General features: G+C 41.4%; 1 protein-coding gene and 1 long non-coding RNA gene across 4 annotated transcripts; both read left to right on the forward strand.

Annotated features, from left to right (window-relative positions):
• Positions 1 to 48,319: 48,319 nt before the first annotated feature.
• On the forward strand, positions 48,320 to 102,151 carry sdf4 (stromal cell derived factor 4). 2 transcript variants are annotated; one of them, XM_048241251.1, is made up of 8 exons: positions 48,320 to 48,562; positions 48,648 to 48,720; positions 69,699 to 70,020; positions 77,043 to 77,179; positions 89,871 to 89,984; positions 90,176 to 90,334; positions 96,857 to 97,032; positions 101,385 to 102,151. In XM_048241251.1, exons 3-8 carry the CDS (start codon positions 69,713 to 69,715, stop codon positions 101,559 to 101,561), a joined length of 1,071 nt encoding a protein of 356 aa, XP_048097208.1. In that variant the 5' UTR covers positions 48,320 to 48,562; positions 48,648 to 48,720; positions 69,699 to 69,712; the 3' UTR covers positions 101,562 to 102,151. The 2 variants fall into 2 exon arrangements, with proteins under 2 accessions (XP_048097208.1, XP_048097209.1); XM_048241252.1 differs by having other exon boundaries at positions 48,320 to 48,543.
• A 9,199-nt stretch (positions 102,152 to 111,350) lies between these two features.
• On the forward strand, positions 111,351 to 112,561 carry LOC125293948. 2 transcript variants are annotated; one of them, XR_007193457.1, is made up of 6 exons: positions 111,351 to 111,533; positions 111,639 to 111,717; positions 111,863 to 111,924; positions 112,034 to 112,131; positions 112,231 to 112,349; positions 112,453 to 112,561. It is a non-coding gene; the product is annotated as an uncharacterized LOC125293948 (long non-coding RNA). The 2 variants fall into 2 exon arrangements; XR_007193456.1 differs by having other exon boundaries at positions 111,498 to 111,717.
• The last annotated feature ends 9,335 nt before the right edge of the window (positions 112,562 to 121,896 follow it).

Here is a 121,896-nt window from a genome sequence, read left to right on the forward strand (position 1 = left end):
GAGGTGAGCACTTCTAGTAGCAAGCTTTAGTTACATCTATCCAGTTTTGGATGGCCTTGCAGTTGAGGGCTAATCCTCCACAAATCTTAAGTTACCGTCTACGAATAGCGAAGCACTAGCATTAACATTTAAAAAATATAAAATCGAATCAAGATTACTTAAGGCGACTTATTCGTATCAGGTCACAGCCCCTAACTCTACTCCTTTTACTCTGTCACCCGGGCGTGCAGGCATGTGTCTTGTGAGTTACCCATCAGTGTTGTGTATGTGAGTGTAAGTCAGTGCATGTGTAGAGATGGGTGACTCGCAGGACCCCACCTCTACTCGTACATGACCGGGGGAGGAAACTCCTGCTTCTCCTCCAGCATTTGATCCACAAACTCCTCTTCCATTATTCGCTCCACACTTGTTTGCACTAGTAGGATTCTCTCACTTTCATCCTCCTCGCCCCAGGGCATCATTACATTTTGGACCACTAATTGTCTAGCAACCACCTTGGAGCAAACCTTTCCACAACATTGAGTAATACAGCAAAACATTCCTACCACTAAGGCTGCTTCCAGCAATATCTTTCCCAGAAATGCTACAATCTTACCCCCCCATGACCCAAAGGTGTCCGTTAGCCACCGGGATACAGGGGCAAATATTCCTGAGGCATCCGGGATTCCGTCAAATGTCAGTCCTTTTCCAGAGTTCTCGTGGGCTTCCTTGTTTACAGCCTTGAGTCTGTTTATTGCGTTTGAGAAGTCGTCCATGTTCTCGCCTTTACCTGGGACGTACGTACAGCACGAGTCTATTCCAACGACCGCGCATACTCCACCTTCCTTTGCTAGTATCCAGTCCACTGCTATCCTGGTTTCCATTGCCATTTTCGTGGTGGAGTTTAACCTCTTGTCAACCGCATTGAACGCGTCTATAGTTGCATTCATGAACCGCAGGGCGTTGTAGTGGATGTAGTTGATCCATTGAACATTCTTGGCGATGCCTACGGATGCTCCGTAGAAGGGAAGGGCGCTTCAAATCCGGCGAGTACCTCGTCCCGTGCTTTGAACTGTCTCGGGACCTTGTGGGGTTGTCCGAACATGTCCATGTACACTCCATCGCCAGCGTCTCTTCGGCTTCTCCTCAGGTCCCCTTTTATGGGTGTCCGCCGGTCACCCCCTGGGCCTGTTGAGTTTACTGTTGAGTTGCGTTCTAACCAGGGGACTAGGTAGGTCTGTTGGGCCAGGATCACCCTGGCACATTTTCCTCTCCAATATTTTGGGAGGGTATTTCCCGGTCCCCAATTTCTTCCGCATGCCCACCACAGGTCTACTAGGGGAATGTCTTGTCCCTCCGACCAGCTTATGTCCATTATTGTGGTGTTCGGCCTGACCCCAATTCGTTTTCCATTTTCGCTGCTTTCCACCAGGCTGAACAGGAAGCCATTAACCCTCTAGGCGCCACTGTCGAGTTTACTCGACAAGATGCGGTACTGAATAAAACGGCCGATTTAGTCAAATAGGGTGTCATATTTCGTTCGACCTCCACTCCACTAGATGGCAGACATGTCATCGCCATCCCCCGAGTCGAAAAAAAGGTCATGGTTTAAACAAAACTTTTTGAGCTACAGCGATTGAGTCAGTGCGTGCAATACTGGAGCTAGTGTGCGTGTGAGCCACTTTGTCAGAGCGATATTGTCAACGCCACGTAGTATTTGCATTAGATTATCGCCTAATGCCATCAAAAAGTTTACCTGAAATGAAGTGTTGGGTCTTCTATTCAAGGACCCTGATTCCTGAAGGGGAATATCTGCCTTCAGGAAATGACGGTGATTCGCTTAGTGAGGCTTCAGATGCATCCCCCTTTTGCCTTGCAATGATGCAGCTGGACAAAGTGGGAGAGTTTACTCCATAGTTTAAGCTTACACCAAGCACAAACGTTGAATCGTTTGCCCAATGTCACTGGTGGGGAATAATGTTCAACGGGTTCGAGTGTTCATCGGAAGTTAGCAGGGTGTTAGTGGTGTGTGCTTAATCCAGGCTGGAGGTAGCCTAATGTCCATAGCGCTAGCTTCTGTCTTGTGCCTCTCCACAATTCCTGACAGTAACGTGGTGGAGCCTTTGTCTAATGCCACTGGGTATGTTAGACGAGGTCGAAGTGCTCATAGGGACAAGGGGGGAACGAAGTGGCGTTGTGGGGAGTCGCGAATGAGGAATGACAGTAGGCCTAGTCCCGAAGGCTAGAAATTCTCTCTCCACTGGTGCGGGCTGGAGAGGCAGATCTGGCCATGTTGCTCAGATGGTGGAGGTGGTGACAGCTCTCTCCCCTCTCCCCTCCCACACACACACATGCATAGGTCATGCATAGTCTATCACAAGATGATGGGAATGCCGGGCCCTGTATGGATAGGGATAGGGAGTCATTATCTCTACAGCAAAAGGCCTGCTACATAAAAAAAAAAAAATGTCAGCCATTTATTAGTAATGATTTACACTGTTGATTTTCTATCTATTTCCCCTGATCATTTAGGACATACACTATGTGTTCCTTTTTGTGTGTTCATGTCCTTGTGGATGTGTGTCTTTGTCAGCTAAGAAAAAACATCAACAAAAAAACAACAAAAGAAAAAAATACTAACATTGTCTCGCTTATCTCACTCCTGATCTGTGCCTTGTCGTGGCAAGTGAGCTTTTGAACTAAACAGGTCTTGTCTACTTGTGTTTGTGTGTCATCTGAATAATATATATGTGCCCCATACATGGAATCAAGAGTGCCTACTGTATGTAGTAAATGGAAAATCTCTACAGCAAAGGCCAGTCTACCGCTACATGCATTTGGTTTGTTTCTGCCATTTATTAGTAATGATTTACACAGTTTGTTCACTACTTACTATTTACCTGAGCATTCAGTATTGTGCAATATAGCATACAGAAGGTGAGGGACATTTTTTGGGGAAAGAAGTGGTGCATTTTATCATTCAAACATGCTGGACTTTTCATGAAAATTCTATAATCCAAGATGGCAGCCACCATATGACGTCATAATATGCAAATTAGATATAAACATTTAATCTCTACATAAACTTTGGGTCATCCTTAATATTTCTCTAATTTACAGAAAGTCTCTATCTCTTATCACTTTTAAGATATAGCCTTTTGAAATGAAGATGAAAAACCTCTGGCGCCTAAAGGGTTAAGTTCATGAACCCACTTCGCCGCACAGCGTCCTTCAAATGTTCCAACATCCTGCACACTTTCCTGTACTGTCTTTGCAGTAGGGGGTACTTCAAAGCACTCAAATTCTACATCTTCTGGGATCTCGTAGATTCTGTTTCCTATGCCTGGGTAATCCGTGCGTCGTTCCCTTTTGTCCTGCAGAATAGGGGCCTATACTGGTCCATCCCCTACCCCATAGAGCATGAAAGAAGAAGAAAGGAGAACTTGTCTTCTTGGTATTGTTTTCCTGACTCTCTGTACGCTACATCTTCTTCTCCTGTTCGTGGTGCAGGCAGAATTGTCAGCTTCAGCCTTACTGCTGAGCACACGTAACAGCCTCCTTCTGGGTGTACTGTCTCTGCTGTGAACTTAGCCCACTGAATCCATGAATTGTTCTCCCAGGCGCTTAGAGCGCCAGTTGATCTCTTCTTTCTTTTCTTGGCCTGAGCCCCGCTAGTCTGGCTCTTCACCAGGACCTTGGGAAGCACAGTTGTACTATTTACATTTTCGCTTGCGTTATCACTTTTAGTCATTGCATTGTCCAGTACTGGTGTGTACTCGCTCTCTAATGTCTCTGGCTCTTGTGTATACGTGTCATCTCCTGATCCTCCTATGTACAGAATATTGTCCGTGTCTAGAGCACTGTCGTCGAGCAGCTCCTCTCCGTCCCCTCGCAGAGCATCATTGGGGGTGACGGTCTGCACTCCTTCAGTCGCTTTCGTCGTCTTCTGGGAAGCTCTGGAGAGGTTAGTCGAAGGCCTCTTCGAAGTCTCCCCAATGGGCGCCGGGGAAACCATACCGGTCGTCCTTTGGAGTATTCATCTTGTCTGTTGGCTGGTTCCTTGGCGGTCGTCCCCGAAGTGGGGGCCGCCAGTGGTGTGCCTTGAGTCCATCGGCCTCTCCACAGGCTCCACAGGAAGTCGCAAGCCTTGCTGAGGAGGTGTCCGGGGGGGAGGCGTAAGGAGACCCGGTAGTCTGAGGGCGTCGAAGGCCACGGCAAGTCCTGCGGCAGATGGCTGTGCTCCACTCTGGTCGTCAGCAGGGGCGCTGATTGGGTATGGGTAATCCCAGTCAGTGTATAGGTCCCCGAAGTCGATGGTGTGGATCCCTTGCTGGTGCGGTGGTGGCGGTGCTTCTTCTTCCGGCCTCGGCATTTCTTCCTGTGAGGTCGGGTGTGGCCGCGGCATGAGAGTGGGCTGCAGGGTCGGCTGGTGGATCATCGCTGGTTGAGGCTGCGGCAGGTCTGGATACCTGGGATTCCTGGCGGGCTTTGGTCCCAGTCATCGTCCTCCGACTCCTCTGGACCTCTCGCTCCTTCTGGTGGCACCGCCCTGTAACAAGAGTTAAGGTGATACCACAAATCTGATCCTTCCACTCTTACCGCCCTGGGGGTAGCCTGGGTCACTCTGTAGGGTCCCTCTGCCCTGGGGTCGAGACACGATCTCTTAAACACCCTCAGGTACACCCAGTCTCCCACTTGGATCGGTCCTGGCTCGGTCCTCCGCTCCCGCCTTCTCTCTCTTCTCTGCTGCTCCTTGAAAACTGCCCTGTGAACTTGAGAAAGCTGTTTAATATAACTGCTTCTTGTTCTAGAATTTCCAGCGGGGGCCTCTGATCCCCTCTGAACCGGTGCGTGGGCATTGCCCGCCCTGTTACCATTTCGTGCGGGGTCAGATGCGTGGTTCAATTCTTTTCGCAATGCATTTTCATCAGCGCGATTGGTAGCGTGTCAACCCAATTTAGGTTTGGTAGATTTGGATCGTCGTGCGCGCTTTGGACGATCTTTGCAATTTTATTCTTCAGCGTTCCATTCGCTCTTTTGACCATTCCTGACTCTGCGGGTGGTAAAACACAACCAGAACTGGAGTCTTGATGCACAGGCCTGTGCAATCTTTTTTTCCACATGTTGGTCAGGAACCGGCCATTGTCGCTGCTGACTATTTCGAATCCCAAACTTCCTACTTTATTACTTCCCTTGCTGGGGAATCGAATCACTTTTTTTTCGTCTCCTGCCCTCGGCTTGGGCAGGCTTCTACCCATCGTGAGTAGCGACATATAATGACCAGCACATGTTTGTATGCGTGTTCACCGTTCGACCCCCGCCAATGTAGTCCATTACCAGGTGTTTGAGCGGTCCCTCTGGAGTGGCACGTGTCCCAGGGCCGGTCCCATATGCCTATTGTTATGTTGTTTCTGTAATTCAGTGTGGCACAGGTGTGGCAATTTCTTAGCATCGTGATTGATGCGATCTTGAAGGTGTGGGGGCCCAGAACCCTTTGTCAAAGTATCTGTCGCTTGACCTCCCCCCCTAGCGAATGATCCACATCATCGCATCATGGATGAGGGAGATCAAGGAGCCTACTGAGGCCACCACTTATACGTCATGGCTCTCCACACCCATTCCTGCCTTTTTGACGCACCTCTCTCTTCCCATAACAATTTTTCGGCATTCGGTGCCGTGGTTTGTGCGTCTTTCACGGCACTTAGCTGGAGGTGAGGATAAAGCACCTGAACCTGGATAAAGCAGCTGAATCTGCTCTAGATGCTGAATTGGGCTTCCATCCGACTTTTTGAAACCCCTCTGTTTCCACTGAGCGCCATGCACATGGCAGACATTGTGGGCATAAGCGCTGTCTGTGTGTACGGTTGCATCCTGTCCTTCTGCTAGAGAGCATGCTGCTGTCAGCGCCTTCAATTCAGCTAGTTGCGCTGAACATGGTTGTGTGCACGGCTCGCTTATGACTGTCACAAACCCTGCAAGCGTCTTGTTATCATAGTTGTGGCTAAAGCCATCCACAAAGTAGGTGACTCCTTGTCCTAATGGCTTACTTTGCAGGTCCTCCCTCAGCTTGGAGAAGGCGATTGAGTCTGCCACACAGTCGTGTGGTTCGCCCTCATAATCAAGTGGGATGAGATCCGCCGGGTTTCCCGCTGTGTCATATGCCTTTACAGTGACATCCAGACAGAGTGACAGATTGTAATACCTCAACTGCCTCTGAGGCGTCACGCAGAATTTTCCTTGTTCCACCAACTGCGCTATCGCGTGACTGGTGTGTATCACTACTGGCTATCCCATGCTGATGTTGGAAGCTATGACGTAGGCCGAATATACTGCTTCAATACCCTGAAAGCATGGTGGGTAGCCCTGGGCCACCGCGTCCAGCTTTGAGCTGCAGTAGGCAATTGCCTGTTTGCCGCGTCCATGGCACTGTGTCTGTGCCACAATTGCGGTCATGTACGCATCTCTTCCTATTTCTTTCCTGACCGACACGTACAGATAGAATGGTCTTCCGTAGTCTGGCAGTGCAAGTGCAGGTGCTTGCTGCAATTCTGCTTTGATGCGTTCAAACGCCTCATTTCCGTCCATTGTCCATGTGAGACGGTTTTTCAGGTGGCTGGTCCCAGCCTGCACAATCATGGCTCGTAGTGGGGCTATCTTCTGCTCATAGCACTCCACCCAGTCGCTGCTTAAACCTATAAGTGCAATGAATGACATCATCTGCTTCACCGTGTTTGGCTTTGGTGCCTTGGTGATTGCCTCAATGTGTTCTGGGGCGATGCCCTTGTGCCCATGCGAGATTCGGCGACCTAAGTAGATCACCTGGGGCTGTGCAAATTGTAGCTTCTTCCTTGATGCCTTGTACCCCCCTTCGGCCAGAACAGTCAGCACGTGGACTGTATCCTTCTCACACGTTTCCTTATCCGGTGAGCATACCAAGACATCATCAACATACTGCAGAATCGTGCTCTGGCACACAATGTGCTTTAGGTCCTCCTTGAGCGCCTGGTTAAAAATGTGCGGTGAGTGTTTGAACCCTTGTGGGAGCCTTGTGTACTGGAACGTCTTGCCTTGATACTTGAATGCAAAGAACTCCCTACTTGCGGGGGCCACTTGTATTGTAAAAAATGCTTGAACCAGATCAATGGCGGAGAACGTCGTTATTTCGGGGGATGTTGGTCATCAGTACGTTAGCATGTGGGACGTCCGCTGGATAGTCTTCAATGCGTTCATTAACGGGTCTGAGGTCCTGGACCATTCTCCATCGCACTCCGTCTGCCTTCAGTACAGGAAATATGGGTGTGTTGCACCTCGCGCTTGGGACCTCCTCTAAGACTCCTGCTCCCAAGAGATCTTCAATTGTCCCTCTTATCCCTTCAGCTGCTTCTGCTGAAATTGGGTACAGTGGTTGGAAAGGCAGCGTCGCTCCTGGTTTCAGTCTGAACTCCACAGGGCTCGCTGACTTGACCAGTCCTATGTCACCATCTCCTTGTGACCATACCACAGGTGGTACTTGTCTCAATATTCTCTCTGTTCGTTTCTGTCGCCTCCTGCAGCATCATCATTCTCCAGGGGGCCGGTCCCGGCCTCCCTGTCTATGTAGTACCTCTTGTATTCTTCCCAATCCGGGTCAGATTTGTTGGTTCTTCTTATCCCAGCATCGATATCCTATCCCTTCCAGCAGGCCATGCATGCATTTTTCCCGAAAAACCCACCGTCTTCATAAATTTTCCTGAAGACCTGGGGAGGTGTTGGGCATCTTTTGGGTGAAGACAAGTATACGTTGCCCCTGTATCCACTAAACATTTAACTTCCATGCCCTCGATTAGAACCTGCAGCATTGGTTCTGCGTCAGCTCCCCTTGTCAGGGCGGGGAACTGACCCTCCCCTGGGTTTTCTGGGCCTCGTCAATTCCAGTTTCCCCCGTAGGGCTGTGGGGCTCCCCTTTGTTGGGGAGCATAATTTCCCCCTTGCATTTGTCCTTGATTCGCCTGTCCTCCTTGGTTGTTCTGGCCTCTGGCTTTTGTCGGGCAATCCCTGGAGATGTGTCCCGTTCCTCCACACATCCAACATTGAATGTTGTTTCCTTGATTCTGCTGGCCCTGGTATTGTCCTCTTCCATAGCCTCCTCTGCCTTGTCCTCCTCTACCTTGGCGTAATCCTCCTCTACCCCTTGGCTGGTGCCATTGTTGTCTCTGTTGCTGTTGTTGTGGAGGTCCATATGGCGCTTGCTGCCATGTCTGCATCATGGGCTGCACGGATTGTGGCTGCATCATCACTGGCTGTTGCACCATAGGTTGTTGCATCACTGGTTGTTGCGGCTGTGGGACAGGGGCCGCAGCTGGCATCACTGGATCTTGGGTGGCTACCTTCTTTGCCCCCTTTGCCTCCTGGAGCTGCACATGGGTTAGCTTTCTTGTAGCCTCCTTTTCCTGTTGCTCCTCCTTGTCTTTCCCTTGCCTGTACAGCGTCACATAGTGTACCACTGGCAACCTAAATTCTTCTTTAGTCATGACTGCCAGGCGCCAGTCATTTTCCAACTGTGTCCTTACTTCTCTTGGTAGTGCATCCATAACCGCTTTCCTGAACTGCATGGTGAGGGGACCTGAGTCTTCTGGCCTTTGTTCCATCCTTATTGTCCATTCCTGTGTTGCTTTTTCCACGAAGGCCGTGGGATTATCGCTGTCCTTTAGCTTTTCTATCCAGACAGCTGAGGGGCTGTACTGGTTGGGGTATGCTGCCCATCCATGTTTCGGACGCCGTCGAAGCACAAGGCATCCCGGCTGGCGCTCATCAGGTCTTCCAAGTTCTCCCTTTCCAGTACAGCTTCTGTGCCAGCCTTTCCCAGTATCAGGTCGAGCAGGTATTTCACATCTCCCACGGCCAGGTCTCGGCCTTGAGTCTCCGATTCTAGCCGACATATCCATCGGCCCGCTCCCTCATGCAGGACGGGAAGCCGTGAGATGAGACCATTCACGTCTGAGTGGATCCACGGTTGATAATGGGTCTGTCTGTTATCAATGGGGCCATTACCACTGTCTCTTCCTCATCTGATTCTTCTGGGATGGCTTCCTTTCTTCCTTTTTCTTTCCGTGCTCTCTCTCCTTTTTTCCCTCCTTTTCCAGTTTCTCCAGCTCCTTCTTGTTCTCTTTCAGGCCTTTCTTGACTCCTCCTTCAATCTCATTGAGTCCCTTCCGTACTCCTTTTCTGATCTCGTCCAGGCCCTTCTCAACTCCTTTCTTCATCCTGCTGATTCCAAACAGTCCCGTGGCGAGCACGCTGGGTGGGATCATCATTGGATGCATGCCGGCCTGTGCTCGGCACTCCGGCTTTTGTCGTTGGTGGGTCTCCACACCCCTCTTTCCTTTGTATTTTCCTCCACAGGTGAGACACAGTGAGGGATCTATCTCTTTCGCAACCCCAGGCAGTTCCCTCAGGACTTGCTCAGTGAGGTACTGTTCCACAACCTCCAGCTCCTTCTCTTTATCTTCCGCCGGCTCCCAGTCTTCTTCCAGGTCAACTAGGCTATCTGCCCCGTCTGAGTCTTCTTTTGCCTCTGGCACTGTTTCCGGATTGCGAGTCAGTCTGAAGGTTAGTTGGCAGGGCCCCCTTTCTTTGGACTTCCGTCGGAGTTCTTGACGTTCTTCTTCTTTTTCCTTTTTTTCTTGGTCTACCACGGCCTGCATCCTTTTCAGGACCTCCGTCATTTCTCTCTTCAGGCTCTCGACACATCTCTCGTAGGCCTCTCTGTACTGGATGTGCCCTGGCGTGCTTCCTGGGCTTGTTCCTTCATCCATTTCTCCATTTCTCCTAACTCTTCCATGACTTCGTCGGCCAGGCGTTCTTCTTCCGTTCCAACTCTTCTGACGGCCTTCAATTTTTTCAGGCGTTGTTCTGCTTTCATCATTCTCTTTTCATACCATTCTTCCATCTTTTGTTCCTCTCTTTCTCTGTTTTTGTTAGCCTGGCGGGCCATCCTATATCATTGAAATGTATAGTCTGGAATCATTTACCTCGCTTAATCCAAGGGGCGGGCAGAGAATTGTCTTTCAAACTGCCTAGGCATGCAATAGGCCAGCGCTACATCCATATCCATTATCCCGTCGGCAAAAGCGGCAAATACATCCTTCTTGAAGGAATTACTTTAAGTGCATTGTGTTGCTCAACTTTCAAAGAAAAGCACAAGTCCAACTCTTCCAAAGTTGGCGCCTTAGCGCCGATTCAAACAACGGCTCTTAAGTAAACCATAGCCACCTTCCTTGTTGTTCACCGTCACAGGACTGTCGTTATCCTGTTAAGCCCGCCTTAAGACTCTCTCTAACAAAAATAGAGCGGCTGTGATTGGATGAAGTCCGCGGCGTCAGCCAATAGAAATCCCTATGGTTTGATACTAGACGTACAGGCTGAGCAAATTAATTTGCTGCCGCTAGGGTGCATCTAGATTTCTAGGCTATGTTTTTGTACCTTTCTTCTGCTTGTATGGTGGCTTCTATCTTTTCCCTGCTTTCCTGGATGTATTTCATAAGCTGTTGCCATAACTCTCGGCACCCCTCCATCACGGGCTCTTCGTCCACCTGTGACTTTATCCAGGCCAGGGCTTTCGGAGCCTCTTTATCTTGGACCTCTTTCTCCCTTCCCCCTGTGGCCCTTGTCCATCTTTCCATGGCCGCCTCCAGGCGGTACCACAGGTCTGTATACCTCTTTCTCTGTCTCCTCTTCTTCAAGGGTTCGTTCTCTCTCCTGGTCTGAGGAGTGTCGGGGTTCGCTTCCTTCAGTTCTTGGGCCACCCGCATCCACCCTGTTACTCTCTCCCTCCGGCCCCTGGGGGCCGTTTGTGGGAAATTCACTCGTTTGCCAATGCCCTTGTCTGGCTACATGCCAGTCACTCACCACCTCTTCCTCTGTTCCCCTCACAGCATCTTCCTCTCCAGCCCATCCTTTTCCTTCACTTGGCTCTGCATTTCCCAGAAGGTATTCTGGGAGCGTCGCCCTGGTGGGGGATGATGGTGGCAATGGTCGTGCGGACGCCGGCTGGGGTGTTGATAGTCTCGGCTGAGGGTTGGCCTGTTCCCATCTAATTCTCTTCATTTCTTTCAGTACCTCCGCACAGGTCCCTTCCAGTGTGATTCCCTTCACCACTAGTGGGGCCTGCACTGCTAGGTGCACCTGCACTGCTAGGTGCACCGTTGGGGCCTGTGGTCCATACACTGGTGCCTGTATTGTCAGGGCCTGTGGGTCTCTTTCTTCCAAGCGTCGGATTATCTCCCGCACGTTGTCTTCCCCTCATGGCACTTCCGGATATGTCCTTTTCCCTGTATGGGGGAGGACGTAGCTCCTCCATGGGTGGAGCTCCTGGCTCCGATGTTTGGGTCAGGGTATCCAGCTCTCTTCTTGTGGGCTGTAATTGGGGGCACTTTTCTGTAATGGGCGTTGTGGGTGGCGTGTCATTCTGGTCAGCCCTTTGCTTTTTCTTCCTCTCAGATATTTTAGCGAAGGCCTCCAGAGTGTTCAATTCCTTCTCTCTTTTTTCCTGCCTCCGCGTGTTTTGTCATAGCCTTTGTAATTCATGATTTTCTCCCTCATTTGAGCAATTATTGTCGGGTTGAGTGACCCTTTTTTTGGCCACGCTGTGTGGTCTCCTTTGTATCTTAACCCTTTAGCCGCCAGGGTTTAAAAAGAATGAATTGGATTTGTACATCAAAATTTCAAAAGGCCATGGCTTGCAAGTGGTCAGAGATAAAGTCCTACTGTAAATGTGAAAATCATTTAGTATGAACAGAAGTTTATGAAGGGGGTAAATTTACTCATCTAATTTGCATATTATGACGTCATTGGATGGTAACCACCGTGAATTATGCACATTTCAGTAAATACTAGATGTTGAACATATTTGAGCAGTTTTACTTTCTTTTTTTGTCATTTCACCAACATAACAAATGAACAGGAATACAGTCACATGTAAACCAACAATAGTAAACTATTACTATAATCGCAAACACTATGCTACTATACAATAAAGTAGCCTGATTAAATCAGTTCCATATCGTGGGTGACTTTGTAGTTCTTCAGAGCCCTATTTTTACAACCCCTGCTGTCTATACCACGTCCATTACGGACACTATCATCACTACTGTAACTGGCACCTCCAGCTATGTTGAGAAGAGGGTCGAAATAAGCATGGTATGCTTAGTGGACACTGTCGCAAAGGCGATTACCTCCATTCACAGGCCGCACCCGTGACTATCAGTCAATAGGCGATCGATCATATTCTCAAAAAGGCAGATATTCTCCTTCAGAATCAGAATAGGTGAATAACAGATCCAAGACTTCATCACGCGTGAATTTTTTTTTTCAACATTTGGTGTATTTCTGCTTCAATTTGTGCAAAACTATGACCCGCGACCGCTTCGTTATTATGGAGGAAATGCACTTCTTAGGTGGTGTTTCTCGCGTGTTTTCGAATGCTTCCTGAAAACTTTGAAAAAAAGGTTGAGCTTGAATCGAAGCTCTGGGTGTCTGCCAACTAGTGGTCAAGAGTACAAATGAGATTTTACACTGTACTCGCGTCTATCGTCTGTTTTATTCAGTAATGACGCTTGTCGCAATATTGCGACATGGGCGGTTAGAGGGTTAAGAACCATTTGTGGTTGATGCTTTTTATGTCCTTTTCAGCGATGGCATTTTCCTTTATTACTTCCTCCAGGGGTGTCTCTGGTCGCCATTCTTTTTAGAGGTCGTCGTCTTCGGTGAAATAGAAATCTTTGTCACCGTATATGAGCCTGTAGTCTCTCTCTTCTTCTTCCCCTATGTCCTCCCGGTCAGTGCAGAACATAAGATAGTCCTCCTCGTAGCGCCTTTCTCTTTCTCTTTGGAGCATGTTCTGGTCCTTTTCTTCCCAGTCCTGGCGAAGGTCTCTTACCGTATACAACACTGCGTCTCTCACGGATCCCCAATCTTCAATGACGGCGGGGAGTTCGCCTCTTCCTTCTTCAAATACCTCCCCTTTGTCGTTTGCAGCGCTCACGCTCCATCCACTATTTTTGTGTTCAGCGACCTTTATTGTCCACGTCTCTTTTATTTCCGGACCGTTTGGTGTCGCCCCCTCCCCGCTACCCGCAGCTTGGGGCTGTGGCTCCTCCTGCGCCTCTTCCTGTAAAGTGTGGGGATTCCACTCGGCTACCAAGTGGACTGCTGCGAGGTCTATACCGCTTCGGTTCTGGCACCTGTAGGGGAACCTGCGTCTACCCAAGTACCCTGTGTACTCCTTATTTTCTCGGTCCCTTACGCTTATTTCCCAGTCGTGTTCGGCGTATTCGTGGATATCTATGGTCCAGATCACGTTTTGTTGCTGATGTCCCATATACTCTCAAGGCCTTTTCTGGACCTACCTAATGGGTTCCTGAGCCTTTGCTTAATCTGATGTGTCGCTATTGTCACTCCTTGTGTCCATAGGTGTTCCTAACTCTAACGGGTAAGCTTTCCCTATCAGGTACTTTCTCTAACAGTTCCGTGTAACTGTGGCACCTGTATGCTCCACTCACAAGGCCCTCTCGGTTCCTTGTAAATATATACCACTTATTATCTTGCTGTCTAGTGAAAGTTATATGCCACTTATTTTCTAAGTTCATTCACTACTGGTGGGCGTTGTCTTGTTTGTTCTCTCTAGATTCTTACTTTATTACAGTGCATGAAAATGCACTGTACTGTTCTTCCTAGGCTTCTTCTTCTTCTTCTAACGCAATTAATGCAGCTTCAACCGCTTAACGTAGAAACTTCATTCAAACTTTGTCACGTAGATCTTACTTTAGGTTTTTCGGGCAATGTATTTTTCATCTTTGTAACTTTTATACTTTTTAAACTATTAATTAAAAACTACTCAAAATTTCCCCATAGACTTAACCCTCTAGGCGCCACGGTCGAGTTTACTCGACAAGATGCGGTACTGAATAAAACGGCCGATTTAGTCAAATAGGGTGTCATATTTCGTTCGACCTCCACTCCACTAGATGGCAGACAAGTCATACGTCATCCCCGAGTCTAAAAAAAACGACATGCTTTAAACAAAACTTTCTAACTACAGCGCATTGAATCAGTCGCGTGAAATACTGGAGCTAGTGTGCGTGTGAGCCACTTTGTCAGAGCGATATTGTCAACGTCAGAAAAGTGTTTGCATTAGATTATCGCCTAATGGCATCAAAAAAGTTTACCTGAAAGGAAGTGTTGGGTCTTCTATTCATGGGACCCTGATTCTGAAGGGAATATCTGCCTTCAGAAAATGACGGTGATTCGTTTAGTGAGGCTTCAGATCGCCCCTGCCTTGCAATGATGCAGCTGGACAAAGTGAGAGTTTACTCCATAGTTTAGCTTACACCAAGCACAAACGTTGAATCGTTTGCCCAATGTCACTGGTGGGAATAATGTTTCACGGGTTCGGAGTGTTCATCAGGAAGTTAGCAGGGTGTTAGTGGTGTGCATAACGAGGCTGGAGGTAGCCTAATATCCATAGCGTAGCTTCTGTCTTCTGAGCGTGTGCCTCTCCCAAGAATTGCGCCCGACAGTAACGTGGTGGAGCCTTTGTCTAATGCCACTGGGTATGTTAGATCTTAGGTCGAAGTGCTCATAGGACAGTTAGGGGGGCATTAGAGGCAGTGTGGGGAGTCGCGAATGAGAATGACAGTAGGCCTAGTCCCGAAGGCGCTAAAATTCTCTCCACTTTCGGCGAAGGCTGAAAGGCAGATCTGGCCATGCTGCTCGCAACAGGAGCAGAGGTGGTGACACGGGCCAGGAGAGCCATTAGGCCATGCATAGTCTATCACAAGATGATGGGAATGCCGGCCCTGTATGGATAGGATATGGATATGGATAGTCATTATCTCTACAGCAAAAGGCCTGCTACACAAAAAAAAATTGTCAGCCATTTATTAGTAATGATTTACACCGTTGATTATCTATTTCCCTGACCATTTAGGACATGTGTTCTTTTTTGTGTGTTCATGTCCTTGTGATGTGTGTGTCTTTGTCAGCTAAGAAAAAAACAAAAAAAACATCAACAAAAAGAAAACAAATACTAACATTGTCTCTTGTCTTGTCTCGTCATCTCACTCCTGATCTGTGCCTTGCCGTGGCAAGTGAGCTTTTGAACTAAGCAGGTCTTGTCTACTTGTGTTTGTGTGTCATCTGAATAATATATATGTGCCCCATACATGGAATCAGAGTGCCTACTGTATGTAGTAAATGGAAAATCTCTACAGCAAAAGGCCAGCCTACCGCTACATGCATTTGGTTTGTTTCTGCCATTCATTAGTAATGATTTATACAGTTTGTTTACTACTTACTATTTACCTGAGCATTCAGTATTGTCCAATATAGCATACAGAAGGTGAGGGACATTTTGGGGGAAAAGAAGTGGTGCATTTTATCATTCAAACATACAACTTTTCATGAAAATTCTATAATCCAAGATGGCCGCCACCATATGACGTCATAATATGCAAATTAGATATAAACATTTAATCTCTACATAAACTTTGGGTCATCCTTAATATTTCTCTAATTTCCAGAAAGTCTCTATCTCTTATCACTTTTAAGATATAGCCTTTTGAAATGAAGATGTCAAAATCGAACGTTTCGAAAAAAAACCTCTAGCGCCTAAAGGGTTAACATTGGCTGATGACATCACAATAGAGCCGTTAAGCAATTAGAATCCTATGGCAGGTGTTCCGGCCACCTGGATCAACTGCCAGTCTCAGGCTTTAAGCATACAAACTGGCCCTATTAAGACTACACATCCTGTTCAACTGCTTCCTCTGCCAAAAAACTGTCAAAATAAAAGTCCTCACTACAATATTTTACTATTAAACAATTTAACCCTTTAAACTACTGAACTTTTTAACTGTTTAGCCATTGTAACTGTTACTTGTCATAAACTATGACTCCTACCAACTATAACTAGTTAGCATGGTTAACATAGTTAGCATGTTAACATTGTTAGCATTTTTAACAAAACTGCTAAAAATGATTAGCTAAGTCACATGGTTAGCATAGTTAGCATAACTACTAAAATGATTAGCTAGGTTAGCTAAGTCACATGGTTTACATAGTTAGCATGCTAGTTAGCATAGTTAGCATAACTACTAAAAATGATTAGCTAGGTTAGCTAAGTCACATAATTAGCATTGTTAGCATTTTAGTTAGCATAGTTAGCATAACTGCTAAAAATTATAAGTTAGGTTAGCTAAGTCACATGGTTAACATAGTTAGCATGTTAGCATTGCTAGCATAGTTAGCATGTTTAGCAAAACTGCTAGAAAACGTTAGTTAAGTTAGCTAAGTAGTATGGTTACCATAGTTAGCATTGTTAGCATGTTTATCACAACTGCTAGAAAACATTAGCTAAGTAGCATGGTTAGCATTGCTAGCACTACTATAAAACATTGGCTAAGTAGCATGGTTAACATAGTTATAAATCTTAGCATAACTGCTAGCAAACATCAGAGCCATTCCAACTTTCAGTTATCGTCAAATATTTACCTATACACAGCCATTAAACTATTTGAATATCAAAATTCATTAAACTTCCAGTCTGTCAACAACTTTTAAACTATTTACCTTCAACTTTTAAACGGTCTACTTTTAAACTATCATTAAACTATCTATTAAACTAGCTGTCTATCAACAACTTTTAAACTATCTACTGTCTATCAACAACTTTTTAAACTATCTACATTCAGCTTTTAAACAGTCTACTTTTAAACTATCAACTTTTATTAAGCTATGCAACCACCATGTCTATCCTAGCATCACCGTAGTAACCATCTCTGTATTATCTGTTTTAACTATACATGATATTTTACATCACAACTTTAGCATTTTCATGCACTGGTAATTCCTTGGAATTGCATTTCTAGTTTTATTATTATGATTGTCCTTACTTTATCAACATTATTTTATCAGTGGGGACTTTGAGTCCTTACTTTCCTTTTCAATAATATTTCTTCACTCGAAATTACCTTTTTAACCTTTTTTTTTTTGTTTTGACAACGTACATTTATTGGCTTTATTTTCTCTTTTATTTTTATTGAAGCAAGTACAAAACTTTCATTTTAGCAAAGTTAGCAGATTACAATTATTTTTATTTAGATAAGCAGTTATTATAGAGGCTTTGCAGCAGTACCTCCCCTTTGAATTTCCCTAATCTCTCTCAGCTCCTCTATCTATCCTTCTCCTTGCAGCTGGGGAACCTCTCTCAAACTTGCGCTTCCTGCCTTCAGGTGGGGCGAAAAGTTGGTCAACTACTGGCCTTGTGTTCACTCCTACAAACTTTCCACCCTGCTCTATCACTGTCTGCAGGGCCAAAGGCGCTATGCGTTGCCTAGTCTCGAGTGGGTTCCTCCGTACTTGTCCAAATGGTCAATGTGAACTGAATATTTATTCCTACTGTTCCCTTCCTTGTTCCAGAACACTGACACTGACAAAGACTCTCTCATAAAACTGGCCATCCTACCTCTGTCTCGGCCGACTATCTCTCTTAGTTCCTGTTCTATGTCCTGCACTGGCTGGGGCTCAGTCGGGCCGTGACTTCCCCTTTGCTCTTCCTCCAGCTCTGACTCAAGGCTATATTGGGGCCTTGTTGGACTATAGCTCGTAGAGGGTGGTGATGGGTCAAGGAATGGCAGGTAGGATGAGGTACGATTTGGGTAGGGAGTTGGAGCTCCTGCTAAGTCCCACAGACCTGACTCCTGTCGCCCCTCCTCCTCAGTCCCTAATTTACCTCCGGTGGGGCACTAACATCACCCTCCCTAATGCCTGCTTCTGTCTCTCTCACGCTACTGTTTGGAGTAAACTCTTCTAGGGGGTATGTGCCAGACTCTCCCTCACTCGAGTCGTCAGAGATTTCAAAACGATAGGGGTCTCTTCCTAGGGGCCCTGGCCGATCCTCCACAACAATTCTAAGCTTGGGTGCTACTGCCCTAACAGGGGATTCAGGGGGGGTAAGCATAAGCCTCCAACAATTGCAACAATTTTCTTATGTTCAGATTATGGTTGTCGTGCAATTTTCTTATGAATACCGCAGCTGCGGCTTCAATCAAGTGAGTTTGACGTCCGCTGTCTGTCAATGTGACGATCCTTTTTCCCCCGCCGAGCTCCTCAACCTCAAGCGTGTGTGTGCACTTCACTCGCATCTATTGTGGGCCCACGCCCAGGCAACAAAGCAAAACACAACGGCGCACACTCAGCTTTTACAGAAACAACAACAGGTTATGATAAAATATATTTTGTTCATTACTCTCTGTTCAGAACAGTTTTACACATTTAACTCACAGCTAATATTGCAGTCTACCTATTAACCCGTTCTTTTTCTCTGAAACACACATATATTTTTAGGGCAGCCCGTGCTCCCTCTACACAAAACACTATTTTAGCTTTCTCCTTGAAAACTAGATTTCCTCCTTGGAAATTATTACACAGCCATTTAACTCAGTTTTCTCCTTGAAAACTACTTTTAACCGGTTTTCAAAATCACAAAACGCTTTTAAGATCAACAGTACAACCCAATCTCTGTCCTGTGTCTCCACTATTCTTTTGAGGATTCAACACCCCTTCCCGGCCTACCCACCGACTCCCACAGTACAGTTCTCCCTAATAATAAGCAAAATGCCTACTTTTTTTTGGGCCCGGAGAACTGCACTGGAGAAGTCTGCTTCACCCGGGACGGAACTGCTTCCCTTGTTGAATCCTTTCAAATCTCGGTAGGAACCTCCAGATCTGTCGTGGAAAATCGACCACTTCCAAGCCAATTAGCACTCTGATGTCAAAGACCCGCAGGAGAACACCAAGACGAGAGATGTTGAAGAATGTTGATCCTTTATTCACCGTATTGCAGTGAGAATACAATCCAAACAGCGTCAGGACTGGACCGTCAGGCAATAGAGTGATGAGTTGCAGCTGCTACCCCGATGAGATCTGATCTGAATGTGCCTGAGCTCTTTCTTTTATGCTCTCAGGGGCCTGGGAGGCGTTCCTATCACCAGGAACGTCACCAGGCCCCTTTTAGCCAATCAGACCGTTTTGGGACTTGAGATATTGGTGGAAAACCCTTCTCATCTAAACATTAAAAAATGTGTGTTGCTAGGCAGAATACATGTGACCAGGTCCTATGTGTAATCTGTTGCCAGGCAGAGTATGTGTTTGTTTGGTTCTATGTGTACTTTCACTTTTGGTTCTGTCTCCTTTTCTTGTAAACCCCTCCATACTGCTATTCCTAAGAGTTTCACTCTTAGTCTCTGACAGTTCAGTCCCATGACTTCCAGTAAATGTTGCATAACAGGTGCACAAACAACATTCTTTTGATAAATGGAATCATTTCTAATAAACCAATACATACAAGCATGATGCCTTAATAAAATCACCACAATACCACTAGCCAACCATAAGGGAGAGCGGAATGATTGATACATTTGAATTAACGTAATTTAGAGATCGTACCACGCTGAAAGCTAATATTTTGTCACTAGCAACCTGTCTTCTGTCAAATAGGCTATCATTGCATTTTCGGAATAAAACTGTTCAGGAATTATTTCAACAACAGCAGAACGTGCCTATGTTCATTCGCAGCCTACCTCCTGGTCCGGGTGAATGAAACAGGAATGGGGGACAAAATAAACATGCAGTTTGTTATGTAAACATCCCACAACTCCTTCGATATTTTACAATAATATCCAAATGGTCGTTACTTGACATCAGAAGCAATCGCTACCTGTAATAGCCTATGTGAGGAGTCGGCAGCAGTAGGCCTATGCAGCATTCAATTTAGCTGCTGTTGGACTTTACATTTCTGACATGGTATGCTGCCAATTCGCGGGGTAGGCTATATCAGACATGGAAATATGTAAAATGTCCCCGAGCGGGGAACATAGGACCTGGGGAACATAGGGATGACCCCAATGCAACATAAAACAATTACCATTTTAATTTTATAATTCTTATTAATGCCAAAATTTCATGTCATTGAATCTCTCGGTGTGCTTATTTTTCCGGTGTGAGCGGTGTATGTTGGGTATTTCTCTTACCCCTCGGTTTCAAGTAAGCTCCCGATCTTGTTTGGTGTTAAGGGGTATCTACCCCTTCCCCTTATCCCTACCCCTCGATCGAAATGAGAATTGAGATGGCCCTTCATCTCACGTGCACGCACAAAACTAAGGGGAAGGGGTAAAATAGAGAATTGAGATTGGTCTGACATACCTGACCTGCGTCTTTGACCGAAGGATGCAAGTAACATTAAAGGGGTCATAGAATGCAAAACTGAGTTTACTTTGTCATAGATGAATAGTGATAGTTCAGTGGGTGAAATACCGACACCTCCTTCCTATGCAAATCTCACAATTGAAACTCCCCGCCATAAAGCGGCGAATCCAAAGCGAAGCTGCGAAGTTTACATAGTCTTCGCAGGTGGAAAAACCTTTATTTGGCTCTGGCCTGTACATTTGTCACGCCTCAAAATTTACATACAGACCAGCCCACTGGTGCTCTGAGCCCAGGAACGTGAATGGAGAGTTTAAGATGAGACAAACACTAGTTTAGCTGCCTGCTCGTTTACTTCCACAGGAATTATAAAGCAGACAGTTCTTCAAGGATATCGAAAATGAGCCACGGTCGTAAATGCAGTGTTCCAGGCTGAAACTTAGGCTAAGAAAGCTGAGACTTTCCATAGTCTTCTGAAGGATTCAAAAGTTCGAGGGCCATGGATAATGTTTTTCTACCAGAAGATCCCTGCAAAGTTCGACACTCCGTTATTAATTTGCAAAACATTTCACCGAAGGCAGTTTTCAAAACCTTGTACAGTTAAGCAGGATTTGCTAAGCTGCTGTTACTGAAACGAGGGGTTGTTCCGACCGTGAGGTCATCACAACCGCATGCTGTAAGTATTATTTTGTCGCTAAGCAGTTATTAGGCATGCTAACGTGTAAGATCATACATTACTACATGGAAAGAACGTAAAAATCTCGATAATCAGATGACTTAATCAGCAGGATAGTAGTTACACGAGTACATTAGACCTACTGACACAAACGTAATATTTTCATTGAGGCGACCAGTAGGCTACTCGTTTCACTTCAGCCATAACATTATAGCCTACGAACTGCACAGAGCTCCTGCCCAGCTAACTGGACGTTCATTGGCAAGGCTATTTAATTTTCCTGTGTGTCATTCGGATAAAACCTGTGTTGTCATGTTAACCTACATTTTACTATGCATGTTTCTCTGACAGGTTATGTTCTCAGCAAGATAGCTAACTGAAGCTGAGTAACACGATAGTTTGGTTGCTAAGCTGTAATATAACCAATACCCATATAACACAAACGTTTTTGACGTCAGAAGTGGAAACAACTTAACATTATCAATTCAAATGATATCTAGTCGATATGTTGAAAACCGTGTTGTCTAGATACAATGGATTTATTTGCACGTTCTTATTTTAGAACATTACAAGAACGGCAGCATACCAAACAGATGCTCCACGTGTGGCATCTTGCAGGGCTTAGAATATTAGCAAATGCTTTTGCTGTGAGTTAACAGCTTGGTGTGTGCATGCAAAAGTGACTTTCACTTGTGTTACAACATTTCTGTTGTTTGGTTTAGGTTTTATCTAGCAGCCATGCACTTCAATGAGAATGCTGAGTCCCCACAACAGAAGACAGCCAAGGAGAAACTATGTACAGACTTGCCAAACAATTTGTAAGTTTAATAAAATATATGTTTTTATTACAAACAACAAATCAAAATGTGCAACAGTATAGGCACTAAAAAGAACTTATCAATTCACACACACAACTGTCTTAGACCTGATGCTTCTGGTGTCAAAATCATCATTAGTACTGTAAACAAAGCACAATGTTCAGGGCCATACAATTTGTTTATTGTACACTATACAGCCTACAATGCACTGTATTACAGTATCCAATATAAGTCCTCTTTCTTGTCCTCTTCAAGATCATCAAAGACCCTCTTCCTTATTGGGATGCTGTCCAGCGGATTCCTGTGCCCCAGGACTTGTGTGCTCAGCTTGACAGACCTTCCATGGAGGATGCTGTTGCTGAACATGTGTCACGGTTCAGTCGAAAAGGGGTCTGAATCCAACGTACTGCCCTGAAGTATCCGGAAGCTCCCTCCATATGCGTAGCACCACAAACAAGGGGATCATGACACGGACGCTTCTTATAAGGAAACCCCAGCTCCTGCTCACAAAAGACCTTTAGGCCAAGTCACTTCATTGCCTGCAACGAGAACAGGGTGGAAAAGCAAAAACAAATTACTATTTATTTTTTAATATTTTACATCAGAGTATCACTGGACGATTGTTGAAAAAAAAAAGTTTATCATTTTGTGGTGTTGATCAAACTGTGTTTTTGCAATATGCTGAACCAATAATGAATGTGTATTGGTTAAAAATATTTTATTTATATACTGTAACTACTAACACTTCAATATCAGATTGTCCTCACCTTTCCATTCCTCTGATTCTCAAACGGCCATGGTCAGCTCTGTAAATATTCATTGCATTTTGCAAAGAATATAGAGGCACAACGGATTGAGGCCATGATGGTCATTCAGGTCAGCTCCTCAGGAACCTGGGTTATTCTTTTAATAACCTGTAAAAACAAACATAATTTCCCTGCTGTTATTTCGTAATTTTGAATGAGCAGGTAGCCCAAAGTAGCAAATGTCTCCAGTTTTAGTTACCAGAGTTGTAAGATCACATATTAGGCTATTACATGGAAAGAAGGTAATAATCTCAATCAGATGTCAGCAGGATTGTTACAAGATTACATTACACTGACTGTACCTACTGTATTTTAAACAGTGATATTTATAGGATTTTTGATTATTGTACTCTACCCATTGTAGCCTACTATGTAAATTGCCCCTTGGGGATAAATAAGTGTTTTGAATTGACACAAATTGGCCTAGTAATATTTTCGTTGACCTCGTTTCACTTCAGCCATAGGCTACAAACTGCAGAGCTCCTGCCCAGCTAACTGGACGTCCCGTTGTAAGATCATACATTACTACATGGAAAGAACGTAAAAATCTCGATAAACAGATGACTTAATCAGCAGGATAGTAGTTACACGAGTACATTAGACCTACTGACACAAACGTAATATTTTCATTGAGGCGACCAGTAGGCTACTCGTTTCACTTCAGCCATAACATTATAGCTTACGAACTGCACAGAGCTCCTGCCCAGCTAACTGGACGTCCTGTTGTAAGATCGCATATTACCACTACATTAATGTATGTAACTCCTAATCAGATGACCTATTCACCAGGAGAATATATATGACTAAAACGAGTACTTTCCTTGCAAGCAGCACTACTTTCACTACAGCATAGCCTGAACTGCCCACGACGGGCTACAAACCTTTCAGCTAGCTTCTAACTGAACATCTTGACAAAAATTGCACAAGGGTACAATTTGCAAAACATTTGTTTGTGTGCAAATTAATAACTTCTGTTACTTACAATGCTAAAAACGAACCTAATACAATGTTTAGCTTAGTCATTTACGACACTAGCGTAAAGTATTACAGCTAGCTAACTTCGGCTACGTGTGGCAAACTCAAGTAAATGACGAAACTTACCACTCTGAAGTAGTCATTTCCAATCTATGGGCGACTGGTTACTCCTCTATTTCAGATTCTTCTGATTCAGGCTCAAATATGCTGTTCAACACCTATGTCTCCATAGTATTTCCACCTTGGCTGTTTCAGTGAGTGCTGTCGGCCATGTTTGCGTCTTTGCTCCGGAGCTTCGCTCGTTGTAAACCAACCAATCAGCACGCAGGTCATCTAAATATTCATGAGCATACCATAAAAGGAAGAAAACCTCTCGTTTCATTCTAGGGCTTATAACCAGGCTTGCATTAGGGCGCATAGAACAGCACATATGCCATTTTCAGCCCAACCAATGTTACACACCCTATTCAGAGACCTTAAGGACCAGCACAAAATACCCTATATCATCATTCTATCACCCCTTTAAACTTCACCGCAGTAGCCTAGCCTAAGCCAACAGCCCTCTAGGACTAGGCCTACTTACCCACAACAAATTCATGCATCTGCTACACCTGCTGGAGTAAGGATGAGGAAATATTTAATAAGTGAACTTTACCGGCTATGGGGGAACTATGCAAATTCTGCGGAGCTTCTGTGTCAACGAGACATTCTCCGACGTCCAAAGTATGTCCACCGAGGATCTCGTCGTAACAAAATCTGCATGGCTCGCAAGGATGGCAAAATAATCCCGTCTCTGGACTGTTGATCGTGGTCATTTGAAGCCTGATCGACAAGTTGACCATACTGTGCTTGCCCGTCTGCCCAGATCGGATGTGCACAGTCAGTCAAACCGACTGAAAGCTGAATTGTTCAATATAACATCCCTCACCAACAAAAATTATCTCGTCAGCGACTTCATTGTGGACCATAAACTGGACTTTATGCCTCACGGAAATGTGGTAGCAGAGCAATGATTTTTTCCACCTGATTCAAGCAGTCCCACATGGATTTGTTTACATCTGTAAAGCCCGCTCATCCGGGAGGGGAGGTGCTCTCGCACTGCTCTATCGCGAGAATGTGAAACTGACACCACTCTCTGTGCCTGATCACACCTCTTTTGAACTACTGGCTGTTAAACTCCGGCACCCACCATTATTGCGGTATTGTACAGACCACCTAAACCATCAAATATGTTTATTCCTGAACTTTCGACTGTTCTTACTGCTTTGAATGCAATGTCTCCTAATGTCATCCTAATGGGGGATTTTAATATACATATGGACAAATGTTCTAATGCATTCACAAAAGACTTTATGGATATGCTTGACTCCTTTGGGATTACACAATATGTTGACTTTCCAACCCACAACAAAAGACATATTTTAGATCTGGTCTGTTGCTCTGGTATCAAGCCTGTCAATATCAGTACTGCTGAACTACCCATCTCTTATCACAAAGCTGTATTGTTTGACACCCATCTGCCTGTCATGAAGTCCAAAGTTCAGCGTGTGATGTCATATCGCAACATTAAAAAGGTGGACCCAGAGGAACTCCCTTCTCTAATTGCCACTTATCCCTCCCCTGCTTTTAATACTTCATTGGGGGCTTTAGTATAATGACTGCATGTCTACAGCACTTGACAGACTTCCTCCCATGAAGACGCAAACCGTTTCATTTGTGCACTCCGCTCCTTGGTTTACACCTGAACTTCGGCATATGAAATCCTTGGGCCGGCGGCTGTCAAAAATATTTCACATATTTCAATATATCAATATTTTACACCTCTCTTCTCTCTGGCACTGTACCACCATCCTTTAAATTAATTACGCACTTGGCCAGCCTATAGAACGGGCACATTTTGGAGAGAATAGAGAATGTATGCACGCAAGAATCTGTAGGCTATTTGTGGCTGGTTACCAGCAAACAATGTTTAATGCATTAACTCAAGACGTCAAACGTTTTCTAAACAATACAAACAGAAAGGATGCAGCAGGCAGCAAATATAGAAGAGTAATTTGCAGTGGAAGAACAAAATGCTGAATGAAGCCCAAAGATATGAAGGCATATCTGGCAAGTTGTTATTTTGAAAAGGCGTAAATGGTTGGGCTATAGGCCTAGTTTGCAAGAAGGAGACATAAAGCGTGAGCATGCCACACTATCCACAGCTGTGGTAGCCGGGGGGGTAGGAGGATTACTGTTAGCTTAGGATTTATATAAAATTCTTCAACAGAAGGCCTGCCTCGAATGCAGGCTTGCCCAAAAAAAGGCCTGTGGTTTGCGCAGCCTACAGTAAGTAGATCAGTGAGTTAGGAGTCCTCTAGACTTCTTTTAAGGTGTCTCAGAGGTGGAAAGTTGCGTTCGTTGGGGGCAGGGCCGGATTAACAATTCATAGACCCTTGGGAACAAATGTCTGATGGCCCCCCCTGCTCCCCAGCCAACGTGAATCGGGTGGTCAGTTAATAGGCCTATCTGTGAGGCCAAGCCTCACCAAGTAGCCCATTTGTTTACAACTAACATTACATTTAATTAAACTGCTTATAGGCTATGCCGAAATAGTTTCAATATTTTGAATATCAGTGTCGGGTGAATTAGGAAATGCCTCATGGCTGAAAGCTGCTTGGGATCCCCCCTGTCAAGCAATAACCATACAAAAAGTTAAAAACAGATGACATGATGCGCGTCACTGACATAATGCGCAAATAATATAGCCTAGATATTCCAATATATTCGAATACATGTGTTTATTTTAGAGGGGATATTCGAACGTCATTTTTGAGCAATTTTGACAGCCCTAGTCCACTGTAGGCTACGGCAATCGTCTATTAACACCTTCCACCTAACCCCGGTGAGTGGGGTCGCTATAATGCGTGTGAAGTAGCCTATCTTGAAATAGCCTTAAAAATCGTTCCGTGTTGTGTGCCTTCTGGTTTCTCCACCTACTGGTTTCGCTAGCTTGGCGTGCATGCGCTGCAGCAGTTGTCAGACATTCACAAACAAGTTGTTTTAGGCGGTTTGAAGTCGCTTTTCATACGCCATGAGCGCTCGGCTACATTACAGCCACTTGGACAAAAGACATGTAAAAAAATATATGTTTTGAAAACTAGCATTAAACTGGATTCGATCCCGAGAAGCAACACACGCAGCGTGACTCTCCATCCTGATTCCCTACTCTTTGAGCCAACTAATATGTTACGCGAATTAATTAACTATTGTAGGCTACCATTAATTAATAACGTAGGCAACACCCAGGTAACATGTTGTCCAGGCTATCTGAAACAAGGGGTTGCCTCTCATCTACAACAACTGGTTACCTTGGGCTGCAGTCGTCAGTGCACTGTGCACAGTAGGCCTATGCTACTCTAACTAAAAATAAAAGATGTATTTGGTGATGACGTTATTGTAGGCCTAGTAGACCTAAATTCTCAGAAATTAAATGGTACGAGAAACGATCTACATATCGCACAGTGTTGCCCGGTCTGCCTGAAATTAAGCGGTCGCCCGCGGTTATGAGTCATAAAGAAAATATTTTAATGATATTCGGGTCATTTGTGGGCGGGTCAGTTAAAATTAATTAAATATATATTTTCTATAAATAGGCCTAATATGCTGAGGTATTCTTTCCATACCTCAGCATATTCCTCAAAAGCCAGAGGCATTTTCAGCTAACATGGGTTTACTAAATATAGGTGCACTTACTACCAAAACCTTTGCAATCAATGATTTTATTAGTGAAAAAAATTGGATTTTCTGTTTCTTGTTGAAACCTGGCTGACTTCAGACAGCTTAAGCTGTTCTTGTTGAGACTTGTCCCCCAAATTATAATTTCTTCCACTCAATTAGACAAGGCAAACGAGGTGGTGGAATTGCCTCCATTCTCTCAAACAAATATAGTTGCACACGAGTCAACTTTGGCTTAATCGCTTCCTTTGAGTATATTGCCCTCACTCTGAAGGCTGACCCAGTTGTACTTCTATTAACCTTATACCGCCCTCCTAAACTATGGACTGGCTTTCTCGACCAGTTTTCTGAACTTATGTCGCTCATCATCACTAGCTATGATCGGATAATTGTAAATGGCGACTTCAATATTCATGTCAATAAGACAACTGATGCTAAAGCCAGTAAGTTCCTTAATGTGTTGGACAGTTTAGAGCTAAAGCAGCATGTTACAGGACCCACCCACAACCTTGGCAACACCCTCGATCTAGTCATTTCCAGAGGGATAGAAGTCACAGACTTATCAGTAAATGATATAAATATGTCTGATCATCATTGTGTATCTTTTAATATTGTACTACATACTCCAAAAAATTCATCCCGAAATTGCAATCAAATCGCGACTCTTGGACATTAGAGCAGAACAGCAGTTCATAGCTCTTATAGACTCCATAAATTTAGATATTTTACATCATCCCATTGATCAAATGGTAGAGGCTCTTAATCGTGAATTAGCGCTCTGCTTGACAGAGTGGCACCCTTAAAGACTAAAAAAAAAGGCCCTGTAGCAAACTGACACCTTGGATGAACGAAAATATCCATGATCTAAAAAGATCATGTAGGAAAGCTGAGAGAACATGGAGAAAAACTAAGTTACAGGTTCACCGTGCCATTCTAAAAGAAAAAAATTGCAAATTATAATAGAGCTATTCGGAATGAGAGGAGGAACCACTTCTCTAAGGTAATTGCTGAAAACAGTAGAAACTCTAGGGTGTTGTTCTCTACCATTGATAGGCTATTGCATCAAACACCTTTTGACACACTCAGTCAGGCATCCTCTCTAAGATGCGAAGAATTTGCAGACTTCTTCAAAAACAAAGTCATTTCTATAAGGGAGGCTATTGGTAACACAAGTAATATGTTTGATAGTACACCCAAAAACAGCCCCCCAAAATTAAGGTCCTTTTTAGCACTATTACTCAATCTGAGCTTGGTAAAATTATAACTCAAACCGGCTCTTCAACATGTGTTTTAGATCCAATCCCTACTACATTCCTCAAAAAGTATATGAAGGCTTAGCTCCCTTTTTTCTCAAGGTAATAAATACCTCATTAGAAACAGGTATATTTCCAACTGCTTTTAAAAACCGCTGTTGTGAAACCTTTACTTAAAAAGTCAAAACTTGACCATACCAATCTGAGCAACTACAGGCCTATATCAAATCTATCGTTTTTGAGCAAAGTACTTGAAAAGTTGTTTGCAATCAGTTAAATACCTTCCTCAACGAAAACAGTATCCTTGAAAAATTCCAATCAGGTTTTAGATCAAATCACAGCACAGAAACTTGGCTCTAGTAAAGATAGTCAATGATCTCAGACTAGCTACCGACTCAAACAAAGTCTCAATCCTTATTCTTCTGGATTTGAGTGCGGCATTTGACACCATTGATCATAGCATCCTAATTCACCGCCTTGCAAAGTGGGTGGGTCTCTCTGATAATGCTCTAAACTGGTTTCAAACCTACATTACTGGCAGAGATTTTTATATCAGTCTAGGAGATCATGTATCTGAAAAACATGACTTGCCTTTTGGTGTGGCCCAGGGGAGCTGCCTTGGTCCCCTGCTATTTTCTCTATATATGCTCCCCATTGGGAAGCGTCATAAGTCAGCATAATGTAAACTTCCACAGCTACATGAGATGATACCCAATTGTATCTTTCTGTGGAGCCAACTAACCCAGATGGCCTTTGCTCCCTCACTGCATGCCTAACCTCCATTAATCAGTGGATGAGCAAAAACTTTTTGAAACTAAATGATGACAAAACAGAGGTACTTCTGGTTGGACCAAAACTAAAGCGAGATATTATTCTTAGTAATCTGGGGAACTTGGCACACCAGGTCAAACCAAAAGTAACAAGCCTCGGTGTCATCTTAGATGCAGAGTTAAGTTTTAAGCCCCATATCAGTAAAGTTACTCAGACAGCCTATTTCCACTTGAGAAACATTGCCAAAGTGCGGCCCTTTTTAACTCAACAAGATGCAGAAAAGCTAATTCATGCGCCTTTATCACTAGCAGGTTAGACTACTGCAATGCACTTTTCACTGGTCTTCCCAAAAACATCTAAAGAAATTGGCACTCATACAGAACTCTGCTGGCTAGACTTTTAACTAAGACTAAGAAGAGAGAACACATCACCCTGTGTTGGCTGAACTGCACTGGCTCCCTATTTCCTATAGAATTGATTTTAAGGTTATGTTAATTACTTACAAAGCTCTGAATGGCATAGCACCTTCATATATCTCTGAGCTTTTAATATCTTATCAACCACAAAGGAAACTTAGATCATCCAATTCTAATCTTTTAATCGTACCCAAAGTGCTCCACAAACAAAGTGGAGAAGCTGCGTTTATCCATTATGCCCCCAAACTATGGAACACCCTGCCTCTGTACATCAAGCAGGCGAAGTTCAGTAAATATTTTTAAAAAGATCTGAAAACATACCTGTACAGGAAAGCTTTTAGTTAACTCATCTTATCCTGTAGACTACATTTTCAGATTATTCTACATCTGCTACTATTGAAATGTGCAGCCAGCCAGAAGCGGATGGGCTCCCCTATTAAGTCAGGTTCTGCTCAAGGTTTCTTCCTGGAATATGGGAGTTTTTCCTTGCCACAGTTGCCATATGGCGTGCTTGTGGGGGGTAAGAGGGTTAAGGCTGCCAGTCTTATGACGTCATTTTCTATATTTTTGATATGTTGCTGAGTATAACATAAACAGCAAAGAAAAGTTTCGCAGATAAGTTTCGCAAATAAATTAGTTTGTTTTACAGAAATGGCCTACTGTCACACTGCATACAGGCTATAACCAAAAGCACACATTTTGTAAATAAGCGGGTCGGATCGCGGGTCGGGTATAATTTTGTCCTAATTAATATTCGCGGTCCGAGTTGCGGTCGGGTTTGTGACCAAACCCGCGCAACACTGATAGCGCACCAGACCGCGATGTCTTCAAGGGTTGAATGAAGGGAGTTTGCAAAAATTTGTGTATTTTTCAAGTCAATAAACATTCTTAATTTTCGAATGTCTTTGTCAGGAAACATCTGACTTTTAAAAACCATAGGCCTGGTAGTAGCTCAGACAAGGAGTTATAAGATAAAGGCAATACCATTTGTGTCACCTAATGCAGTTCAGTGAATTAGCAAGATACCATCAGAAGCCAACAATCTTAAAAGCACTCAATGGCCAAGGCCCCCGCGCATGAAGCTGTCTGCGTGTTGTAGGCTAGATTTGCGTGAGTTCTTTCTATCTGCTTTACTTTTGTGAGTTGCGACCACCTAGGCTATGTTATAGACGTTCTATGAGGTACCAGTGTTTAGCTGTGTCACAAAACAATAAGCTTTGTCAGACTACTTTTAAAATGATATTTCAGGGCTATATACATTTTAAACATTCGGGGCTGAAGACCACGACAAAGCCTTGCGTTAATTCTTCAGATGGGAAGTGTCAGGAATTTTCATACGAGAGACTCTCATTGGTGGTTGGTTAGTATATGGAGTAGGGAATTGACAGCAACATATCCAATCACATTATGAGAGATGCTGAATTTAACATAAACTGCGATGTTTGATTTTAAATTAATATAAATTTAGCCGGGACTGTAAGCTGGCACACGTGGGTGCTCGATGTTTTCAGTGGGTGCCCGAGAGACGGAGCACCCACGGTATCGGCGCCTATGACAAGCGTATCTCGCGGTTGCATCCATACAAACAAACATGCAATGTGAACGTCTGGGAGTGGGGATAGCACTAAATGCTCTTCTGAATAAGCACGAAGTCATGCCTTTAAATGAAAAACACTCTTTAATGATCAAAAAAATAAACGCTAATGAAGTAAACTCGTGACCATCAAAAATCGTTTATCGCCTGTAACTCCGCGATAACAGGACGTAACAGGAAGGCATTTGGCTGAGCAACGGAGGTTAATATGCTCTATATTTTGTCCAATGATGTCTATCATCGTTGCACTCGGAGAAAACCAGAATGTTTAATTTGTCCTGCGTTTCTTCTACGGCTTCAAACGGGATTCACTCGCCGTTAACCAAATATTTCTTTATTAGGGCAGGGCAGTGTGTTGCCCCCTGCAGGTAACCCCCAGAAACTAGTCAACGTCAGCCGTTTCTCAGACGTAACCCCAGGCCTAGGCAGTTAAGACCCACGATACCCCCTAGAGGTTATTGTAGATAGCAGGGACCTACTGTCGGCTTAAGTTGCACGCGTCTTCCCTCTGCGGCGCAGATAACCTATTACTCCTATTTTTAAATATCCCCCTTGGAAGTTGATCGGGCTTCCGTGGTGGATTTATTGAGATGTTTATGAAATAAGGAGCGACTACGCCTAGGTCTCGAACAGTTGGCTAACGTGCAAAGATGTTTGACCCTAGAGTTTATCTAGACACAGGTTATAGGCTACGTCTTGCTCAGGTTTTATAAGGATGGAGATTTTGTTACCGTCCTGCAGTACTAAAGTCCAACTAACCCAAGTCTTAGACAGAGCAGATGAATAACCACAGAAGAGTCAAGTTATCGTACCCTCCTGCTGGAATTCGTATAAAAACCAAGAAAAGACACAAATACTGCTTGAAGAATTGGATGCCAAGGTCAAATGAGTTCTTTACTTTTCAGCACTTTGGTGATGTTACAAAATGCGGCGTAATATCCACTTGCAGGTTACAATGTTGTAGAAAATGGAAAAAGAGTAAATCCACAACATAGGAAAATAGTAAATCCACAAATGGAGAAGAGATTACAATAAAAATGGTAAATCCACAAATGGAGAAAAAGAGAAAATAAGGAAAAAAGTAAGTCCTCAAAAAGGGGAAAAAGTCAGCTGATTGTCTTCTGCAGTCACTCTCTGTCGGAGTAGCAGGTCTGATATCTGCAACAGGTTCCACAGAGTTTCGGTCCGCGACTCAGCCTGGCACGACGTCCAACACTTTGCTTCTCAACGAATTTCGGAGGATGAATTCTAACAACCGCATGCGACATCATAAAGCAAAAACCCAACGAGTTGAAGGAAGGAAAAAAAGAAGCAGCCCCGATCATTTGGTTCGACCCCTATTTATACTAGGTAGACTTGACCTCCCCCACACATTCCTAAGGCAAATTAATCCTACTTTCCCACGACAGTTTAGAACCTTCTACAAGTTCCCACGATAGCTGGGAGTATTCTCACGGTAGCTGGGAATATAGCTGGGAATATCCTCACGATAGCTAATACATTCTAGAAGTCACTGATTGTCACGTGTTGATCTAAAGTATACCGTTGCCATGCAAACTTGACCTATGGTGTTGAACCGGAAATAAAGTTGATTCATTCCTGCCCTGTACAAGGCCTGGCGTGCATGTGACATGGTGTCAGAACAGAAGTAAAACTAGTATCGTTAATTGAATTCACAAGTGTTAGAACATTGAACAGCGGCCGAAGATTTTGCTATGGATGTTCTACACTATAAGCCACCTGAGCCGTTTGACTTCGACTGTCCTAATGTGAGCGCCGCATGGAAGAAGTGACAGCAACGCTTCGCCCTGTTCCTCACAGCATCGGGGAACAGTGACACATCTTCAGCGAAAAAGGTTGCTATTTTGCTCACGATATTGGGAGAGAGAGGATATGATATATACCGTAACTTTAGGTGGGCACCGGCTGAAGGCGATAGAGACGCAGAAAATCTTTTTTTTTTTTTTTAAGTATATTTTTGGGGCTTTTTATGCCTTTAATTAGGACAGTGGAGAGTGACAGGAAGTGAATGGGAGAAAGAGCAGGGGTGGGATCCGGAAAGGACCACGGGGCGGGAATCGAACCCGGGTCGCCGGCATACGGTGCAGGTGCCCCAGCCAGTTGCGCCACAGCTGGGGCCAGAGACGCAGAAAATCTTTGACTTGACTTTGACATTGTGCTCAGAAAATTCGAGCAGTTTTCCAACACGAGGAATCCAGTAATGGCTCTGCGTGCACAGTTTTGGGCATACCAGAGACCCGAAGGCCAGGGTTTGGAAGCATTTGTGAATGATCTCAGGACGATGGCAAGTAACTGTCAGTTTACTGATTTAGAGACCACGCTAAGAGACAAATTATTCTTTTCCATAAAAGATCCTTCAATGAAAATGAAAGTAATGGGCGATGACGGCAATGCATCTCTTGAAGTAGTGACACAGCGAATGCGCACGTTTGAGAGTGCTAAGCGAGAACTTGATATGATACAAGGCAAGTCGTCGCAACCCCCTGACAAGTCAGTTCACACTGTAAGCACCTACACGCGAGGCAGAGGACGTGGACGTTATCGAGGACGAGGAAAACAGCGCGTGCAGCCAGCACAAGCCAGTAACCACCTGCAGAGTGGAGCTACCGCACAAGCAACGCAGCACTTGTCCAACGCATGCAGCAGATGTGGTACAACGCATCAACCTCGCAACTGCCCTGCATTTGGTAAGGAGTGTCGTCGCTGTAAGAAGTTAAACCACTTTGCAGATCTGTGTCAAGCCAGAATGCCTAGCTATCGTGGCAGAGGTCGTGGTCGTGGAGCATCAACTGTACACACAGTGGAGACTGATTTCGAACATTTCTTCATTGATTCAATGACACATGATCACAGTGACCCGTGCTGGTATGAAGAGGTAATTGTTAATGAGGACAAGATTAAATTGAAGCTAGATACAGGAGCAGACACAAACTGTATGCCACTCCCACAGTTCAAACAGCTAACAGGATACACCAGCATCCCTGTTTACAAGTCTACAGCTAGACTGTCAGGATATGGAAAGCACAGCATAGAGCACATAGGAAAAGTTCATCTGAACACACAACACACAAGGGTGCTCAAGCAAGCTATGACTTTTTCCTCACTACTGTAAATGGACCAACTATCTTAGGTCGTCAAGCATGCTCTGGTCTTCAACTCATTCAAAGAGTGGACAACATTGAAAAATCACTAACTCAAGAAGATCTGATTGCACAGTACCCTGATGTGTTTAGTGGTCTTGGAAAATTCACAGAACCGTATGACATTAAGTTGAAGCCCAATGTGTCACCTGTAATTCACCCACCGCGCAGAGTGCCTCTGAGTCTTCATAAGCGTCTCAAAGACAAGCTTGATGATATGGAAGCAACCGGCGTCATCCGAAAAACATCAAAACCCACAGACTGGGTCAACAGTCTTGTGGTAGTAGAAAAGAAAGATGGCTCACTTCGTCTATGCCTTGACCCTAAAGACCTGAATCGCGCCATTAGAAGGGAACATTTTATGATCCCAACCAGCTCTGATGTGATCAGCCAGATGTCAGGGAAAATAATGTTCACTGTGCTTGATCAGACAAGCTCATACTGGCAAGTTCCACTTACTGAAGCCAGCGCAGACCTGTGCACATTCAACACTCCTTTTGGAGGATATTCCTTCCAGTGAATGCCATTCGGAATATCAAGTGCCAATGAAGTCCTACAACGAAGAAACCAGATGGTTTTTGGGAACATTCCAGATGTGCACATTATAGCAGATGATTTGACTGTCGCCTCACTGGATGAGAAACAACATGACAAGATATTACATGATGTGATGCAGCGAGCTAAATCCATGGGCTGCAAGTTCAGCAAAGAAAAGATCAAATTCAAGAGGTCTGAACTCGTGTACATGGGCCATGTGATCAGCAAGGAAGGTCTGAAGCCTGACGAGTCAAAAGTGACAGCCATAACTGACATGCCTGACCCAACTTCAAAAGAGGATCTTCTAAGGATCATGGGCATGATCAATTACTTGTCACAGTTCATACCTAATCTGTCAACAATTACAACGCCACTGCGTAGTCTACTCAAGAAAGATACAGCATGGACATGGGAACCGCAACATGCAGCAGCTCTCAAGATGTTGAAGACACTTATCAGCAGCAAGCCAGTGCTCAAGTTCTTTGACATAACCAAAGACACTGTGATACAGTGTGACGCGTCATCAACTGGTCTAGGAGCCTGTTTGCTGCAGGATGGTCATTGCATATGCATCTCGTTCATTGACCACATCGGAACAAAATTACTCACAAATTGAAAAGGAGCTGCTGGCAATCTGTTTCTCAACTGAAAAGTTCAACCAGTACGTGTATGGCAGACCCGTGACAGTACAGTCAGACCACCGCCCGCTCGAGATGATCACCAGAACTGCACAAGCACAAGCCAAGGCTCCAGCAAATGTTGTTACGCCTGCTAAAATACAACATCGATGTGAAGTACCATCCTGGAAAACACATGTACATAAAATGGTGTTGAACCGGAAATAAAGTTGATTCATTCCTGCCCTGTACAAGGCCTGGCGTGCATGTGACACTGATCTTAACCAACAATTTAAAATGACACACATTACTTCTCCAGGTTACATTTGGGGAGATGCCACATTACATTCAGGTTTACAGATAGTTTCCAGAGGTTACATAAACAGTTTACATTCAATGACAATTATAACAATGTGACACATTACATTCAACAACATACACTTTTACAGTCATCAAGAGAGATCGGTTACATTCTTACAGGTTACAAACACTTATGGCATTAACTCTTCACACAATGCAATCTGAATACATTCATTTAAACAGTTTAAGGCACTTTACCCATTCTCTAAGTACATAATTCCCTAAACTTTACAATATCAGGCTACTAAAGTACTTGTATTGATACATTTCATTCATCACACTTTATTATTTATTATGAGGTCATTGTTTGCAGTTATGGTTCATTTTCCATTCTTTAATTCACATTCAATACTCATCAAGTATTTCTGAGGTCAGGGCAATCTGGTTTAGTAATCCAGCACATTGTTCATCATCTGTTACAACACATTCATCCACTTCCACACTTTCAGGTAAACTTAATTCAAGAGTAGGTTGCAAGGTCATTGGTTTAACATTACGACTCAATTCCTGGTCAGTTTCTTTCCTAATTTGCCTAATCATGTTTTCTAGGTCAGACAGATTACCTTGATAGCTAACGCTGAATCTAGCCTTTCTGCCTTTTCGCCTTGTAAGACGTATTGGTTTTGTGCTACCGCTCTGTGGTCCATATGGATGGTGTTCAGGCAACACGTCAGCAGGCATATTTCTGGCTATTAAATTATTTCTAAACCAGTCTGCTAAAGTCTGTAGTGAAGTCTGTGTCGGGTTTTCCAGCTCCATTTCTTTTTACGAGACACCCTGCTCACTTGACACCTCTGCCGGTTGTTGCAGCGTCACTGGAAAAATACAAATTAAAGTTGCGTGATGCAGCGTGATCCCGCGCGCGGACCGCGAGGGAAGCTGGCCAAGTCGAAGCACTGCCCACTGTAGATGCATCTGAAATGTCAGCTGGATTGTGAGCCCGTCGAGGAGAGATGCTTATTGATGTCACAGGTGGGCTAGTAGAAACTTTCAACTTCTGTCAGAAAAAGACGTTGAGATTGGTGTAGCAACGTAACATAGGCTGTTGTTAAAGTTAGCGATATTGGACAGAAATATAGACATAACGAGTTAATTTGATGAATATGTGCAGTCTATGTGCAGTCTGAGCCATCTAGATCGACAAAAGGTGAAACAAATAGGCATACTTTATCATATAGCAAAGGCTAATGTGAATAACTAAATAGTTTAATTAAATGCTCCTAAACTGGGCTGGTTTTGTCGAGTTCAGAGACAAAAGCAGTGTTTGACATGGTAATGCAGTCTTTTAAGAAATGTTAAGTGGCCTGATCAGTAGTCACACTGATCTCTGTAACACTGTTCACACAACTTTATTGGTTGGTTAAACACACTAGCACAATGCCACAATCTGTAAGTAGCCTAGGCTGCAGGTTAAAACATTTAAAACCAATACGAAATTAAAATTAAAGCCTACTTTACCCTACCCAAGTTTATTTATTACCTGGTTTGGTCCAACAAATATTCAGACGTATCGTATTCAGACTTATTCTAATAGTAGGCTACTATAAAGTGTCCATATGTCTGATAACTTCAGGCACAAAGAAAGAAAGAAAGAAAGAAAACTCATGTAGATTACTGAAGGAGGAGAGGAGGACCAGGCTGAAGCATGTTGCCAAACAGCGCAAGCCGGCCCCTTCACACTTTGGCCCAAGCCAAAAAGAAGAAATAAAGGTATTTTTTGTAAAATTACTGGGAGAGAGGGCTTTCAGCTACATCGCCCCCAAGCTGTGGAATTCACTGCCAGACATCAGACACTGTGACTCAATTACTGCCTTTAAAAACAGACTTAAAACATATCTCTTCAAGATGGCTTATGGACTGACTTTTACTTTTATTTATTTTTTTGAGATGACTATAATTTGAACAACCTTTTTGTTTTTGTTTATTTATGAAGTTTCAATTTTCAATTTAATTGTACTTATAGAGCGGCAAAACATTACACATGTCTCATGGCGCTTTACAGAGTGTTAGACAATCAGAGAAAAAAAGAAAAGAAAAGAAAAGGCCCAAGGGTAACAGGGGCGAGGAAAAACTCCCTAGAATTGGAGATACATATGGGAAGAAACCTCGAGCAGATCCACGATTCAAGGGCCTGACAGGACAGTAAGGTCTGTATACATGACAAATGCATATGATAGTCAGGTGTAGAGAATAGGACATGGTGTTTAAAGCCACCTGAGGTGAAAGTTACAAGAGGTGGAATGATTACATATCCGGTATGATGATGCATTAATCCTAATTTAGTGTCAGAAAGTTCAAATAGTCCAGCGTTGGAATTGTCCAGGGGAATAGGAGTTGTCAAAGGGCATGTGGTGGGTCGGCAGTATGGGCCAGAAATCCGGGCAGAGTTGTCATAGGAAGGTGATGGGTCGCTAGGCTGTACGGGCCAGGAATCCAGGTAGGGGGACAGTAATAGGCGATGATCGATGGGACTTCAGGTGAGATGGGGGAGAAATGACCTTGGGTGAAATGAAAGGCGCTCTAAATGAAATGTATTATTATTATTATTAACATGTCCCTCATTCTCCCTTGTTGGGTGTGGTCAATGTGAATTAATAATAAAAACTTTTTTTAGTAGGCCTAACTCAATTTCGCCTATTTCGCGACATGCTGTCGCGTTTCTCTCGAGCCACGAGGGGCATTAGCAGGAGGCTAGTCATTATTATTGTTTTGTGCTACATGTAGCCAGAGACTTTCTAATGAGGCACAGCACTCAAAAAATCCTCCATAGAAATGCATGGGGCTAGTTTGTAACGCCAGTTGTCTAGTACGCATATCTCACCTCTTCCGCGGCAAAACGTCATGTGAATACATTGAGCCAATCATGTGGTGTGATGTGAATATTGAGCCAATCATATAGTGTGTTGTGAAGACATCGTGCCAATCATGTGTTGTGAACTCGCTGCTGCAGCAAGATTGGTGTCGTGAAGCCTTGCGCACACGCACATTTTTGCCGAAAGCGTTGCAATATGGCCGCCGAGTGGAGGGACTTGCCTAAAAGGACTTTGATGTAGCCTCTAGCTAACCAGCTGGAAAACAAATTGTTACATTGTATCTAGTGTGTAAGAGCATTGCATCAACATTAAAATGACCAACACAGTACAAATGCAAAGAAAATACATGTCATCTCATCTCAACTATGGGCGCAGCCATGTTTGTCATAAGGTCGTACGGCCACCTCGGTGTACCCTCAAGTACTCCGAGGTAAATAGGGCGTGCCTGCGTGAAATGCCGCAAGAAAGCTGGGTATTTTACACTTTCCAACTCAGGCGGCAGATTTACGAGACAAATAGAAAGGGCCACCTGTGGTTGTATAGAGTAATCTGTGGTAACTCTATACAAAACATATTGATCTCAATGGTGCATAAGACAAGTCAAATTGGTGTTTTTAAAAAGAATGGATTATTGAGAATAAAGAAAAAATATTTAAAAAATCTTTGCATATTCCCACAAGGTGTTTGGGTGCTCTGAAAATGAGAACCAAAATGATTTTTTCAGACTTGTAAGGTCTGCTGTTATTTTCTGTTCATTGCTTTTTGTGCAATGCTCACTTAACTTGAACATTTTCACAACATGTGGCACTTTATGTTTGGCACATTGTATGGGTCACTTGAACTTCTTCTATCATAACAAGATAATGCAAATGTGAAATGCCCTAATACCTGTTGATACTACAACAATGCAAAGTATAGACTCTTAACCTTGCAGTTTTGCACATATCATGTAAGACTCAATTTCTCTATTTCTTTGCTCAAAACTCTCCAGAAAGTGCCATTTAATGGTAGCCTGGGTGCCATTCCGAACTTAGTCCCGCCCACAGGTCGGGAAGTTCGGTCTGGCATTGCTTTATTGTGGTGGAAGTATGCTCGCCCTATATCGGGCGGACCAATCAAATCAGGCTTTACGATGATGGACAGGTGAGCAACAGCGCCTGGTCTATCACGTCATCTGAGCACGCTTAGATTAGGCTTATGTTTGAAACAAAAACGCTGTGGCTAGAAGGATACATGACTTTTAAGACCCCATATTGAAAATGCATATTATTTAATGAGGTTGTATCACTGAAAACGATTATTTCTGAAAACTTTGGCAAAAGTTGAGATGTGGGAAAACTTCGTGGTTTCACTTTCATCAAGGGAAAACAGCTGTTGCATTTGCGACATCGTTAAGCCCTCGTTCGTTTGAAATTTCTGATTGACCACCTGTTCAAGGGATTTGCGACAGCTTTTCCCAGCTGTTTAACATGTTTGTAGCATATCACTGTTCAACAGAATTTTTTTTAAAAACGGAGGGAATATAGGAGAAGAAGGATGGTTCGTGTGTTTTCTTCCTACACCTCACGGTAAGCTATTTTGTTGCTCTGATTGGTTAGGTCTATCCAATTGAGTGCAGAGGCATTCCCCCTGGTTCGGTTATGGGGCGGTATCGGTTGAAACACGCCCCATAATTACGTCCCAATGGAGCAGTATCAGACTCATATTCTGACTAGAATTGAGTATGACTACGTCAGGCTAATTTAACCCTTAAAGGAGTACCGTCACACCGGTGTGACGGGAATGTTGGGAAATTAACATTCTAAATTAACATTCTGCTCTTCTGTCTGTGACTGAAGCATTGAGAGTAGCTAAGTCCTCTGCTCAGTCATCAGTATTAATTCTACTAGATTTATCTGCAGCCTTTGATACTGTTAACCATGACATTCTCCTATCTATACTATCTGAACTGGGAATTTCTGGAAAAGCTCTTGACTGGTTTGAATCTTACCTTAAAGGTGCCATGTGTAAGAATTGAGGTAAAAATATCCAAAAAATGAGCTACACGCATCAAAAGAATGAGAAGAAATTTGGACGAGATATCAACCTGAATTAGCATGCTAAATTACTAGCCACAGCCCGACAGGTGTCATAATACCAGTTTCGGCCATGGGAGACGGTATGCGGGCAACATAACCACCAGCCAAACTGCAATACACATGTCTCGGTTGTTACTATAGGGTAGACCAACTCACTTTCTGGAGGTATACTGCCCCCATCTTTTATGGAATGTGGAGTATGAATTTATTTTTTGGCGGACATTACACATGGCGCCTTTGAAGGGCGTTCTTTCAACGTGTCTTGGCAGGGACAGGTATCTAAGTCTCATGACCTCACCACAGGTGTGCCTCAGGGATCAGTATTAGGACCCTTGCTTTTCTCTATTTACACCACTTCCTTAGGTGATACCATTCGCTCCCATGGATTTGACTATCACTGTTATGCAGACGACACTCAACTTTACCTGTCTTTCCCACCTGATGACTCTAGTGTTTCCCAATCGGATTTCTGCATGCCTTAAGGATATTTCAGCCTGGATGAAAGATCGGCACCTTCAGCTTAATCTCTCAAAAACAGAGTTTTTGGTGTTTCCAGCTAAAACAGCTATTCCCCAACAGATTAACATCCAGCTTGACTCAACTTCGCTGACCCCAACTAGATCGGCACGAAACTTGGGCGTTGTAATTGATGACCGACTTAACTTCTCTGAGCATATAGCTTCTATTGCAAAATCATGTCGGTTTATGCTTTACAACATTAGGAAGATCAGACCTTATCTGACACAAGATTCCACACAACTTCTTGTTCAGACCATGGTCATCTCTAAGATGGACTATTGTAATTCACTATTAGCTGGCTTACCCGCTTGTGTAACAAGATCATTACAGCTGATTCAAAATGCTGGAGCACGCCTGGTCTTCAATCAGCCAAAGAGGACACATGTAACTCCTCTCCTAGTTACTCTCCATTGGCTCCCTATAGTAGCCAGAATTAAATTTAAATCTCTCACTTTGGCCTATAGGACACTAACTAGATCTGCTCCTAGTTATTTTAATTCAATAATCAAGCCTTACATCCCCAACTGCCCACTGCGGTCTTCTGGTGAGCGTATGTTGTGTCGACCAGTCATGAAAACTGGATCTAATTCCAGACTCTTTTCTTCAGTGGTTCCATGTTGGTGGAATGAACTGCCCAGTGCTCTCCGTTCCTGTGGTAGTTTTGGGTCGTTTAAGAGGGGTCTAAAGACATTCCTATTCAACATATACTTAGTTGTTTAAGCGCTTATGTGTTATGGTTTATATAATGTTGTTTTATTTTAATTGGGCTGTTAATTAATTTGACATTATTGTTTATTATTGATATTCTCCTTAATGTAGTCTTAGCATGTCATTGTTTTTATATTATTGATTGAATTGACATTATTGTTTTATTATTGCCTTTCCCTTTTTTACATTGCTTTTTATTAGGCTATTGCTTGAATTGATATTATTGTGTACTACAACTATTCTCCTTACTATATTTGACCTACATTTTAATCTGTTCCCTGTTCAATTTTAAATATTATTATGTTGTTTTGTATTTATGTGTCGCTTTGGACAAAGGCGTCTGCTAAATCCATAACCATAACCATAACCATAAAGAATATCTGGGTTCATTGAATTCAACATAGAATTTTAGAACTTTCAATTGTTGCGGAACTTAGAATGTTCAAAAACCTACACCTTTAAAGCCTGTGTTGCAGGTTAACCACCACTGTTGATTAATGGGTACATAAAGCACTCAATATATGTATATCATTTTAAAAAATGTCTCCAAATGGTGTTTAATGCCAGTTTTTGTTGTTTTTAGCATTAGCAGGTTTTTTGTACTCAATTCGGTGATGACGTCACTTTGGGGACTACTTGATCTGCACTTCATTCATTTCAATGCATTTCAATGGACATCGCGCTTACACTTTCTACATAAAGTTTGTATATTTACACTTCGAATTTCGTCACAGCATTTATATCACAGCTACCCTATGATCTACCAATGGTAATAACGGTGCCTGATATCAATTTAGTAATTTTTCTGAATTTCGGGAGGTCTCGTTTTGGAGGGTATGTTTTACATTCATTCCTATGGGAAACGGTCGCGGTTACACTTTCAACATAAAGTTTGTACATTTACACTTCGAGTTTCGTCACAGCATTTATATCACAGCTACCCTATGATCTACCAATGGTAATAACGGTGCCTGATATCAATTTAGTAATTTTTCTGAATTTCGGGAGGTCTCGTTTTGGAGGGTATGTTTTACATTCATTCCTATGGGAAACGGTCGCGGTTACACTTTCAACATAATGTTTGTATATTTACACTTCGAATTTCGTTACAGCATTTATATGACAACGACCATGGTCTAACAAAGATAACAATGTCTTCCGATTTTAGTTTAATGCAATTTTCTGAATTTGAGAGGCCTCGTTATATAGGCTACATAATGCACCTATTCAGTTCAATGTATTATGCTTATAACATTACGACACTTTTTTTGTTACTGTCAGTGAACAGCACCGAATGAAAGTCAACATTTTCTTTATATCTAGTGATGGTGATCATGTCGTTAGTTCAGATAAGTAGGCTACCGGGCAAACTTAGTCAGAAGATCAGAATATGAAGCATCATGATAGCTAGCTGGGCTAACTTTTTAGTCCCACCTGTGAGCCACCCCAGTTACTTAGCTTCTAGCCGCCGCCGATTAGGCTGGTCGTGTCTTCAGCATGAATATTTTCGATAACTACTGCTCGTGATTGATTGCCATTGACAGGGTACGGCTTACCAAAGAGGGAGATAATATGGGCAAGTCGCAGTTTTGCAGGTGCTTGTGTGGGCTGTGCCGTCCCGATGGAAACTGGTGGAGAGCTGCAGTAACTAGGGAAGCGAGTGCATTTTGGCCGCTGGCAGTGTTGCCAGATGCCAGCAAGGTTTTCCAGCCCAAAACCTCGTCAAAAACTGCGAGAATGCACAAAAAACCGCCCAAATTAGCTTTTGGGCCAACTGTAGGCTACACAAAAAATATTTTCATAGGCCTACCCCAAATGTAGGCTAAAGGCTTGAGTTAAACTTGAGTCTGACACCTGTGATTTAGAACAATTAATTAATAGCCTACCTAGGCGCTATATATTCCCTGAGACAGGCAGTTAGGCCTAGAGTTTTCATGAAAATCGCGCTGAATAGGCTATTTAGGACAATGCGCTCTTTGCAGAAGCAGTGCGTCCATGCATGGCAACTACACGCAAAAAATATTTTCATACGCCAGATATAGGCTAAAGGCAAACTTGAGTTTGACACCTGTAATTTAGAACAATTAGTAGGCCTACCTGACAGGCAGTTAATCCTAGTTTTCATGAAAGTCGCGTTGAACGAACAGGGGTGTCAGTGCGCTCTTTGCAGAAGCAGAACGTTCATGCATGGGCCATCTCTACACAAAAAACATAGGCCTATGGCCCTAAGCCCTTCGTGAAAATCGCTTTGAGCAATTGTTATTAGGCCTAAAAATAATTAAAAAGTTCTAGTAGGCCTAGGCTTTGTCAAACTTCCTCAACAACTGTCGGGCTGGACGGAACGTGGGCCGTAGTCCTATGTCAAGCCATTCGCGCAAGACCTGCGCACATCCATCAACCCTGAAAGAAGGGGTAAGTCCATCTTGTCTCGTAGGTAATCTTTCAGCAGTGTGCACACTCATGAAGAGATTGACTGTAATGACAAAATGCTCTTTGCCCACTTTGGCATATTGACATTGTCAGTCAGCTAGCTAAGTTTGAAAACCCCTTGAGCTGTGTGTTTGAATGGCGGTCTGCGCCAGAGTAGGGGAGAACCGACTGAAACACTTTTTAATTAAACGTAATTTACAAAGACATCGTAAAACACTGAAAGCTAATATTTTGTCACAAGCAAACTACATCGGTCCTCTGTCAAACAGTTGCATTTTCAGCTGTGAACAAAACCATTCAGGATTTATTTAAGGAGAAATCGAACATCGTTTTTGTTTCATTCGGCCCCTCCAGACCGGGATAAATGAAACGACATGGGGGACGAAAGAAACATACAGCTTAAACTTCCCACAACTTCAATATTTGACAACATCATGAATGGTACTTGAAATATGTGTTAATTTGGATAAATTACTGCTGGGCTTTACTGTCTGCTGTGAATATCTAACAACTAATTGCGGTCATTGTGAAGCGCATATCTCGCGGTTATGGAAATACCATGCACTATGCCATTTATATGGCTAGAATGCATGTTTCGATACATAAGGTGACATGAGCTGAGAGTGTCTGTTGTGAGTTTAGGGGGGCACGTCAGCCAGAGGGTGTGTGAGTGAGTGAGTGAGAGACTGCTGCCTGCTGACCAGAGACGGTCGCTGGAAGAAGGGTCTGAAGTGCCTTTGTTTCGCTACAAAACCCCGAACTGATCCGAAACCAGCCCAATTTTTATACACCCGCCCAAACCCATTTTTGCCCGCAAAATAGATTGCAAAACCGCCCAATTGCCCAATCTGGCAACCCTGGCCGCTGGTCGAGGAGCTCCCCTGTGACCAGCATATTACATGATCTATCTACCTATCTATCTACCTGTCTATATACATATCTAGGCTATCTATAGCCTATCTATTTATCTATAATCTGCGCTATCTACTGCTGAACAATCCCTTACTCGTCTCTCTTTACTCCTCTCTCATTACTCTCAAGGGTCTCAAGGTGGGCTTTGGTCTGTAGTCTCCCCAAGGTGACGTAATGCAATGCATTGTGGGGAAAGGAGAATCACTTCAAACGCTGTGAAATAGTACCTGCTTTTTCAGATTATATTCCGTTTTGTGATACCCAACAACATCAAATACAATGGATAACAGTTTAAATGTTTATTATCAACAAGCAAATTGTGCAAATTCGTTGGAAAATGAACCCTGCAACACGGCCTTTAAGGGTTAATGGTACACACACACACACACAGACCTCTCACACACATTTCAATGACTTCACACGCTCACACTCTCTCTATGGCTCTGGTCCAGGGATATTCCAACTCATGGAACGTCTCTCGGCCAATCAGAAACAAATAAATAGTTCCATAGAACCCAATTGTTGTATAATACACTGTATAGCACTGAGTATTGTATAGTGAAATTTGAATATAACGTGGCCAAAAGCTATTGTAGCCTTTTTTCTATCTGTTAAAGATCAACAGATCAGTGATTTACGCCTATCTACTCGCCAAAAAAGCTGGTATTGTGTTTCCTTAATCCTTACATTCAGGCATTCAAATTAAACTTCATTAAAAAAAAATGTATTTATTTTCTCCATTTCCTACCAATGTATGATGCTTGCATGAGGGAAACATCCCAAAACAATAGCACCCATATAATTGTTGCTGTTTTGAGAAGTATTTATTTTCTTATGCAAGCATCATGCAACCATGCAAAAGCAATGAAACTAATTATATCTTAGTCTTAATCTTACATTAGTAAAGCAGTCCTCTGATGTGCATGTCACAAAACATTTAAGTGAAAGTTCATGTATAACAATATAGGCATAATAATGATTGTGATAATGATAATGACAATTTGATTTGGAGGGAGTGGGGTTGGGTACGTGTAGATGAGCCCTATGACCCCAAAGTCTGCCATGACTGGGCCTCAGGTCAAAGAAGTTTAAGAAAGGCTGGTCTACATAACCTGCATCAGATTGAGGTTTGCAGTGATGCGCCTGAAGGCACGGGTTGAGGACCCAGTCAGTTACGTCACAATATGCACATTTGTTTAAATTCATACCTACGTAATCACCATGACCAAAATTGTACTTTTTTTTTTACTTTGAATCTTGAAAAAGAAAATATTGACCTACCTACCGACCCATTTTTTTTTTTTTTTTTTGGCTATTACTGCAAACAAGAATATTTTTAAGGATGGCCTCATGACTGTGAAAATGGCTGACATTGAACCACAGTGCTTTAAATGGGAGCCCCCAGTATCAGTCATCAAGGCATCAAAATCTGCAGAAACACTTACAACACACAACATCACTCATAAACACACACACACACGGACAGAACCACCACTGTTCAAGAGACCATTTTGGGGCTAAATGTGCTTTTTCTCATTTGGTTGTTTTCTGTTTGTTTAGAGCAGAATGAGCCACTGCTGTTCAAAGGGCGTAGCACTGTGCCAATAGGCGAGTTCGACTTGCGGCAGATCTGACTTGATGTGATGCATGCTGGGTTGAACACAATGCATACTGGGATGGACGCAATGCTTAAGACTTGATAGGGCCATTTGGGAGGAATGTCCTCATGATGATTATGACGGGAGTCTCATGCTGCTTCCTTATGTTGGAATACGGCTAGCCTACTGAAAACGTTTAGATATTCTATTATTTTCTGCTATTGGCTAAATAGATAGACACACATATAGGGGAAACACTTGATATTGAATTTATGTGCTACAATGCAGGCCTGTTAACTGTATGACAACAGTGGTTTATTTAAACTACATCATAATAATTTATTTCGTCAGTCATCATGCTCATTTTAATGAGTAAGAATGAAAGTTCTGCTGTGTTTATTGCAAACAACATTCCGCGATATCTCCCGCGAGTACGTCAGCCAGACTGTAGCCTGCCTGTCCGGGATGAGCTGCCCTCTGTTGTAGCTCCCATAGACATAATATACATAGACGCCGCATTGGCTGCTGGAAACAAGAAATGCGGCCGCCATCTTGGACCTGTCATACTCCTCATTGCGTTGCAGCAGAAAACACAAGATGACAGCACTGTGCAGCATGTTCCTGCTCAAATCGGGCGGACCATACTGGGATTTACTTTTCACAAGTAAGATTTAACATTACCGTACTATTGGTTGTATTTTGTATTTTCGAACAATGTGGCCTGTATCATAGCTACATGTATGACATTTGCAGCAAAAAAAACCACGTGAAAATCTGTTCGGTATTCAGTGAGATATGATTAATTAAGTGTGCTGACAGCTCATTGCACCGGCCAAACAGATTACACTGAGTGGAGTGGATGACCGGTCCAAGATGGCGGCTCCAAATCTCGTCAGCGCTAGTAGGGAGCAGCGGTCGATGCGGCGTCTATGTATATTATGTCTATGGTAGCTCCTCCCGGCTAGCCTCTGAAGATCACGTTTACGTAGAAAGCCAGACCAAGTCAGACTCAGTCGAAGTCGAACTCGCCTAATGCCTCACTCCTTGCAAACTTCAAAACTTGAGAGCCCTGGACACATAACAAATCCCAATTAAACCCCTGCTTGTACCTTTGACTTTTTGGGGATTTTCTCTCGTTTTTTCACTCGAAATGATATGTTGTATGCTTATGAGTTACGCCGTAGCTGGTTAGCCTAACACGGATTTTTCCAAAACGTCAATAGGAGACATGAATGGAAATTTACTTCCGGCACCTAAGCTCTCTCGGAGGAGGGGCGGGACTGTGCAGCTCTATCTCCCTCTCGCTGATTGGTGGAATACCGGCATTTTCGTGTTGTCACTTCCTCATACTACTTCCGCAAACTACAAGCCACTCAGAGATCAAAAATGTTAAAACGTACCAGTACAGACATCACTACTGGTCAAAACCATAGACATACGTAGACTTTAGAAGGATAAGGCTGTTTTGATTTTTTTCCACAATACCATTTTTTTCCTCCACCCCACTTTGAGGAAGCCACGTGTAACGTTACAGAACAGCTGGAGGACTGATACCTGACATTTATAGGTGCAAATAGGCTATCTGGGTAACGTTAACGTTAGTGTTTTTTTTTTTTTTTTTAACAAAGGTTAAGTTAGCTTACATTACCTAAATGTATTTCTTTTTCTCAGTTGTTGGCTGACCAAAACTCGGTCAACCACGTAGCCTATAACGTTCGCGTTGTAAACAACTCACCAACAACAGGTAAGTAGGCTAACACAAACCATGTCAGCTGCTATGAGCAGTTGTGCCATATCCCACCACATGCAAAATCCCAATGCTATCATATGTAACGTTAAAATTAAGCCCCGCAAAATATAACCAGCAAAGTGGTCGGCCTTGCTGGGGTAAGGCCTTGATGACAGTATTATCTCGTAACATAATATCGCAATGGGTCAGACTCGTTTAGCAAGTGAAGCTTCCTTAAAAGTGTGATGATATAACGCAAATCCAATTATCTAAGTTGCCTAACTGTTACTTGTGTTTGTCTCAAACGAACTTCTAAAGGCGAACGAATATCTTCAATTAACGAAGACAAAATGTGGTTCCCTTGGTTTTTCTGCCTTTTTTTAAAGAGCTTTATGCTTACTTCCGCCTTCTGACATTTCCAGTTGGAATTCAAGCCGGAGAAAACCAGAAAAGCAATAGATGTAAAAAACTGGTTCTTAGTATTTTTCAGGAATTTTACTGACATTTAACTGGCGTGTAACTGTTATGTGGGTAATGACGTGACTTCGTTTTTCTCTCTTTTTTTGAGGCTTGATGGCATTTGCCACAGCAAACGTCAGACCACTCTCTAGTTATGGTTATGGGACTTGGCAGACGCTTTTGTCCAAAGCGACATACAAATACAAAACAATATAATACTTAAATTTAACAGGGAACAATTTAAAATGTATATAGTAGTATAGTATGTGTATGTAGGCCTACAGTGGTTAGAGTGGGGTTTGGCCGGTGGGGGAACCTTGAAATCCAGTGTCGGTGCAATGGGGAAAAAATATTGACCGTTGGACAACATATTGAGTATCGTGGTGTAGCAATACTTTTTTTGACAATAATTGCTAGTTTCTTGGTCACTTCTGTCAGTCAAAATAGCCCCCATATTGATTTGTACCAGGGGTGTCACTAGACCTAAACTGCAGTGGGACACAAGCCCCCATAGGGGGGTTCCGGGGGCATGCTCCCCCGTACTTGGTATATTTTAACATTTAAATGCATCAATCTGGTGCACTTTGAAAAGAAATTCAGAGGTTAGATTTGCTTATTTTCAGCTATGGATGGAAATATTTGTGCTGTAGCCAAAACTGTTTTGCACACACAGGTGGAATAGTTATGATGATGATAGCCTACAGCAATAAGTTCACAACTACAAAGCATATGAGTTTCACAGTTCAGAAATGGTCAAAAATAGTGTACATTTCTAGCCTGAAAAATCCAGACCCTGATAATCTAGAAAGATTAAGGGTCTGGCAAAGACCAATGTATGGCCCAACTCGAGGGGCGGCAACAAGCATGCATTTAAAAATCTCACTGCACGCAATCGGATAACACTACGACCAATGTGTACTGTCTTCCACCGTTGCAGCGCTGTCTTCATCAGTTTAGCTGGTTCCCCGGAATGTTGGGGTAAAAGTAAGGTGCATCATTGCTCTTTGCCAGAGTGTCTCGCAGAGACAATTCCATTGTGCTCTCGCGAGAACTCTGGATTTCCAGGGTAGTACGTTTCAGCACTCCATGAAATTAAGCTTATGTCACCTGTGTTGTTCAGATATCTTGGCAATTGCAATGGCCATCTATAGGCTACAATGTGAGTTATTGTAGTGAGGACATTTATTTTGAAACAGTTGTGGGCAGAGGAAATAGTTGAACAGTAGTCTTAAGAGAGCCAGATTGGATGCTTAACTCTTTAACTGCCACGGAATTCTAGAATACTGCACCCCCTCACTGCCAGAACAACATTCTAAATCCCCCAAAAATCTGCTGGATATTGTCAAACTGTGTATAAAGTATCTGTTTTCTGGTTTTACACTACTTTTTGATAGCTACAGTCAAATAACAAAGGATGTTACACCACTGCCTCTATTTAGGGCTCCAAAAAACATTGTGTATGTCATTGTGGTCATTACAAACAGCAGTTGCACAATACAATTTGCAATATGTACTAATGAATTATCACCTCAAAAACACACACAATAGATAATATTCATAGGAAGATTTGTAATTTAATCAATTAATAATATATTATTACATACTCTAAATACTCACACATCTCATTACAAAATGATTGAGTAGCAAACTTATAACATACAACGTGACAAACGGTAGGCGGTTTCAATTCAGATAAATCAGGTAGTCTAACAAACAGTGACATGTTAATCATGTAGTACCATGCATGTAATTATTTATGCTGTTCCTTTGCAATTAAATTCAGGTCCAGAAAGGTTTAGAATGACTAAACATAAACACCCCTGTAGTAAAATTGAACAATAAATATAAATAATAAGTTCTTTTTGGTAATTGAGGGGCAGCCGTGGCCTACTGGTTAGCGCTTTGAAGTAACCGGAGGATTGCCGGTTCGAATCCCGACCAGTAGGAACGGCTGAAGTGCCCTTGAGCAAGGTGTGTGCTTCACCTCACTGTATGTTCACTGTGTGCTGAGTGTGTTTCACTAATTCACGGATTGGGATAAATGCAGAGACCAAATTTCCCTCACGGGATCAAAAGAGTATATATACTATTGGTGGTATTGGTGACAAACCAAGATACTTTGCACATGACAATTTGCAGATCATAAAAGAAAAAATGTCCACCTGCTGGGGTGTTTTTTTAACATCTGCAAACAGTAAAGGACTGACATAGGTTAAGTTCTTGTGAGCACACTAACAGCAGAGACCAGTGTTGTGCCCGGGGAGCAACCTATATGGCCACAATACTCATGTTCTCTGTGATTCATTTCCTATTTTGCCATTGGATTAGATCCATGTTTCATTTGAGTATACAGCTACATGTAATAACTGTTGAAGTGAACAAAAAAGATTTAGATTATAGATTTCTAAAAATGAACAGTAAAACCTCTACACTGGTAGAGATTTGAACAAACAATAAATATCAGTTCAAGTTTTGTATGAATTTCTGAAAATGAACAGTAAAACCTCTACACTGGTAGAGATTTGAACAAATAAACAATATCAGTTCAAGTTTTGTATAGATTTCTAAAAATGAACAGTAAAACCTCTGCACTGGTAGAGATTTGAACAAACAAACAGTAAATATCAGTTTAAGTTTTGTATAGATTTCTAAAAATGAACAGTAAAACCTCCACACTGGTAGAGATTTGAACAAACTAACAGTAAATATCAATTCAAGTTTTGTATAGATTTCTAAAAATGAACAGTAAAACCTCCACACTGGTAGAGATTTGAACAAACTAACAGTAAATATCAATTCAAGTTTTGTATAGATTTCTAAAAATGAACAGTAAAACCTCCACACTGGTAGAGATTTGAACAAACTAACAGTAAATATCAATTCAAGTTTTGTATAGATTTCTAAAAATGAACAGTAAAACCTCCACACTGGTAGAGATTTGAACAAACTAACAGTAAATATCAATTCAAGTTTTGTATAGATTTCTAAAATGAACAGTAAAACCTCCAAGAACTGATATTTTGAACAAGTTTTGTATAGATTTGAAAGAACTGATAATTTGAACTGATTGAAAGAACTGATAATTTGAACTGATTGAAAGAACTGATAATTTGAACTGATTGAAAGAAGGCTTTGAACTGATTTAACTGATTTAACTGATTGAAAGTGCTCCTAGACAACCTAGGCTGGTAGTGGTGGATGCCTGAAATGGAAGATTCTGAAAAAAAAGAAAAAAAAACTATATTTAGAGAAGAAAATTCAACATTTAAAATGTTGAATTTTGTAAAATCTACATTTATAGTTATTAGCAGTGTAATTTAACGTGCATAAATAACTTTTATATAATCAATAGTAGTAATTATTACATTGTATGAAACAAGGAAAATGCATATCAACATGTGCATATTAAAATTAATGTAATTTACCAGATACTAGCAGATACGCATACTAGATAGCCGACTATAATAAGCAAACAACATCTCACCAGTGTTTGTACACAAGCTTTGTATGGTACATCTCAAAGCAGTCAGTGGGGCACAGTGCAGGGTGGTCTGGACAGGTCTTGCAGAAGAAAGGTGTCTGCTTCCTCCCTCTATGTGCGTCATCTGAACTGCGCTTCCGCGTGGAACAGACTTTGCAGTCCGGACGCGATTTCTCGTGTTGTCCGAGAAAGTGTCGACCAGTGAGACGCACGGGCACTAACGGTGTGCTGAATGGCCTGGGAGGAGGAGTGAGCTCAATTTGCCTCCGTCTCAGTAGCCCCTTCACCAGAAGCTCGCGGATTCCAGCCGACTGCATTGTATTGCCACTTTCTTTGTGCAAGATGTAGGCATTCACAAGTGCGACCTCTCGGATATGATGGAACAACCGATGGTACCACTTCATTGCACAGTGTTGGTAGCTGTAATAGGAGCATAGCTGGTCTCCGCAATCTACCCCTCCCATGAAGCGGTTGTAGTCCTCCACGCTCTTTGGCTTGGCGCAAAAGTTCTGTAGCCATCAGGCCCCTTGCTACGCTTTTCGTTTGGTGATAACGAGATTGTCGCGGCACTGTGGAGAGGGCGGTGACTGTGCCAGCATCCCTAAAAGGCGAAAGTTAAAAGTGGGCGTTTTTCAAAAAACACAGGGGATCTGAAGGCCGCAGTTTCAGACCATGGAGTTGAGGGGGCATGCCTTTCCTGTTCACACGAACAGTTCCACACGCGCCAGTGTTTTGCCTGTGGAGCTCTTGGAAAAGAGCGGGTGAGGTGTAGTAGCTGTCAGTATAGAGACTGTGTCCCTTCCCAAAAGCTTGGCTTCCCTTAGCAAGCCAACAACTGAACTATGGCCAATACCCAGACAGCGATCGTGAGTTGAAGGCCCCTCCAGTGTATATCGTGCCACAGGTGCGTGTAATTACTTGTCGCGTCTGATGGGACAAAATTCTTCAGACCAAACCGGTGTCTTTTATTTGGCATGTACTGACGAAAAAACACCCTTCCACGAAATGAAACCATGGATTCATCAATGGAGAGGTGTTCGTGGGGGTAGTACTCGCTCTGAAAACTCTTCAGGACTAGATCCATAAGTGGGCGGATTTTAAAAAGTGGATCATAACCCGGGTTGACCTCTCTCCAACCTCAGAGAGTTGTCATTGAAGTGGATGCAGGAGGACAAGAGCTGAAAGCGGTTGCGTGTCATTACACGGGCGAAATTTGGTGTCAAGCCCAGTGAACTTTGGGTGCTCCAGTAATCAGCGATTTGAGGCTTTCTAGTCAGACCCATGCTGATCTGAATGGCCAAAAAGCGCCTCCATCTCAGAGCGATCAGTGGGTTTATAGTCACGTAAGCGAGTGACTCGCTAGCTCGGTGGAAGCTAACGCCTCAGCATAGCGGTTTGTCTCAGCCACCATGAGATCAATGACACAATCGCTAAAAAGGCTTTAAAAAAAGGTATGGATCACTACAATCCCAAACTCTCTGCGGACCAGGTAGGTGGGTTGGTGTGTACAAAGGGATCCTCCCATCAGATCGCTTCCTCTCCCCTCAGTGGCCACCGTCTTGCCTGTCACATCTAGCCACTCCCAGCGGGCGTCTCCCTCACCACAGCCAGTGAAGTCGCCGGCCTCGGGTGAAGTTGCCGGCCAGCTCCTCCTTCTTGACTCCCTCCTCGTCCTCCCTGGACCACACAGGACCCCCTCCAAGTCCTCCTCTCCAAATCCGAAAAACTCCTCATCGCTGTCACTGTCCCAGTTGAAATTAAAACTCTCCTCCATGGTCGTAAATTCATGGTACCGCAATCGCAAACTCTCTCTGTGTGCTAGCTAGATAGCTTGATATTTAGCTGATGCTAATTTGTTTCTTGAAGTTTGTGAATGACGTAATTAGCATATTTGTGAAATATTAACCAATCGTGATCTGTCTAGAACATGTTTACTATCATATCAACATAGCAACAGCACAGTAACGATGTTTTAATTGGCTACATGTTAGCGCGGCAATGATGATGCTCCTTGGGCGCACATATGCACCCTTGGCATTCTAGAACACACTCATTGTGGGCGCATATATGCACCGTTGGCAGTAAACGGGTTAAAGACTGAGACCGAGTATATAGTTTAAAAGTTGAATGTAGATAGTGTAATGGATGTGGATAGACAGAAAGTTGAATGGATGTTAATAGGCAGATTGCTTAATGGATGTTGATCGATAGTTTATTGGGTGGATGAGTGAATGGTTTGAAGAGGATGAATGGATAGAAAGTTGGATGGAATTGCCTTATATCCTTGTAGAATGGAGAGACACAGAGAGAGTTGGCCTAGTTGAGCAGAAAGCGTTGATACAGGTGCAATCAGTTTAACTGGCTCTTTGATGGGGCCTAGTTGATCAACTGGCAGTTGATACAGGTGCAAATCAATTTAACTATCCCATTGTGATGTCATAGTGCCAATGCAAAGTCTATGGGGGGAAAAAAAGCTTGATTTATGTTAATATCTCAAAAAGTATAAAGTTTACAAAAACGAAAAATACATTCCTCAAGTGTCCTTTTCAAGACCTACGACTATGTTACAAAGTTTGAACGAAGTTTCTACATTAAACGGTTAAAGCTGAATTAGACGCAGACATTTAATGGGAATAATAATAATAATAATAATAACTAGAAAATGCAATTCCAGGGAATTACCATTGCATGTAAATGCAAAAGCTGCTGTGTATAACATTATATTACTTACAGTATGATTATTCAGATTACATAGTCTTACAGTATTCTTGAAAACCACTTACTTGGTTAGATGTTAGCTTAGAGTATATGACAGTCAGTAAAAATAAATTGTCAATTCAATATTGATTCTTCAATATTCTTTGTTTTAATACAGCAGAATGATACTCAGAATACACTAATGAACACTTACCAATGTAAGCTTGAAGTAAAAATCACAGTTGTGTATATTATATATACAGAACTTGATAATGCCAATCATATTATCCTAAGACGGATCTATTTATTAGTGGTAACTCTGAACTGGCAGCAACAGCTAGAGGCCTCAGTTAATGGTATTAGGTCAAATTTGATGGTGATATATACACTGAAGAATAAAAGAGTCAGCCCTTCAGATGATCAGTTTTAGACAGAACTAGGTTAGAATCTTTTTTTTCACACAGCACAGCTCAGGTCTAAAAAGAGAGGTCTAACAGCACAGCTATGTTTCACAGATGTTGCAGCACAGGTATGATTAAAGGTATGAATGGTTGACAAATATGATTCACAGGTATACACAGGGCTCTACACTAACATTTTTTTCCAGGAGCACTTGTGCGCCCAAGTTAAAAAATGTAGGAGCACAGACAAAAATTTGGGCGCACAGTCACTTCTGTACTTAACTTACACATAATCTAACATTACACTGCAGCTAACAGTTAAACATGCCAGTGCACCAATTGCAAATATTAAGAATGACTGACAACATTTAGGCTACAGGAAACAGGATTTTAAAGATCAGTGCCTACTTTATTTTCAGTCTGTTCTATTTTCCTACATTTTGTTAATGTAAAATAATTAAATACATTGCCATATTGGCATTTAGCCTGTATATCAAGTATCCTGCCAAATGTAGACTAATTTATTTATTTGTGAATCCATCTGTAGCTAATCCAAATATGCCCATGGTGACCTATCTGACTGCATACTGCCTAATACTACGACTAAAACAGTCCATTTTCTCTTCCACAAACCCAACATAGGCTATCAAGGATATATATATTTTTTTATCCTTTTTTTTTTTTTTTAAATATATGCATTGATGGGGGCAGGAGGCAAACATTAGGTAGGCAAACTTTCGTTTTGCACTTCAGCTTGTATTCGGTGTAAACAACCAAGCATGCGTGGAAGCCTGGAGTTGTCAGCGTTCTAACTTTGAATAAAATGGGAGTAATACGGGAGGCTACTTTTTGTGCCTGTTAAGCTACAGCTATATTTTGCATATTGCAGCCAATCGTCAACTGGGCTAAAAGGCATGTTAGGTTACCTTTCCTTCTCTCACTGCACCCTCAGAATCTCATCCTGTTCCTCCTATATCCGATGAATTCGGTGGATAGAAGAACTAATTTCTTCAATCTTTGCATCTTAGCTGGCTAGTCTAACTTTCCGCTTTTTCTTCGCGCTCTTGGATTTGATAGAAGCGACGACTAGCGAGTCACAACGTGAAACTGCTAACGTTGATGGGAGGTGTAGTTTTTATGCTGCATTATAGCGTGATTCTATGGTTTGCACAGTAATGTTTCACCGATGTTGCGGTGTATTTTGTAGACAAACATTGACATAGTTAGAAGTCATTCGCACCAGTGCGCCTAAATATTTTTTTGCACTCGCACGGCATCATATTTACTCGCATGTGCGAGTGAAATGAGCGCACTGTAGAGCCCTGATACATGTTCCATATAGTTAGTGAGTATAGTCCTCACACAACAATATATTTCTCAGAATGTCTCAGTGTTGATCTCAGATAAGTCTCAGTATGGTTAAATTGTATGTGCAGATATGTTGAGATATGGTCACATGTTTGTAAGAATGTATGTTAGTAGGTATGTTGCTAGCAACATTGTCAGAGATGTATGGTTGACAGGTGTGCACACAGACAGGCACACACGTAATGTCATACACGGTCATCACCACTGGTCTGGTCTGGTCTGGAACCTAAAAGGCAAAAGCAAACAAGTGTAACAGTTATACCAAAACAAGGAATGTCTGCAATTATACAACAATTGGGTTCTATGGAACTATTTATTTGTTTCTGATTGGCCGAGAGACGTTCCATGAGTTGGAATATCCCTGGACATTTCAACTCTTTTCAAGACTTTGTACAGCTAATAATAAATCACTCCGCGATACAATGCGAAGATTTGACACAATGTTCTCATCCCAGCTCTCCACTATTTTAAGCAATGGGTTACTCCTTAGCAAACCATAACGAAACAGTGCTTCACCACATCTGTGGATTAAGCTACACAGTCAACTCAATGTAAGTAAGATAAACGAGGATGCTAATTGTTCTCAGCATTGCCAGCATTGTGTAAGCCCTATAATATGATTGTCATTTGGAGGAGACTTGTAGATAACTAACATTAGCACATGGTCATGGATATTCCCACGGCTGTTGTTGCCTGCGCCACTCGGCCTCCGGCCTCGTGGCTAAGGCCGAACAACACCCGTGGGAATATCCATGACCAACCCCACTCTCACTCGTGCTATATTGCTTAATTGTTCAATACAACTAAGGTATTTAAGTGAAGTTGTTACATTACATTAGGCTGACATATTATAACCTAACGACTAACATGGTAAACAGTTTAAGCTTTTTAAACAATTCCCAACAATTCTAGGACTATTAAAAAACAATACCTTGATGGTGCCTACAATACAATTGTGGCACCATCAAGCTACTGGTAGTTAAATACTAGCCTATAATATTAAATTGCAAACAAAGCAGAATTCTGTGTTTTATTGTTTTCAGTTTTAGTATAGGTGATGGCTAATAATATTTTTTTTAAATATAAAACGTAAACAGCTTAGAAAACTTTGCAGGCAAAGGGTCTGTTGTTGCTGTTGATAATCATATGAGTAAGGACGGATCATTCTGATACTAAGTATCTTGATAACCAACTGCTATAACTTAAACAGCTTGCTAGGTCTGTCAGCCACATTTTTTCCTACAGATTACAATGTACATACCTGGAAAGTTTGATTCACGTGCCAGGCTACACTTTAATTTATAGACCAGAACAATGCAGAAATGAGTAGGCCAAGTAAATATTGTAGCATATGTTGACAACACAAACATTATAGCTCAACTTCTGTTGTGTGTTTTAACAAGACTTTAGTCGTATTGTCCATTTCCTAGCATTAGCCTATTCGTGGCTTTCATACGGTCCCTTTCCACAGGAGTATTAATAAAGCACCAATGCATTCATAATCTAGGTGCTTGATTGTCTGTTGAAAGGGACCTGATGAAACCCATCAATAGACAAACTATAGTATACCGTGATAGTGTTTACTTATTGTAGGCTACGTAAGAATCAGGAGTGTAGAATGAAACGTAGCCTGGCCTATTTGATACACAAACAAGCGGTGTACAACGTTAAACATTTGTTAAAATAAAAAACAGGAGCATATATTTGTTAACTTTAACTAAAATGTGAACGGTAGAAGCTATAACGTTATGACCATCAACAAGTAACGTTAGCTAACGTTATTCATGCCATGAATGAAACCCATGATGGGTTTCATCAGGTCCCTTCACACAGCCTAGCCCTAGGCTATAATCAACCACCACGAAGTCTGCATTCATAATCTATTCTAGGTGCTTGATTCTATACACCTGTGGAAAGTGACTTGATGTTGAATAGAACCAGAGCCTAGTATCTGTAGGCCTACTTCTCTGGTTTACGTTAATGTTCTAGTTAAAACGCTCCTGGTAGGTAGGCCTAATGAACAAATGTAACGTTAGTGCATTACGTTTGATTGTCGTTAGCTATCGAAACCTACAGCTAATCGGTCACTGTAAAGTTGATGACATATTAACATTGATTAACAGTGGGTTTCCTTACATAATACATATCAACGTAGCAAGGTGCTAACGTCAACTATTTCACAAACGTTAACGTTACCTAACGTTATAACGTTAGTTTAGTTATTTGTGACCCATCATTTCATACACGCTAACGTTACATAATGTTTGATGACATAAATGACTCAAATACCAAAAACCGGAACACGTACCTTGTCTGTAATTAGAGAAATGTGCCTCTGAAGAAGAGTTTTACGAGCAAATAAAGTGACCAAGGCACAGCAGGCGAAGACGTTTAGAAGATTCACAGCTCCAGGGCCAACGGTAGCTCACGTTCAACTGTTGATTGCTTTCAGCTGGAGGTCACGTCATAATGCTAAAAGTTGCCGCCACGGCGGTCAATGTTAAGTCAATGGGAATGTATTGCTCTTTTATCGTAAATATCTCAAAAAGTATAAAGTTCACAAATGTGTGAAATACATTGGACAAATCTCCGTTACAAGACCTTTGTAGGAGTGTTTGAATGATGTCAAACGGTTCAGTGGTTTTAGAGCCTTTGAACGTCAAAGTTGGTCGGAAGAATAATAATAATAAATATAGCTGCAAGCAGCAATGCGGGGGCCAAGCAGTGCGCTATAGCAGGAATGGCATTGCCATGCCATGAGCAAGCACTCACAGCAAGTTTGATTGCCATTGGATAAAGAATGGCTGAGAAATAAGCTTATTTACTTTGTTACAGCGCCCCTAGAGGCCAAATTACACCAATGTCCTTGTGCGCTCTCACAATCAGCTACCATGTCCCTGGGATGGTCCAAGGACACAGACGCTACCTCAATTGTGAAATCAGACAAAGGAGTCAAGGATCATGTCCAGCATTGAACTGGTGGTGGCGCTAGAGTGTTCAATGTATATGCATAAAAATTGCTGTGAGTGAATTGGACAGTGTCCTGACTAATCGTATCGAGTTTTGTTATGTTAACTCAAAGCGTCACAGAGATGTTAGTCCACTTCCTGTTTGGCGGCTTCATCACCATATTTGATTGGCTGTCACGGGCAAACAAAAATGAAATTGAAAAATCTGACAAGTATCGTTTGTGCGGCTCGGGCTGAAGATCATCTCTGCCAAGTTCTGTGAAAATCGGATGAAATTTGTAACCGCTGAAACTTTTCGTAGAGTTTGGACTAAATCCAATAATGGCGGAGGTCCAATATGGCGGAAAGTGACGTAATAGGAGTCATTGAACTTAGCTAATCATTTTTAGCAGTTATGCTAACTATGCTAACTAGCATGTTAACGTGCTAGCATGCTAACTATGTTAACCATGTTACTTAGCTAACTTAGCTAATAATTTTTAGTAGTTTTGCTAACAATGTTAGCAATGCTAACCATGCTAACTAGCTACAGTGGGTAGGAGTCATAGTTGATGACGAGTAACAGTTACATTGTTTAACAGTGAAATATTGTAGTGAGGACTTTTATTTTGAAACAGTTTTTGGCAGAGGAAGCAGTTGAAAAGGATGTGTAGTCTTAATAGGGCCAGTTTGTATGCTTAAAGCCTGAGACTGGCAGTTGGGCCAGGTGGCCTGGACACCTGCCATAGAATTCTAATTGCTGTGATGTCATAAAGGGCAATGTTAAGTCAATGGGGAAATTTTGTTTAGTTTTTAATTAATAGTTTAAAAACTATAAAAGTTACAAAGCTGAAAAATACATAGCACTCTTGTCCTAAGTAAGACCTACGTGACGATGATTGAATGAAGTTTCTACGTTAAACGGTTGAAGCTGCATTAAACGCGTTAGAAGAAGAAGAATAAGAAGCCTTGGAAGAACAGTATAGTGCATTTTCATGCACTATAATAAGAAGAAGAAGCCAGGAGATTTCAAGATAGTGGATTCCATCCACTATAATAATATTAAGAAGAACAGCGATAATAGTCCATTGCATTTACATGCAATGCAATAATAATAATAACTAGAAATGCAATTCCAAGGAATTACCAGTGCATGAAAATGCTGAAGTTGTGATGTAAAATATCATGTATAGTTAAAACAGATAATACAGAGATGGTTACTACGGTGATGCTAGGATAGACATGGTGGTTGCATAGCTTAATAAAAGTTGATAGTTTAAAAGTAGACTGTTTAAAAGCTGAATGTAGATAGTTTAAAGGTTGTTGATAGACAGTAGATAGTTTAAAAGTTGTTGATAGACAGCTAGTTTAATAGATAGTTTAATGATAGTTTAAAAGTAGACAGTTTAAAAGTTGAAGGTAAATAGTTTAAAAGTTGTTGACAGACTGGAAGTTGAATGAATGTTGATATTCAAATAGTTTAATGACTGTGTATAGGTAGATATTTGTGATAACTGAAAGTTGGAATGGCTCTAATGTTTGCTAGCAGTTATGCTAAGATTTTAACTATGTTAACCATGTTACTTAGCTAATGTTTAATAGCAGTGCTAGCAATGCTAACCTCTAAACCACATCTTTACTTAGCTAACGTTTTCTAGCAGTTTAATGAATGTTGATATTCAAATAGTTTAATGGTGATAACTGAAAGTTGGAATGGCTCTAATGTTTACTAGCAGTTATGCTAAGATTTTTAATTCTGCTAACCATGCTACTTAGCTAATGTTTTATAAAGCAGTGTGAAGAATGCTTAACATCTTATCCATCTTTTTAGCTAACTTAACCAACATTTTCTAGCAGTTTTGCCAAACATGCTAACTATGTTAGTAATCTTAACATCTTAACTATGTTAACCATGTGACTTAGAAGGCCAAGCTTATCATTTTAGTAGTTATGTTAACTATGTTAATTAACATGCTAACAATCTTTATCGCTAACTATGCTAACCATGTGACTTAGCTAACCTAGCTAATCATTTTTAGCAGTTTTGTTAAAAATCAGTTAACAATGTTTAGCTTAATCTTAACATGTTAACTTCTTAACCATGCTAACTAGCTACAGTGGGTAGGAGTAATAGTTGATGAAAAGTGTTGACATAGTTGATGATCGAGTTAAAAGTTGTTGATAGACAGCTAGTGAATGTATATAGTTTAAAAGTTGAATGTAGATAGTTTAAAAGTTGTTGATAGACAGCTAGTTTAATAGATAGATAGTTTAAAAGTAGACTGTTTAAAAGCTGAATGTAGATAGTTTAAAGGTTGTTGATAGACAGTAGATAGTTTAAAAGTTGTTGATAGACAGCTAGTTTAATAGATAGTTTAATGATAGTTTAAAAGTAGACAGTTTAAAAGTTGAAGGTAAATAGTTTAAAAGTTGTTGACAGACTGGAAGTTGAATGAATGTTGATATTCAAATAGTTTAATGACTGTGTATAGGTAGATGTTGTGATAACTGAAAGTTGGAATGGCTCTAATGTTTGCTAGCAGTTATGCTAAGATTTTTAACTATGTTAACCATGTTACTTAGCTAATGTTTAATAGCAGTGCTAGCAATGCTAACCTCTTAACCATCTTTACTTAGCTAACGTTTTCTAGCAGTTTAATGAATGTTGATATTCAAATAGTTTAATGGTGATAACTGAAAGTTGGAATGGCTCTAATGTTTACTAGCAGTTATGCTAAGATTTTTAATTCTGCTAACCATCTACTTAGCTAATGTTTTATAGCAGTCTAGCAATCTTTAACATCTTAACCATCTTTACTTAGCTAAGCAACTAACATTTTCTAGCAGTTTTCTTAAACATGCTAATCCTTATGTTAGCAATCTTTATCTTGCTATGTTAACCATGTGACTTAGCTAACCAAGCTTATCATTTTAGTAGTTATGTTAACTATGTTAATTAACATGCTAACAATGCTAGCATGCTAACTATGCTAACCATGTGACTTAGCTAACCTAGCTAATCATTTTTAGCAGTTTTGTTAAAAATGTTAACAATGTTAGCAATCTTAACATGTTAACTTTGCTAACCATGCTAACTAGCTACAGTGGGTAGGAGTAATAGTTGATGAAAAGTGTTGACATAGTTGATGACGAGTTAAAAGTTGTTGATAGACAGCTAGTGAATGTATATAGTTTAAAAGTTGAATGTAGATAGTTTAAAAGTTGTTGATAGACAGCTAGTTTAATAGATAGATAGTTTAAAAGTAGACCGTTTAAAAGTTGAATGTAAAAAGTTCAGTAGTTTAATGGGTTACATTGTTTAACAGTGGATTATCGGCAATGTTAAGTCTATGGGGATTTTTAAAAAGTTTTTCTTTAATAGTTTAAAAAGTATAAAAGTTTCAAAGTTGAAAAGTCATACCAACCCGATCTGTTTGAAGACCTACGTAACAAAGTTTGAATGAAGTTTCTAAGTTAAACTGTTCAAGAGAAATAGCGTACGGAAAAAGTGGTAAGCGGAATAATAATAATAAGAAGAAGTTGCCTAGGAAGAACAGTACAGTACATTTTCATGCACTGTAATAATAATAATAAGATTTTCATGCACTGTAATGAAAATGCACCGATGCAGTAACAGGCAATAATCCCAGTTTATCCAGTTTAAAAATTAACTGCAGCAACACAGTGGAACACAATACACAAAAAATAGTGCAACATCACCTTTTTGATTAATCATAGTGTGAACAAACAATCAAACAAAAAAATCACTGACAGGTCAAGTGCATGCATGTTCTCTTAAACAGTGAATCAAATTCAGTGGTGGGAGGGAGAGAGATAGACAGAGAGATAACTTTTTACTTATCAAATAATGAATGAAAAGATGACACTAATGCATACTCATTTTTAAACAGAAAGAGATGCATAATGTACCCTACATTAAGAGGTGTGTCACTAATGAGATGGGTGTGCCTGTCTCTCACTACATAGTTTGTCCAGTCTTGGCGTGATGGATGATAAGCAGACTCTAAGATCATTCTCCACATGGAGACGAACTCTGTACTTCGTCTTCATTGCAGTCAAAGTTGAGAAAGATGACTCGCATAAGTAAGTGGTAGGGAATGGGAGCAATTATCTGCATGTCCTTTGCTGTTAGTTCAGGATACTCACGTGAGCGGGAGGGCCAAAAGTCTGCATGGCTCACCTGCTGGAATCCGGCCTTCAAAGTCCAGTCACAAGATAAGTCCACCAACTCCTCCTCTGCTTTACTAGTGAGGCTACATGTTGCTGCTGGAGCAAACGGATCTCGCACCCAGTCCCAAGCACGTGTTTACATCCGTGAAGTAGGAAGTGGAAGTGCTTGCTGAGTGCAGTGAGGTGAGAGGTGGCTACCTCTCTCACTACAGCAACAGACATGTTGTTTGCGTTGAGATAATCAGTGAGTTGAGGGAACATGTCGGTCACTCCATCTCCAAGTCTTCTTCTCCATAGCTCAGCCTTCCTCATGAATGCAGTGATTTTGTATTGTATTTGTATTTGTGTGTGTGTGTGTGTGTGGGGGTGTTATTAGCTGTAACGTTATAGTGTGCTAACCTATAGCCTGTAGAATCCTAACAGTATTCTATTTTAAAGGATTTCATCCCATTCAATAGTACCACATAGAAAATCATTGTATGGTGGTCAATTTTGATATTGTGGTGGGCCGCCACAAATTAGTCGTGTATGGGAAATACTGGGAGAGGTTGAGGCTATTGAGAATGTTGAATACATCCACCAAACTTGGCGATGTCAGGCTTTTCCGTTCTCAGAAACTCTGACATCTCGCTGCGTAGCTCTAACACCCGCTGAAGCACCTTCCCACGGGAGAGCCACCTCACTTCAGAATGATAAAGAAGTGTGTCATGGCCTGCATCCATCTCCCGCTAAAGTTGCCTAAACAAACATGATTGCAATGCCCTCGACTTAACAAAATTAACTGCCGTCACAGCTGTGCTCAATACAAAGTGCAGGTCTGGTTCCATACCTTTGGAGGCGAGCGCTTGACGGTGCAGCATACAGTGGACAGATTTCACTCTGGGGTTTACTGCCTTTATCCGAGTGACAAGACCACTCTTTCTGCCCGTCATTGCTGCTGCTTCAGAACCACTGGTTTACACTCCTACACTGTTACACGAACTGAACAAAGTTAATGGAGATAGGCTATTTCTGTTTGTTATGCACTTCATTGAAATGTGCTGTAGGCCTCGGCTACATTTTGCACATGCACTTGTGCATATTTCTCAACAGTTCCTTATTTTCAACTGAACTCAAACATAATGAATATAGGCTATATGGAGTATTTTTTGTTTGTTATGGCCTGTGTAGTGTGTAGTGTGTGTAGGCTATATATTTTGCATGCACTTCTGCTGTAGCATTTATTTCAGTTTATATCAGCTATATTTCTGAAGAATACATTGTGTTGCCTCAGGCCTGCTGCACATCATTTGAAATTTGATTTGAAATATAATAAAATACATCTTAAAATTAAGTTCATAAAGTAACTTTCTTTGCTTTCATTCGATTCCCAATTTCTGGACTTCTGGAAAGTTCAGAAATGCAAAATAATAGAATTTTAATCATGTGATAAAATATGCGATTAATCACGATTAACTATAGAAATTCAGTGATTAATCGCTGACAGCCCTATTAAAAACCAGGCAGGTTGTGACAGTTTACTTACACATTTATAGCCTACATTGCTAGCACTAACTTTCACCTGACCCGAACTGTCGGCAGTGACAGAATTCGCGAACATCCCCGTGCACATAAATACATTGTATACGTGGATTTAGTGCCATGAATCACATCCTCACTGATGAGCGCAACAGAATGAACGTGTCCACACTAGGGATGCACGATATTGAATTTTAGCCGATATGCTGATATTTACAAGCTCATTTTGGCCGCTTGCCGATATTGATATATACTAAGAATTTTTATTAATTGAAAAGTCTCTCCTTAGGCTACTACAATTAACCTGTTATTATGATAGTGTACTTGCTGTCGATATGGGACATTAAAAACTTTACTTTGATCCAACCCTGTATCATTTACGAAATAGACATTCACTCCATGAAAAATATTTAAATTATTTCAAATATGGCACATTTATTAAGTAGCCTAAAATTCACATAAACATGTAAATGTCATACTTGAACAGTAGCCTACAAGACAGTTCCCCAAGAACTGTGTTGTTGACAATATGACACATTGTTCTCAAATGAACAGAAATGCAGCTGTAACCCTGTAAACTTAAATTGTCAGTATGTAGAGTAAAATGAATGAGACCTACAACACGTAGGCTAGTACAGGTACCTTTCCGTTCTGGACTTCATGAAACTCACACTAGCTGTCTAACGACGTTAGCTAACGTCACACACTTTAGAAACTGATTGCCATTGTAAACAAAAGCTTAGCAATGCGTCGTCACAGTTTTAGCTGGTGCCATTTTTTCTGGCTTAGGCTAGTGCTTTGTAGAGTTCAGGATGGCTCTTAACTCATTGAATGCCAAGCTGTTTTCGGAAGCTTTGTCCTAGAGTGCCAGCAATCTAGACCATTATTGATGATTTTTGTACAGCCACAGCATATTCTGTGTTCTAGCTATGAACACATACAATGGCTCGTTTAAAAGGTGAGACTTTAAGCTCTCAGTGGGTGCAAACCGTGTATTTATACACGCCTCTGTTCCTGAGAAATCCCAAGCTAAACAGTGGCTAGTTTTCATCAAAATCACTGTTTTTTTTCTAGAAATGGAGATAAAACGTCTTTCATGAAATATGAAGTGTTGCCTGTAAACTTTCCGGGAAGTGATCAGCGAGACCTGGCGAGACTGCCACCTAGTGATAGACCCACGAAAATGGCCTGGTTTTGAGCTGACGTGCAAGCGTCACTGATTCGACCCAAAGCGGCAACCGAGTTATGATAAAATGTCCAGATTGTGCGAGTTTTCGATCGTCATATATTTCATTTCCATTCATGACCGAGTTCCCAAAATCACATATAAGGTGTGTTAAGAGTGTCTAGTTTCGTAATTAAAAAAAAAAAGCTAAAAACGTAATATTACGTTTTTGGCACTCAACACATGGGAAGGAAAAACGTAATATTACGTTTTTGGCACTCAATGAGTTAAGATGTGTAATTAAATTGGTAACAAGAGTATTAAAAGAGTATCGTTTTACCCCTCCTCGCATCACTGGTACTTTACAAGCACTGCAATTAGCAATTTTGTTATCAGTTTCCGGAATTTGGAAATACTGCCACACAGCCAACTTGTTGAACTATGTGGTTGGCGCTCATACTCAGGGATGGATTACTGCACGGGCCTACTGGGCCCAGGCCCAGGGGCCCAAGGGGTCCTGAAGCCCAAGCCTTTGCATGGAATCATTGCCTCAATATCAACAAATCAGGATGTAGGCTATGAATCTGATTGAATTTAGTATTAGCCATCCCCAAAATACACCAGAATACAGGAAATCACATCAAACAAATAAAAAAAATTCTGGGGGAGGACCCCCACCCCCCCCTCCCACAAATACGACAATTAGTGGGGGGCCCTTAATACATCTGAGCCCAGGGGCCCAAAAGTTCATAATCCGCCCATGCTCATACTGTAGTAAGGTAAACGTTTGCTTCGCGTGCGCATAATTAACAGGTCACCTTATCGGCCAGGCACATCAGCAGAAATGTCCATATCGGCCGATGCCGATAATTAAATTATGAAGCTTTTATCTGCAGATACTGATGTCGGGCCGATATTGTGCATCCCTAGTCCACACTGAACAGTCGTTTCTTTATCGCTGTTAATGGGCCAGACGTGCGTTCGTTTCCTGCTCGGAAGTTCGCAGAGATGTTTGCAGGTGACGCGCCAACAGGAAAGCCGAAAAGGCCACATGAAGTCCGACATCAGAGCAAACTGTTTACTTCGTCTGATTAGCTGAATTATTTTGACATGATATGAAATCTTAATCGATTAGATTTTATGTTACGTATTACAGTCTGATTGAGTTGCCCGTTCGCCTTAAATCCTCTGCCATGTTTGCGTGATCCATGGCCGAAACTTAATTAGGCCATCTCCCACATCGCAGGTGTGGCCATAACAGAAAATTAAATGTTTCATGTCTTTTTAGTTTGCTGTAAAGATCAATGTTCAACTGTTCGAAATGTAATACCAACCGTTATTACCACCTACCTTTAACTGAAAAAAGAATTAGGCCTGTTGATTGCTTGTTTTTTCATGATTACAAAAAAAAAACATCCCCTCCCTCTGGTTTTTTGACATATCACACACTGGTTATATGTTGGTTGCTATGGCGGTTTCTAGGTTGACATTATGGGAGTGGTTGCAAGGAGGGAAGATCACGCGATAGTTACACTCCCACTAGATGTTTTGTTGCCACTCAGCAATTAATGAACCAATATCAATAAATAATAAAACCGGTATAAAAAATTAAAAATAAAACGGGTATAAAAAGCAATCTGTTTGTGATTTATTGTAATCTCACAATGAAAACAATGAGGAAAAATCCAACCTTGAAGGGAAGTAAATTTATTTTGAGAAAAAGGAAAATCTAATAAAGAAATAAATACTTTTAACAAAACATGTCACTCACAATGATTGGCACCCCTGCTTGTAATACCTTCTTATGCCTGCCTTTGCCAATAAAACAGCTTGTAATAGACACTCCATAAAGTTGGAGAACACAAAGCAAGGGATTTAAAACCGTTTGTCTTTACAAAGTCTCCCCAGATCGTCCAGATTCCTACTGTAGGTCCACACTTGTGCTTTCTCCTCTTTTTTCTATGGAGTTTAGATCAGGGGATTGAGAAGGCAATGGCCGAAGCTTGATTTTGTGTTCAGTAAACCATTTTTGTTTTGATCTGGACGCTTATTTTGGTTCATTAACCTGATGAATGATCCAATCATGTCTTGGCAGAGATTGACAGATTTCCTTTGAAAATGTTCAGGTTTTTCATAGGGTTCATGATACCATGTACCTTAATTAGGTTCCCACTAGCCTGGCTATCACCAGACCCAGCTCAATCTTTTAAGATTGAACATTAGTATGGGGAGTCTGCTCTGTATTTTCTACTGCACAAGAAGCGTGATCAATGGGCATAGTTCAAATGACTCCGTACGCAATTGGATAGTCCTTCAACCAATTAGACCAACGATCTAGGTGCGCCAGGTGGATAAGCCAGTTTGTGATGGTCTTATGAACATTACCCAAAAATTCCTTATTTTATCCTTAATATCTTCATTTTGTTGCAGAGACCTCAAATATTGGCTCAACATTAATTAAGTATTGTATTTGCAGAATACAACATAATTACAAAATAATGATTGTTGCCATGTGAATACAAAAGATTATGAAAACATTGGAATTTAACAAAAAATGTTTTGGGCCTTAGTTTTGGGACCAAAATATTAGGTACACAAACTTTGAGCAAAATCTGAAACAGAACAGCAACCGTTTTTCTGGATTTTGTCTGATTTGATACCGAATGAACCAGATAAAGTGCCCCCTCCCTTATTTAATTAAAGTGATTACTATGCTGGTTCCTAGGGTATGGTGTTATACAGTGTTTTTTGTTTGTATTATTTAGAAACACTTGCAACTATGACTGGTGGGAAGAAGGCCCAGTGCGGCATTTGGACAGGCTTCTGCACTCTACTTTCTGTGTTGCTCATTCTTGATGTCCATGGTCGTCCTGCCAATGTTTCTGTACTTAAAGAAAAAATGGCTAACAGCAAAGAAGAAAATGAGATTCTTCCACCAGACCATCTTAATGGAGTGAAGATGGAAATGGATGGACATCTCAACAGAGATTTCAATAAAGAAGTGTTCCTTGGCAAAGAAATTGAAGAGTTTGAGGAGGACTCTGAGCCCCGCAGGAACAGGGAAAAGCTGATGGACATTTTCCAAAAGTAATGTATTTGCACTTCTGCATTGACACCTACACCTACACTACTGCATTATTGACATCTTAAGGTGAGACACGGCAGGTGAAAACATTGTTTTTTCATGCACTGGCCAATTTCGAGATTTTGGGTAGTTTGCTACCTTAGCATGTATTCTTTCACACTACTACAACAAGATTTACACATGTTTGTTTATTTCATTACATTGTGTTTACTTGTGCCTGTATATTTCTCCTAAATTCACCAAAAGTTAGCATTCTAACCTTGCATGCACTTTCATGTGTAGTACCATTGGAAAGCTCTGTTTTTCCTGCATGATGCTATGTGATCCAAATATGGACACTTCCTTTGTATCGGCAACCAATCGTGAAAGTTCAAAGGTGTGTCTAGGCTGAGAACAGAATCTCATTAGCTGTGTTTCAAGGCTGTTTTCTCAAAAATGAGTTTCCTCCAAACGGTAACACTTTATGGTAAAGGTACATGAATTATCATGAATTAATGCATAAATTAATTCATGATTTATACATTACTTCATTCCTTTATCTTATGAATCAGGAATTTACATGGGTTCAAAATCTCTCATTCATTACCTCATGTATGAACAACACATCAACTAAAGCATTAGGTAGGGTGGGTACATCATTATGATTTTTTTTAAGCATGATCATCATGATTATATGAATTTAAGGTTAATTACTCATGAGTTCATCATGTTTGTGGCCCTCAACTAAAGTGTGAACAATGACATGTGTTAAGAGAACTGCACAAGTTGTGTTCAAATCAGAATTTGATTAGTGATGGCCACATTTTTGGCAGAAAAAGAAATCATCATGATCATGCTTAATAATTTATAATTCATAATGATGTGCCCATCATACCTAATGCTTTAGGTAATGTGCTGTTCATGTAAATTCCTGAGGATTCATGATCATCATATTAAGGAATGAAGTAATAAATCATTAATTAATTCTAGGGATGCACAATATTGAATTTTAGCAGATATCCGATATGCCAATATTTACAAGCTCATTTTGGCCGATTGTCGATGCCGATATTCATCTCTCTTCATCAAATTTTTATTCATTGAAAAGTTTCTCCTGTACTACAATTAACCTGTTTTTATGATGGTGTAGGCTACTTTCTGTCAATACGGGACATTAAAAACTTTACTTTGATTCAACCCTGTATCATTTACAAAATAGACATTCACTCATGAAAAATATTTAAATTATATCAAATATGGCACATTTATTAAGTAGCTTAAAATTTTCACATAAACATGTAAATGTCATACTTGAACAGTAGCCTACAAGACTGTTCCCCAAGAACTGTGTTGTTGACAATATGACACATTGTTCTCAAATGTTGTTGACAATATGACACATTGTTCTCAAATGAACAGAAATGCAGCTGTAACCCTGTAAACTTAAAATGTCAGTCTGTAGAGTAAAATGAATGAGACCTACAACACGTAGGCTAGTAACTTTACAGCTTGATGAATCTCACGCTAGCTTTCTAACGTCAGCCAACGTTACACACTTTAGGAACTGATTGCATTGTAAACAAAAGCTTAGCAATGCGTTTTTAGCTGGTACCGTTCTTTCTGGCTTAGTGCTTTGTAGAGTTCAAGATAATGGCTCTTAAGATGTGTAATTAAATTGGTAACATTAAAAGAGTATCGTTTTACCCCTCCGGTTTCCGGAATTTGGAAATACTGCCACACCATGTTGAAGTATGTAGTTGGCGCTCATAGTAACGTAAACTTTGCTTTGCGTGCGCATAATTAACAGATCACCTTATCGGCCAGGCACATTGGCAGAAATGTTCATATCGGCCGATGCCAATAGTTATGTTATGACGCTTTTATCTGCGGATACTGATGTCAGGCCGATATCATCGTGCATCCCTAATTAATTCATGCAATAAATTCATGATAATTCACATGGGCGGATTATGACCTTTCGGGCTCCTGGGTCCAGATGTATTAAGGGCCCCCCACTAATTATCACATATGTGGGAGGGGGGGTTTGGGGGTCCTCCCCCAGAATTTTTTTTAACTTGTTTGATGTGATTTCCTGTATTCTGGTGCATTTTGGGGATGGTCAATACTAAATTTAATTAGATTCATAATCTACATCCTGATTTGTTGATACTGAGGCAATGATTCCATGCAAAGGCTTGGGCTTCAGGGCCCCCTGACCCCTTGGGCCCCTGGGCCTGGTAGCCCGTGCAGTAATCCATCCCTGATAATTCATGTACCCTTACCATAAAGTGTTACCCACCAAACTTTCTAGTCTTTCTAGTGCCTAGCTATATTTAGAAGATTGTAACAGATGGATTTGTATTCCTAGCCTGATTCATATTACATTTTATGCCTAAAAACATGGCAAAAATCGAAGTAGATATCCATAAATCCCTCTAATTTTTCCCCATCTAATATGTGAACACAATGAAAACATAATTTTGAACCTGGCTGTATCCAATGCTCAGATTTTGTGTTGTAACATGTATGCAAATTAGCGCATATTTAATTAGATAATGCATCATTTGCATAAACAGTAAATTACAGAAAACTTGTAATAAATTTTTTTTTTTTCATATTAATGTAAGTAATCACTGGGGAAGTTTCATGGTGATATCTCATAGTAAAAAAAAAAATCACTTGTAGTGTCTCGCCTTAAATCTTATATCAGACATATCCACTTAACATGTGTAGGAGGTAGGCTACATTCATACACCCTGTTACAAGTCTAATTTGCATCTTAAAGGAGAATTCCGGTGTGATATTGACCTAAAGTGTATTGAAACATGATACGAAAGTGTGAGCATTGTCTCATAGCCCATCTCGGCTTGTCCCCTGCACTCCAAAATCTGGCTAGTTAGCCGATGCTACCAACAGCTTTTTCAATAGTGGTGCTTGACCATCGGCTAGCCATGCAAATAAATCACTGTTTTACACCCATTTACGAGGCTCAATGTATCTCTACACTTCATTGGTAGACTTCGAGGGGCCCTGACATTTAAAGCGAGACATTGAGAACTTTGAAAAAGCACTGGTAGTTTACTTACAAGGCGATTTATACAGACAGTATCTTCACGAGTTTAGCGTTTGCAGCCATCTTGAATTTAGTCCGATAAATTCGAGGCAACGAGTAAGAATGAACAGGTATGATAAGGCATGGATTCCAGTTTCTTCCAGTAGCAGCAACTGGAATCCATGCATTTCCACTGAATTATTTTTGGAATCTGATCCCTTATCATACCTGTTCATTCTTACTTTCGTTTTATCGGACTAAATTCAAGATGGCTGCAAACGCTAAACTTTGTGAAGATACTGTCTGTATAAATCGCCTTGTAAGTAAACTACCAGTGCTTTTTCAAAGTTCTCAATGTCTCGCTTTAAATGTCAGGGCCCTCGGAAGTCTACCAATGAAGTGTGGAGATACATTGAGCCTCGTGAAATGGGTGTAAAACAGTGATTTATTTGCATGGTTAGCCCGGATGTCAAGCACCACTACTGAAAAAGCTGTTGGTAGCATCGGGGCTAACTAGCCAGATTTTGGAGTGCAGGGGACAAGTCGAGATGGGCTATGAGACATACGCTCACACTCGGTATCATGTTTCAATACACTTTAGGTCAATATCACACCGGAATTCTCCTTTAAACCTGGGCAAAAAAATGCAGCAGCATGTCTGGTCTTTGATCAGTCAAAGACAACACATGTAACTCCTCAGTTAATTGCTCTTCAGCAGAATCTTTTTAGTTTCTTTGAGTTACACAACCCAAATGTTCTAAGCTGTTTGATCTGTGCCGAGGGAGGGGTGGGTCTGTTGTCAATGAGAGAAAGTGTGAGGCAAAAGGGGAATATATTCAGAATACACTGTAATGCCACTAATCAAGCATGTATGCAATAGCATTAGGTGAAATATACTTGGTGTGTTGGAGTGTATTTGAAATTCCATTTTAACATGAAGTGAACTAGAAATTGTACTTTGATACAAGTTCAATTCAACTTAAAAGTGCAGTTGGATTTTACGCTATTTCAAGCCCATACAATTTTTGTCAAATTCAGCATTTCATGAGTACACTGTTAAAAACCCGGCCCCTGTAGGCAGGCCAGGCTTCAAAAACTGGAAACAGTGGGGGCAGCTTGTCCCCCAAACAAAAATGAAACCCTGTGTGGAATTTCTCAGGAAATACAGAAGGTAAAGAGAGGTGAGCTAACTGTGGCGTGTTTCGCTTGGTCCTTGGTTAAAATGTAATTAACATTTTTTGTACAAAAGCGTCTGCTAATAAATTTAAATATAAACCCAAACACAAACGTGACTTCCTGTGTAATCCCTGACTGCACTTTTGAGTGAACTAAGCACAATTTCAGTTAAGCGAAAAATAACACACTTTAATGGGAAACCTGGCAGGATTTCCCACTCTTCTGGAGAAATTGTGCATTAGAAGCTATGCTATTTCAAACTGTGGAAAAAGGTAACGATAAAGCACATGGATTTGTTTACAAGCTAGCAAAACGGTTAGCATAAGTTCGGCAGACAATGTGGATGTTACAAGGTAAGAAACACGATTTAAAACGAGTTTCTTGTTTCTCACTTCTCTTTCCGGGACGGTAGTCTCAATGTTGGAAGGTTGGTTTTCCGCCTGGAGTCACCATTTTCACCGGAACAGGTCATTTAACCATCCAAATGATTTCTAAACGGGTTTATTACGTTGAAATAGTTCCCTTTAAAATGTACTCCTCATTAGTGTAGCTGCAAGTATACTGAAGTATGTAAAGATGTAGTATTATTTCAGCATACGTTTTTCACCTAGGAGAATATACTCTAAATGTCTTGTGTAGCCTATTTGCATGATACCGTCATTACATTTTCAGTCTATGGGTAACATATTCAAAGTACAGGGTTCTGTATCCGCGGATCCTTAAAAAGTCTTATACAACTTTCGGGTTTTAAGGCCTAAAAAAGTCTTAAATTGTCTGGGATGTCTTGAATTTTTTAAAAGGGAGGTATTAAATTTGCGTATGGGACCGCCAGCGAGTGCAAGAGAGCGTGAAATGTCTCCATCAAGTTTCGTGTATTTAAAACGCAATTGTATAAGTGACTATAAGGCTACGGGAGAAAGTGTAGTGTTTGCAGAGTGAGGTGTGGTTAAAGGTGTGAAAACGTGGTGTAGCCGAGGCCTGAGAGATACGCAGGTAGCCTACGTGAGCGGTAGAATGAGCGAGAGAAAGAGGTAAGCCAGAGTTCGCGATAGGTTGGCCATACGTTCGAATTTAGGCCAGACATATGGATTTTAAAAGCCCTGTCCGGCATCCGACGCAGCCTCAAGCCGGACGCTCATTTGTCCTCCTTTTTGGAGTTGGGCTGGGCATCTAGAATCTTTGCTCGGACGCAGCATCGTTTCACAAACTATGGACCCGAAGACTGCTGGTCAAATTATGCGCAGTGCTTCTGTCACTCGTCTGATCATTTGCTGCGCAATTTATAAAGGAACCACGGACTGACAGAAAAAGAAAAAAGGAAATAGGCTACTGTACATGTTAAGTTGATCTGTTTGCATCTTTCCAGCGTGTGTTGCTGGCCTAGCCTATCGGGAAGAAAATATCTGTCTAAGTTATAATGTAATATCTGTCAGCAGCTTGCTTGCCAGCGTTTCCCAGTAGGCCTACTTCGCAAAAGTTGTGAAATACAACCACATATTTTTTGAATGTCGGCGACTGGCCACATAAAAAAAAAACGTGCGTTCATAATACGTGCATGCTTAAGATGAAACCAGCAGTTTTCAGCAAGATCATGTGAGGAGGACCTGTCTCTTAATTAATGTAAAACAAGTCAATGGTTTTGCAATGTTTCAGTCAAGCTTTGGTTGGTTTAGATACAACTGGTATGCAAAATGTAAAGTAGTGGATTAACTTTAATTTGCTGTGCTGCATATGGGACAATAGATGCACATAGTAAATTATATAAAGTAGGCCTATTCAAATATTTAAATAGCTTAGTCTAACTTTGAAAAAAAAAAATTGGGGAACAAAAACAAGGGAATCCATGTTTTTGGCAAGTAGCCTAGGCTACTACAGACACAGGTGAAGAACAGTCCGCCTCAGTCAGTAAGCACAACCAAATATGTACAGCCAGCTTCAAAATTATACAGCATTTATAGCTGTGAAGGTAATTCACGTACACAATTATTTTTCTTTCGCCAAAATATATTTGGTAACTTCTGTAGACACCCAAAATGGGGTGGGGATTGAAATTAATAGAAAAAAAACTATTGCATAAAACAGTTTTAAGTTGTCGTATGCATCTTTTTGCCGTGGTATAGTCTTAATTTTTTTCATTTAGATGTCTTGAAAAGGTCTTAAAAGTCTTTAAATTTGCACTTGGAAAATGTGCAGATACCCTGAAGTACACTGTAATGCCACTAATCAAGCATGTATGCAACTGCATTAAGTGATACTTGTGGGTCTTTCAAGAGGGGTCTAAAGGCATATCTGTTCAACGTGCACTTAGTTTGTTAAGCGTTTCTTATGCGTTGTGGTTTGTATATTATAGTATTTGTTTATTTTCATTAGGACACTTATATTTAGTGACACAAAATACACTTTGAGAGAGCACACTAATAGTGTAATACAAATGACGTGAAAAAATATTAAACTTTCCATAACTGCACTGTATGTATAATTTAATACACTATTTGAAGTAAGTTATGTACAATTTAAAGTACACTTACAGTAAAATGCATGTTTTAAAAGTATACTGATATGCCACTTGTAGTGTTGCAGAATTAATATATATTTCTAGTGTACTGAATCTATTTTGAAGTATATTTTTTGAAAATACATACTTTAAATGAAGCGCAAAAAAGAGAAGTATACTCATAATTAACTTAATATTCTTCAATTATATTTCTAATACACTCATATTCTTTTTCACCTGGGTAGCAACAGAGGTATCTTGGTCTAGTCACTCCAGTGACATGTAAATCCCACTGTACTACTCTGACTGACTGTGTTTTGCAGGGTGGATTTGAACCATGACAACAGTGTGAGTGCTAAGGAAATGCAGCGGTGGATCATGGAGAAGACGGAGGAACATTTCCAGGAGGCTGTTAGAGAAAACAAGCTCAGCTTTCGTGCTGTTGACCCTGATGGAAATGGTAAGGGGGGGTTCTCCTAAGTACAGTATAAATTCTATCTATATTCATAAACCTGACACAGGACTGGTAAGGCTAACATTAGGGGCAGCTGTGGCCTACTGGTTAGCACTTCGGACCTATAACCGGAGGGTTGCCGGTTCGAACCCTGACCAGTAGGCACGGCTGAAGTGCCCTTGAGCAAGGCACCAAACCCCTCACTGCACCCCGAGCGCCGCTGTTGATGCAGGCAGCTCACTGCGCCGGGATTAGTGTTTTCTTCAACTCACTGTGTGCTGTGTGTGTTTCACTAATTCACAGATTGGGATAAATGCAGAGACCAAATTTCCCTCACGGGATCAAAAGAGTATATATACTTATACTTATACATTAAACACATAACCTATCTAAGCTGAAGCCTAGTTCATTGAAGAAGTGAGACATGATAAGCAAGTCTGGTAAACTCTTCTGAGCTCCAGACTAGCTTTTTCCACTAGGAGCACAGTGGCTCCGATTGAAAATTTTAGGGGCGCAGTCAGAAAATGTAGGGGCACACAACGTAAATCAACATGCTAACCAAATATTCACATTTCTACTAATTTCCACTGTATTACTGATAAATACTTTCAGGCTTGGAATTTTGGTGGGGGGCACAAAGGCCACACATCAGGGCACCAAGGCCAAAGTTAACTATTAAAGGTTGTATCAGCGATAGCGGGGATACGTCACTTCTGTTGATCAAACAAAACAGAGCGCTAGCTCGCTACTCCCTCCCCCTCCCTCCCGTGCAATTAAAACTCTCCTAAACGCTCATCTCGTCGGTTATTGGTTGAAACACTTTATTTTGCCTTTGAGTGGGTTGCCAACCCTTGTTGGTAGCAATTGTTTTTGTGTACAGATCTCGGAGCCTAGGCTGCCTACAGAGACGCGTTTTTTTGACGGGCCTGCTTATGGGGCAGACAGCTAGCGGATCGTTAGGAGAGATTAGATGAATGTGATCATTTATGTTTGGGCCTTTTTTGGGCCTGAAATCGCTGATACAACTAGAGTGGTAGGCAGAATGGTAGGCAAGGCACTGCAGAGTGGTAGGCAAGCCTACAACAGTCGGGTTGCATAGGCTACTACACATAGTTAGAAATAGCTTAAAAATTGAAATTTCAACATCAAATATTGATATGCCGACCACTTGTGTAGTTGGTTTTACAATAAGAAGGAAAAAGGCGACTAACGACCGTTTACCATTATATCCTCATGGTTGTGGAGGATGATCGTTAGCTGTGTGTAAGTGTTTTATTCTCAAGATGGCCTAATGGCTAGGCTACTATCTACGAAGACGTAGGCTAAATATACAATTATCTACAGTTATTCATAAATGAATTGCCAGAATGAATCACATGTAATTCCTATCTTCTGTCCTATTTCAAGTTATCATGAGTGTCATTTGATTATAGTACCACAACAAATGCTAATAAATGAAAACAGAATAGCCTTATGCGCTGTACAGGTCAGTATGTCAAAATAAACTTATTTGATCCTATGAATTGTTTCGATCATACACAACTGAACTTAACACCGCAACCTCAAACACAGGTTGAACGCAGTGTGAAGAGAGAAGGACAGTCCCTTGTGTTGCTCCTATGCTACTGACTACCTGCTCAGACACACACCCTTTTGCACAACTTGTGGTCTGTCAGTCAGGTAATCAATAATCCATGAAGTTGTGGAGGTGTCTACCTGCATCCTTTGCAACTTCACGTAGCAGCATGGGCTGTATGGTGTTAAAAAGAACATGCAATCAGAACATGATCCTCACAGTGCTGCCAGTCCGGTCCAGGTGAGGGTGCGTTCTATGAAGTTCTATGAACAGCACCTGCCCACAGAAGACCCATCCCCCTGTTGTTGACTTCCGGAGAGGTCACACCCAACACCTGCCACTGACCATCGACGGTGCTGTGGTGGAGAGAGCGAGCAGCACCAAATTCCTGGGGGTGCACATCAGTGAAGACCTCTCCTGGACCACCAACACTGCATCACTGGCGAAGAGAGCTCAGGCGCCGCCTGTACTTCCCTCGGAAACTCAGGAGAGCAAGTGCTCCACCAGCCATCATGACCACATTCTACCGAGGCACCATCGAGGCATCCTCTCCAGCTGTATGGCTGTGTGTGGGGCGGAAGCTGCACTGAATACAACAGGAAAGCCCTGCAGCGCATAGTGAACACAGCTGGAAGGATTATTGGTGCTTCACTCCCCTCCCTGAAGGACATTTACACCACCCACCTCACCTCCCAAGGCGACCAAAATTGTGAGTGATGCAAGTCACCCGCTCACAATCTGTTTGATCTACTGCCCTCTGGGAAGAGGGGTACAGAAGCCTGCGCTCCCTTTTACCAGACTCACCAACAGCTTCATACACCAAGCTGTAAGGATGCTGAAAACTCTCCCTCCTCCCCCTCCACCCTCAGCTACATAACATCCTGGACATTGGACCCAAAATGGCCGCCTGCACTACCTCCCTTGCACACTTGCACACTTGTACACTTTACAACTGGTGTTGTTGTCCTGAAACACAACACTTCTGCTGCTCTTACATAACTTGCACCACTATGCCACTTTCTTCTTACTTAGGTCAAACAGAACTACCCAAGCCTTTTATTGGCCTGAATTTGCACTAGTATTTTTATTGACTGTCTATGCACAATTTCAACCACATTTTGCTGCTCTTATTTTTTCATTATTATATGTGCCCTCTTATTTACTTATTTACTTACTTTTTTGTTTACTTGAATGTTATGTTTGTCTGTGGACCTAAATTGGTAAAATATGTCTTGTCTTCACCGTGGGATAGTGAGAAACGTAATTTCGATCTCTTTGTATGTCTGGAACATGTGAAGAAATTGACAATAAAGCTGACTTTGACTTTGACTTTGACTTTGAAGCAGGTAGATTATAGCATCCTCAACATCCACCTCAGGGTGGTATGCAAGCTCTAATGGGTCCATGAAGGTGGTCACTTGTGGTCTTAGGAGGGCCAGGACCAGTGTCTCCAGTACCTTCATGATGTGTAATTTTAAAGGACAATTCCGGCACAAAATGAACCTAGGGGTTAAAATAACACGTGTAACGAGTTCGACCGTTCGCTGGGATTTGTTTTCATGCTAGTCGAATGTGACCAGTTTTATTGCAAACCGCTAATTAGCGTTTAACGCCAGCCTTCGGGGCAGACGTACAGTAAAAAGTAATCGCTATTTCTATACCACTAACAAGGCTCAAAATAGCACCACACTTACCAGGTAGCATAATGAGTATCTCTACATGTAAACCGAAGCATTGAGAACTTTAATTTAACTAAGTTTCATGTCAAGTGCTCTAGCGCCCCCAATGTGTCAGATTTTGCATTACATCTATGCGCTTAAAGTTTCAACCATACAAATTGAGGTATACTTGGAATCCTTGGATGAGGCCCGAACTCAACGCGCACCCCATGACGCCAATTTCCGCCCACGTTGGATCTTCCGCCATATTAGATTTAATCAAAAACACTTAAAAGGAATCAAAGGTCATAAAGTTTGTCCGATTTTGACGAAAGTTGTCGCAGATGATCGTCAGACCATGACGATAAATTTGATGACTTTTAACCTATAGGTGGCGCTATAATTAGCGAAATTACGTTTTAGCCTGTAACGGGTCATGTGTTTTTGAATTAAAACTTACTAGTGTTGTCTGTTAATACTTTGGGAGGTCCTAAGTCCGACAGATGTAAATTTGTGATGTCAACCTAATTGATCCGGCTGCCATATTGGATTTAATCAAAAACACCTAAAAGTTTTCAAAGGTCACAAAGTTTATCCGATTTTCACGAAACTTGACGCAGATGATCATCAGACCATGACTCATAAAAAGGAAGTGAAGTGATATCTAAGCAAGGCTTTTGCGTATCAACACCAAACTCAGTACATGTGTATATCGACACCAAACTTGGTACCTGGACTCGGGACCACATCCTGAATAAGGACAATACATTTAGTGACCTTTGACCACTAGGGGCTATAATTAGCAAAACTTTCGTGATCGACACCAAACTTGGTACATTGACTCGGGAACACATCCTGAAGATGCACAATATATTTAGTGACCTTTGATCACTAGGGGCGCTATAATTATCAACACTTTCTTGTATTGACACCAAACTTGATATGTGGACTCGTGACTACAACCTGAGGACGCACAATACATTTGGTGATGTTTGAGGTGTGCGTGTCTGTGGGGAGCCATTGGGGTGTGTGGTGGAGGAAGTTTATCTGTGTATATGTGTGTGTGTGTGGGGCCGGGGGTTAATTGGGTGTGTGTATAATGTAGCAACATTGGGTTGCCATGACAACTCCTGCTCAACTGCTTGGCCCCCACATTGCTGCTTGCAGCTATATTTGGGGGCCAAGCAGCGAAGCTGCGAAGGCACCCATTGTGTTTCTATGTTTTCTTATTGGGGGCCAAGCAGCGAAGCTGCGAGGCAACCCTTAGTGATTCTATGAATTCTTTTGAACTATTATTATTATTATTTAACATCTTTCCTCCGCCATTGGAGTCTATGGCAGCCCATAGAACCGTCTGGTAAAAAGTTGTGAAATTTGGCACACTGATTGGGGACAGTCCATTGATTAATTTCAATAAGTTTCATGTTGGCACCTTTACCGCTCTAGCGCCACCAACAGGCCAAAGTTGGATGTGCGTTCACGCACATAACTTCTGACCCATTGACTCGATTGTCAAAAATGAGGTATCGTTGGAATCCTTGGACCAAGCCGAGTTCAACGCACCCTATGACGTCATTTTCCGCCATGATGGATTTTCCGCCATATTGGATTTTATCGAAAGTGAAACTAAAGTTTCACGCCTCACAGTTTGTCTGATTTTAACGAAACTTAATACATATGATCTTCAGACCAATCTGCACAAAAGTTATCGATTTTTGTCTTCGGAACTAAAACCGTTCGCCCGTAACATCCAATCGAAATATCTTGTGAAGCCAAACAGGAAGTGAGCTCATATCTCAGCAACCCTTTCATCTGTCATAACCAAACTTAGTACATGGACTTATATCCCCATCTGTAGGGCACTCAAAAAATCTGGTGACCTTTGACCTCTAGGGGGCGCTGTAATTAGCAAACATGCATTTTTGCCTGTAGCTGTTGATGTGTTTGGAATTAAAACATACTAGTGGTGTCTGGTAGTACTTTTGGATGTTCTTAGGCTGACCCAGGCCAACTTGTGATGTGTGTTTTCTGGAACGATTGACAAAAGCATTCGCCCGTAACAGCCAATCGAAATTGGTGGCGAAGCCGCCAAACAGGAAATTACCTTGTAACTCAGCCAATCTTGGGTTGTTTGTTATGGAACTTGCTGTGACTGCTAATGCTATATACCTGATGCAACCGCATTGAGTTACATGGCAATTATTATTATTATTTAACATCTTTCCTCCGCCATTGGAGTCTATGGCAGCCCATAGAACCGTCTGGTAAAAAGTTGTGAAATTTGGCACACTGATTGGGGACAGTCCATTGATTAATTTCAATAAGTTTCATGTTGGCACCTTTACCGCTCTAGCGCCACCAACAGGCCAAAGTTGGATGTGCGTTCACGCACGTAACTTTTGACTCGTATGCCCAATTGCCAAAAATGAGGTATCGTTGGAATCCTTGGACCAAGCCGAGTTCAACTATGACGTCAATTTCCGCCATTTTGGATTTTGGCAAAAACCTTTAAAAGGTTTCACGCCTCACATGGTTTGTACGATTTTCACGAAACTTAGCACATAACATCTTCAGACCAAGGCGCACAAAAGTTATCGATTTTCATCTTCGGAACTAAAGCCGTTTGCCCGTAACAGCCAAACGAAATATGCGGCGAAGCCGGCAAACAAGAAGTGAGCTCATATCTCAGCAACCCTTTCATCTGTGATAACCAAACTTGGACTTATAACCCCATCAGTAGGGCACTCAAAACATCTGGTGACCTCTGACCTCTAGGGGGCACTGTAATTAGCGAAAATGCATTTTGGCCTGTAGCTGTTGATGTGTTTGGAATTAAAACATACTAGTGGTGTCTGGTAGTACTTTTTGATGTCCTTAGGCTGACCCAGGCCAACTTGTGATGTCAACATAATTGATTCGGCCGCCATATTGGATTTAATCAAAAACACTAAAAAGTTTTCACAGGTCACAAATTTCATCTGATTTTCACCAAAATTGGCACAGACCATCTTCAGACCAGGCCTTATCAGTGTTTAATTTTCTGGAACGATTGACAAAAGCATTCGCCCGTAACAGCCAATCGAAATTGGTGGCGCAATGTGAGAGGATCATTGAATGCATGAACAATTTAGCAGCATGCAAAGGCAATTGAAGCCTAATATGCCAATATTTGAATACTGATTTTAAAACTATTATACTTAGGCATATCTTTAATGTGGTGTGTAGGTCTAATTGAGTGCGCATTGGAGGTGTGTGTAATTGAGTGCCTGTTGCTTTAAGAAATACATGAGTGTAATTGGTATTCAGTCTCATGGTTTTAGGCTAGTGAAAAATAGTTGCATACGGTGCATAACAAGGATATGTGGATGCAGTTTGTTATGCTTTCTGTGTCATTAGATAAAATACATGTTCAAAAAACTAATAAGTTGAAGAAAATCTTTCTGGGATCATAGAAGAGATAAGTGTCATTTATGATTTTAGTGAGCACTATACAAATGACAGACATGACCTGAGCTAGCGGGATGGTTAGCAAGGAGCTTTCTCCCGATGTAAAAGTTTACCAAGGTTGCGTAGCCTATTTCTGATATTAAACCTAACAGTAAGCCTAAATGACCTATATCCCATAGCCTAGGTAGGTTAGCAACACAAACTTGAGAGATGTAAGTGAGCAAATCAACTTGATATTAGACTATTATTATTTCTGTGCAACCAGCCACAGCATAACTTAAACCAGCGGTTCCCAAACCTTTTTTCCCGTGGACCACCTTTTACATCCTGGCTCGGCTCACGTACCCCCCACCATCCGACACATAAAAACGAAACACATTCTATTGACTCATTCTAGGCATCATGTTTAATTAGCCACCCTACATGATAACAAAATGAAAATGTGTAACTGGTCTATGAGCTCTCACGCTAAAAAAACAGTGTGGAGAACAACATTAGACTGGTTAGACCACGCACTGTGGCTTTGGGGATCTTGTCTCCAAATCCAGGTAAGTCTAGGCCTACAGTGGGTCCCAGTTAAGAATTGACACTTCATTCACCATCAAGGTGATTCACGCAGCTGGGTGAAATGTAAGTACAACTGCAGCCACTTGGGGGCAGCATAGTCCGCTGTGGCGTTCCACGGTCGAACCGGACGGAGCATTCGACAGCAAGGGCTGTGATTGGCCGAGTTTTCAGTGCGTTTCTCTGTGTTTTTAGCAGCCCCTGCAACATGCTAGTCCACTGTAGCCTATAAGCTTTGTACATAATGTTAAACATAGTTTTGGATTCAGTGGCAAGATGTCTTGATTGTACAGTGCCTGTCTCAAAGCAATGTTTTAAAATGAGAGCTTCGTCAGCTGGCAGTAGGCTACTTTGTCGGCAGTCATGAGAAGTTCGCTTGCTAACAGAACATAAATATGCTGCCCAGAAACCTCGAGAATAGTTCTGATTTGTTTTACTACACTAACGAGGTTAAATATAGCCTTTGCCTACAGCATCTCCTTAACAGTAATGTTAACAAAATGACAGCATTCATATGACAAAGGAAAATGAATTCGGTCACTCAAGACTGTGCCACAGGAACCAGTGTAGGCTACAGTCCTACCCAATAGGCCTAGCCTACTCGAAGCAGATAGCGTTGTCTGACGGTCGAGTGGGTTAATGCGCGTATTTCCAGAACAGGTCTGCAACTTTCAGGCAGTTCTGAGTTCGAATCTAGGCAGGAGCAGATCCATATAAAGGCCTAGGCCTATTGTTATCATTTTTGGCAAGGTGTTGCTCCTGGCAATACTTGTTTATAAGACGTTTGGTGATTAGTTGATAGCTGTTTTTGGGGCATGTTAAACGTTCTTTATAATGAGCGCATACGGGGAGTAAAACGACTGTTACGCGCTGTTACAACTGTAGGCTACAATGATTGCAATACAAAAATATGCGCATGTTAGTTTAGTTAGTTCTGTGATGTTTTGACTTTTGCCTCATGTGTTTTCAGGTTTGAGGGCTTTTTTGGCAAGCTTGACCTTGGTTAGACTCTGCATATGTTATTTCTCCGTATGGAAAATAAAGTAAATTTTCGACACATGTCTGTTATTAGTTCAATAACAAGTGTTCCTTGTTAAAACATGTGACTAGGGAAACTCAAATGATTTTAGAAATATTTAGCCAAAGCCAAAAAGTGTTAGAGAAGGAGGGCCGGTGCAGCTCAGATGTCTTCTTAATTTGCTTTATTCTTTAGTAAAAGGTGCAGAATATTATTAAACTTTGACAAACGTTTCGATGTTCGTTAGTCAAAAACATCGACACATTGAAACGTTAGTCAAAGTTTAATAATGTTCTGCACGTTTTACTAAAGAATAAAGAAAATTAAGAAGACATCTGAGCTGCACCAGCTCTCCTCTCTAAAAATATCTGTCCTGGCCTGGTTGCACCGGATTGTCGCCAAACGACAGAAGCTGGGAGAACCCTCCTTTGTCTACCAAAAGTGTTACTTTGTGCCCAGGCTCCCCCCACTGCTTGTGAAAGAAGGGGTGGGGGAGGGGGGCTTAACGTAATGTCCCAAAACGGCAACAAGTCATAATGGTAGGCTACAGGAAGTGGGGGGAGGGTATGGGATGACCAGAGCCGTCTTCGCTGTGCTATTCAGAAAGCATCTTCTATTGTCTTTCCATGCGCACACAGCTCGTTACCATATAGCCTATCGAAAGTGCCTTAACAGATAGGCTCTGCTCTTGGGTTTGGCCCACAGCTTAACTCAACCCTCTTGTTGCTTGCAGTTTGTTAAAGCGATGCAGATTACATTATTTATTTCTGATTAATTGCGTCTTTTGATGTCTTTTGCAACTTCTGCTTGTTAGGCTGGGCTACTGTCAATGTCCTATACAGGTAAATGTTCAACAATTGCTGGTGTAGGCCTACAGGCTATAATCAATTAGGGACTGTTCATTATTTATTTAAGGGGCTACCGGAGGAGTTTTGGGAGCGTTAGTCAAAAAAGACGTGACCCTCCCTCGCCAGCAAGAAATTGTTCTATGACCCTCCAAAGTGATTGAGAAAAAACGCATGACCCTCCCCAGTCCCAACAATTTATTGATGCCTTCTGTAGGCTACTGGGTCAATTTGGGAGCTTGCATGCTACAACACCTTCCTTGAAATGCCTTGAAAAGGCTGTCGTTTGCACAATTTAACAAATAATCACCGGGACCGAAACAAACCTGTCAACTTTTCCCGGGTTTATCGCTTATTTTAACTTTTTCCTCGCTGTCTTAGGAGGAGCTGCAGGGCCGTCGCAAGGGGGTCCGAGGCCCTGTGCGAACTTGACAGATGCATGAACTTCAATCATGCGATAGCTTACTTTACACATAGCCAAGGCTACCGTTGGTGCATTTTAGTAGCCTAGTTGAATAAGCTACACCAGCTTGTCCTTAAGAGGGAAAATTGTATAGGCTAGCCTATAACATTAGCTGAGTCACATATTTGGCCATATGGTATTTATCATGGGCTACATCACGAAAACAAATAGTGTAACAAAGGCGAACACTTTAACAGGGGAAATTAATTGGGCATGAATCATTGTGCTGAACGGTATTTGTCAATGAGCAGAAACACACACGACATTCAAACTGTTGATAAGATGTGCACTATGGAAACTGGTCTGTAGGCTAACATTGGACAAATAAATGACACTGACTCGCCATATCCTGACTCTGAAAAAACATTGTCTTGCTTTGCCACAAACTAGGCCAGTTTGCAGGTAGCATAAAGTCTTTTTCAATTCATAGAAGGGAGAGCCCAGTCTCTCCTGTGACATTAAGGTGCACAAATAGTTTTTAATAGCCTGTTCAACTTCGAAAAGCTCCACCCAATGCCAGTCACTGATCGCAATTTCAAATTTCGGGAAGCTTCGTTCAATCTTTTTAAGTTTTAAGTGCAGTACCTATCTTCCCCCTTTGGAATTATATCTCGAGCCTATTATAAGGTCCAGTCCGTTATGTCCTGGGATTCGGACGTGTTCAAAAAGAAAAGAAAAAACACTTTTTTTATAGATGGTTATGAGGAGCAATATGAGTCTGAACTCTGTGTCATTCAGACTCAACCCTCTTGTTGCTTAATATCTTTTTCGTTGTTGTTTGAACGTCGGCAAGCAGGCATGTTGCGGTTGCAATTTAAGTGAAATTTCTACAGTAGGCCTACAACATGCAACATGCTTGTTAGGCTGGGCTACTTGTACAGGTAAATGTTCAACAATTGCTGGTGTGCAGGCTATAATCAATTAGCTAAATCATTTGTCCAGCTGTCTAAAAAAATCGTGCTACATTCAAAAGGTGCTTTGATATCTTTTTCGTTTGAACGTCGGCAAGCAGGCATGCTGCGGTTGCAATGAATGAGGATAATTGGTTTTATCTGCGGATTTATTTTTTGCATTATTTTGAATATGACTCGCTCCAGTCTCAACAGCACGTCTACTTTTTCCACACGCATCTAAGTTCTAACACACATCCCCTCGCTTTCTCTCTTCCCATCCCTGCGCACGGGGCTTTCTTAAAGGAGCTGCACCATTTTACAACAACTGCATCTACATTTTCATATTAGAATGTTTTGTCTGTTTAAGTGTAAGCTTAAACTACCTGATCAATTTAAGTTCCCGTGCCCCCGCTGAAAGTCTCATGCGCTTATCGTTACACTATCAAATCTATAAGTAACCGTGACAAATAGGGTATAAGATATATAAACTCACGCTATTGTATTATCATATATGTTTGGTAATGGCTCACTGCGTCATGGAAGCAGTTAAGTCAAGTCGCATCAAAAATAGTAGTGACAGAACTCCCAAGTGACACCTTGTGGTTGTTTGTGTCAACTGCAGTTTGTGCCATTTCTGCTGAGAAAATGGGGTGCGTGATTCATGAAGGAACCCGTCCAAACTTAACGGGGACCCACTGTATATGCTTCATCATATTTGCGTTTTCTTCGCAGTCTTTTCTGTCTCGTCCTTTCTTTTATCCCCCTGCGCTCCGGAGCCACCTCCGCCTTCATCATTCTGCCCCCCATCCCATCGTTACCTGTCTCCTGCTCTGTTTCTCTCACTTCTCCTCTTCGGTCGCTTTAATTAGGCCTTTTGGACAGTGTCCCTCTTTTTAGCCAGTTTTCCATGTTTGCATAGCCTTCTACCAAGCCTGTACTTCCACGAAACTAATTCGCCAGATATTCTGGCTGCCTGCAGGAAATCACGTGCATTGTGTGTAGCTTATTTTTTAATGAAAAACATTTGTTTAATATTTATTATTTATTAATTAATTACATTATTAATTAATTAATTATTTTTAACACCTTTTCGACAATGCCCTTTTCATCTCGCATACCCCCTAGTGGCAGCTCACGTACCAGATTGGAAAAACAATGGACGCTTCCTACAAGGGCTGTAATTTACCGCCGATAACATCTAATAAGGATAGGACGATTTTCACATGAAATGTAATTCCCATTTCTTCTTGAAGCCGAAATAAATCTGAGAATGTTTATCGGACATGCTTGGTTTTTACTGCAGGTACGTTAATCTTATAATATCAATAGCTATAGGACCTAGGTACAATAATGTTACAGTTAGCATTGGTTGTGTGATGGAGGCCAATTTGATTGCATTTGTAGAAAACTATAAATGCGGTTATACCAAGCAAATTGATAGCAGCACTAATTGTATCTTTCGACTGTCATCTCATTTGCTTATGACCATAACCTAGGCTACTAACAGGAGCTAAGCGAACACACCCATATGACTGATTGAAAGACCTAGGAACACCTTGTTACGCCATGCGCTCCACTTTTGATAGCGAAACCCCTCCCAATATGAACTGGACATCCTACTAAATTTGAATAGACTTTTGACGAGTGACGATGCACTTTAGAATGTCATGATAGGGCCCTAGGTTTTTTAATGTGTGCAGCAGGATGTTGAACATGTTGTTACATGTCGGTGTGCAGCACTGATTGGCTAGTCAGTAGGCGATGCAATGTGCTGATTGGCTCTTCAGAAATGTCGACAAAACACTGCCAAATTTCGTGTCTGTAAAAAAGTTTTGTAGCTTTGTACATCCAGTGTTGCACACAAACAATGGATGTCACACTTTTTGTCACGTTTTTCACATGTGCACAAAATATTTCTGCAGGTAGGCCTATTTTATTTTTTTTTGCATACAGACAAATTAATTCCACAGCTACAAAACGGTTCTGCAAATCATATCCTCGAAGACAATTTCTTTTCGCACATGCGCAAAATATTTCTACAAGTACAACATTTCCTTGCTTATTTATATAAATAATATTGCACACCCCTAGTCCTTTGACGGTTTTATGTAAAAGACAAATACATTGGATACAATAATTTGTAAATTCTTATTTTCCTGTGTACAGTGTATTTTCCTGTGTTTCCTGTCTTTTTGTTCCTTTGAGACTAAGTAATATTTTCATCTGACCGCAGGGTATGTGACGTGGGATGAGTACCGTGTGAAGTTTTTGGCCAGCAAAGGCTTCAATGAGAGAGAAGTGGCAGAGAAAGTAAAAAATAATGAAGAGCTCAAAGTGGATGAGGAAAGTAAGTATGAATTTGCCAATGTTATCTCTATTAACTTTTCACAGATCTTTGGTATGATATACATTTTCTTGTTGGCAAGATGCAGACATTGTAATTAAAAGAGTGGCTGTATAGATACTGGTGTATTCTGTCCATACTGATGGGTCAAAAGTTACGTTGTAATTCTGAAGATGTATTTTCATACCCTGCAGCTCAGGAGGTTTTGGAGAGTTTGAAAGACCGCTGGTTCCAGGCAGATAATCCCCCAGCTGACCAACTGCTAAATGAGGAAGAGTTTCTATCGTTCTTGCACCCTGAGCACAGCCGTGGCATGCTCAAGTACATGGTGAAGGAGATTGTTCGAGACCTAGGTATTGCCCTTCTTTATCACAGTAGACAGTCTCCAATTACTTTTGGCCTAGGGCTGCTTGATTTTGGCAAAAATCATACGTTCACGATTATTTTGGTCAAAATTATAATTGTTCGGGGCCAAGCAGCGAAGCTGCGAGCCCCATTGTTTTTGTACGTTTTCCTATTGTTATTCTTCCTCAATGGAAGCCCATAGAACCGTCTGGTAATAAGTTGTGAAATTTGAGACACTGGTTGGGGACAGTGCCATGATTAATTTCACCAAGTTTCATGTCGGCACATCGAGCATTCTAACACCACCAACATGCCATAGTTGGACGTGCATTTACGCAAGTAAGTTTTGACCAGTTGGCCCGATTTTCAAAAATGAGGTATCGTTGGAATTCTTGGACCAAGCTGGGTTCAACACACTCTATGACGTCAATTTCCGCCATGAAAGATTTTCCTCAATATTAGATTTTAGCAAAAGTAAAACTAAAGTTTCACGCCTCACATAGTTTGTCCAATTTTCACGAAACTTAGTACATATGATCTTCAGACCAAGCCGCACAAAAGTTATCGAACAGCCTTTTCAAATTCAAAACCGTTTGGCCGCGACCATTTGGCCGCTCATATCTCAGCGACCCCTTTCATGTATCATAACCAATGTTAGACTCATGATCCCATCAGGAGGACACTCAACTCGCTGCAATTAGCAAAAATGCATTTTGGCCTGTAGCTAATGATGTGTTTGGAATTAACTTACTTGTGGTGTCTGCTAATACTGTGGCGGGTCTTTAGGCCAACACATGCAAACTTCTGACATCAACATAATTTATTCAGCTGCCATATTGGATTTAATCAAAAACACTAAAAAGGTCACATATTCCATCTGATCTTGACCAAAATTGGTATAGATCATCTTCAGACCATGCCTCATCAATGTATAACTTTCTGGATCAATTGACAAAAGCATTCGCCTGTAACAGCCAATCGAAATTGGCAGCAAAGCTGCCAAACAGGAAGTGAGCTCATATCTCAGCAACCCTTATAGGTATCAAAACCCAACTTAGTAGATTAGGTAGCCTGGATACCAGACCTGACTTTGCAGAGAGTCTGGCCTATATCCGTAGGCAAAAGTTTATTTCTGGGTGGGAGGGCACAGTTTGAGGTTTAAAATCATTGGAGTTCCTTTGAACCGCTTTGAACCAATTACTAACAACCGGCGTTTCGTCATACAGAGAAGTTTCTCTGCATCACGCCCTTAACAAGCAAGCTTGCATCTTATCAGCAAACAGTCACAAATTTCATCTGCGTAACTCTTACCAAAATGCATCCTATGGTGTTTTTTTGAACGTACCCAAGTCAAACATTTTTTAAAAGCATTACTAGCCTATGTCCGAAGTGCCACTTTTAAGCTTGTAGGACTACACGTTGTCGTTTTTTTCGGGTGACATGGCCTTTTGAATGGGACACTACTATTTTGATACATGATCGCGTCAATATCGCTATTTTTTAAACACTAAGAAGGCTCGACACAACAGGAAACTTTGATAGAAGTATCATCAGTGTCTCTACACATGAACTCGAGCCTTCTTAGTGTTTGAAAAACACTATTCACAGGACATTCAGTCCTTTTACTAACTCAACGGTTATGAAGAAATATGTAGGCCATACTGACTCATCCCAAAACTAGGCTACATTACCAACATAATTCGCTTCCAATACCCTTTTATTCAGGGTATCTGCACATTTTCCAAGTGCAAATTTTAAAGACTTTTAAGACCTTTTCAAGACATCTAAATGAAAAAATTAAGACTACACCACGGCAAAAACATGCACACGACAACTTAAAACTGTTTTATGCAATCATTTTTTTTCTATTAATTTCAACCCCCACCCCATTTTGGGTGTCTACAGAAGTTACCAAATATATTTTGGCGAAAGAAAAATAATTGTGTACGTGAATTACCTTCACAGCTATAAATGCCCAATTTTAGGGTCTAGGCTGCTTGCTTTTGAAGCTGGCTGTACATATTTGGTTGTGCTTACTGACTGAGGCTGACTGTTCTTCACCTGTGTCTATAGTAGCCTAGGCTACTTGCCAAAGACATGGATTCCCTTCAATTTTTTTTTTCAAAGTTAGACTAAGCTATTTAAATATTTGAATAGGCCTACTTTATATAATTTACTATGTGCATCTATTGTCCCATATGCAGCACAGCAAATTAAAGTTAATCCACTACTTTACATTTTGCATACCAGTTGTATCTAAACCAACCAAAGCTTGACTGAAACATTGCAAAACCATTGACTTGTTTTACATTAATTAAGAGACAGGTCCTCCTCACATGATCCTGCTGAAAACTGCTGGTTTCATCTTAAGCATGCACGTATTATGAACGCACGTTTTTTTTTTTTTATGTAGCCAGTCGCCGACATTCAAAAATATGTGGTTGTATTTCACAACTTTTTATGGTAGGCCTACTGGGAAACGCTGGCAAGCAAGCTGCTGACAGATATTACATTATAACTTAGACAGATATTTTCTTCCCGATAGGCTAGGCCAGCAACACACGCTGGAAAGATGCAAACAGATCAACTTAACATGTACAGTAGCCTATTTCCTTTTTTCTTTTTCTGTCAGTCCGTGGTTCCTTTATAAATTGCGCAGCAAATGATCAGACGAGTGACCGAAGCACTGCGCATAATTTGACCAGCAGTCTTCGGGTCCATAGTTTGTGAAACGATGCTGCGTCCGAGCAAAGATTCTAGATGCCCAGCGCAACTCCAAAAGGAGGACAAATGGCGTCGGGATGATGCGGACAGGGCTTTTAAAATCCATATGTCTGGCCTAAATTCGAACGTATGGCCAACCTATTGCTAACTCTGGCTTACCAGCTCTTTCTCTCGCTCATTCTACCGCTCACGTAGGCTACCTGCGTATCTCTCAGGCCTCGGCTACACCACGTTTTCACACCTTTAACCACACCTCACTCTGCAAACACTACAATTTCTCCTGTAGCCTTATAGTTACTTATACAATTGCGTTTTAAATACACGAAACTTGATGGATACATTTCACGCTCTCTTGCACTCGCTGGCGGTCCCATACGCAAATTTAATACCTCCCTTTTAAAAAATTCAAGACATCCCAGACAATTTGAGTAATTGAAACACCATGCCTGTGTAATGTAATCGTTCTCAGGGACGAATCAAGCTATTCCAGATGGAGTACTGTAGGGAAAAGAAATCGAGCGGAAGTACGTAGACAGGCGGAGACAGGCTACGGATTAGGTGAGCTTTGACCTATAGCCCTGCAATTAGCAAAAATGCATTTTGGCCTGTAACAGCTGATGTGTGTGATTCCGCCATGGAAGTCTATGAACTGTCTGGTAAAAAGTTGTGAAATTTGGCACACTGATATTGGACAGTCCCATGATTAATTTCACCAAGTTTCATGCCAGCACCTTGAGCGCTCTAGTGCCACCAACAGGTCAAAAGTTGGACGTGCGTTCACGCACGGACCTGCATTCCCGATCTTCAAAAATGAGGTAACGTTGGAATCCTTGGACCAAGCAGAGTTCAACGCACTCTATGATGTCAATTTTTGCGATGATTAATTTTCCACCATATTGGATTTTATCAAATGTGAAACTAAATTTTCACAGGTCACAAATTTTGTCAGACCGTCACCAAACTTGACACACATTATCCACCTGTGCAAAAAAAGTTATCAGTTGGATTTTTCATTTTCAAAATTGCTTGCCTGTAAGAGCCAATTGAATTCAATGGCGAAGCCGCCAAAAAGGAAGTGAGCTCATATCTCAGCAACCCTGTTGCTATTATACCGGCGGGATAAATGACTCTAGCATGGTCCTACCAGACTCTCGTACATTTCATAATGTACAGAGAGTCTGGCCACTTTGACTGCCCGTCACAGCCAATCGAAATTGCCAGTGAAGCCAAAGTCCTTTTAGGCAAGTCCCTCCACTTGGCGGCCATATTGTAACGCTTTTTGGGTACTTATTGGGCATCTATTTCGGCAGAAATGCGCGTGTGCAAGGCTTCACAACACCAACCTTGCTCCAGCAGCGAGATCACACCACATGATCGGCAAGATGTCTTCACAACACACCACATGATTGGTACAATGTATTCACATGTCGACTTTTTGCCACGGAAGGGGTGGGATATGTGTAGACAACTTTGGCAAACAAACTTAACCCCATGCATTTCTATGAAGGATTTTTTGAGTGCTGTGTCTCCTCATTAGAAAGTCTCTGGTGAAGCCGGCAAACAGGATGTGAGGTCATATCTCGGCACCTCTTCCATTTATCAAAACTAGGGCTGTCAAATGATTAATATTGCGATTAATCGCAGTTAATATATAATATATATAACTATAATTCTATAGTTATCGCGATTAATTGAGTATTTCATCACATAATTAAAATTCTATTATTTTGCATTTCAGAACTGTTTTGAAGTCTATATTAACAGTGTAAAGCAATTCTTAGTTTATCTTGATTGATAATGAAATGAATGCAAAGAAAGTTATTTTATGAACTTAACTTTTTAAAATGTATTTGATTATTTCAAATCAAATTTCAAAAGATGTGCAAGAGGCCTGAGGCAACACAATGCCCAGAAATATAGCTTGCTTTAAACTGAAATAAATGCTATGGCAGGAGTGCCTGCACAAAATGTACACACATTATAAAGAGCATAACAAACAAAAACTATTCCATATTCTATTTTCTTAAATCTTATCTTTACACCACCTATATTCCTACAAGTTACTGAACGACAACGATAGCCTGGCCCCTGCCTGCCTACGTACTTCCGCTCGATTTCTTTTCCCTACAGTACTCCGTCTGGAATAGGTTGATTCGCCCTGAGAGCGATTACGTTACCCAGGCATGATGTTTCAATTACTACGTCCCCGCCCCCGAAGCAGACCGCTTGGAATATATCAACATAGGGAGTGAAAATGAAATCTTTGATCAAATGTGAATAAAAGGCACAAATAAGGTTGGTGTGTTATTTTAGCTCTTGTTTAGCCTATTAACAAGAGTGTCACGAACGAAGTCAGAGTTTAGTAAGGATGTTATGTAGTCAGCTAAACTTTAGTCATAGATTTTGTCACTTGAAATAGGCTACGAACGTACCCGAGTCAAACTTTAGTTTAGTTTTGGACAACTCCTTCATGTTGTGTCGAGCCTTCGTAGTGTTTGGAAAATAGCGAATCTGACGCAATTTTATCAAAAAAGTAGTAGCCCAATTAGGCTTGGGAATCGGTTCCAGTTTCCGGTTTGGAACCGGTTCCAAATGTTCCGATCCATCGGAATCGTACACATCCACACGTTAACGATTCCACTAACGATTCCGAACATCCATAACCACGTTGCAGCACGATGTCACAGTATGTGGAATTTAAAAATTTTAACTTCTGCAGTGTTTCCCCTACAATGTAGTCAGCAGCGCCATTCAAGCGCTGCTGCAAAACAATTGCCTAATTAAAAAAAAAAAACATGCAAGTGAACTTCGGGAACAGCTGCAGTTCCTTCAGGTTTGATGTCAACAAATAATAGTAGGCTAACGTTGAAGGCGCAGTCAGGGATTCCACAGGAGATCACGTTTGTTTGTGTTTATGTTTAATTTTATCAGCAGACGCAATTTTGTGCAAAAAAACGTAGCCTACATTATGTTAACCAATGAACCAAATTAAACACGACAGCGAGGTAGCTAGCCCCTACCTTCAGTAGCCTAGCCTATTCCCAGATAAATTCCATGCATTGTTTCGTTTTTGTTTGTTATACAGTCAATGCTTTCAAGCCCTGTGTTGCTAACATACCTAGGCTGTGAAACTAAGGTCTAGCCTATTGGTGGGTTTAATTGAATTTCGGTTATAGGATATGCAACCATTTACATCTGGAGATAGTTTGTAATTTCCTGTAGGGCTCACCAAAATCATAGAAATGATACAAGACACTTATCTCCTATAATCCAAGATAGATTTGCTTCGAGTTGTTAGGCTTTTGAGCATTTATTTTACCAAACGACATGGAAAACATAATTCATTTCATCCACATATCCTTATGCACCATGCACAACAACGCTCCTAAATTAGCTTAAAACCGTGAGAATCAAGCAAGCCTCACGGCCTTAAAGTGACAGGCACTCAATTCGACCTTCACAGCACCAATACAGTGTAATGTAATGAAAGAGAAGTCTATATAGTTTTTACAGTACTGTGCAAAAGTTAAGATACCATGATAAAATTGGCTAAAAGGAGGAATATAAATCAAAATGAGGAAAAATCAAGCCTTTAAGGACATCATTTTATAGTAAAATATAGACAAATAGCCCAAAACAAGCTTACGCTGAGTTACAGCATCTGAAAGACCATTATACAAATTTTGATAGCTTGCCTTTGAGTGTGTATATTTTACCATTGGAAGTTGCCATTGAGTTTGAAATGTTGGAAACTTGAAAGTTGGTTATGGCACAAAAATAAACGAGCCTCTGTCTTCTGTGTTTAGATCAGGATGGTGACAAAAAGCTCACTCTGTCTGAATTCATATCTCTGCCCATGGGAACGGTGGAAAACCAGCAAGCTCAGGACATTGATGACGACTGGGTCCGTGAGAGGAGAAAAGAATTTCAAGATGTCATTGATGGCAATCAAGATGGGATTGTGACTATGGAAGAACTGGAGGTGGGAATAGTTTCATGCACAATGTTACAGTGAACTCCCCTTACCTTAAAAACAAAAAAAGTATTTCTTCAATCAGGGGTAAACTTGTGCTTGTTACTCGGAAAAGTGGTGATTTAGCTAAATTAGTGGTATGAACAAGACTTAATAACTACTAGCTGCTGCAAGTCCACAATATTACTCAAAGAGCTTCATAGATGTATTATTGTAGAAAGTATGTTGTGTACAAATGTTGCTTGGTTGCTATTGTCACGTAACAGAAGACTTTGGGAATAAGAAGATTGGGAATATTTTTGACAGATTTTATCACAGACTAGGATTTTGCAACGACCAGGAATCTTGCAGGGTCACTATTTACTAGACTGCAATTAGGGTTGGGTGATATGGCTAAAAAATAATATCGTAATATTTTTAGTTTTTTAGTAGTTTTATACATCAATATTTAGAAATGTACTCTAAAAGAATTCAAGAATTCTCACTTTCATCCTGTGATGTTTTAATTTATACCAGTACAATGCAGTAGACTAGGCTAAATCATACCAGTCCAATACCTGCAAATAATATCTGCATTAAAACATTCTTGGTTATTCACAGGTGGTTTCTATTTTATATTTGCATGGCATTTTATATTTGCATGTAAAAGCAGGGGTGAAAGTAGAATTAAGCCTAAAAAGTGAACAAAAATGCAACACGCCTAAATAGGGGTACATCAATTGATTTATTTTAGCCTATTTGTAGAGCATTCATCAGGGCCTGTTATTTGGCTTTATCATTCTCTCTTCTTCTTTCCCTGTCTTCTCTGAAAGGCCCCTCTGCCTGCCCACTCTTCAGGATAAACTGTTAACTTTTGCTAGGCTTCATGTTTTTAGTTAACTTTCCAAATAAATGCAGTTTGTTCAATCTGTCACTGATATGTCTCCATATGAATGATGATGGCTTATATCGGATAGAAGGTAAGGTAACGGTGTGGTGCATTACTTAATTAGTCGTTCGGTTATTGATTAATAAATAGTAAGTAAGTAAATTTTATTTATATAGCACATTTATCTATGCACAGAGTGCAACCCAGAGCGCTCCACACACAAGACATTGACACATAAGACAAAAGATGCCGGACGGAGCAACGTCGCCAGCGTACCTGTAACACCAAGACAGAAGATATGCATGGGTCATTCTGTGTCAAATTAGATAAGGTTGTTGCTGCAACGTCTCAGATTTTATTCAAACCTTGTCTAGATCATGAATGGGTCCTAAAGCCAAGGCCTGTAAAATGTTCTTGTCTTCCGCCCCTTTATATTACTTCTGTTTGACAGCCTGAAAAACACATTATCTGGGAGTCAATGTTTGGGCAATATCTTGAAAAGTATTATTCATAGCCAGCCCAAACTTTGTAGGATGGAAAACAAACATGTTCTTTGTATTACTGAACTATTAAACTTTTGCTACCCTTTCTTTTTTAGGATATCTTTTAAGCCAGCACTTCTGTTTGGGATTGTGTTCCTTCACCACATTTATTCACGACACTGTGAACTACAATTTATGTTTAAGATTAAAAACAACCTAGGGTCTATTTACGGTAGTTAACAAGTTCAAGCTTTTGATTGAGAGCAAAATTATGTTAATTGGTAGAGTTTTTGAGCAAGACCGTTTTTTGCATCATCAGTGAATAGGCTTACAGTGAATGCTAAGCAGTTAGCAAGTAATAAAAACAAATGCTATTTGACTGACTGCTCAAAATTGAATTACGCTTCTGTGGTAGTGTGGTGAGGACCTCTACAGACAAACCAAAGTATTCTAAACTTTGAAAGTGTACAGAGAGTGCTAATATCGAGTTTTTCTATGTGCAGAAAACGAACGCTGTGCTTTGCCATATTGCGTGGAATTTACGAAACTGTCACTTCATTACGTAAACAGCGCTCATCACCGCCCACAGCTGAACCACAAGCGCAGTTGAATAGAGTTAACCAGTTGCGACATTAAAAAGAATCCAAGTTTAGCGATCATACATGATACTAAGATGCCAACGAGCAATGACCTACAGATTAGGCCTAGTAGTTGATTCCCACGCTGTAAATCAGACTGCTTAGAAAATGAAAAATGGAAGTGGGATAGGATCGGGAAAACAGAGGCAGACACAAATGACAAATGGAAAATTTATGCGATATTCAAGAATCCATGATATTTCATCATCCTGATCGTCCACCACTGGTATATTATATTTAGGTCCCAAACTAACAACTTCAATTCCAATGTTTTAATTTTTGCCCTTGATTTTGTTGTTGTTGTTGTTCTCTCAAAATTGCCTGATCTTGGAAGAAATGTTTGGGCATTAATATCTTAAAAAGTAAGATTCTTAGCCTGACCAATCTGTGCTGGGGCCTCATTTATAAAGCGTTCTTATGCACAGATTTGATCTTAGACCGTGTGTACGCTCAAATCCATGCCAACGCTCAGATTTATAAAAACCTTCTTTGACGTGGAAAAGTGCTTATCTCCACGTCAGGTTCAAACTTGATGTACGACCATTTCCTTGTGGTAATGCCAGGTTGCTGCAAGTAATCTGAGGTCTAAGTGTGATGCATTTTCAAAATTCCATGTCTTTCTTTGCCATATGCATGATCAATATCAGAAGAATTTTAAAGTCGTTTTTGGACGCAGCTTAATGTTTCATGGTTTGGCATCAAACTGCTAATGAGAACTATAGCCCACTTAAGAAAGTGAAAAAACGTAAAGCTTACTTATTTCATAATATCTAAAAAAAAAAACACCAAGACCTTCTTACAGGTGATCTAGTATATTTAGTGTTCTCACCAATCTAATATTGACCATAAAATGTCCAATTGCCCTCGTTTAGGAGAGGAAAAGTACATATGCTAATGGTGAGGGGGTGTTTACAAGGCGGAGACCTAAAACCACCTGGCTGCGCACAAGTTGACGTTCATTTCTGATTTATAATGGGCACATCTGGAAGGGTGGCGATGCACGTTTTTTTTGTGCGTACGTTCGTTTTCTCTGAATCACACGTATGATCATTTCAGAAATGATCTAAGATCAAATGAAAGATGGTTTCTACGCAACACTTTTATAAATGAGGCCCCAGGATTGAAGACAAATGTGTTGTGACCATTAAAAGTATATAAGTATATATACTTTTTTGATCCCGTGAGGGAAATTTGGTCTCTGCATTTAACCCAATCGGTGAATTAGTGAAACAAACAGCACACAGTGAGGTGAAGCACACGCTAATCCCGGCGCAGTAAGCTGCCTGCTTCAACGGCGGCGCTCGGGGAGCAGTGAGGGGTTAGGTGCCTTGCTCAAGGGCACTTCAGCTGCGGCCCACTGGTCGGGGCTCGAACCAGCAACCCTCCGGCTACAAGTCCAGAGTGCTAACCAGTGGGCCACGGCTGCCCACAAGTTAAGTTTAAAAAAGTTTGTAATGCATTCCTGTTGATTTTATATAAAGCCCTAGGGTTAGGATTTGGAACAAAGTGCAAAAAGAGTATTTAAAAGTCATTTTTTTGTACCCACATGGTATGAAACAGTCTGTTGCCTGCAAATACACATTTTTTGTCTTAACTCATTGAGTGCCAAAAACGTAATATTACATTTTGCCTTCCCATGCGTTGAGTGCCAAAAACGTATTACGTTTTTAGCTTTTTTTTTAATTACGAAACTAAACACTCTAACACACCTTATATGTGATTTTGGGAACTCTGTGATGAATGGAAATGAAATATATGACGATCGAAAACTCATGAAAACGCACAATCTGGACATTTTATCATAACTCGGTTGCCGCTTTGGGTCGAATCATTGAAGCATGTACGTCAGGTCAAAACCAGGCCATTTTCGTGGGTCTATCACTAGGTGGCAGTCTCGCCAGGTCTCACTGATCACTTCCCGGAAAGTTTACAGGCAACACTTCATATTATATGAAAGACGTTATACCTCCATTTCTAGAAAAAAACAGCGATTTTGATGAAAACTAGCCACTGTTTAGCTTGGGATTTCTCAGGAACAGAGGCGTGTAGAAATACACGGTTTGCACCCACTGAGAGCTTAAAGTCTCACCTTTTTAAACGAGCCATTGTATGTGTCCATAGCAATAACACAGAATATGCTGTGGCTGTACAAAAATCATCAACAATGGTCTAGATTGCTGGCACTCTAGGACAAAGCTTCCGAAAACAGCTTGGGTGTATTGCAAATGTCAGAGGAACCAAAAATGAAATGTGTACTGATTTTCTATTTTGAATTGAATTGGATCCCTCTAAATATACTTTGTCTGTTTGAAACACATAATTACATCTGTCACTAAAATTAATGAAATTGCCTTAATTTGTCTTGTCTTGCAGGAGTACATGGATCCCATGAACGAGTACAATGCTCTGAATGAAGCCAAGCAGATGATTGCTGTAGCTGATGAAAATCAGAACCACAATCTTGAGTTAGAGGAGATCCTCAAGTACAGCGAGTACTTCACTGGAAGCAAGCTCATGGACTATGCCCGCAACGTTCATGAGGAGTTCTAATTTGTCATGTTGTCTGCTCATCTCTATTTGCCTCTCTGTCTTGATACAGCGGCCAAATCCAGTGGCATTCTGTTTATATGGGTGTGATAAAAGTGATCCATGGAATGATTGAGTGTTTATTTGCATTTATTAATTTAGCAGACACTTGTATCCAAAGCAACTTGCAGTACAGTACTGATGTACGTTTCTATTAGTTTGTGAGCGCCCTAGGTAGTGAACCCATGACCTCAGAGTTGTGAGCAGCTTTTGCAATATTTGTGATGTTGGTGTTGTTAATTGTTGCATTGTGCAATTATGTGTACACTACCATGCAAAGGTTTGTAATCACTTGAGGAACTTTTTTTTTCTCTCAAATAACCCAACATTTTACAGAAATATAGCGCTGAGTAAATGGCTATTACAGCTAGAGATGGCTGATTTTTAATATGTACATGGGAGTAGAAAGCCCATATCCTGCCACCATCACTGTGTGTAAATGACATTATATGATATTATAAGCTCAGCCTAAATCATCATGTTTCGAAGAAGCCTTTTATGTGGTTGAAATTAATTGTGCTTAAGAAAGCAATAAAACCTTCAGGCAAATTGAGTATCTGGAGTATCAGCACTTGTTAATTTGTTTTAAAAATAAGATACTTTTTGCCATGCAACAATATTGGTGGTAATATTTTAGTAGGCCCACAAGAAGGTAGCTCAATTTTAGTGTGGAACAGAGAAAGAAAAAGAAATATAATACAGTATACACACAAAGAAGAAACAAATCAGTCTGAGATATAAAGTTCATGTCATGTCCATTGTAGGGTTGGGTTTCCATGAATGGATGGATGATATCATCGTCCATTGTGATGGCTGACAGACATCACGATGGAGAGCAACCATCATGAAGTCTCGCCCCCACCCTGCTACATGCGAACTAACGTGGTGGAGGCTTTGATGTTGGTGCTAATGATGGGCAAATAAACCTTTGGTGAAGCACTGAACCACTTAGAACAGTTGATTCAAAAATGGGTTCATTACTCGAAGCTTCAGTAACAGCGACCTCTCCTGGTGGAGTGCCAAGGCTGCATCTAAATTATCCCGGCTAGATAGTGGACAGGAAGCTATAGTGAAATGAACCTAGTGCGTGCACCTAACCACCCCATCCCCGTAGTGCACATGTATAGTAAGAATAGGATATTGTTCTTTTTACAAATAAAGATTGATCAGGAGCGATCAGAATAAAGTTTTCCCACATGTCTCTCGAGTCTTCCTATGCTTCCATAGTCATCGATACGAACAAATGCTTATCACAGTAGAGGCTACTACGAACCAAACGCAATGTTGAGCATTAGCCTAAATTGTTTATGCTTTGAGTGCGCTACAATTCAGACTAGAAACGAGGCTGTGGCAGTGGCAGCATGATCGGTTTGCGTAAGGCGGTGGCGCTGCGAACCACTCAGGTGATTCATTCAGAGAATAAAGCAGTTTCTGCTTCGGACGTCGTATGTCACATGATTTTTCTGTACCAAAGCAACCTTCGGAGTAGTGGTTCAAATGGAATTGTAGTTAATGGTTTGAAGCACGTATCAAAGCCTCAGTGTCAGACTGCCATCACTAGTTGGCGCTTCTCATTCACTTTTCATGGGCTGGTGTCAGGCTTTGCCGAACTGAATTGTGGGAGCGTGGCATTGCTTTGCTCGGGTTGCTCGAGTCAAAAGTTGAGAAATGTCAGAGCCCGTCTACCAAGAGCTGTTCACTCCCTATTAAGCCCCATTGTACCAAATTTGGTTGCAGTTCCACCAGAGTTCCACTGGGGGCGATCACGGGTGAGTTGACATGTTTAAAAGGCTTTTTAGAAAAAATAAGTGACTTATAAATATGCTCTCAGCACTCAGCAGTGTGTATTTTCTTCGCCTCCCCTTTCAAATGCAACATTCAAATTACTAGACATAATTTTTTTTCCTGAGAAAAGTGGATTTTAATGGGTAGACCTTCATTCATTCTGCACTCGCCTGCAAGTGCCCTCACATGGAGCCAAAGTAGGAACTGCAACCAGTTCAGAAACTGGAAGTTTCCCGAGAGTGAAAGTTCTCCCAGAGCCCATCTACGGAGAGCCTGCATGCCACTCCGTATTAAAGGAACACGCCACCCAATGTCAGTAGTAATATATGTTCTTACCTTAACTTTCACAAGTTGAGTCATACCTCTCCCGTGTCGGTACGTGCACTCAAACGCTCTGGTGCGCGGCGCGAATGTGTTAGCATGTTGCTATGCTAGCGAGCTCAGACGTAGCCATAGAAAGTAATCAAAAACATCCACGTTTTCCCTACTTAAATACAGTTGCACGATAAGCACACACTGATAAAAATGTGTACGGTCACACAACATGAAACGTGGCGATTTTCCAAGCGAATAAACAGGAGAACTACAATGTGTGGCGCAATAGCACTTGGGAGTACTTCGACCTAGCGTAGTAATATTAATTAACAACTAATTGTAGATCCTATCCACCACAGAGTTTAGAATCCATGCTTGATCGACCCCTCAGCCTCCCCCTCCCCTCTGAGCGAGAGAGAGGCACACACACTAGAGATGCGCTGATGGGCTATTATTTCAACCATAACTGCATAGCAATCATCCATCCGCCATCCATCAGCACCAAAGTTTTTTGACCAATTTTCAAAACCGCACCCGCCCACCATCCGCTGGTTGTTTTAATGTATATGGGTGATTCAGCGCTGCTGACGTGAGGCTAGAAAGTTCTTGCCTGTTCTAGAAAGACTGATCCAATGCAGCAAATATATTAAAAGGCTAAAGTCCTACATTGGCTATGTTGTAGCCTATCCCCAGAATATCAGCAGCAAACTCAGTCTCTGTCTCGCAAAACAGTCTCCAAATAAAACGCACATCTGTTGCCTATTCTGCCAGCTTGTGCCAATATATCATCCAAAATGCTTGATTGTATTGCATTCTCCACATTTTTAGCTACATTTTCATGTACCACATGAGCATTTTTGTTCAGTGAATCTTTTGTAAATTGCTTTACAATTACCGTCGGGCCTATAGGCCTATTGCCTGGCTTGCCTCAGCTTCGGTCACGTCCTTATACAATTTTATCATTGTAACAAAAAACACAATTTGCCACATAATTTCAACATGCTGCTGGCCTACTAATTAATGCCTATTGTACTTTATTTCTGGAAAGTCATTCACATTATAGGCTACTTTACGCACTGTCATGTCAGGGTGACACTGACAAGCCTGTTCTGAAGACTCCCATTCATTTTGACTGCACGGGAAGAGAGCGCGTCTTTTTCAGACAGACAGCGCAATTCATTTTATAACAGCAGGCCGATCGGACAAACTGGCGCCTCGATATTAAAGAAACGCCGACTCCATTCATTCTGAAAGTCCACCGCACAACAGTGCAATGTGCATGTTCACATTTTTAGTAACAACCGCCAAACTTGCTTGCTTGCCTTACACGTCTAAGTTTTCGGACTATTTTTCTTACCTTCTTTTTTCCGCTGTGGATGTTATTAAGTTTGTAGAAGTTTTAGCTCTTACGTTCTGAACATCTCGCACTGCCATCGCCCGATGTCATTTCTGAGTCATATCACTCTCTGTCTCTCTTTTAAATGCCTATTCCCTGAATTGTAGGCTACAATTACTATGTATGTGTATGTGTTTTATATAGGCTATAGGCTAATATCAAAACAAAATAACCCATCTAGGATATAACACAGGTTGAAGTCAACGTCAAGTTGGTTCTATTTAGGGAGGTGAATGTGTGTAAATGTCTGTGAGTGAATAGTGGCAAGAGGCAAGCCGAAGGCTGCTGACAAGGGCCCGACGCTATTGTAAAGCAATTTACAAAAGATTCACTGAACAAAAATGCTGATATGGTATATGACAATTTAGCTAAAAATGTGGAGAATGCACACTGAAAAATTATATCCCGAGAAAATTGGATTTTGAGGTGTACAGCTCCATAGACCTCCATTCATTCTGCACTCGTGGACGAACGCCCTCATGTGGAACCACAGAAGGAACTGCAACCAGTTCAGAAAACGGAAGTTTTCCGAGAGTGGCAGTTCTCCCCTTATTAGACATTCTCTGGGGCCTATTGCACAAAACTAGGATAAGGGATTAAGCTGGGATATCTTTGTTATCCTGGCTCAATTTATCCGTGATCCGGTTGCACAAAAGCAGGATAGGGGCAGCAGGATATTTTATGGTATAAGTTACCATGGCGATTTATTCAGTGGAGCTAGCCTGCTCCAGACCAGGCTAAATTCCAGGATCTATTTAATCTCATCCCTTACATGTATCTCAGTCAGCAGTCACCACAAACGTAAACCAATAGCTATTCCACTGCCCACTACACATTGTTATCACATATAACTAAACTCATTATTTAAACGTTTGTGATCATGAATTAACTTTTACATACTCGCCATTCCCAACCTGTCATGCGAATGTGACGTCACGGGAGTGGCGTAACCATTTTTCGCGTGGTGGTCGTGACACTAGTTGCAATATTCTCCTAAACAGAGCTGTTTGTTGCTGTTGTGAAAAGGCTATCGCTACCTACTTTACACCGTAGAAGAAGCAATGAAGCCGCTCTAGTTGCCATGGTGAATCAGTGAATCTGTGATCGGTGGCGGGGTCTATTTGAGGGAGCTGTGAGCGCGCACTTATCCAGGATAGGTTTCATCTGGCTTGATGAATCCGGATGTCTTAATTCTGCTTTTGTGCAATAGGCTCCTGGTTCTTCCCTTATTAGACATTCTCTGGAAATGTTTTTCAAGTGGCAGCATGAGCACCAGCCAATCAAATTGGCTGGTGCTCAAATTTCTCTTTACCAGATTGACCTAGACTCAAAATTGTTGAGACAATGTTTAGACCAAGCCTCACAAAAGTTATCGGTCAGAATTTTGATATTTTGTTCCATTTCAGAGATATAGGCCAATAAAGTTAGACCACTTAGGCCATTTTCCTAGATCAACTATATTTCTATAAACCGTAAGTCCTAGAAACTTCACATTTTTAAGTATTGTTACCAGTACCCCCCACTACCCATAACCCAAAATTTGGGGTACTGCACCCAAAGGTGGCGCTCTTGTCAAAAATGCTTATTTCTCCTTACGAGATTGACCTAGACTCAAAATTCTTTCATCATATTAATCTCTACATTCAGATGCATCTTTTTCACCCTGGTCTTATGCTCTAAAAATGTTTACTTTTGCCACAATTTCAGAGAAAAGCCAAACATCATAAAAAGTTTCACAGGCTTCAAAATGATCAAATCTTCACCAAAATTCTCACAGACAAAGCCTCACAAAAGTTATCAAAAGAATTTGGATATGTTGTTCCATTTCAGAGATATAGACCAATAAAGTTCGACCACTCAGCCCATTTCTCCTATATCACCTATATTCCTATATGAGTATTTTTTTTCCCTTGGAGAACAACCATACAACCATCATTATGTGGATACCATTAACAGTGCATATTTTCTATTGTCAAATGTATGCTAGGAATTTTCTTGATTTTCATCATGTGAATGTGACTGCCAAATATGTAGGATTGTCAGTGGCTCAGTGGGATAATGCCTAGTGCTGGTGTTTGTTAGGTTGAGAGTTCGAATCCTGGTAGAGCTTTAGGCTCAACCTGCATATGCTATTGGTTATTGAAGATTCACACCATTGAACAGCACCTGAATGACATCAGGCAATCATACACAGTCATTAGTTGCCAAGAATCAGAATGCCGAGACACTCTGACATTTAAGGGAACTTCTTTGTTTACTATTTTTCCTTCATCATTAAGTCTATCATATTAATATTTCATCCATTAGTGTTCTTCTCTACAAATGTCTAATTGCCCCAGAATTTCAAAAAGTTTTCAGGTGTACTCTTTCAGGAAAGCCCTTCATTTTATTGTCAAATGTATGCTTGGAGTTTTTCTTGTGTGTTTATCAACACACATTTTCACCATGTGAAAGTGACTGCCTAGTGTGTTTCACAGTCAGTGACTCAGTGGGATAATGCCTTGTACTGGTGTTTCTTAGGTTGAGAGTTCAAATCCCTATTACAGCTTTAGGAGCAATGTGCACATGCTATTGGTCATTTAAGATTCACACCATTGAACAGCACCTGAATGACATCAGTCAATCAACATTCACACTCATCAGTTACCAAGAATCAGAATGCCGGGACTCTCTATTACATTTAGGGGAACTTCTTTGTTTACTATTTTTCCTTCATCATTACGTCTATCATATTTATATGTCATCCATTAGTGTTCATCTCTACAAATGTCTAATTGCCCCAGAATTTCAAAAAGTTTTCAGGTGTACTCTTTTAGGGAAGCCCTTCATTTTATTGTCAAATGTATGCTTGGAGTTTTTCTTGTTGTGTGTTTACCAATACACATTATTACTATGTGAATGTGACTGGCCAACATGTAGGGTTGACAGTGGCTCAGTGGGATAATGCCTTGTACTGGCGATCCTTAGGTTGAGAATTCAAATCCCACTTGAAGCATTAGAGTTAGAATACTGTTGGGTTGTGGATGTTAGCATACTACAATAGAATGCTGTACGGTTGTGGAGGTTAGCACACTATAACATTACAGCTACTTGTCAATATGGACTTGTAATGCAAGGCAAATATAACTGTATAATTATAGGCTGTTTATCTTATTGACTCCGACACAGCTGTAGCCTATAATTATTTGTTATTCTTATAATATTTGTCATTTTTTATACATATTTAGTCGGCTCTTCCACTTGACAGAACAACTCTATATGTCATAAGGATGTCACGCATGAAACAATGCTGCAGAAACACGAAAATACGACTTTGAGTTTAGTAGGCTATAATTTTCAGTTCCAGTTTATCTATTGCACGATGGGTAATGATTTAAAGGAATCGTGTTGCAGTCTTGTAAATAGTGACCCTGCAAGATCCCTAGTCATTGCAAAATCATAGTCTGTGACTTAAAACTCTACTACTTGTCTTTAGATGTGAGAGGGTCTGAGACTGTAGTCTTTCAAAAATCTTTTCCAAATCTTGGAAATCTTTCCAAAGTCTGTCAGTGTAAGGAGGGCTTGAGGTGAAAGTGCTGTGGAGAAATTGCAGGATTGTTTGGCTCTGCCACCTAACCACACCCAGTTTCACTGCATGAAAAGTGTGATTTCTGTCAGTATGCGGCACTGTAGATTGTTGTGGAAGTTCAGTTTAATGGCTGTTCGCGGCAGTTTGCAGGCAATGCCGAAAACTGCCATGAATTGTCAGAAATTGACGTGGGCCTTGCTTGGCAGTCGTCCGCCCATGACCCCCCTCCTCCTAATTCTAGGGGAGGCTTTAACCCTCTAGGTGCCACTGTCGAGTTTACTCGACAAGATGCGGTACTGAATAAAACGGCCGATTTAGTCAAATAGGGTGTCATATTTCGTTCGACATCCACTCCACTAGGTGGCAGACATGTCATACGTCATCCCCGAGTCCGAAAAAGGTCATGGTTTAAACAAAACTTTTGAGCTACAGCGCATTGAATCAGTGCGTGCAATACCGAGCTAGTGTAATGCGGTGAGCCACTTAGTCAGAGCGATATTGTCAACGCATGAAAGCATTTGCATTAGATTATCGCCTAATGGCATCAAAAAAAGTTTACCTGAAATGAAGTGTTGGGTCTTCTATTCGCGGACCCTGATTCTGAAGGGGAATATCTGCCTTCAGGAAATGACGGTGATTCGTTTAGTGAGGCTTCAGATGCGTCCCTGCCTTCAATGATGCAGCTGGACAAAGTGAGAGTTTACTCCATAGTTTAGCTTACACCAAGCACAAACGTTGAATCGTTTGCCCAATGTCACTGGTGGGAATAATGTTTCACGGGTTCGGAGTGTTCATCGGAAGTTAGCAGGGTGTTAGTGGTGTGGCTTAACAAGGCTGGAGGTAGCCTAATAGCGCTAGCTTCTGTCTTTTGCCTCTCCACAATCGCGGCGACAGTAACGTGGTGGAGCCTTTGTCTAATGCGACTGGGTATGTTAGACGAGGTCGAAGTGCTCATAGGAGAGTTAGGGGGAAACGAGTGGCAGTGTGGGGAGTCACAATGAGAATGACAGTAGGCCTAGTCCGAGCTCAAGAAATTCTCTTCCACTGGCGCCACAGGCAGATCTGGCCATGCTGCTCGTGATGGTGGAGGTGGTGACACGCTCTCTCCCTCTCCCACACACACACACACACACATTAGGTCATGCATAGTCTATCACAAGATGATGGGAATGCCGGCCCTGTATGGATAGGGATAGGGAGTCATTATCTCTACAGCAAAAGGCCTGCTACATAAAAAAAAAAATGTCAGCCATTTATTAGTAATGATTTACACTGTTGATTTGCTATCTATTTCCCTGATCATTTAGGGCATACACTATGTGTTCCTTTTTGTGTGTTCATGTCCTTGTGATGTGTGTGTCTTTGTCAGCTAAGAAAAAAAACATCAACAAAAACAACAAAAAGAAAAAAAATATTAACATTGTCTCTTGTCTTGTCTCGTCATCTCACTCCTGATCTGTGCCTTGCCGTGGCAAATGAGCTTTTGAACTAAACAGGTCTTGTCTACTTGTGTTTGTGTGTCATCTGAATAATCTATATGTGCCCCATACATGGAATCAGAGTGCCTACTGTATGTAGTAAATGGAAAATCTCTACAGCAAAAGGCCAGTCTACCGCTACATGCATTTGGTTTGTTTCGGCCATTTATTAGTAATTGTTTACACAGTTTGTTCACTACTTACTATTTACCTGAGCATTCGGTATTGTGCAATATAGCATACAGAAGGTGAGGGACATTTTGGGGGGAAAGAAGTGGTGCATTTTATCATTCAAACATGCGACTTTTCATGAAAATTCTATAATCCAAGATGGCCGCCACCATATGACATCATAATATGCAAATTAGATATAAACATTTAATCTCTACATAAACTTTGGGTCATCCTTAATATTTCTCTAATTTACAGAAAGTCTCTATCTCTTATCACTTTTAAGATATAGCCTTTTGAAATGAAGATGTCAAAATTGATCGTTTCGGAAAAAAAACTCTGGCGCCTAAAGGGTTAACATGTAAATGAAAATGCTGTGAGCTATACAAATGCAAATCAGGGTAGCAGGGAGAGTGAACTGTGCATGCTGGCATGACTGTGGCCTTTGGTCTTGCTTAAACAACTCCCAGTAATACGCTCAACAGGCAGAAATGATGCTGGGTATGACATCTGTTCCCTGCAAGCTCCAATAATGTAACCTGACTTAAAACAGTCGATAGAGTTTAGATTCAGATTTTCCCTTCACACCAACACAATGAAAAATTCAGAGGCAAATATATAAATGATTGTCTTTATCACTATCTTCATTCAACAAAAATATATGCAAAACTGCATATATTTTTGTTGAATAAAAAAATATATACCTATATAAGTGACCCTGCTGTGGCGTATAGACTGAGAATGTTTTGGACTGTGTAAATAGTCTACTACCAGGGAAATAGCCAATGTTTTGGACTGTGTAAATAGTCTACTACCAGGGAAATAGCCAATCTATAATAGCGGCAAAAACCTGCGGCAAATTCAGAGAGGAGCATCTCCAAGCCTCGCCTTCCCACAGGCTGCAGCGAGCTGTACTTGGATTCAGCAGAACAGAAAGTCTAGCCTACAGTTTCATTAGGCTACTACTTCACGTTATTTGGATGTATGTGGATGTGAATCATAAACAACGCTACCACATCATCTGGCGCTCATTCCTTCTAGAAGAGGGGACCTTTAAACGAGCACTTCCCTTTTTGCTTGGAAGAATGGAGAGCATTGGATCTAGTGCCAGATGAGTGGTTACTTGTCTCGCCAGGAGAATGGACATCTGCTTTCGGAAAATCAGAGCCAGCTGTAGCCTACCAGGGATCACTCGGAGACACATAGGCGCTACCGGAGCAATGGTAAGATTTAAAGAATACTATGCTTTCATTCTGCTGTAGGCTATAAGGAACTAGATAGGCTACATTGATAGATACAGATCTTAACTGTACATTTTGCTTTCACAGACTAACTTTGCCTCTTAATGGGGTCGTGGGAGAGAAAAACTTTAAGAAGAGAAGACTGGTGCACAATCCCAAGCTTGCGGTAAGAATATGTTCGATGACTGCAAGCTAAGCTAAAAGTACCCTAGCCTAAAACCAAAGCTAAGAGTAGCCTAGTAGCCTTGCAAAAGAACAAGTGAGCAGAACCAGCTTTATTAAAGTGTATTTTTTTGTGTCGTCATTTACAGGAAGCAGTACGCCGTCTTCACAACTCGGAGACAAATTGCAGGCGCTACGAACCGGAGCAAGGGTAGGATTTAAAGAATATGCTTTCATTCTGCGGTAGGCTATAAGGAAATGGATACGTATAGACACCATAGGATAGATACCGATCATAACTGTACATTTTATTTTCACAGACTAATCTCGCCTCATAATGAGGCGGTGACCTCCTATTTGCTCGGAGCAATATCTGCAAGTCCAGATTTACACGATGTTGATAAAGATGACATTGTGTGTAAGTGACTTGTTTTTACTGTTTCTCCTTCCTTGTTTAATGTTACTGTGACTTGCGTTTGATTTTTATTCATACCACTCTCATTTAATTGTTTTCCAGCTGCCTGTAAGACATGTTATGAGACGGTACGCAGGAGCTTTAGATATACCCAGCCAGAAAACTCATTGCGGGTAGAAGCTGCGAAGAGTTCAGCTCGGAGTCGAGCGAGAAGAAAGAGGGTAAGACTTTGTTTGGTGACTATTTTTCAGGTGCATTGATAGATGTGTTGTGTCCACGCAGTGCATCGCGATCGCACAGTACTGATTCATTGTTTTTTTACAGCTGCTGGAATCGAGACAGAGTGTGCTAGCAGATGACGAGGTGGAACTCTGGAAGTCCGCCACCGTAGACCTCATGTCTGACGAAGAAGATGGCGTTGTTGGCGGGGTCTCTACATTATTATTGGGGATCTGCCAACCAATCACGAGTGATTTTACTTGTTTGAAAGTTGTGGTTTCATCCAATACTAAGTAAGGAAATTCAAGCCTGGCCTGGCCAGGTGTGGTTTTGCTGCCATTCACGAGTGATTTTTCTTGTTTGAAAGTAGTGGTTTCATCCAATACTGAGTAAGGATATTCAAGCCAGGCCTGGCCAGCCGCGGTTTCGCTGCATTCATATGCTAATTAGGGCCATTAGCACTCTGAAAGCTCTCCACATACGTCATTGTCCGGTTCCGACAATTTGTGGCACAGACAAACGGCGACAAGCGTGGGTTGCAAATTGTCGTCAACTACCGAAAATGAGGTAGATCTCCGGTCGTTTACGGGGACGAAAATCACACTTTTCATGCAGCGTTTACCTGCTGGGAAACCCTGTAGCTCCGGAGCAGGGGCTCAGACCAGGATAAATTGTTTGCTCGCCCTCAGTTCACTCTTTTGTTCATCTCAACCCAGCACTCCAGTGTGTCCTGCTCTGTGTCGTCTTTGAGTTAACGTGAAGTCATCACTTTAATGACCCTCACTATGACTTTTGTGATGTTTATCAGTTTGTAGAGTAGCTCTGCCATCATGTGTAAAGTTAAGGTCTTTGTTTGTTGGTTTGGTGTGTTGGAGTCCCATGTGAGAGATGATTAGGTGATGTTGGTTGACTTGAGATGTCAAGTATTGTTTAGTTGTACCTTATATAGCCATATGATTTCAGTTTATTGTTCAAATGTCAATTGGTTTGTTTGTGAGTTGGGATCTGTACTGATTTACCCCATTTCACTGATTACTCCATTTTCTGTTTGTTTCCTCTTTGATGCAGCACACATATAAGTAAAGAACAAAAGAACAGATGAATTGAAACTCAATAAAGTTCACTTGTGTTGCACCGAAACCTGCCATCTCCGTGTCATCACTCTATACCATTGAGCCTTCTGACCGAGGCTCTGCCTGCTCACCACACACTCACTCTACCTCGACCCACATCGCCCCCTACAGTTCCTTCAGTTGGGTTGTGGAGGTTAGCATACTAGAATAGAATACTGTTGGGTTGTGGAGGTGAGCACCAGGGTGCGATTTGTAGGGGGGGATGGTGAGGATTTCCCCCCCTCTGGTTTTCCTATCCCTCTGCTAAATTATTTTTATCCCCGGTGGGGACAACATTTATCCCCCTCTGCCCTTCATATTGATTAATGCTACTTCATATAAGTAAAGCGCTGCAACGTGAGAACAGTCTAGTAGGCTAGTTTACATAATAATCTGACATCAGAAACGCACCGTCACCGTCAGCACTCATGCTGCTGTGCTGACACAGTGGCTGCTTGATAACTTAAGTTGGCCTTGATCGTGCAGGATATTTCAGAAGGTCGAGTGTGTAATCCATCATAAATGGTTAGTTTCAATGGAAAAGTTAGCTGGATAAATGAAAGAATACGAGAAGGATTCAGTGAAGCATATAGTCATATTTTAGAACCTTCAAAATTAGAAAACTGATGCAACTGAGATGGAGGACAACTGCACGAGAGTAGAACGTTATAGGCCTATTGTCCGAAGGAACTTACATTAAATGAGGAGATATTTGCTGAATGTCACAAAAAGTGTTACAGAAATTGCTTGGCATCGCTTATTCAATGGCTCTCTATCGAAAACACCTGTAGTTTTGGAGGATCTAACGAGAAAGCACTCCTTTGATAAATCAGCCAGTACCCTAGGCTAGGCCTAGTAGACAAATAACTTTCAGAAATAATCTGTACTGCAAAAACGAATGTTGGTGGGTATTTAAACTATCTAGCGGGTGTTTTAACAGCTGCAAGAAATAGAAGCTTCATGGTCTTTATGTTCTGGTTAAGTAAATTATTTTCATAAAACTTCAAGTTGCCCTATAACTTTACTCTCCAAACTCTTCACTGCACTGTAGCCAATTAACTGACAGTATGATAGTAGGCTATTTATTTTCTGTAGTCTACAATAAACACATTTATTTTTTCAACTTTTTGCAATATTACGCGACTTGGCTACTGAACGCAAATCAGCAGGAGAGAGAATGCACGTAGCCTCACGCGAACTAACACTGTTAGCCAATTCACTAACTTAAGACTTCAGTGCCATCATATACAACGTTTTTTTTGCACAACAAATACAGAAAGGATGGAGGCAGCAAAAGTAGCGGAGTAATTTCAGATGGTGCAAGAACAAGGTGAATTTGTATGCTTGTCAAAACGTAGTCCTACCCTGCATTAGAGGAGCTGATCATCATACCAAACACACTCGCTGTTTAAAGTCATACACCACGGTAAACTAAAACTTAAATGTTACAAAGGTGGCAAAATTAATATAGGCTATTATTAGCCATGACATTACTAGGCTATGAATCGTTTTTTTTTTTGGGGTTACAAACTTATTCAAAATCACCCCCCACTCTGGTTTTACACAAATCGCACCCTGGTTAGCACACTATAACGCATTACAACACAACTATACAGCACAGGGTAATCCTAATTTTATCCATCAAATTTATTCCAATCCAACTCAAAAGTTTTGAACAACACAAAGTGAAGGTTTTATTCAGATCAAAACTAAGAATAGATTATGTGATCTAATCCAATTTCAAGATCCTTGATTCCCTTTGAACAAGCCATTTTCAAGATTTGATCCAATCCGATAGCCGAAATCCGGTAACTGTAATCCGATAACCGAAATCCGATCACTTTTCTTTTGAACAATTGGGCCCAAACAATCAAAGCATATGTAAAACTAAAAAGCTATGCTACCTCATGTTCGTTTTGCTCGGACCCCGTAAATCACCGCTTGCGGTTATATTTTTTCTTATAATTGCATTAATGCATGCAGTGCAGGAGAAATTGACTAAGTTGACAAATAATTTTTTTAGGAATTTGTGTTTATCTGTAAAATCCCTTCCAAAGTTTGTATGTCACGTGACACAGCGCAATCAACCACTTTACGGCAATCAGCCCGAGTTAGTCACTTTGCGTCTGATCAGCCAGGACCTTATCAGATCGTACATGATGATGGTGAAACCTTGTGTACATTATATGCATGTTATTCTCTCAAACTATTATACCCTACTCTCAACAACGAAACGCTGTAGTTGCCACAGAGAAACTCTGTTTTCGGGATTCTGTCCGTGTTTATCGTTTAGCACGCCAAGCTAACCTTGAGAGCTACAGTGGGTTGCATAAGTTTACACCCCCATGCTAAAGTTGAAAAGAGGAATAAAAATCATCTTTTGGAAATTGATTTAAATGCTTTCATTAAAAAAATGAGGAACAATCCAACCTTTAAGGACACCAATTTTCTGATTTGCATGGTTTTATTTCAGTTAGCCTAATAGCTGGTTTGATTTGCATTGAGAGATGATCTTATGGAAAGTACCCCATGCCAATTTCTAGGTATAGTCAAGTCAAGTCAAGTCAACTTTATTTCTATAGCACATTTAAAAACAACTGAGTTGAACCAAAGTGCTTACAAACAAACATAAAACAATGACAATGGTACAACAACAATATAACATGGGGGGAAAATAAATAAATAATTGAAATAATACACAAATTGGTCAAAAATAAAATAAAGAATAAAGAGTGTGTGTGTGTGTGTGGGGGGGGGGGGTATTAAGGTAGATTAAAAGCTTGGGAGAAAATGAAAGTCTTTAAGTTAGACTTAAAGCAGTCAATGGTTGGAGAGGACTTAATATGTACAGGTAGACTATTCCAGAGTTGGGGGGCAACAACAGAGAAGGCTCTATCACCCTTAGTCTTAAGGGTGGTTTTGGGGATATAGAGAAGATTCTGAGATGAAGACCTAAGTGATCTTGGAGTGCTGTAAGGAATTAGTAGGTCACCTATGTAACTAGGTGCCAAACCACTGAGGGCTTTGAAGACAAAAAGTAAAATTTTAAACTTAACTCTGTGCTCCACAGGTAACCAGTGCAGCTTAGCCAACACAGGAGTTATATGCTCACGTTTCTTAGAGCCACTTAATAATCTAGCTGCTGCATTTTGAACTAGCTGAAGTCTGTTGAGAGTGGAGTGGGTCAGGCCTGCATGTAATGAATTACAATAATCTAGTCTAGATGTTATGAAAGCATGTATAAGAGTTTCAAGATCGGAGAAGGACAAAAGGGCTTCAGTTTTGCAATGGTTCTTAACTGGAAAAAGCTGCCTTTGACCACACTATTTATTTGCTTATTAAAATTTAAAGAGGAGTCAAAGAAAACCCCAAGATTCTTTACTTCACTGTGGCAGTTTGCAGAGAGAGGTCCTAGTGCATTTTTCAAGATAGAAACATCACTTGGAGGGCCAAAAATAATTATATCAGTTTTACTTTCGTTCAGTTGAAGAAAATTTCTTGCCATCCAGCATTTGATGTCACTGAGACAGTTAAGGGTGAAGGGTATGTGATGATGTGGGGCTGTTTTAATGCCAAAGGTCAAGGGAACTTTATCAGGACAAAATATGCCTGCCTCTATGGGAATTTAACATAGGGGGGTGTATACTTATGCCCCCAGTATTTTAATGAAGAACATTTATTTATTTACGATACTTTATTATTCATAAAGAAAATTGGTGTCCTTAAATGTTGCTGCATTTATTTAATTAATGAATTAAGAGTGTGTCCATGAGAGGACCAGGCGGGGGTGGCACATGCTACGTCACCGATTTTGATGAAACTTGGACAGTTTGAAGGGTCCACCTAAAAACTCAAAAAGCCAAAATAGTACAAAATTTGAAACAACCCAGGGGGAGTTAAGCCCCCGTCAAAAAACCTCAAAAAAAAGGCCCAAAATTGCATAAAATGTTGACATCCCTCCTGCTGTCAGATTTAAATACAGCAAAGTAACAATCCATGCCATCAAAGGTCCATCCAAGGTTAGTTTAAAACTGGAGTTACAAGGCGTAAGGTGTGACTGGTGTCAGTCCAGCACTGCACGTATCCACTATGTCACATGCCTTTTGGCGAATACCCAAAAAATAGCAATATTCAGACCTGAATATCTCTGATGAGCAACCTCCTTTTTTCAAAATTCTTTCTGCACATGAAAGGGCCATCTGTGGACTTCATAAATCAAAAGAAAAATGCTTGGCCTTTTTATTATTTTTGTCGCTGTAACTGCCTAAATAGTGTGATCCAGCCAGTGATTTCAAATACATATCTATTCAATGATTGGTTGAAACATAATGTTTAGGTCATTTATGGTGGACAAATGGAGATATATTATCATCAATCATGTCTACTGATTAAATCCAAGCTAGATTTAATGTCCTAAGTGCAATATATTCCTTAAGGTAGCTCAAAATTACATCATTGGGTGACATACGCCAGTATACGTTACAATAGTATCAGGATAAGTTTGCAGATGACACAGTGATCTTGGGCCTGATTAGTAACAACAATGAACAGCTCTACTTGGATCAGGTTGATGAGGTGGCACAGTGGTGTCAATCTAACAGCTTGACACTGAATGTCAATAAAACCAAGGAAATGGTAGTGGATTACAGAAGGCAGCAGCAGAACTACAGTTACACCCCACTAATGATCAGCGGGCAACCTGTAGAGAGAGTCACAAGTTTTAAATACCTTGGTGTCCACATTACTGAAGACTTAACATGGACTGTTAACACTCAATATGTTCTGAAGAAGTCCAGACAACGACTCTACTTCCTTTGTCAGCTAAGGAAATTCAAAGTTTCTACATCCATCATGAAGGCCTTCTACATTTCAGCGGTTGAGAGTGTTCTGGTAGCATCATCACCTGGTATGGGAACTCCACAGTTAGAGATTGTAGTACTCTGCAGAGAGTAATGCGCTCAGCTGAACGTACTATAAGAACTTAACTCCCTGCTCTACAAGATATCTATTCCAGAAGAGTACTCCTAAGAGCCCAAAAGATTCTGAAGGACTCTTCTCATCCTAACAATGGATTATTCCTACCGCTGAAATCAAGAAGACGCCTATGTAGTCACAAAGCCAGAACTTAGAGACTCAGGAGAAGTTTTTATCCCCAGGCCATCCGAACTCTGAACTCACACTATACTGACTTTGCACACATTCACTCCTCAGCACTCTCAAACATTTCCCAATTCTGAACTCACACTATACTGACTTTGCACTCATTCACTCCTCAGCACTCATGACCCCATATACACACACACACACACCTACATGACTTTTAGCACTTTTACATCCCTCTCCCTATGCTACAGACCTTTTATTTATTTTTTCTTATTTCATCACACGCCAAAAACACACAAAAACACACACACACACACACACACACACACACACACACACACATATCTGACTTTCTCCAACTTTTGCACATCTCCATAGAACTTTTATTTATTATTTTTTGATTTCTCCTCCATCTATCTACCCATGTCCTTGATTGCCTAGCCTTTCTGCCCCCACCCCACCCCACACACACACACAAAAAAACACACATCATCACTGTCATCACCTCACATACATACAGCACACTGCTTTCTACAGTAAGCCTCCTCTACATACTTGCTGCTCACTGCCCCCACTCCCTACATACACAGCACATTGTCTTCAGGATCTTCTCCAACACACATCCTCTACATACTTACAGCACACTGCCCTCACCTACCCACACACACACTACACACACACACACACACAGTCACTGCTCCACTCCCCTCCCGCCCACACACACATCTTCACTGTCATCACTCACATACATCATCCCTTCCCAGACATAAGTCCCTTCACCATACTTGCAGTACACCCCCCCAATACACAGCACATTGTCTCATGAGGAAGCTTCTCCAACACACATATTGCACACTGCCCTCTCCCCACATACACAGCACACTATCCTATCTCCCCTGTCATCCCCCCAACACACACACCAAGACCCCTGGCAGTTGGGTTAGCCCCTTGAGCCGTGGATCTGCCCAAGGTTTCTTCCTTGGTAAGGGAGTTTTTCCTTGCCCCTGTTGCTCTTGGGTGCTCCTTGTTGGTGCCCCCCGCCCAATCCCAATCCTCCCCCACCTTTCTTATGCAGCCCTTGCCACTTAATCTACTAAACCCCTTCCTGACATAATTTCATATGTGATACAAATATTCACAGATAACAATTTTTTGAATCTGGTGGTCAAAGGTCGAGGTCAAGGACCTTGCATTCTTGAGAAAATTATATATCATAAATGCCTGTAGGGATGTTTTTTCAAATTTGAACACAGTTTCTGATCCAATCAGCAACATAACCAGACCAACTGTAAGCCCTTGATGTGGGCACCCACAAATACCTACACATTCTTCAGTCAATCCTCTTCATTGCTTTAGTGGTTTATTATCTGATCATTAACATACCCAGTCAAACCGCAAGCCTTTGATGCAGACACCAACAAATACCAACAAATATTTAGATACCAACTACCAACCATTGTCACAAATTCTTGTCATTCCTGTTTGTTGCTATGGCCATTTATGATCCGATCAGCAACATACCAACATACCAAGCAATATCATAAATTCTCCAGTCATTCCTCTTCATTGCTGTGGACACTTATGATCTGATCAACAACATACACAGCCGACACGAAAGCCCTTGATGTATGCACCAACAACTACCACTCCAGAAACACAGCAGCAGCGTCTCAGAGTCAATTCAGGTTACAACATGACCCCAAATAGCATGTGAGTGCCATAGCCATTGGCTTGCCTTTTCAGCAGCCTCCGATATTTGTTACAGTTCCTTTCAGTGATCATCCTCAAAAAAAGTCTAACAGAAGTTTTGTGGCTGATTATATTTGTGAACTATTTCACTATTCATTAAAAAATATTTTTACAACTTGAACATGATATTCTGGAAACACAGAGTATTGTTATTATTGTTATTATCACATGATAATAACATTGTTATTTTTCATGTGATAAATGGTTTTAACATTGGAAAATGCTAATCTAGCTTTGCATTACTCCATTAGCACTGTTCCATTAGCCCAACACAGCGGTCATATGCAGGAATTAAAGTGGGAGGAACGCAGTTCCGCCACCTCGGATAATTTAATAATAAATATATTCTTTCATACCAACGATACAGCGCGATTGTATTGTTAAAATAATTGGGGAGTTAATTTTTGTGTGTACAGAGGTGACCAAGAAGCTATCAATTCTTGTCCAAAAAGTATTGCTACACCACGATACTAAATATGTTGTCCAACGGTGAGTCATTTTCCCCCGTTGCACAGACACTGTATTTTAGGGTTCCCCCACCTGCCAAATCCCACTTTAACCACTGGTCGTGTGGCATGCAATGGAAACAGATTCACAAGTAATGTACATTATCATGTTTTCAATGTTTCAGACAGATTTCCTTGTGGGACCTGTCGTGGAAAAAGTATCCACTTTCCGAACCTCCAACCCAATTAGCACTCTGATGTCAAAGACCCGCAGGAGAACACCAAGACAAGAGATGTTGAAGACTGTTGACTCTTTATTCGCCGTATTGCAGTGAAAATACAATCCAAACAGCGTCAGGACTGGACCGTCAGGCAATAAGCGATGAGTTGCAGCTGCCACCCCGATGAGATCTGATCTGAATGTGCCTGAGTTCTCTCTTTTATGCTCTCAGGGGCCTGGGAGGCGTTCCTATCCCCAGGAACGTCACCAGGCCCCCTTTAGCCAATCAGACCGTTTTTGGACCTGAGATATTGGTGGAAAACCCTTCTCATCTAAACATAAAAAAATGTGTGTTGCTAGGCAGAATACATGTGACCAGGTTCTATGTGTAAGCTGTTGCCAGGCAGGGTATGTTTTCGTTTGGTTCTATGTGTCACTCCAACTTTGGTTTCACTTCCCCTTTTCTGGAAAGTCCCTGCATCTCCTCTTCTGCTAGCTCCTTCTATTTATGCCCTTCTGGTAAGTACCTCTCTCTCCCAGGCCCTGTTTTGTCTACTTTCGTTCTTAGTTTCTGACAGTCCAGTCCCATGACTTCCAGCAAATGTCACACAGTTGCACAAACAACATTCTTATGATAAATGGAATCACTTCTGATAAACCAATACATACAAGCATGATGTCTTAATAAAATCACCACATATTCCCCCCTTTGAGGCTAAATTAGCCTCACTATGTAGCGGAAGCATGATTTAAACATAGGAGCGTGTCGTAATCTCATATATCGTCATGACACCTCGGGCTATATGCACATGAGCAAGTTACAGGGGAACAGTGTCTATTATTTAAAACCTTAAACCCTATGAAAGATATGCGTTGGCATAACTGCCATTATGTGAGTAAATGATAACACTAATAATCA

This window comes from Alosa alosa, chromosome 4 (genome assembly GCF_017589495.1).
Source record: "Alosa alosa isolate M-15738 ecotype Scorff River chromosome 4, AALO_Geno_1.1, whole genome shotgun sequence".
Lineage (NCBI taxonomy): Eukaryota > Metazoa > Chordata > Actinopteri > Clupeiformes > Clupeidae > Alosa > Alosa alosa.

Excerpts from the sequence above, each read along its gene's own strand:
- sdf4 (XM_048241251.1), top strand. The coding sequence starts at position 69,713 with ATGACTGGTGGGAAGAAGGCCCAGTGCGGCATTTGGACAGGCTTCTGC. Across the intron at positions 77,180-89,870 it reads TGTTGACCCTGATGGAAATG|GGTATGTGACGTGGGATGAG; the intron begins GTAAGGGGGGGT and ends ATCTGACCGCAG. Across the intron at positions 97,033-101,384 it reads TGACTATGGAAGAACTGGAG|GAGTACATGGATCCCATGAA; the intron begins GTGGGAATAGTT and ends CTTGTCTTGCAG.